We start from the raw sequence: 126,606 nt of genomic DNA on the forward strand, positions 1-126,606 counted from the left end.
CGCCATGGACATTATAGAATTTGTGAGATACAATAGTCCTCGAACGCTAATTTTTACCCTTTGTTGTTTTCAAATGGATTCTCTAACTCAGAGCGGTGGCCTACTATTTTTTATTGTTACTTTGATAACTGAAGATGGATACTATTTATGATTAATGTAGAACAATTCTCCTTAGCAAATGGTATATGACTGGCATTAGACATTGCGGAATGGCAACAAGTGTGTAGCCTTCCATAATTCATGGAAATATTAGAGAAAATTGAAGGTATGCATGCTTCAATGTAGGCACTCCTTGTTTCATGGGCAGAGATGCATTTTGAAACTTTTGTGTTACAAATTTGGGAGTGTTTTGGCAAACTAGAAGCAAGAGAAAAGGCTTTGCTCATTGGGATTTGAATATTTGAGTTGACCTCTAACATAGATTCTTAAAGTACATGGCATTTATTATGTGTTGAATTAGATGCTAGAAAAACAAGCATACACATAATTACTTGTAGATGTGTTGCTCTTAGAGGAAACCAATTTGGAATAGGTATTATTCCATGGTACATTTTATTGTTGATATTCTATTCCAAGAAATGGTTGAAACTTATGAAATAGTGAGGGATGAATTGTAATGAAGGAGATTTTGCGAGGATTGAAAGCCTTTATTGGAATGCACTAGTTTGAGAACCTCTAGCCTAATATTGTTGGCAACCTAACATATCTTAAATATACTAGTACCCTTGTGCTTCAATTGAAAATGCTCTTCGTGAAGATTGGCACCTTTTCTCTAATCTTGACAAAAAATATTTACAATGATTTCTAAGGTGATCCCTAGGATGAGTGAGATATGAGATAAATGTTGTGTGAAACATGAAAAAACGTTTTGTGAAGTTTAAAATAAGAAAAACATCATTGTCATTGAAGGAGTAAGTATTCCTTTGGACATGCTTTCTTGGTGTTTAAATTAAACTTGCCACTAATATGCGACATGGACTTATTAAATCAATCGATATTTCATCTTAGATGCTATGAGCTTGTCCATAAATAATTGCGTAAATACAACAGTTCACTCAATACGTCTTATTGTGATCTTCCATCCAGTTTGGAAGTTTTCAATCATTAATTCTGCTCCATACCTTCTAGCCCTGCCATCATCAAACATTTATTTGCATGGGCAACAAACAAAGGATTCCAAAAACAACTAAAAAATCACGATACTTCATTGCACAAACATCCATATAGTGTTTACTAAACACTGCTTCATCAAACTTTCGAAATAGTTGCATTGTGAACATGAAGGACATATCCACATGTTCCATCTTATTGTTAAACATAACCATGCACATTCATGTGTTCCCATATCGTTATTTAACACAGGCATGCATGAGACTCGAGCCCTTAGTTCAATGTGGTGTAACCAAAGACTGCTTGGGCACAAATACCCAGGTCCCACATCATCCATGAACTATTAAAGGGATAATACTAAAAAACCCATGGTTCATAGCATAATAAAAATTTATTTGGAAAAACTCTTTATAAGAAAATTTTATTTATTGCTAGAGCAATATGGAAAAGAATGTTGAGAATTTTGTATCCTCTTTATACTACACCAATCCATTGTTTGGAAGAGGACAAGGTTTGGTCTACGATATCTTCTTTAGTAGTTTGGGTATTATAGAAGGCAAGATTTAAGTGTGTATTTCAAAAAGTCAAACAGAATGTAGTTGAGTTAGTCAAGGAGATATGGTTGATGCTCTTGCATACTCTAAGAGGTCAATATGAGGCAATACTTGGTGAGCTTGGTGTTGTGTTTCGTAAGCAACAACATTTTCGAGAAATTTGGAAAAAGGCAGAGGTCTTCACCTTTTTGGGGAGAGAATAAAGTGGAGATAGTCTCATTGCATATGCACATGCACACTTAGCCATAGCCAATGCATACTCGCCTAGGTAGGTTAGGTCTAACAAACTATCCAATATGAACTCGAGCTAAGCTAGATTTGGGCTCATGAGACAATGCACAATTCATAGTTGTTTCAATTGTGCTCTAACATATTTTGTTAATCAATTATCACAATCTGTTATATGATGTAATCGTGCACTTTGCATCATCATGTCACATTCTAGACTCGAACCTCTGACTTTTAAACACATAGTACATTGTGTTGTGTTAACCATATGGAAACTCTTGTAATCTGTCCACAATCGATTGTGAACTTGTATATATTGTAGAGTCTAGTGTATAGTACATTCGAGAATATTCTAGTCGTTAGTATATTCTAGAATTATTCTGTGGTATATTCTAAATAGGTATATTCTCGAAATATTTCTCGAGTATATTCTAGAGATATTCAATCGCGGAAACTATATAAATACTTGTAACATCCTTGGTCCCTTGTGTTGTTGTTCATGTTCCAGTTCCCGGTGAGGACCACACATGGTCGTTCACGTCCGTTGGTGGTTGTGTTCCAACTCTCGGCGAGGACCGACATGGTCTCTCATGCCCGTTGGTGTTCGTGTTCCCCGTGAGGACCACACATGGTATTCGTGTTCCAGTTCTCGACGAGGACCGCACATGGTCGCTCATGCCCATTGGTGTTCGTGCTCCCCGTGAGGACCACACATTGTCGCTCACGCCCGTTGGTATTCATGTTCCAGTCCTGGGCAAGGACCGCACATGGTCGCTCATGCCCGTTGGTGTTCAATACCTCGTCTTCCAGAAGGGTTACTTCGTGTCTAGGATTTACAAAATACTTTGGAGGTGGTCTAAGATTTTCATCGCACATGGTCACTCATGCCCGTTGGTGTTCAATACCTCGTCTTCTAGAAGGGTTACTTCGTGTCTAGGATTTACAAAATACTTTGGAGATGGTCTAAGATTTTCATCAACATTACCCCCTTAAGCCAAGGACCAATTTGGGAAGGTGGCGTAAGAGGGGGGATAATGTCACATTCTAGACTCGAACCTCTGACTTTTAAACACACAATACATTGTGTTGTGTTAACCATATCGAAACTCTTGTGATCTGTCCACATTTAATTGTGAACTTGTATATATTGTAGAGTCTAGTGTATAGTACATTCGAGAATATTCTAGTCGTTAGTATATTCTAGAATTATTCTGTGGTATATTCTAAATAGGTATATTCTCGAAATATTTCTCAAGTATATTCTAGATATATTCAATCTCGGAAATTGTATAAATACTTGTAACATCCTTGGTCCCTTTCAAGCGAGTCAACACCAGTCATTGACACATCAATCTAGTATTCTCGTTTCGCCTCATCTTTGTCTCCTTGATCTTTATTTCTGTCTTCATGTCCTCATCTCGCTCACAACATCTAGAGTTCCTAGCCTCGTCACATCGAGCTCCAAGTTCATCCGCCGCTGGTAGACCCATCATCTGTGCTCCGTCCTAGTTCGCGCTTGGTGTGTCTGTGACACATCACATATTGCAGTCCCATAGATGTTAAATTACTAAATACAAGCAAACATTCCAACATCATCAAAATCATTGTCGTATAGTCCAACTTTTGATAGCATCATAGTGTATCATAATCACTATCACACACATAGATTTCTAGCATACATGGATTAAAACATTGTTATGTTTTTGTAGGGTGAGTATCATAATATGTTTTAGATCCATGAACATGAGTGAACCATTACTTTGTGTTGGCACGATGATCTTGCCAACTCTAGCACAAACTTCAAACAATGGCCATTGTCATGGTCTCCTTTTGGGTAAATGGTTTTTTCATTGCGATCAAAGGATCTCAATTTGATATCTAGCTTGGCTACATGCCCAATTCCATCCAATTACATATTAACTCATTCACTTTAATTACAATATTGCTTTAACATGAGCAACATATATAAAGGATAATCTCAAATTTGTTGTATTATTCGTGTTCCAATATCCTGCCTCTATAAGACAAATGACATACTAAGACTTTAGAATCTTAAAATAAGTTTTATGTTCGTGATCAATAGGTTCACAAATCCTTGGCGTTATTGTATGTTTAAACCATTCCACCTACATACTTGTGAGCCGTTGTTGAACCCATGATGGTTTTTCGATAGGTTTCACGAATCTTTATTGATGTCCTAGCTTACTGCACTACGACATGGAAGCATCTCATGGATGATCAGTTTTTGTACAAGTTATTATACCTAATGCCCTTTGAGGAGTTTTTTTTTTTTAAGTCAAGATTCACCATGGTATTAATGAAACGATGCACAAAGGCTACAAAGAATCCATACAATAAAATATAACCCTTCTACCCACTTCAATCAACATATCTAGTAGCAGACGCCCTCATCTAGTATCCTTCCACGACAGGGGGGTGGAAAAAGCTTACTTGGTGGAGTAGTGGGTGAGTGTGCATACATGTGCACATGCAAGGCTAGATTTTGACTCATAAGAGCCTCCTAGAAACTCTTTGTGCATTAATAATAGTTTGTGCACTTTGACTTGAGTTTCTAAATGTGCACATGCAAGGCTAGATTCACACTAGCCACCTAGGAGCTTTTGGGTTTGCCATGATTTGGTTGGTCAAATAGTTCTCAGCTAAGTGTAGTTGTATAATACTAGCCACCTAATAACTTTAGATTACGCGAGCCTCAAATTCGTATAATCTTGGCAATGGGAAATCTATAAATGTGAGTCTAGGCTAAGATCGTAGGATAATTTTGGGCTTCACATCAATTAGGGTTGTCGTCCTATTCAGAATACATCATTAGCATCACTAGCTTAGTAACATTATGGTGACCTTACCCACCCACCATGTATTGAGCCTATAACATACCTCAATTGTGTACCATGTATTGAGCCTATTGTCACATAAACAACACTTTATGCTCTTGGACATATCCCTCCCTTTCTTGACTTGTTTTCACTAAATTTCCAAACACCAATTATGTACAAATCTCTACACATCTTTTTAGCCTCTCTATTATATGGCACTCAGTACTATTATTACTAGCTTAGTGAAACAATATATCTCTGTTTTACAAATATTTTTTAGTAGCTCATAACCATGTCTCGTAGCTTCAACACCTACTATAGCAATTTCCTTACAATTCAGTGTGTTGCATGTTTTTTTTTAAACTATACGACCAATGATTGTTCGCTAGTAGGCATGGGACATCAAAGTAAGGAATTAAATATTATCAAACAAATTCCTAATTAGTTGAATGAATGTGAACGTAAAATACATGGCTCATATTTTTCGTAAAGTGCACAAGAAATATTGTCAACACATGCTTTTATTTTTACAAGCTAAGTGTTCATGTAGATAGCAAATAAACTTTTGTTGGAAGACAACATGCTGAAAGTTGGATATATGTAGGTGCTTAAAACCTAAGTGAGAAGGAGAATCATAGAACGAGATATACGGATCAAATGAATTGAATGATTTTTTAACTTTTGCCTCTGTAATGACCTCTCCACTTTGTCATCATAATGTTCAATTTCATGTGTTGTACCCGAGAAAAGTGATATGTTGCACAAATTTGACACTCAACCAAATCGAGGTGATTATCTCTTAATTCTCTTGTAATGTTCATCCAATTGGTATGGGCTTGTTCATGAATGCATGTTTATTAAGTTATCATGTCATGTACCAATTGATTAAGCTTGTAACATTTCTCATAAAATTACCATGCATTTATGATATGTTCAGTATATTTTTCTAATCATATATTTAGTGTGAACGAACGAACAATCTCACATGTGGCCATTACATAATGAATTCATCAAATAAAATGTTTGCCACATGCAACTTCAGTCAATAATGTTTTTTGTCAATCTCTCTGTTTTTAGTTACTTTATATAAAAATCTGTTTCTCTCTCTTCCTTTACATAAACATTTGGTAGATATAAGCGTGCACATCTTTTTTCCACTTCATAGCATGCAAGCACAATTCAATACCCAAATTCTACGATCTTATCAACAATTAGTCCGTCATCTCCAATATGAAGTTGTGTACATTCATTATCCTACTCATTTACTTCATTTTTCTTTTCTTAGCCAAATGATGCTATGTATGAGAAACAAGTTCATTCATTAATAACCGTTTTCAATCTACCTTAGCAAGATGCAATTACTAAGGCGTATAATTTATATTGCATGAATTCATTCTTGCACATGAATTTTCTTTGGTGAGCAATTCATTGGCGAACTTTTAATCCTAGAGATGAGTTTTTGCGACAATGACAATTTTTTGACTGAGCATTCAAAAGTGTGAATTGTCAACTTGTTCCATCCAAAACATCAACTTGTTTTTCCAAAAAAAACTTCTTCCATTAGCTAAATTTTTTTATAGATGAGAGTGTTACATACAAATCCCTTGCGATAGTTCCATCTTATGTGGGTGCCCACTGACTCAAGAAAGGGAGAGGACGACCATTGCTGGAGAAGGCTAATCGTTGTCTTTCAATTCCATCTTTCAAAACATCAACTTCAATCTGTATATTGTATAACTCATAAAAATTTCATTGGAACTTGATATTTTAAACATAGAATCAAAAAACAATCTAAAGTAACTTTCTTAGATTTAAGCTTGGCTAGGATAAGTATTTGTCTAACAATATATTCAAGTCTATAGATCCTCAATTGGCAAATTGATTAACCATTGAACATGTTTTTGAATGTTTTTTTTTTTCAAGAACATGTATTTGAATGTTTATTTAAATTATGTTTGTTTGGGTGACTAAGCAATCAATCATCTCAAACTAAAACATACCATTTAACATCCTTAACTCTAAGTTCATTACACTAAATTGCATTTTATTATATGTACAATCACCTCACGAGATTTTACAGTTGTACAAGTTATGTAGTCATGACTCATGACAACTACGAGCATTACATGGACACAATTCAAGAATTGATATTATACACATTGATTTGAGGAATGGGTATTTATTGTAAATTAATCACGAAAGAAAGGTTGATCGTGTACCATGGTATTAATGCATGCATGTGCAATACGCGAACTATAGCTCCTTCATGGTATTGTGACAACTAAGGTCCATGCTGATACAACAAGATATTTAAGAACTTTGATAAAACGTTAAAATAGTTTTGGAGTTAATTGACACAAATATATATGTGATATGTTTTTGCTCTTCCGCTAAGTAACAAGAAGCTAGTCCCAACGATTCAATAGTCAAGTTGATAAAATACTCACAACCAAAGCCAAAGGGGAAGTCTCTAGTAAGAAACACCATACCCAATATAGATTGAAAGAGGATATTCTAGAGAAGTGTGGGTTTTGCGGGTGGGTTTTGCATAGTAATATCGTTGGAGAGACAAACAAAGCATTAGTGGCAAAGAAACACTATGAGGCATTTGTCTCTTGTTTGCAAATGTCATGATATGATTAACCTTTACAACATTTGACATGTATGTTCTTTTTACTATGTACTACTTTTAGACAACACAATTTGAACTCCACTATGTACGAGATGTTCAATCTTCATCAATACAACTTTTGGTGGAACAAACTCTTATAGGGACAATCCTTGTAATTGTTGGATGAAGCAAATAGTGCACCTTCTAAGATGAAATAGAAGTATTTGATGTATATAGATGATTATCTCAAGTATGTTGTCCAAATGGAAGATAGGCGGATCAATATTAGTCAAGAAACTTTCTCATCTTTTGAGATTGGGAATTGAGTTACGCATTATTAAATCTGGCCTCTTGTGTTAGGGAATTGGTTTGACAGTTATGGTTGGCTTATCAGAGATAAAATTGTTTCTAATTGTTTGAGCTAAGTGCATTATTTAATATTAACCATCCTTTTGATGTTTTTTTGCTACCCTATGGGGAAAATGATATATGTATGTATGTATGTATGTATGTATGTATGTATGTATCATGTGTGTATGTATGTATATATGGAATCCTAATATCTTGAGAGGCAATGTCCTTTGGGGAATTGAGTGAATCAATGTATTTACTCCTAACAATTAAAGTTCCCTTTCCTATTTTTATGGCCATGGATTAAGTGTTCAAATACGTAATCATAACAATGATTGTGAACAACTCAAGCTTCCATGGGTTCCTATTTGAATACAATGATACCATTTCTCACAAGAAGATTTGACGAACAAGAAGATGTTAACTACACCATGTTCACATTGCGTCGTCATGTGATTGAGATGTGAGATGCTACATAGGATATTTACATAGCTAAAAACTTTAGTATTGAATTCTAATGTAGTGTGTGACACATCTATGAACTTCTCTTACATACATGGGGAACTTGCAAATGGATGCATGCATTAAGTTGGAAGTGCATGTTCACTAGTTATTATCACTTCAATAATTAGTTCTTGCTACAATCAATATATCATGTATTAAACATCTAAAATTTTTACGTTTTTGTCGTATATGAGGTGAAAATAATACAAATGAAGCAAGCATTAAAGCATTTCAATTTGTGTGAGTGTGATGCATGTGTTTCTATTTTTAACAGGGATTAAAGCGTGTAACTTTTGTGTGAGTATTATGCATCCATCTCAAGTTTATGGAGATCTTGCCATCACCGTCAAGCCAAATGTTTAAGAACCTCAATGAATATTTGTGTGGACTCTTGACATGGAAAAGGACATACTTTACAAGAGTGAATCATGAATTTAGACAAGATATATTAACCTTTGTTGTATGCGCGTTTGTTTGTAGGCATGCTATATAAAAAAATGCTAACTTTCTACGTTTACTTTACATGCATATTTTTATAAAGAAGACGTGCGCCAATCTTCAAGTAACCCTTGGGCATCGAGTACATCTTTTTACAAGTCTCAGGAAAGTTTTCATGTTTGAGTCATTTACAAGGCACTACATATCTTTTCACATTTTAACTCTCCAATTTAGTGGCATCCATTATGTCTATCATAACCCAAAGCTTCAAGTCCCACTTCCCACTAAGTGGACTCCCACCGTAACCATTCACAAAATACACTTGTTTTGATTCCAATGAGTTGTTGTAGTCATAATCGTTGAGTTGTAAAACTTGTTACCGTGTTTTGATAATATTATCTTAATTCGACAAACAAAACAATCCTAACTAGACTAGGAATATAAGGACGCATGTGAGAGCAGTTCTACCTAATAAAAATTATTGTATACTTTTCCATTGTGATTGATGATTTTTTGCTATAAACAAGCATGTAAGCCAGATTAATTTTGGACGCACATTGGACATCAATGCACATCGAAGTGGTTTGCGATGTCCACGTGGCACATTCTTTCAATCTGTGTGTCATTCTTACACAATCTTAGTAGGGAAATTACTCAAATATGTTTATATGTTCAGTATATTAATAAAATATCCTTGTAAATTAAAATATAGTTTAGTCACCATGGTTCCTAATAAATTTTTTGACAAACTAAAGACCAATCATCTCCCCTTTCCATTTGTTTCGATAGATTCGGTGATAATGAATTTGACACTTGGGATTGAATAGATTAATAGTAGTGTATGAGACAACTTCATTAACGAAGTCCACATACGGATGTGTTTGTGATTGACCAACAAACTTGTCTTGTGTAAATGCAAAAAACAAAGAGCAAACTTATAGACTCAAATTATTGCCCATTATTAAACTTGTCAATCTCTCTAGTAACATGAATTGATCTCGATTATAATGTACTGGTAGAAACTACTCTCACAAATTTATCTAATTTGATCAAAGGGTGACCTAGTGATAGGTAAGAGAATGCGTAACAATGTGAGTTGGTTTAAGCTTTATTTGTTGAGTGTCAGAAGGCTATGGGCATTGATCAACAATCACCTTTGACAAAGATATGTTCATGTCATTTCCTTCCAAGGCTTGTTTTCCCATACTTTACTAATCACAACATGTGCCTTAACTCTTAAGAGAAGTGATACGTGTTCAAAAATCGGTTTCATTGACAGACATTTTGAGTTGGTTTCAAAGAAAATAAGAAAGAACCACCTTTGACCAAGATATGTTCATGCCATTTCCTTCCAAGGCTTGTTTTCCCATACTTTACTAATCACAACATGTGCCTTAACTCTTAAGAGAAATGATAACGTGTTCAAAAATCGGTTTCATTGACAAACATTTTGAGTTGGTTTCAAAGAAAATAAGAAAGAATCCCAATAAGAGAAGAAATACGTGATTTGTAAATGTCGGAACACCATCTCAAAGAAAAAGAAGGTTGAAAGAATGTTGGACCATATGTTACGTGTTTGTGAATTTGCATCATGGGGTCACATGATCAAAGTTTAGGCGACCTAAAACAACGTTTGGGTGATGCATGTTAGAATGGAGATGTGTATGGTCGGTCTAGTGCATCAGGCTTTGCTCATGATTTCTCTTAGCCAAAGTTCTATCTCCAAATTGAGATTGTAATGTTGGACCAAATCGTTGTTTTAGAGGAACCAAAACTCCAAACCAACTTCTCTGATACTAGCCTAGCCTACACCATAGGATTTGGTCATGAGTGCACAAATCCAAAACGTGTGATGCGCTTCCGTGAGTCGGGTCGCGTGTTCATATTGGTAACTATTAATACGTGAGACAAACTAGTGTATTTGTATCGAGTTTGCATGTCTTTTGTGGATGCTAGCCACAAGTAGAAATTATGATGTGTGTATATGACTAGGGGGTAGTAATGGCTACTTCCAACACACTTCAAGGCCCAAAGAAAGGTGGGTGATGCTTTTTTGTTTGAGAGATCCAGACAAACTTGGGTGAATCTACATTAACCTACATTGAGAAACTCTATGATGAGTAGAAATCCTTATTGGAGTGTTTGTGAACAAAGCTCATTGATATGAGCGGAAATCCTTGGATTAAAGAGAAGACATGAGAATCGATGAGTGGCAAGAGTCTCGACTCTCTCCACTGAACACGTCATTGCAAGAGGACTCGAGCTTGGAGACCAGATGGAAGAAAGGTGAACCCTAAGGAGTTATGAATCGGAGGCATGTTGGAATAGGCATCATGACCTTTGGGTTAGCCTTTGTGATACTAACTCTTGAGGGAGAAGGTAGTAGAGAACACATTGTAAAGCAACTCATCACATACGAGAGAGAGAGAGAGAGAGGGCCATAACTGGCATAGATAAGGCAGTCAGTTATCGGACTGCAAGTGTCTCCAGAGTTCCAGCAAGGTTTCGAGACCCAAGCACATATGTTCCTTATGGATCGTGTGACACAATGTTGAGACCTGGAACAAGTTTTTGCAGCTCGAAGTAGGATGGAAGTTTGTCACCCCATGTTGGAACACACACACACACAAGTATCCTATCTATCTCTAGTCCATACAAAACATAGTCCATAGAGGAGGACTTCTACACACTCAAAGAGAGAGAGAGAGAGAGAGAGAGAGAAGGGGTCACACGTGCTGAGAGAAGACTTGATTCTGTCTGCTCGTGTGGGTTTTTTGTATTTATAAATCATACCCTCCTCCTTCTTTTTCTTCCTCTCTCTCTCTCTCTCTCTCTCTCTCTGTCTCTCTCTCTCTCTCCAGTAAGTCAAGTGTAACGCAGCTCTCTCCTCTCTCCTCTCCCTCTCACTCTTTAATCTCTCATTTAAGCTCTTTCTAGCTTTTGGGCGATGGCGATTTAGCTTGTCCTTTACAAAAGGAGAACTGGGTCGTCGTCCATTCTCTGTATAATTCAGTTTTCCATTTTCTCTGATAGGCAGATAGCCTCCACAATCTCTCTCTCTCTCTCTCTCTCTCTCTAATCTCTCATGAACTTCTCTCTGGGTTTTGGGCAATGGAGATTTAGCTTCTTCTTCGCACCGCAAGAAATAGTCTGTGGTGTATTGTGTTCTAATTAAGCTTCCATTACCTCTGATAATCACAAAAAAATCAAAAAAATCTGCTTAATCCCTCTATACTCCCACTTCTATTTCTATTCTCTGCTTCTTGTTGGCTATAATGGGCAATTTAGCTTCTTCTTTGCAAAACAAAGAAATGAGTTGTGGGTGCATTCTGTGTTGATTAGCCCTCGTTTTTCTCTTGAATGCAGTTTTCTTCCTCTTCTTCTCATAAATCTGAAACCCTAACATTCTGATTTCTGAGAGGTTGTGCGTTCGAATTCACACAACTCCTATACATATACATATACATATTTCAATATATCAATTCATATTCAATACATATTTCCATACTTCTTCAAATGGGAAGGCAACCATGTTGTGAGAAGGTGGGTCTGAAGAGAGGACCTTGGTCTGCAGAAGAGGACATGAAACTTGTGACCTTCATCACTCGCCATGGCCATGAATGCTGGAGACAAGTCCCCAAGCTTTCTGGTATATCGAAAAAACAAAACCTTAAAAAGAAACCCCTTAAAACTCTAAAACTTCCTATCCCTATTTTGGTCCCTACATGATGCATTTACTTACACTTACCATTTATTTCTGCCTATAAACAAAACCCTAATTTCATCGCTATATGTAAACTAACGCTAACTTTGATCATTGCATATGTTTATGATGATTTTTGGCGTATAAAGAAAATCCTAAATCCTAATTTGCATTTATATTTATATTTGTTGACATAAAAGCCCTAACCTAATAATAATATATTTTTAAGCATAATGTTGGTATATGGATCAAACTGTGAATCCCATACTTTGAACATTATATGTATTATGTATATATATGTATTTAAGCTTTCTGCTATATATCAACTAAATCCTAACACTAATACCGTGATCATTAAATGTTTAAGCTTTGGTGGTATTTAGACATCATCATAATTTCAATCCTAAACCTAATCTGAATTCTATATGTTTTCTTAACATAATGTTGGTATTGAAACAAACCCTAATTTGATCATCATGTGTGCTCAATCAAGGGATCAAGTTCTAACCCCAATGTTGGTACTTTAAAAACAACCAACTAACCCTAAATTGACCATTGTAAGTTTAAGCAGGAACCTTAATTTTAATCCTTAATCAAAGCCCAATCTAATCATTATATGTTTAAATTTGCTGATATCTAAACAAAGCTCAAAACCACTCTAACCCTAACCTTACCACTAATAGCTTCTCCGTATATAAACAAACCCCCTAACATGAATATCTCATTATATCTATTGTCAAGCTTTTATTACGAGTCTTTGAAGTTTTGGTTCTGTTTCTCTTTTATTTGTTTTCAATGGAAACCATAATTAATTAGGGTTTGTTTGTTATATCTTAGGTCTTTTGAGGTGTGGAAAGAGTTGTCGCCTACGATGGACAAACTATCTCCGACCCGGTGTGAAACGGGGCCACCTCTCCGAAGCCGAAGAGAAGCTCATTATCGATCTCCATGCTGCCATCGGTAATCGGTAATTCCTCTCGCGCTTAATCCATCTATATTAATCTAGGATTAACTCATGTATTAATCTCATAATAAAGGTTCTCTTAATCAGATACTTTATCATGTTTCTTCTTGATTGAGCGCATTAGGTTAAGCATCATTGCCCAATCTAGGTAGCATTATTAGCATATAGGAGAGTTTAATGGACAATTATGGATGTAGGTGGTCAAGAATTGCGGCTCAACTGCCCGGAAGGACCGACAATGAGATCAAGAACTATTGGAATACTCGAATAAAGAAGAAGTTGAAGCAAATGGGGATCGACCCCACAACACACAAGCCTTTAACCGAGGTCGAAAATGACAAGGGGCAAACCAACAACTCGACAAGTAGCTCTATCGACATCTATAGCTCCTCCAATTGTAGCTCGAATAGCATGGGCGGGGGTGAGTTGGGCGAAGTGTCTAAGAAGGAGAGGATGGAGAGAGAGAGTAGAGAAGCTCACATGAAGATTGAGAAGATGAGAGTTGCCCTTCAAGCATTCAACTCTAGGTCACCATCAAGTGTCCTTAGTTCTCCTTCTACCCATGTCAATAACATATACAATGTCAAACCTGTCAATACTCTTGTTAACCATACCCATGTCAATAAGCTCGAACCAATGGAAGAAACATCGGAAAATTCTTTAACTGTCCCATGCATATCCTCTAACCCGACTCACTACATCCCTAGAATCCAACCCCTCCCAATCTCCCACTTCAATGATCACCCCGCATCGTTTGAAAAGTCTCGAGTGACCAACAACTCTATAGAGTGTAGCTATGACATTGACATCAAGCCTATATCGCACATTTCTAGATGCAACCCACCTTGCATAGATATGCTTTTGCAAGCAACTTCTTGTGTGGGAGGGGTTGATGAGACCCCACAACAGTTCAAATCATTTCGGCAACATGAGCTATCACAATGTGTTGTTCCATCGCAACATTGCCAAGTTCTTGCAACATCGTATTGTCAAAACCCGACTCCACTCTATTATGATAGTTTCCAAACTCATGAGCTTGAATGCAGGAGTTATGAGAGTATTGGAATGCAACCTCAAGCATCGCTAGGAGGTACCATGTCATGTGCACCTTTCTGGGATGTACCATGGACCCCAATGATGCAACAAATGTTGAGTGAATGTCCCATGGTTCCAAAGGCAAACACGCCGACTACTGAGGAATACTCACCGAAATCGTGTTTGTCTGGTATGGTACCACCATCTTCGGACACACAGTTACACAACCTAGCATATAGTTTCGAAGGTGTTTAGTTCCTAATTATTATCCATGACAGTGATATTTTCTTTTTCCTATCTTTTTTTCTTTTTGGGGTGTCGTTAGAGTCTAGCATGGATCGGACCTCTCACTCCTCACAATCTTTCATTATTGTAATCATAACTTTTTTGGAGTATCGGCTTTTGTTTTCTTGTTCCATCTTCTTCTAGGCCCATACTAATTCAATTATTCTAATATAAAACAAAATTTATGTAAATGTGCTTCTTTAAGAAGTGTAGAGGAAATGTGTGATACATTAATTTAAAACTAGCTAAAAAAATGTGAGTGCAACGGTTGTCATCACCTCAAGCTAACCTAAAGTGGATGTTTTGTATGGAAGTCTATGTTCTCATGAAGCCCACTATGAATGATTGCCTATGATTTCTTAGCTTATAGTCTAAGTGTGGATGGCCTACTTGCAATCCAAAGCCCATGAATAAAGGCTCATGATTGTTTAAGGAATAAGGTTGTGCGGATATATAAAGCAACTTTTATGTCTAATCAAGGATTGTTAAGTCCACATAAAAGGGAATTTCCTCTAGTTTCCAAGGAAATACATGTACTTCCAAACAAGAAGCCTCATGTGTGGCTTGTCTTTGAGACCATCCCAAAATAAGCCTTAAAAAGTGGAATTTACTTTATGTTGTGTTGAGAAGCAATCAAGGACATCGACTCATAAACATGCATTACCTCTTCACAATTAGTAGGTGTGGCTTAACCATTACAAAAATAAATCTTTAGAGTAAGTTATTGTCACCACCATGACATGACCAAGAAAGAAGTTGAGTAATAGTACCCTATACAACTTCCTTTCGTGGTAAATAAATCGAAGCAATCGAATATTTGGCTTGGGTTGTAGGAGACTACATGAGCAGAAGCCGTCTTTTTCTCATGTTGTAAGTAAGTGGGAACGATAAGTACCATCTATGGTATGTTCATCACACATCAAGATCCTACTCAAGGAAGTATATGGGCTCCCTCCTTTGGCCATGTAAATATGTGGTACTTTCACTAAACACTAGTAGAAAAAAGGCTTGAAATTTGAATCTATGCTTGAAAAATGCTTGCAATGATCATCTTTGTGACATATATTTAAATGCACACAATCAATGTAATGGCCATTTTTAACCTTGGGCAATTTTAAAAAATTATGATGTTCGTGATTATGAATTTGTGCAACAAGAGTAAGAAATCTTTGTGACCTTTTCTATTATATTGGTGAATGGTAGCTTGTGAACATCACACATCGCACATGTAATTTTTGCCCTCAAGAATGTCAATTTATCATATCAACATTATTGTACTATATGCCCATATTTGTGGAACTACGTTTATACATGCCTTTAGACTCTCTAAATTGCTTCAAGTGAACCACGATAAGGATCGGAGAGCCATGACACCTACTTGCAATGTTCAAATTGAAATAAGTTCGATAGTTTTGGTGACAAAAAACATCTGACATTGTCGCTAGTTGATTGTTCAAACATATGGCAAATCTTCATGCATGTACTATGCTAGCAACCATGGTTACTACAGACAATTATTTATTTATTTTTATTTATACAAGTCGAGACGACTCGACACAACCATTTATACTTTTGTGAATTAAAAGGTCCTTTTGCGCCACCCTCAAAACATTTTAGGTACATATTCAAAGTCTCAAGATACGAAAAGATATGTGTCTAGTGTCATAGAATGTTTGTTTACTAGTTTATCATATTGAGGAAAGAGGTGCCCCTTTTTTTGTCAATGGATTTCAAGGATTCCCCTGTGACAAAACAACTAGTTTATTATGGACAGTTCCATCTTTTCCCATGTGCATAGGTAATAATTAAACATTGTTTGTCTCCCTACATAACTATTAGTGTTGTCGATCACTATTATACGCATCTACACACACTTGACACATCCTCGCTCCGTCTTGTTACGTGCATACACATTGACGGCCGTCAAAACTATGAAAGAACATTTCGCCACATTTTCATTACTTCAAAATTTTAAAATCTATAATACATAACTCTTACCTACTGTCTCTCTCTCCCTCCCTTACAAATAAAACACTAATGTCGATCAGGAACAATCGCAATCATGGTAAAAAATATGTGAGCGGAGGAGCCACCTCTATTTGAATACACAATGAAACCTAAAACTTAAGCTCTATACATGTTGTAGACACAATGCATGATAATAGTACCAATTTCTTATGCTCGACCATATCGACAACAAATAGAATAATCTTCTGTATGGGTAGCTACAAGTGCTCCACAATTGAACACTTGCAACTAAACTAAGAATATTGTATGTGAACAAATGGCCAACACATTCATGATTCCAGCGATACATGGAAGAGAGGCTCATTGCAAATAACATGCATCTTTGTGGGTATCCATTCTTTGTGAATTTCATCTCACGGTATCGTTACCCATATATAATACAATGCATTGTAAAAAATAAGGTAGCTTCGTGAGTGTGTGTGTGTGTGTGTGTGTGTGTGTGTGTGTGTGTGTGTGTGTGCGTGCATGCAATTAGTTGATTTTCCTCATACAGTGTAGTAATTGTGTCCTTCCATGTTCTTGACCTAGGCCAAATCATTTGATCCAACAAACCTGAATTAAACATTTGTCTATTTTGCATTCTATAGGATACAAAAGTGTCGTTCTTGTAATTATATGAAGTTTAAGTGAACATTTATTTAGAAGTAAGAGAGGTGAAGTATTAGGGGTATGTTTTGAATGTGGTAAATTATGACATTTTATAACTTCTTACCTTAGCCATCATGTGAACAAATCTACTTGACCACTTAAATTCAATAAATCGTACCATTTTTAAAGATAAACCTAAGTAGACATTCTCTCTAATCATATAAGTTCCATTTCAAGATGATTAGCCAAAACGGTCAAGGAAAGACTTTGATTAGCAACAACCAAAGTAGACTATTAAGGTCACCAAACAAAATTTAACCTAGTAATCCCCATATCCTTTTCTTGTCAAAGTTAAAAAGAAAAGAGATGGCTATGAATACATTGTTCAACCATGCACAAGATTGGTTAGAGACCTTACACACAAATCTATTGTTGCTAATGTTGTCATCTAGTAAGACTTACAAAGGAACATAGATTGGCTAACTTAAAAGAGACATTATCTTATCTTTCCATTAGTTCAATCAAATCTATTACACACCATGTGCATTGTTACGAGTTTAACCACATGGTATAATTAACCGTAGTTCTCTAAACTTAAGGTTAGTATGTGTGGGGTAGTTCATAAGGAGTGAAATGGCATGATTGAGTTTGGGAGATAACTTTTGAATATTTCATCACTTGACCATTTCTAATGACGTAACCAAGTGTGAACACACAAATGCCAAGGGTGTGAGCCTATAGAAGAAGATTAGCTACCTTTATGAAGGGGACAAGAGTTACTATATGGAGATTAGGTCAATGTGGCAAAGGTCTCATTGCATACTTGTGTTTCTCCTTCAAACCCAAGGTATGATCCATGTCCATGCTTGGTGGTCTGGGACATCAACAGGGACTCATAACCGTCTCTCACCTTTGCTAGTGGGTATTCGAGTGGTTTGGCACCCTTTCTTCCTTATTTTTCTCCATAGTATATTTGCTTAATGTTAATTGAGATTTGCTAAGGTCATCCAACATGGTGACCCATCTAGCATACAACAAGGTTATTTTTGAGATTGTGACTATCAAAACTCTTGACATTTAGTCCTCCATGAAATTTAATCACATTCCATTGCCATTTGTGTTGATCTTTGACTTCTTCAACCATGGCCTTCCAAGCATACCTCACCCTCACATTCCAAACAATTTGTTCCCACTTGAATTGATACCACCCTTATGTTGCCCTGGTTGGTTCTAGGTTAGTTAGGCAACATAGCCAAAATAACATGAGGTAAGTCTAAAACTTGCCCAAATTCTGAAGGTTTTGCAAATTGTTTGTTAGAGCCATCAACTACACTCAACAGATAATTGACTCTTGAGAGAAAGACAAACAGCTCTTCTTCAAAGGATTTAGAAAATGTTTCCTAAGTATTCCAATTTTACGCACAACATACACCAGGAGTGAGCTCCAATATTACGAGAAGTTCGCATATCAGCCCAAATTCTCTACACTTTAACCAATCATCAATATCCTCAAGAAATTGCTTGTATGAAAATAGATCAATGACAAGCAAAATTCAATCAACTCCCTGTAGGATGCAATGTAACTAAGATGGTTATAAATACTCATCTTGTTTTATTTTTTTTCGAACACTAATGAGAATTCTCACAATCTCAAAAATAGAAAAATGAGAATTCCTTTGATATGTATATATATACTTCACTTCACATGTGAATGCCTGAAAAGTGAGTAGACACAAGAGAATGGCAAACATTTTTTGATAGCCAAACTCTCCTTAAACGTCCAACTTCCAACCAAAACAACACTATATTATGTGTTCTAAGGGGTGGCAGGACTTGGGTTCTTCCCTACCCACGCGATGTATATATATATGTCGTCCCATTGGTTGTCCTTTGTTGTATTATATCAGCTCCTTTGAATGCAATCCTTCAAGGATCATACTGATTCAATTCAAAGATGCTTCAGATCTCTTACATTTAAGGTCGAGTTCCTTTTGCTTGAGTTGAAGAGACATCCGTTCATTCTCAAGCTTCACCTTCTGATTATCAAGTCTTTGCCGCTCCAATTCCCTGTATCTCTTGCTATTTATCCTCTCCCATTTGAATCTCTGCTTTTGAAGCTCTAGTGCTTGGGCTAATAGGCGGATTTTTTGCTCTTCTAGCTGTATTGCTGTAAAAGAGAAAGATGATGAGCACTGTTGTTGATCATCAAACATATTTGTTCCCATTTGAATATCCAACATTTGATCCATATTTGAAGGCTCTGCCGCTAACACTTGTGTGTAGGTCAATAAGGAGCAGGTATTTCCATCAAGGTTTTTCATGGATTTTTTATGCCTCTCGAAGGGTGAGGTAAGTCCCCATGTTGTGGCTTCTATATTAGACCCCCTTCCATTTGTAACGTCATGATCCTCATAGCCTTCTTCTTCATCATTGTTTGCATCATCTATATCCTCATTTACATCATCTTCTTCATCATCATGATCATCATTGTGCTCAGTATCATTCTGATGCCTTGTTACATCAATATAATCTTTGTTTTGAGATGCATTCCCACCAGTGTGGACTGAAGGTTGAAACCCTAATTCAGCAGCTGGCATCAAGGAAGCACACCCACTGTGATATGCACATATCTCTCTGTAGAAGAGCTGTTTCGAGCTCAGTATCTTCCGGACGTCATCTTTTGCCTTAGCAGAAAGATTGTTCATTGTAGCTAACAGGCTTGGATCTTCAACTACACAACATGCTATCCCTCTTCCAAGGATATCATTTAATCTCTTGTATCGTTTATTCAAGTCATTGAATTTGTCTTCACATTGTTGCGGTGATACATAGCATCCTCTTTCATTCATCACACGAGAGACTGATTTCCATTTCCCTTTCTTTTGTAGAATGCCTGATTTCTTCTTATTGCTATCAGTGACATTAGCATCATTTGATCCATCTTCACCGCCAATAAGCACGACTACATGGATCAATAGTTTAACCATTGCATCAGTCCATTTCACACGTTGCCATGGAGAGCTAACCTTGCCTTTTCCACCAAAAGAGCAATCTCCTTCTTCAGTAAAGCTTCTCTCATCTTCATCACTTGTGCCACTAGATTTTCCTTTGTTACACAACAAAGTGGCCTTTGGGATGCATTTTGAATCGAAGCCTAATTCCGGTACAGTTTCTTGATTTATACTCAGATGCTGCGTTGTTGATAATGGAGCCAATCCATGCAAATGGTGAGACATAGATTGCAAAGTTGCAGCGTGATGGAGAGAGGGATCTAGATCTAGATCTTGTGATGATAGAATAGATCCACCCATTATACTTCCTTCCATTTTTATCTTTAATATGATCTCTTCTAGTGTCACACATCTGCACATAATAAGAAAAAGAAAAAGAAATGCAATGAAGAGTTGGACATGGGACCAAAATCTTGAGATCTAACTGATTTCAAGAACCCTAATGGAATCTAAAATTCTGATAAGAATGAGTTGGAAATAGTGGCAAAATCTTGATCCTTAATGGTTCCAATTTGATGCTTTGTCTCCATCATATTACGATAAACTCAGATGACAATCACTTAAAGCTTCTCCACGAATTGGTACTTTGGTGTAAACTTTCTACACAAAAAATGTTCTGATTTGTGGCCTCTAAAGGTCATTACACAAGAGCAGACCCAACTATTCTAAATTTGAGAGGCCTCAAGCTCACTAAGAATTTTAAAGCTCTGTTTCCATCAGATAACAATTTACATGATTTTGAGTTTCTGCTCATATTGGTGACTTGCTGAATTTTCCACACAATGTAGCAGAATTTCTAGATTGGAGCGGTTTCAAGACCCTGTCAAATAATCGAATCCTACATTAATATCACACTTTGACAAGATCAGGACAAAATTGCCGAAACATTCTGCACATATTTGAGGTCTGCTGAAGGACTCTCGAAATGTTTCAACCTAGACATACCAGATTTGAGGGTTTCTAACCTCTGCAATCCATTTTATGTAACCTAAACCTATGCTATCATCACATCATGACAAATTCTACACAATTTGGTTATTTTCTTCCTTCCTTCTCTTCCCCTCCATTTATTTCATTCTTTCCATTCATATGCATCCTTTCATTTCATTCCTTCATTCCTTCCTCTCAGGTATCCATTCTTCCCTCCATGTTTTTAGCTTGTTTAATTTTTTCCTTCTTTTCAATTCATCTGAAGTTTCATCTCTTCTTTGAGTACATGAATTGGAGAAATATAGAAGGTTTTTGATTTTGTTTACCTGATGATAATGATGATGACGTTCAAAAACTTGCAGAAGAAGAGGAGGAAAGAGCCATTCTTCTCAAGATCTCTGTTGTAGAGCGCGGGAGAGAGCATAAAAGAAAAATTAAAAAGAAAAAGAATAACACAAAGAAAATCGAACGGGAAGAAAAAAAAAACACAGTTTCCCTTCTTTTCCGTTCTTCCTCTTCCAAAAATGTGTGATACTCTTGAAGAGGAAGTCCCTAATTCCTTCTCAGGAGAGAGACAGCCCAAATTCCGTCAGAAGAAACATCAAAATGTAGATCCTTCTCGGAAAATCAGAAACGCCGGATTGTTTCAGAGGCGGCAGGAAGCCCCGATTCTATCTGAGGAAGCAGGATGAAGAGAAGAGAAAAGCGGAAAGAGACAGAGAGACAGAGAGACAGGGACAGAGATCCAAATTCTTTCTGAAACAGGCAGGCAATTGCAGTTGCTACCATGAGAGAACTGCAGAGCATGTATGCAGCAGATTCAGTCATTCATATACATTACATTACATACATACGTATACGTATACGTATATATCGTGTTATACTCCTACGTATACTCCTACGTATACTCCTACGTATACCTATAATACATAGTACATACATAGAGCTTGCTTGGGTTTAGGGAAATTGCGATTCGTACCCCTGTAGAGAAGTTTCCGGAAATCGTGTGGGAAAGTACCCCCCCCCCCCCTCTCTCAGAGGAGCCAACTTTGGTCGGCTCTTCCTACCACTGCCCACCTCGGTCGGTTTCACACACATGCTAAAAACAAAAAGCAAGGGGGGGGTTTTCCGACCATAGGGATTGTTTCGTGCCCCGTAGCACCACCATATTCTTGTAAGTTTCCCCTTTGGTCTGTTTCATTTTGCAATAGTTTAGATAGATACACGTGTTTTTATGTCTCCGAGCATGCCCAAGACTCGGGTCACTCTATTGGCGAGCTTTGCAATTTGCACCTTAGGGATTTGAAGATGATTGACTCCGTCTTTTTACACATGGCAACCAACCAACTCACTCATTGAATGTAAGCATGCTTTTTCATTGCACATGCACAAATTTTCAATTTGGCACATCCATGGCAAAAAGATTTCGTCCATTCCTTTAGAACTTCCAAGTGTCATGTCTTGATACATTGAGGGGGCATTAAACAACACGTCATAAAGAAAAACCCATCCAAGTACCAACTTTATGTATTGTGTCCCATTAAGTTGAATTGGGTCGCATTAGGTTCATCAAAATTGATGAACTTTTGCTTTCCATGGTGAGGGAATATTGCTAATGAAGAAGATATTTGCAAGCCCTCTTCGACCTAATCTTGTTACATGATGATTGCTTCACGTCATCCATCCACACTCCTCCTGTGATCTCTTCATATTTGGTTATATAAGATGTTTCTCGCATAAAGCAAGAGATGTTAATCATTCAACCAACCTAACTATGCAATGGTTTTCTAGCTATCATTGATTAATTCGTGACAATTTATGGGTTGACTTATCATATTATATTGTTTCAAAGAAAATAAATTCATAACCCTCACCTAATGCATGCATATGATAAATTGGGAGCAACATACAGGACAATTCACTTGTCGTGTTTGATATTCCTATTAGTTAATAATGTGGTGGCCTTGGGCCCTTGCATTACAATGAAGGGTATTGTTTTGGTGCGAACCATTAGCTCCTCCATCGCATCATGGTGCAACCGGTTGAAGATAGTTTCATGTTTATGGTCTTACATCATCAATTTGAGGAATCATCATAAAAAGAGAAAGTGAAGAGACAATCGTCAATCCTATGTAAAAACCGATTTAAATTTGATCCAACAATATAAAGTAAAAGTGTTATTTATTTGCAAATGGATCATCAATGTTGGAGGATAGATAGATTGTCTAAGTTAAAGTTGGCATTGACATTCGTCTCTTTATTTGTAAGCCCTCTTGTATATTATGAAATGTGACCCCTTTATTAGCGTAAATTTGTCAACTACAAATAATATTACTCTAGTGGGCACATGACAATGTCCTCTATGACCGGTTGTAATTTATCAATGTGCATTATTCTACATCATGTGGTATCAAATTCTAGTATGTCGTTATTGCACATCATAAAACTTGTCGAGCAACTACACCTTTGGAATTAGCCAATGCTTGCTAGCTTGTGTACCTTAGTGAGTTTCAATTGAAAAACCTCTTGTTTTCCATGTTTGTTTTCAAAAGTTCATGTCAACAACAAATAGGCTTTGATATATATCATAATTTGATCCCTTCTCTTCGTGTGACATTGTAATATTCAAGTCACTAGGGTCAAACATGGTTGAGATTCCACTTAATCTTATTCCTCTTTATAAATTACGCTACTCGTTGGGTTTATGGTAGTAAACCCTTATTGGAGTCCAAGAGAATGGTGGTGGAGGGATGCTAATGGTAAGATGGTTTCTTTCTTTGACTACTCTATAAAATTAGGTAGGGAACCCCAATGAAGGAGGAATCCAGTTATGCCGGTTGCAACTAAGGTATGGTTAAGTAATAGTATTCCTACGCATTCAATATTGGCAGTTTGGAAATGGTTGTGGGCTCTACAAATTCCTCGCAAAATCATTACATTTAGATGGTTATGTGTCCATTATGCATTTCTAGTCTTGGAATGGATGCATAGGGAAGAACGAATCAAAACTTGCTCTTTTTGTGGGTTTCATTTGGAATCAATGCAACATGCCTTATGTAACTGTATGGCTGCATGTTCTGTTCTGAAACGTATGTTGCGCGTCATTGATGTTGAGTATGAACCTAATTTGATTACATGGGGAAATGTCTTTTGGATGGATGTAAATGTGGATAAGCATAATTATGAAAAGGAAAATATATTATTTACCCTTCAAACTAGGGGAACACAAGTTAAGGACGTACCATATACAGGCTCAAATCGTTTGAATGTGGATGCCACAGTATGGGCTATGATATCATGGGTGGTTTTGTGGAATATTTGGATAGATCAATGCAAAAATGTGTTTCAACAAATAAAGCAGAATCATGTTCATTGTGTGAAGGAAAGTTGGTTAATGCTTATTTCAATTTTAAAAGGTCAATATGACTCCTTCACTGGTAATGAAGATACAATCTTTCTGAGACAACAATCCTTTAAAGGCAAGCGGAAGGATTTGTTCATCTTTGTGGAGAGAAATGACAAAATGGTTTGGCAATATGTACCCCCTCGATGGTTGTTTCCTCCATGGCGAGAGTTTGGTTTTCACTTATGACATAGTGGGGGATATACCTTTTCTTTGCTATCTTACCCTCCACTAGATTGTATCATTATATGCTTTGTATATGCTTATTGGATTGGTAACGGAAACTATGGTGTAGTTTTGTTTTAAAAAATAAAATGAAGGCATTGTTTTAAAATTTATCCTACTCTTCTTTTCTCAATCTCATCGTTATGTTAATGTATGCAACTAACAACCCCCATGATCCCTGTGTGTGTGTGTGTGTGTGTGTGTGTATACCTATTAACAATGCATTCATCTCAACTTAGTGGTTTTGGTCCAAGGGCAATGGTGCTTGTGTATGTGAAGTTAGTGGCATGTAATTCTCATCTTTTACGGTATTAAATAATAGAATGGTATTACATATAGTCAATCCGACTCAATTGTACTCGAAGCATAAACAATGTAAGTTTGTTTAAAATAACAACCCAAAATTGGGGGGATTATACATCATGAATTAATTTCCTTACAAAGAAGAAACATTGTCTAAAGTGCTTACAAAGAGGTCAATTGACCGCAAATTTTTATATAGAAGTATACAATTTCTCTTATGGTAACTTAAGGTTTTTAGTCTTTATTGGATTTGATTATTAAAGATAAATTAAGTTAAGATTACACTATGAAGAGCACTTTGTATGTCCTTTAGACTCTTACTAATGCCATCATTTACCTGCAACATAATTCCTCATTAATGAACTTGAGATTTAGAGGTTCTTAGTTGCATGCTTCTCTATTGATATACCTAAAGGCAAACTGATTAATTGTATGCAAAAATATACTCTCATTAACAAGTATTAATGTTAATAATAATCCATTTCCTAAAACTTTATGGTCTTTAGATAGTAACCTGAATCGTGATGAATTGCACTACTTTCCCTCCACACGTTGTGACATTTGATTGTAGAATGTCAACCTTGCATTCATCGAGAGTTGCCAAGGTTTTCAAAACTAATCCATGGCTTCTGGTAGACAACACTTTGACCACTGCTTGGTTCCCTAAGTTCTCAACTTCCACATGCAAATGTTGTCCACAAATATTAATGTCCTATCACCCTAATATCCCATTAGTAAAAGTATTTGGTGACCATGGAACCACAATTATCACACATGACAAATTTTGAAAGATTTCATGCCCAAGAAAGAACCATGTAAACATATTAGTTATAAGATACCTTTACATCTGCCTTCACATGATGTGATGTGTTGAGAACGGATTGATCGTATGTTCTCATATTCGTCGCAATTTCATTGGAACAGTTGCTGGTTGGTACGAGAATTTGATGAAACTTCTCTTGATTCATTTGAGCTATCATAGGTTTCTCATGTGATGGTAGTTTTTTATCAAGTGATAAACCACCATTAGAATGGATTGAATTCTCCTTGCATCGTTGTACTCCTATGGTTTTATCAAAACAATGATGAGGTCCATCATCCTCGTATTTCCTTCGTTTAATCTTTTGTAATTCTTTCACTTTATTCTCCAACTCTAGTATGTACTCAATTGTCTCTCCCACAATAGAGGCTTTGTCTTTCTGTATCACATCGAATGGTATGCATATCAAACTCAACAACAAAAACCATTCGTGCCCAATTTCATAATCACACTCGATGATAAAGCATCAAATGTTTCTAAAACTTTTGCTACAAATAAATATAGCATAGACATCAAAATTATTATATATGTACATGCACACATTACTACAATTGTCCACCTCTGTCGAGGCCTATACTCATACATTGTGTTCATCTCCACCATTATGTAATCAACTTGTGAAGGATCTCGTGTAACTCGAAGATGCCTTGGTGAAAGTAGATTACCAACTGATGTGAGTCGTGACTACTTGTTAATATTTCACAAAAATAGCTCCAATCATTAAAATTTCTAAAGTCTATAGATGTGTGATATGTATATATATTTATATGAATCGGACCTTGGTATGCGAGGATCCTTAAATCACATACAGATCATAGTCGGCATTGTCGTTGGCACCAACGTGAAACATCTTTGAGACCAGAGAAACACTTGGTCTTAATGCGAGTATTAAATTATAGCTTCATTGTCTATTGAATCCCTTCCCTTGGTTGGATTCTTCATTTCATTGGTCCAAGTTAAAAGAAAGATCTCTTCTTTATGCTTATATATCTATGATTACAATGCCTTTGAGAAGGAGCAATGATTCATCATATCAGCTCAATTGATTATTCAAGCCTTCATTGTGTAGGCATTGTAATTTCCAAACTGATTAAACATGATTAGTGATATTGTAATCCAAATTGATTTACATGATTAGTGACCGTGTAATCCAAATTGATTGCATGATTACTGATAGTGTGACTTGATCATTAGGAGTTTTAATTAGGACTCGATTAGTGCCATATCATATACCACGGAACTCGCAAAGTATGAGTACGTTGTCGACCGACATAATTAAGAGGCTAGCTAACTAATGCGGATTCAAGTGCATTGCAAATGCACTAGTTCCAGTTGGGTGATTAGTGAACTCTAATCATGTGATTAAAATTAATGCGGATGTAATCAATAGCATTATGAGTTTTGATCGTGTGATTAGTGCTCTCTAATCATGTGATTAAGATTGATGTGGATGTAATCAATGGCATTACGAGTTCCAAATTGAATGATTAGTGCTCTCTAATCATGTAATTAAGATTAGTGCGGATGCAATGATTGGCATTACGAGTTCCAAACTGAATGAATTAGTGCTCTCTAATCATGTGATTAAGATTAGTGCGGATGTAATCAATGGCATTACGAGTTTCAATCGTGTGATTAGTGCTCTCTAATCATGTGATTAATATTATTTGATTAGTGCTCTCTAATCGTGTGATCAATCGCATTATGAGTTTCAATTGCATGATTAATGCTCTCTAATCATGTGATTCAGATTGATCTGGACATAATATCTATTTCATTTCGAAAAGCATTCGAAGCTCAGATTCAATTACCTTGCTGGATTTGCGGATTATGGATCTCAGGATGCAGAATTTGTCGTTCATCTCTTCTCGCCGTTGCCGCTCCGCTAGGATATGATTCTCCCTCTGCATTTTGCTTCTATGTCCACAGTTAATCCTCATCATTCCATCCTCACTGCAATGGGGAATCGTCAAGAACTTAATTACCACGACTACCCATCTGATTTTATCTACCTAATTAGCAGATTCAAGTGCTCGATAAGTAGAAACAACGCCTTAATTAGTATAATTGATATCTCAATTGACTCAGAGGCGCCTTAATTACTGCTATTAGCGCATTAATTAACACTAATTCTCGCACCTTGATTTGCGCCATTTTGGCAGAATTAATATCGTGGCCAGCACCTAAGGCGATGGATTAATTCGTACCATTGAAGTCCTAATGAACACAATTAATGGCGCCTTAACAAATACATTTAGTAGTGTTTGGAACCTTACTTGCCACAATTAACGCCTTAATCAACAGAGTTTTAATGCCTTAATTATCACAAGTAGCTCCTAAGTTAGCAATTAAATTAGTGCCTTAATGTTATGGCTGAAGTATCACAATTAGTGCCATATTCAGCGCAATTTGCACCTTAATCAACGAAATAGTAAGCGCCTTCAAAAACAGAATTTGCATGCCTTAATCAACACAATTAGTACCGTAACCCACAAAACTATGGTTTTGATAAACAGAAACTTGGCCAAATTCAAGGCTAACTAGAGATTGTTTTTGGCTTAACCAGCAAAATTAATGCCGCTGTGAACACGATTAACTGAATAGTTCATGCGCGGGATTTGACATAATTATTGTAGTCATCTAATCAAATTTATTTCTTTGTTGCGCCAATTATCTAAGTATGTATGAATTAGGTCCAAATATTTCATCGCTAATTACCAACGATTGGAGGATTATAATGCAAAAACTTTCAGCAGTCTAACCAGTGCTTAGAAATTCAGGTACTAATTAACATTCCACTGAAAATTTAAACTGTAAATTAAACCAGTCGTTAATTATCAGCTACCAAGTAATCCATGAAAAAAGTTTAGATTAGTGACTTAAAACCCATATAAAGAAGGTTCGATACAAAATGGAAGAATTTATAAGCCGAAAATGATTGAATAGCAATTTAGCTGTAGGTAATGAATGAATTTGATCTTCAGACCAATTTGGATTTAACAAATGAATGAAATTATGGGGGCGACCAATTTTCTCAGAGTAATTTTAGTTGTATAAAGAATGGACGAATTCATAAAGAATTTTGAAAAGAATCAGTTAATATGATGAAGCCATCACCTATGATCTTTCTGCAGCAATGGGCCATTGATAAGAAGACCAGTTGGGAGCTGAGGATTAGGAGGCCTTGATTCATCATTAGAAGCCCGTACAGTACTATTATTATTATTATGATTATGATTATTATGAAGTGATAATCCTGCACATTCATACAAATATTGATGCCCCCCACACGCAGATAAATCTAATGTATTGCTATATTCAGCATTAACATCAGATGTCTTTGTTGATTGAACATAGTTTAAATTACTACAGTTACTATAATTAGCTGGAGCACTTGAGGCAGCAGCAGCAGCAGCAGTATAATTGATCATGTTATAAGAATGTGATGGATTAGATTATACATATAATAGTAATGAAGAAGATTTAGGCATTAATCTGGGGGTGCAAGCAGGTGCAGTTCTTCATTATTTTCACAGGAATTGAAATTGAAGGGTGAAAGATTTGGTTTGGTAATTTGGATGAATGAAGGGTTGAGATGAATCCGAGATGATGAAGGATCCAAGCGGTCCCCAATTCTAGTCATGGAAGTAGGCCTACCTATATATGTATCTCATTAAAGGGCTTTCAGTGACACCACTATTTGCCTACCTAATTTGGCTTCATATTTGGGGGGGGCTTATGTCTCTCTCCATCCTCTGTGTGTGTGTGTGTGTGTGTGTGTTTTGTGAGAGAGAGAGAGAGGTGTGTGTGTGTGTGTGTGTGTGTGTGTGTGTTTTGTGAGAGAGAGAGGTGTGTGTATGTGTGTTTTGTGAGAGAGAGAGAGAGAGGGGTGTGTGTGTGTGTGTATTTAGAGAGAGAGAGATTTAGAAACATACATGAAAGTATGATGAAACACTAGGAGTCTCTCTTTGTTCTCAAGTGATCTCTTTTGCCTCCTAGGCTCGTTCCCGTGGATGATCACGCACCTCCCATTACTCTACTCGGGACTTCTAGGGGGGGGGGGGGGGGGTTCCAGTTTACCTAGCCCAGAGACTTTGAGCATGGACATGATATAAGCTAGTTACGCCTCCATGATAGATAGTTTACCCCTACTCAGGACTTCTCCAAGGGGGGATGTAGTTCCAGTCTACTAGCCTTCGAAGCTACTAGATATGTGTCCATGTGCGTATGTATGTATCTCTTTTTATACAATTTGTCTTAGAAATTAGAATGTATATTTTCACTCGGTTCAACAATCAACTGCTACTACTTAGGCGAGGTTATCATTGAACTTTGTGAGGTTTTTTGGAACCGGTAGTTAGTTCCGACATGTTAGGTGGAAAACCTTTCTCACACTAGAGTTGAGTCAAATGGTTGAGTTGATCTTGCATAATGACGGGTACATGCACACTTTGATCCTCCTTGACCGTCATCTTGTTTAAAGTAAGGTTGCAATCTAGCTTCATTGTTGATGCGTTATATATAATCTGTTTGGCATAGTCTCCATCAATTAGCAGACATTAAACTCAGAACCGAGCTATCGTATGTAGATATGGAGATATCGTAACGTCTCCAAATGTGTTGGCTTGACATTTGAAGCCAACACCTTCAAGACTATGAAACTTCACTTTCCAATTTCAAGTGACAATATCCTAATTTAGATGAGACTTATAACATCTAACCACTGTGCTCATATGCCCACTAGAAACCTCAATGTTCAAGTAGTTCAAGTATCAATAGTTTTTGAGATGGAGGGGGGGCTTCGTGGTTCCATCTTTTACATTTGGAAGAGTTATTATAAATACTTTCAAGAAATATGCTCCAAATCGACCCATTATGAGTATATAGAAAATGAGAGATGGAGGTTAAAACAAAGATAATATATATTTTTTATCTTTGGACAATACCATATGCTCGAGTAATATTGTCCCCGATATAATGCTAGCATTAAATTGTGCAACTTGCAGGATGAAGACACCAATGCCAACCTTTAAGTAGGCGAAACGTTACCACCTAAAGCTCCTTTCGGAGACAAGTTTCTTATATCTACATAATTCTACAAATCTAGATGAGTTCGGGCATATGCTAGCACATCTACCATTTCAAGTCCATCATAATCCTTTACATAAGACTAATTTGTGAGATTATGGTGGGCGATTGCTCGCCTAAGAATTTGAAATGGTAGAACTGCTCTAAGACCCATGATCTTTACAAGTTTAGCATCCAAAGAAACAAGGAGGGCTTGGTTAGGTTTCTAGGTCAAGCATTAAACAAATCATGGTATCATTTGGAAAAATAAAATGTGTAAGCATCTAGTTTTTGGTACAAACCAAGAAAGATATTTGTTGGAAACTATACCTTTGTCTAACCTCATCAATGATAATCAATGTTAAAGTGAAACAATTGTGCATGGTACTGCCTCTATTGCTAGGCAATGAGGAGTTTGCCCATGAACTCTTCCATATTAAATGTTTAGTAAATTTCTATATTCTTACATCAACTACATTAACATTCTTGACTTCTCCCATCTAATCTCTTGAATCAAAGACAGGCGAATATGTAATAGTGTGGCAATGTACAACATTCGGCTAGCCCCAAATTGACCTTCGACTTTTCAATTGGAGGGGAAGTACACATTTTGCTAATCGACCCGACCATCAAGCTTTCATTGTACATTTTGCAATCAATCCTAATTTTAGAACTTCCAAACCAAACCACATGCATTATGATCTTGTGTACGTACCTTCTCTTTTTATAATAGGTATATTTTTTTGTGTCTAACTTCCCAATGCTTTACCTTTGAATAGGCTCCCATCATGCAAGTGCATCATGCCCAGAGTAGAGCCAGGTCTCGCTCGTATAGGTGTTTTTTAAGCTTTCGACTCAAGCAAAATTCTCATATAAGAAAAATACAATATATGTGACAAGATTTATATCAAGATTGTGTATGTTTTATCCAAGTAAATTAAGAGAGACATCATTGACTTGAACATTTCAATTTCACCTAGGATTTTGAGTGACCCTTGCAAGTGATACATACCATAAGAAAGTCAAACAAAGTGGTGTTCAAGTAACAAATATATGGAAACATTGAACAAGGTTGTTCAAAAAACATTATGATGTCCAAAAAAATCTCTGAGACTACGTGCAATTTCTTTTGGAATTGCTTGCAATGTATCATTATTCATACATGTAAAACATTCCTCATCCAAACAATGATTTAGTGCACAATCTTACAAAAAATTAGTGGCAATGATAATTGCTTGGGAAGAGAGTTACTAATGACTTCGGAAATGAGTTCCCTTCCAAGGTTAGTTCATGCCTTGAGGTCACCATGTTCAAACAATTGTATCCAATGGATTTAGTTTGAAGGTTGTATATGCTTAGCTAATCTTGCATCGACAATCTTTTGTATGTGATTCTTACTAGAAGTTGTATATTGCTAGGAAGAAATGTAGGTACATAATAAAGCCTAACCAAGATTTCGTTTGATTTACTACATTCACTAACATTGATACTTATACCACGCCTTCACCATAAAAGTTTGTACAATTAATATACGTAAATATTTTTTGAAGATATTCACATTCCGAAGATATCATCAATAAGACTTCATTTAAGTCAAACTTATATGATGAACGTTATAGTGGCTTGTATTAAGTACTGATAATAAAGGCACTTATTAATAGCACTTAACGTATTCCATAGCGAAAAAAATCTCATGGCATGGTTTTTGGATGTGGAAAGACTTTGTAACTCATCACAAAGCTGAACTTCCATAGCACCCACGTAACAATTTGATATAAAAGGGCACTTGTGGAAACTATAAAATATGCTCATAAAGTTAGTTGACTCTATCATCGATAACTTACTATCGATCAAATAAATCATACTATAAATACGCGATATGCCATTAGTTACATGAATTCCACACATATGCAAGCATATAGCTGAGGTCATGCTTATTAAAACTTGGTCATCATATATTGAAGGAACATCCATAATATGTAAGTCTAGCAAGGGCTTGGGCATTGCACGTGTGATAAACGTCAAGAGTAGCCTTGCTATATTAGTACATGACCCACCGTCACCACTAACCTAGATAGTTCATTACAGGCACACTAAAACACTAACACACTCATGGCACAACACACAACAACTAGCCAAGAATGTAGATTAATTTATTTGTAAAGTGAAAAGCAATCTTGAGAGAAGAAGATCGACTCTAGCCGATGCCCCACGGTACAATCCTAGATTAGGCTACATTGCATTTTAAAGTAGTGACATGTAGAATCCAGATGCCGAATGATCCTTTACAAGGAAGGCTTTGATGGCATTGTTTCAAACTTACAAGGTTTCATAGCATTCCTGAGGCTCAAACTGAAGCACACGAAACATCTGAGATATCCTCTTTATATAATAAAGCAATACATTTGGGGTACTTTTTGTTGGAGGAGGAGAACCTTCTTTACAAACACAACACACACAGACACACGTGTTTACACACAACTACTACAAAAATTCTTACACGTGTGAATGTACCCTTACACCAAATCCTTTCTTTTTGTCCACTAGTACTTCTTTTTCCTCTGATTGTTTTGTTTTGTTTTTTTTTTATTTAACTTGGATTGCGTAGGTCAAAAGTGGATAAATAAACAATAAATATTCAATAACAACAATAAATCATAAATAATAAATAAGTGTATACATTAACTAAAGCATGTTGAATAGTTGTGCATTTGTGTGTGTGTGTGTGTGTGTGTGTGTGTGTGTGTGTGTGTGTAGTTGTGATTGTGATTGTGATTGTGCCCATATAACTAAATCCATGGGCTTTGGAAATTCTACAACCACAACCACACGACTTTGTAAAGCCACTCTTTCTCTGTATAGTTGTGCACAACAAAGTTGACCGACAAGAGAAGACGATGCCTGAACGCCATGCTCCAAAGAGTAAAACGAAGTTAAAATTATGGAATCACGTGGAAACTCTCAAGAATTTGTAAGGAATGAATGGTCACAAGTGGTTATAGACCATCACGGTTTCTAGTATAAGCTCAAGTACGAAGCTGCAAAATAATGATTTATAGATTTCAAGTAAATCAATACCGGAAACAAGAATCTAAAATGCCCACAAAGTGTTCTGAAATGAGGGATAACAAGTCCTTGTGTTTGGCACTATCTCTCCAATGGAGGGTTGTCTATTGTTCTAAGAAACAAGTTTTGAATTTATTGTAAAGCATTGGTTTCATTATTAAAACAAATGAGCTTAGGACAGTTGGTTCATTGTTATAACTTGTTCCATCTTTATAAATTATTGCTAAATGCATTATCTTCGTGTTATGGGTTTCAAATGTTAATGTGAGCCACATAGCGCATTACAATATGCTTCAAACATAATACCTTGCTATTTTAATGTTAGATGTCCTTATGTAGGCTATGTATAGGATTAAATATATCATGTCCATTTATGATTTATTTCACTTCACCTAAGCTAACCATATATGTTAACAATGCTATTGTTTCCTCTCCTTGTGTTGGTAAACCTACTTTCTAGCAACAAATTATTAGTGTGAATTGAGTTCAAACTAAAAGAACACGTTTCATGTTAACACATTATGTGAAAGCATTGCCTTTATTGTTGCAAACATGTTTAGCCTAACAAATTTACCAAACTTATTAAAATTATTTATCCTCTCGAATGCCCAACTTGTCAATCGGTCACGTCTGAAGGAAATATAGGTTCTATTAGAACAATTACAAGGCTGATTAATCCATTTTCTTTTTTTATCAAACATTGATGAATTTGCCCATCCTCTTCTCTTTTGGGGTTAGCAAAGGGCATATCGGGAAACAAAGAAAAACTCATAAGGTATTTTAAAGCTATTCCCAAGCATCCACAAACAATTTGAAACTTTATTCTCTGACTCACTATTGTTGACATTGTATATCTATGTATATCCCTCTATCAATCACTCTCATTTGCTAACATTCAATCCGTCATTCCTTAGAATATGCACACTTGTGTAGTACTGAATTTGGCATTCATGACTTTGGTTTTGATTTCTCTTGACATTATGCATAGTTTGAGGTTGAAATATGAAGCATTAGACCACTACATTTATTGAACTTCCCGATTGTGTCATAATGCTCAATATTTTATTATTCCTTTATGTCGTTGTGTTGCTAAACATGTGTATTAAATAAGCATCTCTAATCAAAATGATGGCACACATGATTGAACACAACATCAATTTCCATGTAACAATGAAACCCTTTAAAATAGCACAACTAAAGCAAAGCTTAATTCTCATTTCCTGATTTGTTTGATTTACAAAATCCATGTTGGATAGTTAGTTCTTGATCTCCTTAAAAACACACACTAAGTTCAAAATGCAAACCAAGTTCCTTATATACATAGTTCAGATGTAATAATATATCAAAAGAAATTTTAAAAATAATATCATAATAGACGAATTCAATGCTAATCTGAAATTGTACTCCAAAAGAATTGGCAACAAAGAATAGAGAATTAGAAATAAAAACCAATACAGAAAATGCTCCAAACATTATTGTTACACTTACTCTTAGGGACATTAGATGACCCCATATAGATTTCTTCAATTTCTCATTCTAGAGATTACCTCACTAATTTCTATTATGTGAATATGAGAACTCAACCCTTTCTTTGCAGCGTTATGGTCTCAAGCATAGAAAATTGGGTTTGATGTTGCATTCACTATAAGAAAATAGTTCTAGTTTAATATTGCTTGCTAGCAGATTTCTTCTTGCAAAATAGCTTTAAACCATCAACATTGCCTATTATTCCTTTGATGTATGATAACATTTCCTTTTAAGAGTCAATGCTAATCAAGAGTAGCAATTCATGCCAAGTTGTTATAACCAAGAGTAGAAATGCATGCCAATTTGATTTTGAAAATTCAAAATTATGTCATTTACAGTTGTTAGAAGTTCTTTTAGGTATATGAATTTCAACCCGATTCCCAATCCTAAATAGTTGTCTTTCTCACGTTCAACATTGTATTTGCCTTCCAATTTTAAAGCTCTGTTACATCCACTGACATTAATAACACCCTCTCAAGATATGAGAAGCTTCTTTATAAGGCAATCCCGACTATTTCCTTAACATAGGCTAAAGTACATCACCACAAACTCAAAATCTCATTTGGCACAGCCCAACAATGAGATGTATAATGCACAATATATATATATATATGAAACAATGAGATTTCCAATCAAATGATCAGCTGAATATTACAAAATGTGACACCTACATCTAGGAATCAAAACTATTTCCTTAACATAGGCTAAAGGACATCACCACAAACTCAAAATCTCATTTGACACAGCCCAACAATGAGATGTATAATGCACAATATATATATATATATAAGCAACAATGAGATTTCCAATCAAATGATCAGCTGAATATTAGAAAATGTGACACAGACCTACATCTAGGAATCAAAACGTACCATCTTCAATCATAATCAGCCGATATGTTTTTCCCTTCCCTTATTATTACTTTTATTTGCTTTTTCCAGCAAAAATGTGTCGTAAAAAATGAGTCTCATACAATTTAAGACTATCCAATAGTTCAAACAAGAATCAGAATGAGGGTCCTTGGCATTCCCATGGGTGTGCATAAACACCACTGTATTAAGTGGCCTCAATGGACACATATATAGACGATCGGAGTATACAAACTTCTATAAAGAAGTCAAAGTGGCATATGAGGTAGAGTGGATATTTCTATTAAGACAAAAGTGGATATTTCTATAAAAACCCTGTCAAGAGAGCATGCAAGCCAACAACAGCATTGATATTTATGCTTTGAGGGTTTTAACTTTCAATACTTTTGGATTTATGACCTTAGCAGTATAGGGTTTACGGTGTAATCCTAACATAAATCACAACATTTTAGAGTAACCTGGAGCAACCGGATTTTCATGTTCTCCCATGGCCACATGCATCCATGAGGGTGAGAGAGCGACCACATGGCCGATAAAGATGAGGGTGGGCGACACAAGTTCAGCCTCGTTAACCTTATCTGGAAGATGTCGCAATTCCGCAAATACCTGCATCAATGATAAGATGTTTAAAAAGGAAGACAAATAGATTGCAGGAATGTCACAGACTTGCGAATGTCTTCTTTTCTCTCTTGATTTTGTTGTTGGAGAAGGAGAATTTTAACCTTGAAAATGGGATTTGAAATACCCACCTATGGCTTTACGGTTGCCATATATAAATAGGATTCCCAACTAGAAGGGGGGAGAAATTGAAACAAAAGAAACTTATAAAGTGTATTGAGCCAAATATTACCGTCCGTTGATATACAGTGGTTCCCCTTTCTATTGCTGCAGCCGGCGTGTCAGCAGGAAGACCATTGCTTATGAGTTTGGCAGCTAGGCTTGGAAGAGTGGATAAGCCCATGTATACAACAAGGGTCGAGTCTGGATCAACTGCTTGCTCCGCAATGAAAAGTGGGTCCACGCTGCCTTTCCTCGAATGCCCCGTAAGAAACTGGACACTGCAAATAGAAAACTATTATTTAGTATGATTTTACTTGTTTATTTACATTTACATAAGTAAAAGGTCACATTGGATTCCAATAAGTTTCTTTCCTTTATATATACGTGTATATAAACACATGTATATGTATATGGATTCCAATAAGTTTCCTTCCTTTATATATATGTATATATATACATACATATACATGTTGTATACAGATAGATGTATGTATATGGTATGTGTATTGTTTGTTTCAAATTGATGTAAGATGGGAGTATTGATTATGGGTTTGGTCCTTGTAAGTTCCAACCTATTGGCGATGCCTCTGTGTGTTAATGGAATTCCGAGCTCCGCAGCAATACCGGAAGCAGCAGTTATTCCTAGTCCAAAATATATATAAAGACAATATATAAAAACATGAAAGTTAATATAAAGATCCAAAAAATAATTCTTAACAAATGCCCACAAAAAATGAAGCTGAAAACAAACTATGGACAAAAATAAAGTCGAAATCAAAATACTGAATAAAATATGTCAGAAAACAATATATCCACAAAAATAACACCCTTGGGAAAAAGAGCCTAAAAACAAATACTCAACAAAAAAATCAAAAAGAAATTTGAGAAGTGTAAAATAAATAGAGGAAGAGGATGAAGATGAAGAATACCCGGTACAACTCTCACTTGAATGCCTTTCTGTTGCAAGAAATCCATTTCCTCTCCACCTCGTCCAAACACCTGAACAGAGTAGAATGGCAAAAGATCATGAATATCATTTCCTCTTCCATATGAAGAACATGCCCTTCAATCATGCAAAACTAATTAAACTAATTTTTTATTAATGACCACTCAAAAAGAAATTGATTGACTATAGGATTATTATTTACCACCAATTAAGATTATATGAGTAATCTTAACTCTCAGCCCTTGGTCCCGTATCGAGATAACAGCCATCCATATTGAGGATGGAACAAATCCATCCACATGCAAACTAGCATATCTCTCAAGCCTTGTAGCCGATTCCTAAATAAGGTTATGAAGTACAATTCAAAATGGAAAAGGAAACCCTACCCGCAGTTGCAAGCATTGTTACACTGCTACAATGGTAGCAATGTAACATGAGTTTGCACATATCTCAGATTTCATTCAAAAAAAGAAAAATCCTAATGGTATCTCAGAATATTAATTTGGCTCCATATGTGGTGGTACTGCATCCTGAAAGGCTGAGCTAAGTTGATCTGGACAGGAGACAACCGCAAGCCTAGTATTTGAAGTATTAAAAGCAGGAAAGTAGGATTGCTTCCTGCGTTCACAATATGGGACAGTTTGAGGAATGGCGAATCTGGACTATGTATGGGCAAAGCCATTCACATTTTAATAATCCTCTCTCTAGCCTTACCAATAAGCCTTCTTAATTAGAATTCCTACGTTTGAACATAACATTGCTCATTCTATACCCTATCCTTAAAAGATAGATAGAGCAGCTTATGATGTCGCACAGTATAAGGAGTGTTCATGAGTCCAACATGAAGTTTAAATTTAAGTCATTTAAATAGTGACCCTGGTTCATAGCTATAGCTCTCATATGCAAAAAGAGATACTAAGAGATAATCCTTTTAAGGAGCATACCAACGGATCTCCACCTTTCAGCCGAAGAACAATGGCCCCTGCTTCAGCAAAGCTCAGCAGCAGTTGATGGATTTCGTCCTGAAGACCAATTAGCTATTCATCATTGAGTGTATATTGCAGAATTCTTTTTAATAACCAAATTGAAAAATGACAACAAAACATGGCAGTAAAAGAAAATTCAAATTATAACAAAGCACGGTGCTAAAGAAAATTTCCATTAAGAATCTAGTACTACTATCAAGAGAAACATTGATATAGATACTATGCCATAGTCAATATTAGGCAGGATAGAAACTTGACAATTTTCATCCTGAAGATTAACAAACTCTCATCATAGAGAATCTATGGCTGAATTTCTTGGTACAAAAATAGAAATAGATAATTACACAAAGCATGATAGAATCAACAAAGTTTCAAGTAGATTCGTCAGTAAGAAGCTATCGCTCAATTTCTTTTTGAGTGCTGCGATTTAAGAAAAAAAACATAGTAGAGACTAGACATAAAAGGACTATTATTATGAGCATGATCAACAGCTAGCTACCTGAGTGCGGCTGTGATAGCCAGCCGTTTTACCCACATAAAGAAGGCGGGCCCCAGAGTGAACAAGGTCCAAAATCTCTGTGGAAACAAGACGATCATACAAGACCAAATCCGCTGTTTGCATAAGCTTTAATGCTTTCACAGTAAGAAGGTCAGGATCCCCTGGTCCCGTTCCAACCAAAAATACATTTCCAAGGCCACGACTATTGACCTCCGCATCATGGTGTCTTCGTACTTTAGAGAGGAGGCCAAGAAGTTCCTGAAGCTCAGGTAGACGACTAGCTATATCATGTTCTTTCTCGTTGAGATGAGGGTCAGTATCTTTAGGATTGTTCACGTGAATTTGGTCTGTTTCCATCAGAAATACATCGAAAATGAGAAATCTCAATTATGGGTAGAAACAAGAAAAACAAGCATCTGATTTCTCTAAGGATCAGAGAAAAATAGATAGATCAACTGATTTAATTTACTGGTGAAAGGCAAGAAAGACAAAACTGCATATTTTTTCACAGATTCTTCATGCATTTCATCCACTTTGCAAACACTCTATATGATGGGTTCACTTGTTCTCTATATGATCTATTCAGCTTTGTGGGCTCTCTAGGGTCAAAATGAGCACCTAAGCCGACAAAGCATTAGCATGTTCAACGTTCGGCTTCTACATTGACTCTATACATGGCTCTACCTCTATATTTCTGCCATTTTTTTCCAACAGATACTATGATAATGTAGCTCTTCTTCGGGATTTCATCCTTAAACCATCTATGCAAGTTATATCCTAAATGATGCTTTGTCTCTAGCTCTGCATTTATTTCCTTTAAAATTTCATCCAAAAATGATCATCAAACAAATAAAGTGACAACTCGAGAGCCCCATCGATCTGTATTTGACATATACCATACAAAAAACACGCCAAAACAGAGGGAAACACTTAAAGCCATAAACTGAAGCGCTGTATGAAATCCTAAAACCTAATAAACACCAAAATAAGCAATGGAGATCATTCAAGCTAACTTCAAAGAAAAGGAAATGGCTTACCTCTCTCACAAGACGAAGGAGGAGGAGGAGGAGGAGGAGAATAGATTAGACCAGGAAGGGAATGTTGAAGCTTTCCACGGCCACAGAGAGGTTTATCAGAGTGACGCTCGGTGAAAGGAGAAGCAAACCCTCCTTTGGATACCGATAAAGAAGAAGAAGAAGAAGAAGTCGATGACGATGAAGAGGCGAAGAAGAGCTGATGAGGAGGAGGAAGAAGGCCTGGCAATGAAGCAGCGATCGCCATAGCTGAATGAATTAGAGGGATGATGGGCAATCATGAAGGCACAGGTTTCTTGTACTCTAAATCAATGGGTCAACATGCGCGACCTTTCGATCTCTGGAGAGCTCCAAAACTCCATCGTCACATCACACCCAAAAAGAGTAAGAATCAGAGACCACACACACACACACACACTCTCTCTCTCTCTCTCTCTCTCTCTAATTGGGCTCTGTTCTCTCTCTCTCTCTCTACTTCGGATCTGTTCTCTTTCTCTCTCTCTAGTTGGGCTCTGTTCTCTTTCTCTCTCTCTAGTTGGGCTCTGTTCTCTCTCTCTCTCTAATTCGGCTCTGTTCTCTCTCTCTCTCTCTCTCTCTCTCTGTCTCTCTCTCTCTCACACACACACACACACATTGGGCACTATGTATTTGTGAGGGGGGATCCTAGAAACCCTAGAAACCAAGGATATACACATTTTTCTCTTCTTTCGTGATCTCGTCGAATCCGCCACATTTCTATACGATGTTTGTGACCTTGGGGTTTCGGCAAATCCTTTGAAACCCTAGAGGTGTTCGGGAGAAAAACAATGATATCGATCCATTGCATTGCCATTATGTACATATTTAGATGTGTGTGTGTGTGTGTCGGATTTGAGGAGACATGAGGCGCACACGTGGGTGTCGGTTCCTTGGGTCAAGAGTTGCAATGTGATTGGCTTAGAAGGTCGGGCATCTCCCTCGTGGCATGTGTGTGTCGGATTTGAGGAGACATGAGGCGCACATGTGGGTGTCGGTTCCTTGGGTCAAGAGTTGCAATGTGATTGGCTTAGAAGGCCGGGCATCTCCCTCGTGGCATGTGTGTGTCGGATTTGAGGAGACATGAGGCCCACATGTGGGTGTTGGTTCCTTGGGTCAAGAGTTGCAATGTGATTGGCTTGGAAGGTCGGGCATCTCCCTCGTGGCCACCAGACCGGTACACTACACATGAGTGGCCGGTTCCCTTGGTGTATTGATTACTACTTATTGTTATGTTAAGTTGTTTCCAATATATACCATTGTTGGTAGACAGGTCCCTCCGGATGGGAAGGGAGAATAACAGTGCCGACGAACAAACTTGGCCGAGGCCGATAGGCCGAGGCCGAAACGGTATGAACCGGATGGGGAGAACCCGACTTCGGAGAGTCGGATGGTGTAGGCCCGATATGAACCGGATGAGGAGTACCCGACTGCGGAGAGTCGGATGGTGTAGGCCCGGTATGAACCGGATGAGGAGTACCCGACTTCGGAGAGTCGGATGGTGTAGGCCCGGTATGAACCGGATGAGGAGTACCCGACTGCGGAGAGCCGGATGGAGCCCATCGAGGCTACATTTGTAAATAGCCGAAAAGTCATATTAGTATAAATATGACTTAGGGCAAACTTTTAGAGTTTTTTTTGTGTGTAGTTGTTGTTTTTTGTTGTGATTCTTTGTTGTTGGTGCAAGAAGAAATCAGAGCACGTAACTGTACAAAGAGAGAGAGAGAGACGAGGTCGTTGCCTCTGTTGTAACCGCCGCCTGTGGCGAAGATCCGAGAGCACGAGGTCGTTGCCTCAGTGATCTCACTGTTGTATATTTCTACATAGTGACAGTTTGCAGCTTGTGGGCTGCCGTGGTTTTTTCCCCTATTTTGGGGTTTTCCACGTATACCTCCTGTGTACCATTTCTCCTCTTTTGTGTCGCGTTTCATTACCTGTTTTTCTGTGTATGTAAAGAATCTCGGTTGTGGCCGAGCGTTGGACATAAGGAACGTCAAGTTCTCAACAACCATTATGCTCGTTTCTGGGTCAAGTTGCAATGTGATTGACTTGGAATGTCGGGCACCTCCTTCATGGCTACCGGACTGACACACTAGGCGTGAGCGGTCGGTTCCTTTGTTGTATTACTACTTATTGTTATGTTAAGTGGTTTCCTACCATGCTCATTTCTAGGCTAGATCCCATCACATCTCTCATTCATTGCATAGTTGGTCACCTATGTCGACTTTTAAAAGATATTTGTCTTGTTGTGTATCATCTATCTAGGAACATGGACTCCACAAAGTGCTCACCCTAAAAAGATTATCCATATCACACTGAGTGGGAAGAGTTGGCATTACCCTCCATATATGGGATAGTTTCCCAACAATAAACCTTTTGCTCGCTTATGTACATCTTTAAGATGGACACATAATTATACGAGAATGATGAAGATGAATTAAAACATCGAGATTATATTCTTATGAACACTCATCGTGTATAGTCCAACCACACAATCACTTAATGTGGCTATGTTATGGATCAATATTTGCACCACTTCATTGACTTACCACAACCATCCAAATAAGAAAACTCGGTCACAATGTTGTGTCAAGGGCGGAAAGCATGCTTCGTATACGGAGAGGGCATTTTCATTACTTTCAATGCTTCATTAAGGCCGACATGCATTATTCATGTATGGAGGGGACTTGCGAATTGCTATATTTTCATGAGTATACAAGTATAGAGGCATGCATATACCATCACAACTTACAAGTATGTATTGGCGTAATTACATATCACTCCCTTTTATGGGAATGATATTGAGGAAGGACATTTCATCTCTAGTTTGTATCGTATAGTTTGTTTTAAACATGAATTACCAATAACAATGGACTTATTATATTACCACGTATAAATATTCAAATATCATTAAGCATGTGATCATATAACAATTGCTTGTAACATATATTTTAAAATATAGTCATTAACGACCTATATTTTTTAAGCCATTTATCTATGTTACTTCTCATTTTCTATTGTATAATAAGTATCTGTTAACATATATGTTATGGAGTGGTCTCCTTAGTTTTCAGATAATTAGCTTTGGTCTGGAGTGACATTGTCGACAGTGGGGGTTATGCTAGTCTTGGATTTTGTATTACAAGGGTCTTGTTTGATCTCCAAAAAGTGACTCATAGCTAGGGCCAATCCTCCCAATCCATCACTCTTTCGCCCATTACTTCGTTGCGTTCGTCTCTTCTACACATAAGAAATTAGCCACCGGTTCATTAAAAAACATAAATGTTAAGATCTTGTTTTATAGACATTTGATTACATTGTTAACAATGCATTGTGTGAGACACCAAAATGTGAAAATGTTTGCTTCTCACATATAATGTAAGGCACTTCAAGAAAGCCCATGAGAAGTGGGCCTAGTATTAGAACTTTTATCTTTGAGACACAAACTTGGTTTTACAAATCCTTTCTACAAAACAAGGCTAGAAAATGGCACGCCATGTTAATAATAAGTCATTCTTCTTACTAAAATAAAAGGGAACAATTTGCAAGCCTCAAAGTTGAGACTAGTTAATGTTGAGTTTGTGGAAGATGAGGGACAAATAATTAAACAAATAACTAGAGCAAGCAATGCACTAATTGAGGAAAGAAGCCAAACGAGAGGGAATAGGGAGGGACATAAAACACAATTTTGGAAGACCAGGTGTTATTTGTCGGCCTCAACCCTCGAGCAATAGGATGCCAAATTTTGATATCCTAGAGAGAGAGAGAGAGAGAGAGAGAAAGTGTCAACTACATCTAGAGAGAGGATACATATTGTTAACGAAGAATCTATACCAGTTTTTCAATATCATATGTGCAACAACGAGATGCATTAATGGTGAAAAAAACATTGTAAATATGTGCAAGGAGATTTTATTTCCTTTTTTGTAACAAGATCCATCTTATCAAGATAATGCCATATGTTTTGGGAAACTAGCTTTGTTTCATTAAAAAATCATGACTTAGTTGTAGTATAGGATTTCCAAAATGTTGACACGACAATATCATACAAGAAAAAATCAAGAGAACATGGTAAATATCTGTAATCTTAAAAAGTAGATAAACTTAAAAAGAGGAGGGTGAACAAGTTTGTGATTGATTGAGATTGTTCCATGAGATATTCAAACCAGGAGAATAAGGAGATAGAAACTTGATTTTTTCATTAGAAATACTTACTAGCAATGTCCTTTGTCATATGCCCAAAAACGGAAAAGTTGGTGGGAGACACTGAAGGTGAAGGATTTCAATAAAATATTATGCAGGACAAACATATTTCTTTTCAACCCACTTACAAGAAACATCCAAAATTCTTGATAAAAACTAGAGTATCAAGAACTAGCTAAATATGCTAGTATTATTTGGGCATTCATTGTATAAGCGTTGACTTTATATGTTACTTTAGGCATGCCACTATTTTAGATATGAACAATTTTAGTGCTTATAGATTTGTCATTCTAGATGAGTTGCCTCGTCAAAAAGAAAGCTTCATGTAACACTAAAACATGACAATATATATAGTGATAGAGCTCTAAGTTTGCAACATTACCCACAATGGCTTTAACTTTAAAATTTCATCATACAAATAGTTTGAGATATAATGTGCATAGTATTTTCTTTCTTAAAACATGGCTTTACAAGTCGTTGTCTATTGTCTTATGACAATGCTAAAATGTTGACACCCCATTGTAATTTTAAATTAGTCTCGAATTACATTGTACATAATTGATAATATATTGTAATGAACTTAACTTAACAGTGAAAGTTAGCTTACCTTTGTGTCAGTTGATTGTTTAATATGTTTGATCGTTGTTATAGGAGGAGCTTGCTTTCTTTCAGACATGAATCTTTCCATTAGTTGGTTGTCCTACAATTGGAAATCAAACAATGAATATTCACAAATATGAATAAAGAAAGGACTCGATTAATCAGATGTTGTATTTATTAATTTGGAAGAATGAGGACTTGTTGTTTTGCAAGCTCTAAGTTTTGCTCCATTTGGAATTGCACAAGGTCATCCCTCTCGTCCACATCCATCATCGATTGTAATTGTCTATATATTAGCATTAGTATTATTTGTGATGCAAAGGCCGAGTAATTGAATGGCTCGATAACATAAATTGGTTGATAAATTGAATCGAGCAATTATGCCTAGGCTTTTTCATATGTTATTATTATTATTATGCTTTCTTTTGTATTTTCTCTCTTTATGTTTCTTGCTTTATTATTTGGATTATAGTTTCTTGTACAATGCTATGGCATATACATGCATAATATGTTATTTCAAGACAATATATTACAAGAAGTTGAGAACCCATGAAGAACGGATACAAGTAGTTGAGAAACCCTGAAGACCCTCACATATACCCATGCAATACGCATACGCATTTTCTTTTGGAGCCCTCAACATGACAAAAAACCTTTCTTCTGTAGAATTTTGTGAAGTTGTCAGCACAAAACATCAAACAACACTATTCACGTATAGAATTTCATTATTGAACAAGCAAGTTACAAGCTTTTGAAGTTGGATATATTGCACATCTATGATTATTGAGTACAACACTACGATGAAATAAACATTAATGTCATACTAAGAATGGTTAGTGCAAGAGGGGAGCAAGTGAGAATATAAGCTCAAGATAGATGTAATAATATTATCATTAGGTTTGCAAATTAGATTGCCTTATATAGGCTCACATACAAGAGGTAAGGCCTCATTTAATGAGGTCACATGAGCATTGAATGTTATAATGGGGCCATGCGTTTTAATGGAGTAGCATCTAGTGCTCCACTTGCCTTTTCTGTGGGATTCTCTCGTAACTCCTTTTGACCATATTTAAGATTGAGTTCTTAGGGGTTTAGAAGAGAAATAGATGTTAGTGGGTATTGTCAGAAGAAGCCAATGCAAAAGTTTCATGAGTGTGACATGTGTGAAATCACAAAATACTCTTATGGGATCAATGCAAGACCACCCGCAAAGTAGATAAAATTCATCTCACAACCATGTATTGTAGAATGTTGTGCTCTCACATAGCCTACTTAAATCCAATGTTGAACAAGCTATCCGAGTTGGCTACCGTAAAAGTATAGGTGTTAACTTCCTTGGTTGGTGAAATAGACCAAGAGTCTATGAAAAATCATCGCCCTCTAATGTTTGAATCTTCATTAGCGACCCTCCTTTACTATAGATTTAACGTGACATAGTAAATTGTAACAATCCAGCTCTAGCTACAGAATCTCAAACATACACTCTTCACAACTATACGTAAACACAAGCTTGATAGTCTATAATAATACATCAATCGTGGCTCTCCATGAGCAACCCTTCTGGAATATAGTGTAAGTTGTGATGGATAATGCTAGAGTGTGAGTAGGCTACTACCACATACGAGTTAACACTTAGGCATGTATTGGATGCTAAGGTTGGCACACCCCCCAGATTGCCTTGCCTTTCGAGTAGGGACAACATCAAAATGGCGAGAGCTTGACTTGGGAGTGTTAGAGGGCCTTGTAAATACGATAGAGATAGGCTTGTAGGAAAGTAGAGAGACATGAATGAGATGAAGTATTATTATCTCTGGTGGGGGCAGACGATTTCAGACTGAGCTATAGTATAGGGTTGCAACTAACGTGTTCAAAGCGGAGTGGGTGGGTGCTGTGAAGAGAAGGAATGTGGCTAGGACACGCTTAGGACAAGCCGTGGCTAGGAATATCAATGTTATTTTCTTCTTCGGATGCCTCTCGCAATGGTGCGTGGATCAACAAGTCTTCACCTGAACCTAGAACCCGAACCCGGACATGGGCATGTGAGCGCACACCTGCGCATGCACATTATGTTTTTTTTTTTTGTGTGTGTGTGTGTGCAAATTATTTTGCTTTTTCTAAGAAAGAAAGAAAGAAAGAAAGAGATTTAGCTAATGTGAAGCATAATAATATGTATGTTGTGGCAAACTGTAAACAAACAGGTGGCATATCTGCATGTCCATGGAAGCAAATTGAATACATGATTAACCAAAATGATTCTTCTTCTTCTTCTTCTTCTTCTATATAAAGAAACAGAAAGCTTCTCTCCCTTTGCTCTGTCTTAATCCCTTGCATTGCTTTTTCTGGATTGTTTTGTTATCTCTATTTCTAGTGTTTTTTCTGATTTATTTTCTTCCCAAGATCCTTCCTTTTGTGTGATCATTATCTGCTCAACAGAAGAAGAAGATAGAAGAAGAAGAAGGCGGTAAATGGCGTCAGAATCTGCTTCCCAGAAAGCTCATGAGACCAAAGAGTCTGCTTCCCAGAAAGCTCATGAGACCACGGAGAGTGCTAAGGTATCTTTTTCTTCGTTTTCTTAATGGTAAATTTCAATCCTAGCTAATTTTCATGGAAACCAGCTTGCTCCCCCTTCCCTTTTGGATTTGACATGTCAAATCCATTTTTCCTGGGATAATGATAATATGTTGGGAGGATGGAAGGTTTAATCTACATATATAGATCAATGAATTGAGTCGATCATAGGGCACAGATCTCATGGGGGATTTTTACTGCATGTGTTATGATGAAGGGTGTGTCTGCCTGTCTGTTATGTGTGCTGTAGAAAAATCTCTTTTTTCCCACAGATGTATGTAGAAAGAGCTCTCTTTTTTCCAATAGATGTATGTATATGTGTTATATAGAAAGCTCTCTTTCTCTTTTTATGTCCAATGGTTCATATGTATGTGATTGTGGTTGTTTTTGTAGGAGAAGGCTTCTGATGCTTCAAAGATGACCCAAGAGAAGGCCACGGAAGCGAAAGAGGGAAGCAAGGGCATGGTCCAATCAGCTCAAGAGAAGGCATCAGAGACGGCACAAGCTGCGCAGGCCAAAGCATCGGAGACGGCACAGGCGGCTCAGGAGAAGGCCGAGCAAGCCAAAGAACAAACTGGAAGTGTGTTGCAACAGGTTCGAATGTTAAATCCCCTTAAACATACATACAAAGAATTAGTATGTTTAAATCCGGATTAAATTGCAAAGAATCTTGTTACAAGAATTAATCAGAATTAAGCTGCAAAGAATTTATCAGATTTTTTTGTTTAAATCCGGATTTCACTGCAAATAATCTTTTTGTTTGAAGAATTAATCAGAATTATTTTGAAGAATTAATCAGAATTATTTGAAGAATTAATCGGAATTTAAGCTGCAAAGAATTTATCGCATTTTTTACTGATTAAATTGCAAAAGAATCTGGGTTCAAAGTATTAATCAGAATTAAATGGGAAACAATCAATCCGGATTAATCTTTTTTTAGTACAAAGAACTAGCAATGTTGCCTAATTTGGGTTTGAAGAATTAATCCGAATTAAATTATTGCAAGTCTTGGGACTTAAATCATCCAAATCCCAAAACCCTAAACCTAAATCCCATTATATGTCTTTTTGAATATAAGGAACACATTAATCTTTTTTTTGAGAGAACAATGAATTAGTATGCTACATGTTGTGAATGTATAATATAATAAAATGGGTTTGAAGAATTAATCCGAATTAAATTATTGCAAGTTTTGGGACTTAAATCATCCAAATCCCATTATATATAAGGTATCTTTTTTTTGAGATAACAAAGAATTAGTATGCTACATGTTGTGAAATGTATAATGTAATAAAAACCTGCCTGATTCTGGCATGATAGGCAAGCGATAAGGCACGAGAAGCCGTGGAAGCCGTGAAGAGCTCTGTTGGAATGGGTGGAAACAACCCTTAAAAAAAGAAGAGAAGAAAGTGTGTCCGGCACCAGAGAAGGGTACTTTTTGAAAATAAAGGCTCCATGAATCAAAAAAACATTGAAACAGATTTTTATGTGAGATTTTCTTGGGAGCTATTGAAAATATATACATATTATCACTTGGATTATAGTATTTTGTTTTACTTTTCAGTTTGGAGTTTAAATAAATAATGGCATGTAAATTTGGGAGTAAATCATGATATTGTGAATGAAGCATAATAGTTGGAATGGAATTTGTGATATTTTTTTCTATTGTTACCATACATATCGTGGCACGTATCCTAAACCTTAATCTCTACTTTAAGTAGAAGTGATTGTGGAATGAACCCTAAACCTTTAATCTAGAGAAGTGATTGTGGCATGAATCGTAACCTTCGTGACCGTAACCTTCGTGACCTAAACTTGGAAACTCTAAACCTTGAATGAAGTGGAAATGATTTGTGGCACAAACTCTATTGTGATTGCTCACTTTCACAGCAGTCAAATAAGTTCATTTTTACACTTGAAGCGCTAAAACCTTTAAAAGATGTGACGAGGCTTTGTTGCTTCATTTATAAATGATGTTTTCTTGTAGCCATTGCAAAGTGGCTTGTAACATATGAGTTGTATATTATTCTATGTACTTTTTCTTAACTAATGGAAGTAGAATTTTTTTGGAAAAAGAAGTGCTCAATCACTTCTATGTGGCGAAAATGTGGCACGCACCCTAAACCCTAAACCTTGAAAGGATGTGGGTAAATTGCAAATTATTTGTCGAGAGAAATGTGTGGGTGCTTGTCAATAAAGTTTGCTTGTAGAAATTGAATATCGTATTGTTAATTTATTGTTTACTTGTTTTCCCTTTTGAAGAAATGTCAAAAGACTTCATTTGAGGTCAGCAACGTGGACTCTCTACCTCAAGTAGGGTTTTACTTGCATTTTCTCTTATTTGTGGTGAAGTTTTGGTATCTATGTTTAAATTCAATTCACTTGTCCACTCGGATTAATTTCACTTTGAGGGACTTTGTATACGTTCCTCGAGAGCTTTGTTAATTTCCAAGAGCTTGTAATTAGACTTCCATTGAAAGCAAATCATTAGCATGAAGAGGCAATTGTAGTGTTGATGAGCGAATCAACTATGTAAATGTTGAAGAACCAAATTGTTTGCCATCTCTTTATTCTCGTAGCTATGCTTGTTGCTTTTTTATTCTAAACTATGCGTGGATGTTGATGTACAAATCGGGAAAAACTGGTTTCCTAAATCTCGAAGGGTGACTTTTTAAAACAATTGTTACACACCAATGACCAACTCCTCACACCAATAGTATCCAAAATTTTGTATGGTGATTCAATAGGCTATAAATTGTGGGATGGGTTAACAAGTTGCGATCCTCCGTTGAGGCTTGATCATTATGATGTAACATTCAATTGTTACATTGGATGCTCAAGACCAAAAGAGGCAACGATTTTGAAACATGGGGTAGTTACAAGATATTCCCCTAAGTGTTATTGGAGCTTTCATTTGATTGTGTATAACATTCTGTAAGAGGATACAATCTAGGAGTGAATATGACATATGTTTTGTCGATGACTTTTGTGCATGCATATGCAAACAATACCATGTGTTTGATTGTCCATGGTTTGGAATTTGACATCCAAAAAGTGTGACAATTATTTGGGGTGTATTTATTGATTGAAAAATGTAAAGAGCCGAGTATTCATACTCTTTGCTTGTCTAATAAATTATTTTAGCACGCTATTGTGACAATTGGTTATGGCCTACAACAATTAAAATACAAAATGCCCTAGTAACATTGGAAACATCAAAGTTACCCTCATGGAGAAAAGGTAAAACAATTAATGTTTCTCAGTGACAATCCATTGTAATTAATCGAATTCTCTCAGCTTTAACGTCAACTCTCACGTGTTTTACAAGTCTCACATTCACTATGTCTTTTCATTTCTTTTTCTTTGTAATACTTGGACATATACTAAAACAACACGACAAATTACAATACAAAAAAAATAACTCTTGGTATCCTTACTCCAAAGGATATTGAGGATATTCTGGGAAGGTGTTTAAACAATGTAAGGTTATGTACAACTAGCTTGACATCTTTGTAACTTTCTCTTTCAAATCATAACTCACATGCTTGATTTGAAAGAGAGAGGGAGAGAGAGAGAGAGAGCTATGAAGCATGTAAGTTCAAATGTGAAAGGGAGTGGAGTGTAGTGTCATGATAATCTATCATGAAACTACAGTACCCTTACGTTTACCATTTTTCCTAGCATTAGTAACGTTAATCTTTTTTATAATGCCATTGTTCCCGTGAATAAGCAACATACTTTCTATTTCCGTTTGATTATTTTGCATATGAGTGAGTTTGTTGTGCTAATTGCTTATCATTTTAAGGGGAAAACCATTTAGAGTGTAACGTAGATTTCGTCTTTGGCATGCTTGAGTCTATGAGTGGTTTGACCCATAGTTTGTTTAGAAATTTTTCGTAATTAGGGTACAATTTCAGGCGGTTTTTACCTCACTAAATAGAAACATTAAATTACCCATTCATCACTAAATATGCATCTCATGTTGAAATGTGCTCAATTACATAAACCTGAAGACCATGAAGCATTGAAGCATTTAAGTTAATTGTTTGTGGTTGTCATATGTTTGGTAGATGTTTCCAAAGAGCATGTGTGCATTTAACCAGTGTTGGGTAACGTGTTTTTAAAAATCAAATATTTGTGGGCCATTTGAAAGCAATATTTGTTTCCCAACAATTGCCAAGGCAAAACAATGTTTACCTGTATTGGTTGTTCCACTAGAGGACACTTTTTATTCAATTGTTTTCCATTGATTTGGTTGATTATATTTATTTATATTGAATCTTGAACTTTGGCCATAACAAAAGAATGATTGTACTCATATCCAAAAGGATAACATGTTTAGCTCGGTGAGGCAAAGATAATGTATATTACATTCATGTGGCATGGTGATTGACATAGTCACCAACCAACATTATCTTATTAACCTAATGCAGCAAACCAAACTAATGAGGATGATAAATTTTATGCACAACTCACAAGATTGGTGTGGGTAATACAAGAAGCCTAAATTATCTTGGCAACAATTATCATCCTCATATGTTGTAAGGCCAAGGTATTGAGTTGTAATGGAAGTTAGTGGGGAGGAATAAAAAAGAGCTTTAGAATCACTCAGCTTTGATCCTTGCAAATGGATACAAAGGCCAATGAAACCATGTTACCATGTTTAGGATGGACTTCTCTTGGAACTTATAACATTTAGTTCTCTATGTCTATGTGTTAACTATACTTTGGAAGTGCTAACTTTAACAATGTGATGCATTGTAAGGCATGATCCCAAGGATCCTTTGTTTCATAAACACCTCACAAGAGAGGGAATTGTGTCTCGCATAATAGCTAAAGAGCTGATGTTCCATCAAGCTAATCATCAAGTGCTCAATTTTTATAGCTTTCAGTAACATATCCATGCATATGTCAAATAAAAAGGCAGAGTGAAATAAACAATCCAGAGGCTCTCCGTCCCTGAACCAGCATACAATATTGACACATTTATCACAAAATTAAGTTTACCAACAATGAGTAAAAGTCTAAATAACTAAACTTACCATCTACCTAACTTTATTTCTAGATTTGTAACGTTTATTTGTTCCAACCACCCATTAAGATTGAATCACACCATAGTAAAGTTTCTTGCAACAATCCTTCACTACATTTTAACTATAAATAAGCTTTCTAGATAATGTAGCTGAAAGCCAACAACCATTATCCACCATACATGTAATGCATATATACTATCAACAGAAAATCAAAACTGAAAACAACATGAAGAGCATTGGATGATTGGTCTAAAACAACATCCCCATGTATAGTGTAGAAATAGACACGTTGACTTAACTGATATATACCAGAAAACAGAAACAGGTATCTAAATCAAAACTCCATATAGAAAATGACGAAACAAAGGGCATTCATTACAGATGAGTTGGCCATTTTTTCAACTTCTTTAATATGATAAGTTTGTTTGTAGAGGGGGAAACCAAGAAGATGGTCTATATATATATATGGTTTCTTGAAAGCCTATAATAAATGAGGGTGGAAAAAAAAACAACAAAATAAAAAAGGCAGAGCATTTCTGGATTGCAGACGATAAAGAGACCATCAAAAAGACAAACGAAATAATAATGAATGAATGAGTGGGAGAAAAAAGAAAAGGCAACAAAGTTGTGTATGAACTGGTCATGAGTCTTTATCATTAGGCCTATACATATGGTTTGGTGTATAACAGCTAACATCCAGCCCAACAATCACAGAAAGAATCAAATCACAGTAAGAAAAAACTAAGCATCCAAATCTATATATGATTAATTAATTATATTGCCCTTATTTTTAATCCAATTCAATCATTAACATTCTCCTGTTATTATTATTATTATTATTATTATTATTATTATTATTATTATTATTATTACTATAGCGGATATACTCTTTAAAAAAACAAAATCACATATATAGATGTCTTCCATCATAATAATACATAGAATTCTCTATCAAATTCCTCAATAGAGATTATAGCTTCAATTCCAATCATACTTACTAGTAATAAGAACAATCATATAACCAATTCCTTGAGCTCATCCATCCCATACAGAGAAAAAGGAAAGAGGAAGAGAGAAAATGGTTGTTGCTCTTTAGCTAGAAAGTAAAAATACAAAATAATATTTAATCAAATGTATACCAATCCCCATTTTACTGATGATCAGTCAAATGATCTTTTTTGTCCTTTGAAAAGTTTTCTTCATGATAGAAACAAATTTCTTCGAGAAATTGATCGAGTGTTTCAAATTGCAATAAGAATATTACTTGAAGCTACCTGCAAAACAACAATAATAACAATGCCATGAGAGAATGAATTCCGTCAGACCAGAATTGATTTGAACAAGAGCAATTGGGAAGAAAAAACCCCAAATACCCCTGGATGAATCAGGTATGTACTTGAGGGAATCAGAAAACTTGAGTGTTGAGCGTCAAAGCTCTCATTAGCTTCTTCTTAAGCCCAATATTGGGTTGCATTCAAGATTATATATTATAAAACCTTCTGTTCTAAGCATCAACAAAACAAGAAAGAGTTCCCGTCCTGTGCTTGATGGTAGCCCAATATTGGTTTGTATACACACACACACACACATATATATATATCTTAAAACCTTCTGTTCTATGTTTCGACAAAATAAGAAAGATATTGCCCTTCCTGGGCTTGTATGTTATCGGAGTGTAAGGATTTTCAGAACAAAATGCTTTCAAAACTTTCCAGCTATGAAAAACTAGAAAGTACACACCTGAAGTTCAATTCTTGTTCTAAGCCATTAATAAAAAAGGAGGATCGAAAATTTTAAACATACACAACATGGAGGGTTTTCTAATGTAAGTATCAGGCTAATTTTTTACATTGTTCAAACTTTCTCAAATTGAGAAACTCAAAGTTCGAGCAGCATGGGCTCAATTTCATCTCATATATATCAAATTCGATTTCCCATTATCAATCAATTTCTCTCTCCCTCCCTCTCTCAAACACCATATATTTGCAAGAAATCAATGATCAAGAAGTAACTACAACAACACAATTTTCAAGAGAAGAGACAGTAGAACAAAGGAAGGTGTACAGATTCTTGCACTCTATGAATTCTCCATACTACTATACATATTTTCAAGAAAATGATGTTTGTAGGAATACAAGAAACTGTTTGAGAACTCTGGATGGATTTAAATACATTTTCTGACTCTCATGAGATCTGACAATTAAAAAAACAATTATATAAGAGATTGTAATGATGCAGAAATCATTATATCCCATGAACTGAAGATCAAGAAATTTGATTCATCATGTTTAAGCAACCAAACTCTTTACATGTTCTCCGTGCAGATTCACACAATTTCAACATACAATGTTATGCACCTAATAAATATACAGAATCTAAATAGCGTTCTCTTTTATTCTGTCTAACACTACGTCATGGGTTCAGATCCATAGTTACAGACATCTTCCTTAAAACATATATCATTTCCCCTAAAATATATGCCAAACAGTTGACACAACCATAATCTCAGCCGTCTCTGCTAGGTTCCAGGATTGTTAGATATGCAATAACTATACAGAATCACATTGTACTCTCAGATCATGACAAAGAAGAAGGGATTCGAAAATTAAATACCAGTGTAGGCTACACAGAAACTACACCTAGAATAAGAGTTCAGAAGTTAAATACATGCGAGAATTATATAGAATCTACACTGTACACTCAGGCATTATCAATTGAAGATAGGAAAGACAGATTTGGATATGCAGGGAAACAAAAAAGAGGGATTTTCAAGAAAATGAAGAACACGAAGAGAAATTTAACAAGACAAGGAAAACAATCTCAAGGAATCGAATGATCAAAAGAACATAGATATTTGAATACTATGGAAGAGTGGGAACAATGAAGGATTAAGCAAAGACCTTCTAACAACGAAAGATTAAGCACAGACCTTAGTGTTTAACTGGTGTCCCTGGCACACCCGGTAATTTTTGTGCATCCACGCGTGTAGGGATTGGCTGTTCCAGACCCACGGCAGTTGTAGTAGGAGCGTCCTGCTGAAGAACAAGGCACCCGATTTGCAGAGAGCGCCCCATAGCTTATATAGCTCGATGTTCCTGGCCAAAACGAAATAAAAAACCAATAACCAATATAAGGGAATCAAGACAAAAAAACAAGCAGAAATTTATATTTGAGTCAGATTTTGCTTCTGACTATGGGAACCAATAAACCAGAGAGCACCAAGGAAGAGAAAAGGAAAATATATATAAAAAAACAGATTTGAATCAGCATTTCCCTCCAAAAACCACAATGCCAGAAAGAAAGAAAAAAAAAAAAAAAAAAAATTGAACCAGACTTTACCTCAGAAGAACAAAATATAGGAGAGAAAAATGAAAAAGAAAACAATATATCTTCATATACATTAGCCAGAATTTGCCTCAGAAGAACTAAATGCCAGAAAGAAAGAAAAATATATTTGAAAAGGAGTTTGCCCCAGAAAATCAAACAGAAATAATGAAAAAAAGAGACAAGTTCAACGAGAGTCTATCTCAGATGAACAGAATGCGAAAAATAAGCACTCCGAGTTTGATTCAGAAGAAGAATGAGAATACAAGAAGGAAAGAAGGAAAGAAAACAGTACCGCTTTAGGCAGAGTTTGCTTAAGAAGAACACGATGCTATAAGGAAATAGAAAATTTTGAACCAGAATCTGCCTTAGTAGAACAGACAGCAAGGAGAGGTGAAGTTATCGAAGGAAACACCTCAGAAAAACAATATAGAAGTAGAATAATGAAAATGCAGCATCTGTAAAGAAAACGTCGGAAAACTATACAAAACCGAAATTTCGTTTTTCAGAGAGAATAACAAAATTAATAACAAAGGAAAGATTTAATTTTAAGACTATGTAAGATACACCTCGGAAAGAAAACGAACTAGAAAACCACACATCTCAGAAACAAAATGATAATGGAGAGAGAATCTCATCTTAGAAAAACCAAAATCCGATACTGCCTCAGAAAAATTATATGTAGAATGAAAGCTCCGCTTCCAAAGGAAAACGGATCTGATATTGATGAAGAAAAAGAAGGTCTGAGCTCAAGCGGAAATGTCAGGAAAATGACAAAGGAAAAAGAAGAACAGCAAAGATGGATCGTGGAGGAATCATCGAACTCGAAGAAGACGAACAGCAGAGATAGATCATCGAGAGTCCATCGAAGAAGAAGAAGAAAGAAGGATAATGAAAAGCTCCTTCTGAAAATGGTGACGAACAAGAAGAAGAAGAAATATAGTAAAGAGTAAATGAGTGGATAAGAGAGGAAGAAAAAGAACAGTTAACCTTGATAATGGAAGCTTCAGGGTTCCCAGAGAAGCATGTTACGTAGTGATAATGATGAGGCTGAAGCAGAAACAGAAATAATGAAGACTAGTAATAAAGATGGACGGTTTTTAGGTTACAAAAACTCTTTGGAAAAGAATAATCACAAAGTGATGAAGAAGATAACTAAGGAAAATAAACAGCATTGGCAGTAGTAGTCGTATTAGTGGTAGACGAGAAAGAAGACAAACTGTAAAGCAGAAGCATAGATCGATAATGGAAGTTTGACAGTTCCTTCCAAAGAAACAATGTTCACACAATGAGGAAGCTGATGAAGACATCAGTAATAACGATTGATAATGGAAACTCCGTCAGTAAAAGTAAAAATGTTTTGGGAAGAAGAAATCGAAACTGAGAATGACAAAAGATGAAATATGCTATAATTCTGAGATCTAGTACCTGCAAGAATGCGACGATTTACTTCAGAATCCACCAGAAACTCAGATCCGAAGTCACAATGTCCTCCCAGAGAAGAATCGCAAGATAAAGAGGAAGAGGAAGAGGAAGAGGAATGGTAATGGAAGCTTGGATCCAGGGTGAGGGAGAGTGACTGAGAAGAAGAGGAAGCAAAAACGACAAGAACCACGAGAAGAGAGAACAGAGGGAAGGAGAAGCGATCCATCTCGTTCAAAAAGTCTGTGTTCTCCTTCTATCGTTAGAGGAAGACAATGCTCTCAGAGAGAGAGAGAGAGAGAGAGGAAGAAAAGAGGAAGAAGAAGAAGAAGGTCTGGCTATGGCGTTCAACTCTGTGTCTGTCTGTCTGTGTCTCTGTGTGTGTATGTGTACGTAGGTGTGTGTGTGTGTGTGTGTGTTTTCCTTTTCTTTTTTCTTTTTCTTTTGCCTTTTTCTTTCTTCTTTCTTCTTTCTTCTTTCTTCTTTCTTTTTAATGTATATGTATATGTATATGTATATCATGTATATGTATGTGTGTGTGTGTGTGTGTATGTATAACAGTATATGTATATGTATGTGTGTATGTGTGTGTGTGTGTGTATATGTATATGTATATGTATATGTATATGTATATGTAATATGTATATGTGTAATGGTGTATGTATTATGTATATATGTATTTATGAGAAATGCCCGTAGTAGTAGTACGGTGTACCCTCGCTCGCCCATGCTAGGTTGACCCGAACTAAGGTTTGGGATCGAGCATGGCCAAATATAACAAGACCCTACCCATGGAGGTGATCAGGGTAGAAACCCACCAGTTAGATGTTGCGCTCACGGATTTGCAAACCAAGTATCATACACGCTTCAGGAAAGGAATCAAGAAGGGTATGTGTGTGACTAGGTATAGTTGTCATCGTGTTGGGACATCTCGACTTGCGTCTAATTCCACCCGACGACGTAGGTGCACACCCCGATGTGGGTGTACATTCCATGTGGACGTTAGAATGAATGATGGGGTTGACAATGAGACACTGACCATTTCAATATATGGACCTCATAGTGGTCATGTACCATGCAGTAGGTCGCATTAGAAACTTGCTTGAGAGTTATATTCGCAAGGATGCTCACAGTGAGGCCAAATGCGATAATGATTGATAAATGTTGGAAATCATATAATGCCATAACTAATGTGGTTACAACAGACCATGAATATTGGATTGTTGTAAATGGGCAACGGTCGCAAACACATTGTAGACTTTGTTGTCTCTGTTTCACGCCAAAAAATCATGAGTGGACAACTTGTTGCCAAAAGTAAGTACAACTACGAGAACCCATCTTTTATCAACGAATGTGCCAACTGATGCAATGCATTACTGAATCCACATTCAATGCGATGTGTGAGGAGTTAAAAGCAGAATATGGAGACACGCCAGGTGTTTGGCAATATATAATAGGAGGGTGGCGTGGTTTGACATATGTGTGGAGGAAACTTTGGCCCAAGTTTGGTAGAATGTTCAACTACGGACATGTTGGCACTACCAATATTGTGGAAAGACATTGGCAGTTTATCAAATATACATCCTTGAGAGGAAGAATAAACCGACCAATTACTGACCTTGTGCATGTCTTAATCGGGGACAATGAAACTGGCACTTGTATCAGAGGAATAGTCATAGAGTGGTGCAAACAACGACAAGAAATATGTGAGAATGGTCGATTTTGGGCACTCTAGACCATTTGGACAGCCCACGATAATAAGGTATTTGATGGAAACCAACTGAATGAAGTTAGCTTCTTTAAGCAATCTCTATTTGATTGTTTGCAACTTAGAGACATCACACTACAAATTTACAATCTTTACTTTGAGTGCTTTTAAGCTCTTAAGTGTCTAATCGACACTTGTATATTTTTCTTTATTCTTCGTGGGTTTTCACCTCACTTTGAGGTTTCCCACTAGTAATAAAAGTGTTACTAAAAAAAGAAGAAGAGAGTGGTCGATTTGCACCTTGTGCAATTTGTAGGGATCAAAGGTTCTAACTTAAAGACGTCGAGAGAATATTGGAAAGGTATCTCAATGATACTTCCACAATGCATATTGTGGACTAAATCTGATATTGGTTTAGAATATTGAGCATGATAATTCCCATTCTATGGTATAATGTCTCACTCTAATGCTCATATTGTGATTGCCAAGACCTTGCGAGTAAATGTAAGCATTTACTCGGTATTCGAATGATTATTGAGAGGCATATGCCACATTTATGTGGCTCATCGCCTTTTATAGATCATGCAACGCAAATGTGAATGGACCATAATACAGAAATAGAAGTGGAGACAGAGGTAGAATGAGTCGGGGAGACAAACCCCACAAAATTAGAGATTGAATCATTGAAGTCCAAAATACAAACGACCGAGGAAGCACTTCAATGTCTCAAGCAAGGGTTAGGAACCTTTGATCGTGCAACTATTTTGGAATGTATACAAACATTGGAAGATATGATTGAGAAGGTGTATCGTGTTGGTGCACCAAGATCAACCAATGAAGAAGATGGTTGATCAATAAATCGTAACCAACAAATCAGTGCCAAAAGAAGCGCAACAATAGGCATCTCACAATAATAGGCATCTCGCAATAACTTATTGCCAGCTCCCCAAACACTTCCAAATCCCACATCGGAAAACTGCAAAGAGGTGCAAGTCGGGCTAGGAGGCGATTGCCAATATGTGACCATGAGATGGTTCAGTGTTTGCGTTGCGATGGCTTGACCTTGACTTCAAGAGACTCGATTGTTACATGTTGTAAATTTTGTGGTTGCATTTTGCCATCATCCGGACATGAGCCATAATTGTTAAATGTAATGTGTGTATTCATATTTCATTTTAGGCTTCCAAGGCTTGGATTATTCCCATTATCAATATTTGACGTTCTAATATTTTATTCAAGACTTTTTATTTGAATGATTACGTTGATTTGTTATTTGAAGCTTGGAGATATAAGTTTGTGTGATTTTTTTGTTTTAAATTTTAGGTTTTGAGAGCAATTGGAAGTTTAGGTTTTTTTGAGTAATTTTATGTATCATTGCCGTGGCAAATATTTGTTGTACACTTACAATTTTTTGGACTTTTTGATGTTTGTTTCTAAACCAAGCTCTTGCCTTGAGTCGGTCAGGCTCTTGGTGACAGAGGTTGGCAGACAACGGGGCTCCTTTTGACAGAGTCGGGCTCCTAATGATAGAGGTTGTCAGGCAACAGGGCTCCTTTTGAAAGAGTCGGGCTCCGAGGGACAGAGGTTGTCAGGCAACAGGGCTCCTTGTGACAGAGTTGGGTTCCTCGTGACAGAGGTTGTTAGAGAGCGGGGCTCCTTGTGATAGAGTCGGGCTCTTGGTGACAGAGGTTGTCAGACAGCAGGGTTCCTTGTGATAGAGTCGGGCTCCCAGTGACAAAGGTTGTTAGAGTTTCGGGCTTCTTGTGACAGAGTCAGGCTTCTGGTGACAGACGTTGGCAGCTTTTTATTCACATTGGACCGTGGAGATCAAATGCGCCATCAACGTTGCGACATGTTGCACCCGCGATTCCCTCAGTCACCCTCTTAAATTTTTAGTAGTAGTTAGTCACGAGCATGTATATGTATGTATATGTGTGTATATATATGTGTATGTGTGTATGTATATGTATATGTATGTGTATGTGTGTATGTACATGTGTAATGGTGTATGTATTATGTATATATGTATTTATGAGAAATGGTCGTAGTAGTAGTACAGTGTACCCTCGCTCGCCCTACAAGGATTTTCCAAATTTATGGAAATACCCCTCAAGGGGCCTAATGCTTCGAAAGGGGATTTCAAAGCTTCCCCAAGGCCCACCTCTTATCGTGTTTAGGAGGGAGGAAAAATGCAAAGGCGGACACTCGTGAGAGTTAAGATATGCCCTTAAATGATATCGCAACCAAGATTAAGCACCCAAAAAAAGGACACTTTGGACCCTAAAATTAATTAATATACTTAAAAAGAGTTGTATGGTTTTTGAAAATTAGGAGTATGTCCCATGGTTCTCAATATGGCACAATGTAATTGAGATTAAGCTCATATTTAAGTATAACAATAAACAACATGCCTAAGTTGTGTGTAAGCACTTGTCTTAGCTAGAGGCCATTTAATCACTTTGTATTTGAGAATCAAGATCATGCGACATAAAATGTCAATACATAAGCGTAAATTTAGGGGCCCTAAGACATATTGTATGTTCCATTAGGCTACATTATTTAGACAAATCATAAGATGTCGTAGACGCATTTTGAATACATTGTTAATGAACCTCATCATCATAACAAAATTGCAATGTATTTGCCTTAATCTAATCAATTTGTGGGTTATCGGGAAATGGAGGCAATGCGTAAGTGTCAAATTTGTAAAACTCGCAAAGTAAGCCTTTGATGCTCTTTCAATAAGACACTAGTTGCCTTGTTACTCATTTAGAATCATTAATTATCGAATTGTGTTTGTTAACTTTTTCATGACTTGTCATGACATTGTTGTATTAAAGGAGAGGAACCAATGACGAATTCTTGCAATTGGCTCAAACCATGAGAAGGGGGGAGGGGGGGGGGGGCTATGCTCCATCTATGTGGGTATTAGCATTTGTTGGACCCCAAATCAAAAGAGCATTGAAGGAAATTGGCCTAAACGTAACAATGGCATGGCTAATATATCAACCTTCCACAATAAAATGTGTTTGAATCAACAATTATTTGGATAGCTAGTACAATTTTTATAAAGTGATTAACACTATAAAAACGGTAGAATACTTGGCTAACTAATTAACGAGATTTAGAGGACAAGAAAAAAGCAACAAAAGTTCATGTTCATCTTAGCCCCTTGCACGCACCCTTTAAGCGTAGGTGTCATGCCGTAAAGGGTATTTTGTGTATTCCATTAATTTCACAAATTTACCAAGGTCGGCGTGTCTAGCTGAAAAGTAGACATTGCTTTTACTTTTAAAAAGCAACAATGTAGAAACCATGCACCACATTTATTGTGTCATATTTAATGGCCTTTTTAATCTTGATACATATATATATCATGAAATAGTAAAACTGGCTCATTTATGATACTAGACACATCCACATCGCCAATAATGCTAGTTCGTCAACCTTGTGATGAACTATATTTCCAACAACAATTTTAAGGCTAAAATGTTTCTAACGAGATATATAGGAGGTTCAATATGTTTCTAGACAAACAAATGTTGGAGGTTTGCAACGAGTGGGTGCGAGCTCGTGCCCAACCAACCACATGTAAAGAAATGATCTTGTTACCCACTTAACCATATATAGCATATGTGGATCGTTTTCCTACGACTTTTTGGTAGAGAGCATGTCAATCGTAAGGATAAGAATCCTACGACTTTTTGTGTCGATGATGAAGCCATGTTTTATGTAGTTTTCGACACCGCGTAAGGAATGTGTGGCACGGCCTCTTATTGCCTGTAAGCCTTTTGCTGGATCGTGGAAAATGAGTTCATAAAGCCACAATTTAAGGAAATGCCATTCATCCATAATTGGACCCCGTTTTTACATTCTATCTTTCGGTCACATCCAACTAGTTATTATCACAGTCAATTGGAGGGAAACATTATAGCTTCTAGCTTTCAGCTTGTGAAATTCTAAACTCGTATTAAAAGGAGAGATTGTGTGCATCCTCTATCAATGTTAAGTTGTCGGTCGTGAATAGTGAAATTGTCATAAAAGGTGAGATTCCAAATGCCTTAGAAACTAGGCCCCCCTTGATAAATGGATAAGATAAAACTGTGGATGTAAACATGTGGAATATATTGCAGACAATGATGTAGACCACTTAATATAAGGCCCATTATTGGAAATTTTATAAAATGATATCATTGTTGGTAAGAAGTGCAATAGTGCATATACTCACATTGCACATGTGTGTGTGTGCAAGTGAGTGTGTTAGAGTGTAATTCGTTATCTCTTAACGAGTGTTTATTTCTCTAGGGATATCTACTTGGGACCTTGCATGTTTTGCATTTGTTACGATCAAATCAAATTTGCTTTTGCACCTCATACGAGGCAAAACCAAATTTTTTGTCTACACTGCACTTCTCCCCCCACACAACATTTTTTCACAACTTATCCCTTCCCTATAGTACAAATGTTTCCTCATCGATTCCAAATTTGTTTTTGGCTCTTTTTGGTTTTTAACAACAATACCTTGAACCTTTACATTATTGTTTATACGTATGGCTAATGTTGGACTCTATGCTACAACATTGTTATTCTTGGTTGTAGTGATGGTGGTGTTATGAAAACATATAAGCCCCGATGATTTCTTCTAATAGAGGGTATTGAGTGTTGAGCTCATTAACAAGGTCTCGATGGAACAATTCATGAATGTAACGAAACATTTAGCAATGGCATTACTAAAATTGAACTCCATGGATTGCTCCGCAATTGGAAGAGTTTTCATAACTACAAGATGAAGCATCTCATGGTCCATGAAATGTGTCAAATGACCATAAAATACATAACTTCTTCTTAATGTCATATAACTTGACACAATAAAAGATTTCCATTGTAGCTTGCACTTGAGCCCAATATTGTTATTGTACAAACAAGATTTTGAAATGATGAGGTACAATTATTCAAGATGTTGATTAATTTGAGTGTATGGTTACGAGAATCCAAAACATGCCCACTGGAACTAAAAATATGTCAAATGAACCAAGGGGAAGTCATGATGTGGGTTGGGCATCTATTGTGGAAATCTCATTGAGCGAAGTATGTTGTACCATTGCAAATGTGTGAACCCATTGTAATTGTCTGCCATATGTGCGTCTCTTGTTGTTCTTGAGGATTTTGAGAGCATATTATACATAGGAGATGTTTCAAACCACGTGTGTATATGAAGCCCAAGCTCACCAAATAATTTATATCCTGATCAATGGAGTTGCCTAAAGAAACCAAATCTTTATCTCCTTGACACGGGCCCATATTATAGATTTTCAAGAGAGCAAGTTTGTCAAAAACATGTATACACATCTTCGTCTTGACCAACTACAATGCATGTTGTTTAAGTAAGACCCATATTCTTTGAGTGCTTTGAAGCATAACAATGTGCATTACTATTTATTTGAGAGTTCTCACCTCACTAGGGAGTTGTAATATAAAGTGTTATTATTAAATAAATAAACAAACTATATGTATATGATGCATGTTTTTGTGCGTCTTGATGAAATAAATGTATTCTCAATAATTCTCTACGCGTTTAGGTATGATATATTGTCAAAAAACATGTCATAAATCACACCAACCAACTATGGAAAATTGTTATGACTTTGAGCAATGGTTAACAACATTAGTTTGTGTGAGCGATCCTCTCACTTATTCTATCTATGTTTTTTTTATGCACACGACATTTGTGCTCTCACCAATGGGATACTACGTTGCAACATATTATTGCACCACGATTCATTGATGTGCAATAACACATCTTGTGTTTTTTGTTAGCAATGCACGTAGGCATTTAGATAATCAAAATCCTTTAATTTGTGCTTTAAACTACAAAAAGGTTGCTCTTGTGACGTGTGTGGCAACACTCGATAGGTTGACAATGTTAGCAATACAACCACAAATGTGCATGCAACAAGTTAATTGTTTGACCTAACATTTTATATGGATTTCAAATTGTAATTTGTAAGACTAGAATGGTAACGTGGGTGACTAATATTGATGATCGAATAACTTTGACAAAAACCAAGATTTGGGCACTTTATTGATGTCCCATGTATAATATTGATGGAGTTGTTATTAGTGTCAAGTGAGCTTATCATATATGTGTAAATAATTGCATGAATTCTAACGTGCATGCTTCATGAAAGCGCAATGAAAGGGCCCAAAAATCACAACCATGTTTAGGAAAAGTTAAAACAAAACATTTAATTAGAATGATCACGTTGTTAATATGTCATTTTGAATGCACCCCTAGTTTTGGTACACTTGATATATAAGTTCACATGCTATCATAGACAAGTATGGACTTTCATGCCCCCAACCTAATGTCATTTTCAAGCTTCCATATTTATACATATTTTTGTGTCTTTCTCCATTTGCCATGATTTATCAGAATGTTAATAGTCAAGATCATAGTATGAACCATACGTGCATTCGCATTCGCGAATATTTTGAGAATGGTAAACACCCTTTTGAAGTATGGTAAATACCATACTTTTGTATTCATTATTTATTATATGGTAAATTTTATTTTAAGGTAAGAAAGTAACGTAAAAACTGTGAAAAAAAAACATAAGCATGTTTTGATAATATACACATTCGTTTCATTCGTATGAAAAAAGAATGAATGCCAATGCATTCGAGTATATTACGTACTATGGTCAAGATTGTTAAAATAGAAAAGGGATGAAACTTGAATCCCAGTGTCTTAGTGTTTGAAGGAGCACACCGATCAATGCCCACTAGAGCAATCACATTCTAGGTTCATAAAATACACACCCAAAAGCATAAAAAAATCTTCCCATCTATCATTCATGCCCGCCAACAAATGAAGGATTTATAGAAGAAAAAGAACCCATTACGAAGGCACTCTAAGAGATCAAGACTTTACAAAGATTCTTTGTGGCCCTTGTCTTCAAAATGTCTAGCATTTAGGTTGTGTGTGTCACGTTGTCCCATAATCTCCTTTGTATTCTAGTCATATCATCAAACAAAGGTATTGTTTTGGGCATTAGGGAGCTTATATGTTACATCTCCCTCTTCGTCTTCCATCCACAAACCACACAATGTATATATTAAGGAAAATGGAATCAAGTCCTCCTATCTAAGAGACATAAATTTCACATTCACATACCATATATAATTATTGGGTAAAACACAATATATATGTTAAGGTTATATTAATAGAGTTAGCCCCCCTAAAAAGAGTGCTTATTATTTGAATGCCGCGTATGTATCGATATAAAGTAAACTATATTATATGCGCTACAAATTATTTTTGTTGGCTCTTTCCATTGAGCATTTGCATGACATACTCCCTCGTGCCCCACAAAAAGAGTTCGTTGACACGTGGATGCTAGTTATCCACCATTACTAAAAAACAAATTCATTTCGTCAACAAATGATCATCCCCAAATTTTGGAGGGATATGATTCATATTTTTATAGGTTAATAAAACTCCTATCAGCTGAATAAACAAATTGATGAAGTATGGATTTCAATTTACCAATAGATCAAATTTGGGCCATTTTTTAAATTCACGGTAGAGTTTGATGACACAACGAAGATTCGTTGTAATCTCTTTCTTGAGATTTGTGCAGGGGATGTAAACCTCCCATTTTAATTTGTCACTAATCATCGAATGTGATCACATTTGTGTTGGGAGTTGGTCACGACTCACGACTCACAACAATGCACTGGTTATCTCACGAGTCGCTAGTTTGCATAGAAAAGGTAATATTAATCAAGTCACCATCTAAAGACTTTTGTGGTGGTGTTGACATGGTATCTATATATCAATGTATCACATAATATATATAAGGCAACATTAGTAAAGGAGTCCCCTCTAATGGCTTTTATTAAAATTGTTGACCTTGAATCTACATACCTAGGATGCAATCTCTCTCCCCTTTCTCTTTATCTATCTATCTATCTATCTATATATATATAAGGTATTCATGTTGCCACCATCCACCTCTCCATACTATATCCACCTCAAACTCTTGTATCTAAATGTGTGGGTAGTGGAAACTAGGATTTAAAATTTAAGCAAGTTCTCAATTCTAAACCCATTCACACGTGCCACATGCACTATGAAACTTCACAAGAAGCAAAGCTCCATTGGATCGATGGTGTCGAACATTTATTATCGAATGTATTTATTAAGTATTTATGTCATTATTAAATATGTTTTAATTACTAGCTAATGATTGGGTGCCTTTACTTGAGGGAACTTACCTCAAAAACTCACATGAGCGGTAATCTCCGCATGCATCGATAGTTTATAGCTGATTATATCAACTATAAATAGCTTATTGATTTGTAGATGCATAAATAGTTAATTAGTTGTGGATCATATTTTGTTGATTCCAACTATTTAAACCAAAATTGCCTATTACCTTCTATTGTATCGATACAAATTAATTGTTGAAATGCTAAATTTTCTTATCTTAATGAGGGGCATGATTGCTATTTTATGGCATCCATAAGTGGGGATGGAGCTACATCAAGAATTAAGTTGTATAAATTTCATCACTTGTCTCTCTAAAGGACCGCGAAAGGAAGCCAAGGCTTCTCTTGTGCTCGACAAGGTAAGGAGGCCAACACCATCATCCCTCTATATTTCAACATGTAATGCATAAGCAAAAAAATGAGTCTAAAAACATCATAACCCTATTAAATAAAGGTAGTGGAACTTAGCAGCAAGGGCTTTTATTGAGAAGGCAAATATGACATAATTTATATAGATAGGGAGCTTGTCATTCCAGGATCTTTGCCATTATCTAAAGTAGAGAAAATGTGTTCCTTGAAATAGAGCTAGATATTTGGGAAAGTTATGTGCATAAAAAGACTAGGCCCATATTAAATACATAGCACAATCAACAAATCCATGGCTAAGAAAAACCACATCACGTGCAAAAGCAAAATACGAGGCAAAGCATCTCGTATTTGCGAATGTCGAGATAAACATGTATTTCATTCGAGACCAATTAGAGAAAGATGAAATCTAGCGGGGAAACATAACTAAAACAAACCCATGTAAAATAGAAAGGCAAAACACCCGTAATTTTTTTGGATATTTACTAGAATAGCCCTCACTTCTTAAAAAGATAACTAGAAGAATACCCCTTCAAGAATGGTTGAAGATCGGGAGCATTATGGTAAAATTTTGGAGACATCAATGATATCATGATAAATGTCCAAAGAGTTAATGAAGGTTTAACTGGATACAACCAACTAGAGTACATATAGCTACGAGGGAAAACTCCGAAAGAGCCCTTGAGTATTTCTTTATTTCCTCAAATGGTGACCTCGGTCAAGTGCCAAATGAGGTAACAATGAATGTTTTATGTGATATCCCATAGATGGATCCAACCCACCTATGACCTTCTCTCGGCATGGTCGATACAATTCGTGTCTCCCTTGTATTCAAATGATTTTAAGTGATCTCTGGAGGTGAATCCACATCCCATGCATTCTTCAGATGGTCGATTCAGTTCATCTTTTACTAAATTCAAATGATTTCTGACTTTCTCCGAGTGGTCGATCCAATTCATGTTTCTCTTGTATTCGGATGTTTTTATGTTCTCTTTGGAGGCGAATCCGCTCCCCCCTAACTTTGTCCGGACTATCGATTCAATTCATGTTTCCCTTGTATAGCGGCCAAGACATCCTCCTTTCTTTGGAGGTGGGTCAATGTTAGAGGCCATTTTGGGAGATAAAACAAACTGCAAGGGTATATATATATATATACACATATGTGACTATGTCTAGTTTGTGATTCTTTATTAAGAGAGTTTTGTGTGTTATATTTTACATTGTCTGTGTGCTTCTTTGTTTGGTTCTTTTGTTCAAAGAAATTTCTTATTCAAATTTCCGATTTACAAAATGGAGTCTCGCATCGATCCCGATTCCGTGCTGTCTCACAGCTTACCTGAGGTTTGGTTCCTCTCCTTATTTTGATGTTTATCTCTGTTGTTCTTTTAATCCTGAATAGTCTGTCGATTTTTTTGGCTCTGTTTTCAATTGTTTCACATGGGGGTTTCAGTTTTTTTTCTGTCTTAGTAATTACAAATTTATTCATTTTTAACTCTTTACTATTATTCTCTCAATATATATATATAATAATTACAAGTTTATTCTTTTTTAACTCTTCTTATTATTCTCTCAATATATATATATATATATATATATATCGTGCTCAATAATGGGAATTATGAATTGTATTTAGCCATAAAGTTGGTTTTTTGATCGCTTATTCATGCTACTACCTTATAGGTGGTTTCTAGGTATCATTAAGGTGAAATAGGGCACAAATCCAGATAAGAATTTTGAGTAATATCGTTGTCCATATATCTGATATTCAAATAGTAATATGATTTGAAGTTACCATGAAAGCTGCAAATCTAGATCATCTGTGTCATGCTAATATTATGATTATGGTAAATACCACTTTAATAATGATAAGTAAAAGTGTAGTTGTGATATGTGCCACTTTACCAGTGATAAGTCCAATTGTAAGAGTGGTAAGTACCGGTTTAATAGTGTAAGTACCACATTAGTCGTGGAAAGGACCGCTTTTGCACTGCACCACATTAATCGATTGAAAAGTTGGTGCTTGTGATTGCTGATTATGCTACTCCATATAAATAAGAGTTATTTTTATATGCTTATCCATTAAATTTTCAAACATTGTTGACTTATGGTTTTCCATTAGACGTTTGAATGTTTTTATAGTTGTTTAGTGATTATTTGCATTGCTTTCTCAAGATATTTCTCACTTCATACATATTCTTGTCTATATTGATGCAGGGAAAGTACAGCTATACCGAAAGGTCAGTAGCTTTTCTATTCAACTAGTTATTAGAACGAGTTTCTCTATTCTGCAAGTTTACTGGTATATACTCTATAGAACTGGCTCTATCAACTTAGTTTTATTACTGATATCAGTGCAAAACTCCTTGGTACTCCTGGTTTTTTCTTTATTTCCCCAAACGTCCCTGAGCTTTTGTTATTTCGTCAAACTTCTGTAATCAACCCTTGAAAGAGAAAGAAAGAAAGATATATAATGTCTATTAAGAGGTCAAAATGGCCTATAAGACCAAGCAAGAGATTACATCTTAAAATGTTGTCTCATCTTTGAGAACAACAAACCAAAAGAATTGTAACTAAGTAAAAAAATAAATAGAAATAGAATTAAGACTTGACAAAAGAATCTCGTAATCCATACAAGTAAGATTCTCAAGTCAGAATATTGTACTTTTTGTCTTTGAAAGATCTCTAGCATAGGTCAATCCAGAATGGAGAGGTCTCTGAAGCAAGGGAAGCACGTGCGATGGTGGGATACGATGGCCTTTATCTATCAATGACAAGGGTTGTGAGATTGTGGTCCACGAGGTCGGGGCCGATGTGCATGACACTTTGTTATTGTCCGAATTATTGTAACCTGTTTGCAATGTGCTGGTTGGAAGCCCATTTGTATGGTCCTTGATTGACTCGTAGCATGAGTAGGAGTGATGAGGCTAAATAAAGCGGTGATTGTTCTTTGTTGATAAGCTTGTGTGGCTATGGTGCTGTTCTTCAACAACTTCTTTCAGTTTCTCTTGAGTTCTAGAAAGAAAATCTCCCTCTTATTTGTTAAAGAACAGTACAACAACAAACAATGTTCTTCATATTCCACTCCTTGATGACACAGTTGGAAAATTCTTTCTTTTAGAGGTATTTGTGCATATCTGTCTACCGCAATCTCTAACTGATATGCAGAAGTTCCCACCCATTTTGGAATCAATTTTTTTTTCTGTATATTTGAATTCTTATACTCGCTTCCCATGCGATCCTAGGAACTTGTTTGCATTTTTTGGAACCTTTCCATGGCCATGATCTCAATGGAAAGTGATATTGTGTCAAGAAGTATGAGCATTTATGGTGTTTGTAACTTGACTAAACGAAACTCTCTATGAAAGCGCTTTTTTGCTTATGAGATAAAAATCATGATTACAAATATTGATGATTCACGTTAATCCGTACTGAAACAAAAATAGAAGCTCTAGGTTTCCTTAATCTCTGTGATCATGTTCTTAGTGCATGTGGTGAAATGATTTTGGGTATAGTTTATGACTGAAGTGCATAACTAATATGTGTGGGTTGGGTGATGGTGATTGGACATCGTATCCAAGGTTGGTTGGTGCGGGAAATAAGATCATGATGAAACTCAACAAGTGCGTCTAGGTGTTGTGTGGATTATAACTGGCAAGCAATGATCTCCATGATTTGGCAATGGTATGACCTATATGCCCATTGATTGGGTAATGGCACAGTTCATGTTCTTCACTGCCTCCATGAGTGTTGTGGTTTGCCCCCGCATCACTGTACAGTCCATATAGGCTAGGGGAGAGACGTCCTTGCCTCGCATTAATGGTGCTTGTGATTACCTCCATAGTTCTAGCTGTACTTCCCATTCGTGCCATACTCATACATGAATATTCGTATCATACTCATACGTGAAATGGCTCCAAGTATGATTGAAATCCATTCATACAAAAAGACTCTCTAGTATCTAGGGAAACAAAGCCAATGTAATCATGAAGAAAATGTATATAGTCCATATTGCACGCATATGCCATTATCAAAGTTTTTTCTCTACATTACAAAAAGAAAACCAAATGCTTATAAAGTCGCAACTGGCAAGCACCCATTAGAGTTCATTATTAGGAAAAAGCAATATATATATATTTATATATATTTGTGTGTATGTTATATAAATCATCACTCTGCTTTTACTATTTGTATTTAAACTCTTCTTCTTTCCATGGTTATTCTATGCACAGAGTGTAGCTCAAATTCCTATGCATTTTACTAGCCAATTAAAATGCTTAACACCTGCACAATCTCCTGGTTACCTCATTAATTCTCCTGATTATCTCATTGATCTCATCATTTACCCTTTAATTACAGGTCTCTCTTTGATCCTAAGCTTTCAGCCCATTAAAAGGCACTTCTTCATTACCAGAAACCACATCTGATTACAGTTCTGTTTTTGATTTCTTGCATTGATCCTGAGCTTAATTAAAAGCACTTAATTATCGGAACCCACATCTCAATCGCCCGCTGATCCTAGCCACAATTATTATTTTCTCCAAACGCAGCAAGAGGAGCCTAAATGGTTCGTTCGGCCTCCTTCTCAGTAAAGAAAAATAAAATGGAAAAGGAATATCACATATTATATGCGAACGTATACAAACGTTCGTATATGTCTACCAGATTGGACGTATGCAAATATTAGGAACTATGATTACCTCTGATATCACCCCTGGACTACAAGTTGAACACCTCCTCTATGCAAAAAGCACAAGTTTCCGTATCGGTCTAAACATATGCAAAGGCCTTCTGGAAATCTGCAAAGTACAGTTCCCTTGGTATAGTATCAAAGGCTGTGTAGAAATCTACAAAGAATCCATACGATCACTTCTTTTGTGCCTTTGCTTGATCTACCAAGAGATGTAATACAAGGTTGTAGTTGGTAATAGGGAATGGTCTCCTATATCCTGTTTGACCTAGGGGTCTCATCTCTTTGTCCTTGGCATTAGTGTTGAGCATCTCCATTAAGTTTGGTAAATGTATGTCCGGTCATAATAGTCTATTAGGTTTCTGATTGGAGGGGGTTCCGTGACTTATGGATAGGCATGATCATGTACATGGTCCATAAGTTAGGAATATGAGAAAAGCTGTTAATAGCAGCAGCGGAACAGTTGTTAGAACAAAATAGACACAGCCAAGCTGTGATAAGGCTGTTAGACAGCAGTAGAAAAATGGTTGCAAAGAGTAGAGACACAGCCAAAGAGTAGAGCTTGTTTGTGAGTAGCAACAAAAGTAAAAGTCTTTACAAAAGAGGCCGGTATAGCCTATTTATACAAAATTGGGGAAAGTGGGTGAAACGGTTGTTTGGTAGTTAAGTGACTCTTGTACTACCAAACAGGTACAATAAACTAGGAATAACACGGAGTATCTTGGAAAAAGTGGAAGAGAGAAAAGGCATTTAAAGCGTTGTAGATTCTAGAGAGAGAAGAATCTGGGAAGAGAGAGAATGTAGAACAGAGATAATAAAGATGAAAGAGAGTGTAGGTCTGGAGCTGACACCCTCCAACAAAGAAGGCCCAATAACAAGGCCTTATTGAACATGTATGGAGGATAGGAGCAATTGTGCTTACTACATAGATGAGGTCTTCAACTTGCAATCTGGTGTGGTCAATGTTTAAGGCACATGGCCTTCTCAACCTTGTATGATGTGAAGATGATGGAGGTTGTAGGGCGAGACTCTGGTGGTTGTTTTAAGGGGGTTTGGTAGGGAACGTGATAACAGATTTCTTTATAGCAATGTGATAGTTTTGGACCCTTGATTGGGATTGAGGTTGGAGTTGGGTGTTTTCTGATGCATCATTAGGAAGTCACCGAGTCTTTGCTCATGAAGAGGTGGTACAAAATCGCATTATTGTGCATCCTGATGAGTGTGCTTTGTTTGGTGGTTCACATTTGCTTGTGAGCTATTTGCAATGTGATCTCTGCAAAGCTTGCCTTTGTATGAAGTTGCTCTCTCGTGTATCTGGAGCTCAAGTGGAGTTGCATGTATCTAGCTCGTGCATCCCATTCTATTCTATTTATGCCTGGAAGTAAGGCTCGTTATAACAGAGGTGTGATTTTGCATGAGACTTGTGATTTTCTTTTTCAAGTGTTTTGCCTAGATGTTGACTCCCCTCGAAAGTCCTCCATTCGAGGTAAGACATTTCTTTGGGCTGTGGTGCATCTCTGTAGTGAGGAGCAGCCTCCTGTAGGGATAACCAACTCCTGTGTGAAGAACCATGGTGTTGAAATAACCATATTTTGGTATGGGGCTCTTGGAAATGTGCCTGGTAGCATTGTTCTAGCATGGGTAGAGCTTCATATTCTCAAGTGAGTTTTTCCTTGGTGGCTTGGGTCACAGAGAAGTGCCTACTTGTGCTCGTTAATGTGGCTCCTAGATATACAATGGATTCCACCATTTCAACTTGCACTGATGATAGGGTGAAGACATTTTATAGGCCAGTTGGGTGCTCGTGTATGGAGGATCACAGCCTTAGTTTTTCGTTGATCTACTGTGAACCCATTTTCGTAGAAAAAATTATGAAGGGCATTGAGATGATGTTGTAGGGCATTGAGATGATGTTGTAGGGCATTGAGAAAAAATTATGAAGGGCATGAGATTCAGAAACCAAGATTATATAATTAACATAAAGAAGAATGTGAATGGGTGTACTTAATGTGAGGCCAAAATGGCCTATGAGACCAGACGAGATTGCATCTGAACTTGTTGTCTCATACGACAAACCAGAATAAATATAACTAAATATTGTAGCTAAGCACTTAAAACTTTGAACTTAAATTCAAACTTATGCCTTTGAAAGATTTCTGAAATCGGCGGATCCAATATGTCGAAATCTGCAATATAAGGGAAGCACCTTCGATGCTTGGGGAAAATGGACTTAATCTACTGATAACAAGGGTGATGGGCCATGGCCTATATCCACAAGATATTTCTACTGCCCAGTCTATTGTAACCCCTTTCAACTATTCTGATTGAGATCCCACTTGTGTAGCGCTTGACTGACTTGTAGCCTGAGAAGGAGTGGAGGTAAAAGAAAGTCATGGTGGTTCTTTGTTGATATGCTGCTGTATTGTATTATTTGTCAACTGCTTCTCTTTATGTCTCTTGAATTCTAGAGAGAGAGAGAGAGTGAGTGATTTCAGGGATGTGACACTTTATGCATTGGGGGTTGGTGCTTGTGGGAAAGATCCCTGTGATCCATTAGAGCTTTCATATGTATATAGTCAAGAATGTCCAGAGGCAATAAAGGTAAAGCACTTACTAATACTTAGAAAAATGAATCAAACATACTGAGGAATTTTCTGGAGGCTAATCTATTCTTTGCACTGTTACAGGTATTACCAACATTTGCAATTTTATTTCCATCCCAGATTGTAGACAGTGTTCTTGATATTCCTGGGCTAAGGTATGAAAATTTGTCTTCCTTTCCCCTGATTTTTCTTTCTATTTATAAGCATATGTTTTTTAATGGAAATCTGGTTTTTATATTTTAAATGGGGATAAACTCCCCCTTTCTTGTCTTTCCATATGTGAATATGTTTTTTTACCAGAAATCAGATTTTCTTTTGGATATATATGCAGAAATTCCCCTGGTTTTGTGCTTCCCTCTATATGCATATTTTTTGGTCATTTGTTATTTTATATGTGGAAAATTCCCCACGTTTTGTTTTAGTTTTCAACCAAGCAAGTTGTTGCATGGGGAGCAATATTTGGAGATTTACAAGACTCTTCCTACAAGTGCAGAAGTAAGGCATTCCAAACATCAACATCATTTTGTAATATTTCTTTCATAATGTTCTTTTCTCATGGAATGGAACAAATTTTTTCTTGTTTTCTATCTCATATTTGATGTCTTTTAATGTTGGTACATGGTCATCAAAGTACTCACCTCCCAATTCTGTTAATAGTAATATTTGGATTAACATGACAACCTATTCTCTATATAATGTATATCTGTTTCAACATCTGTCATAGCTTACCTGCAACCCAGAATTTCGCGATCTTTAATTATTCAATACACTAATTCTTATAAAGAATTGACCAATCTTGGGAAACTGCTGATTTTTCAGGTGTCTTGTTATCCTCGAGTGTCGCAACTTCATGACAAAGGTGTTATTATTATTTATTTTTCTTTTGAGCTCAAAATATAGCATATAATATTATCTTTTTGGCATCGAAAACATCTGAGGTCATTTCTCTTTCAGGAAAAGCAGCTGTGTTGGAGCTGGAGTATATTTGTAAGGATGCTGGAACTGGTGAAGCTCTTTGTTTGAGCAGGTATATTTCATGTCCCAATGATCTTTAATAATAAAGTGATTCTAAATCTCTTTTCCTTTTCCTACGTTCTTCTATTTAAAGGTTTCTTTTGATCCTGATGAAAATTCTGAGCCTGTTGCAATGTAGCTAAAAATCAAAATGTTTAATGATTCAAAGGTTTTATCTGGTTAATGATTTAACTTAAACTATCTTTAATGAACAAGAAAGCATTACCAAGTTTTTATCTAAAATATTACAACTCTGGCAATGGGTAATGGTCATTGAAGAAAAATCTCAATGCTACTAACAAAAGCGATACAATTGCAAAAAGATTTATTGTAGTAGACCAGTTGTCAAATTTGCTTGTTTCTTGAGACCAATGTATCAAGTAAACCAATCTTGTCTATCCACAAGAGATATATATGCATATAAATACTATTCTTTGTATGAGTTTAATAATATTTGTGAAAGCTTTTCTTCAATTGCATTGACTCAATGAAAACAATGTATATAGATATACATTATTTCTACGAGGAGCAGGAGGATTTTCTAAACCAGGTTCCAAATTGTATTCTTATGAAAACCGTTCTCCTTCAGTCACAAAAATAATAAAGCTACCTGTTCTATATTCGGATTCTACAAACATTATATTACACGAAGATCACATTCATGAAAATCAGGTTTAGAGAGTTTATTCTGGGTCATTTTATAGCATATGATAGGTAACATCGGTTTTGGATTTAGTGTTTTAGTAACTAATTTTTTTGCAGGCGTTGCTTTATCGATTATCTGGAGACTACAATCCAATCCATTCTGATCCAGAAGTTGCAAAAGTTACCGGGTTTTTATTCTTCCCCTCCCCCCTCCCCCCTCTCCTCTCCCCCCATTTATTAATATTCTTGACCATTGAGACTCACTTGCCAAACTCAACATACTATACATGAAAAAATCTTCCACATTGGTCATATTTAACCTCCCCGAATGATAATAAAATCCTTTTCTCCTCCCCCGTATATTGGTAGAAAATCTAAAGTTGACATCAGGAAACTGTATAAATTTTTTAATCATTTGCATTTTTTGTTGACTTTAGTTTCTCTGCTTCACCAAAGGATCCTAGAATGCAATGGTTTATGAGCTTTAAAATGAAACTTAGCTATATATCTGTAGGAAGACTTGGTTATGCCATGTTCCATAGCAGCATTTCTGACTACCAATGTAGTATCAACATCTTGGAGTGTGTATATAATGATGATGATATACTTCTTGGCATACTCAGATAGGCATGGTGGAAGGATGGAAAGAACAGAAATATGGTGAATCGTGATGTATTACATGTGTTTATTTTAGGGCCAACATGAAAAATCTCATATTGAATGCTTTTCCTTCTTTGCACGATCATTAGGTTATTAAGTACTATATTGATAGTAGATATTACCACAAACGCCCATTACCTTGTCCCTAGGATTCAAGCAAGAAAATTCCATATACCCAATGTGTATGCAGTTAATTTTCTGAATGCTGGGAAATATTCCTTTTCTGTAAATACATGGATATGTGCCAATCATGAAATTGGTGCTATATTCTTTTCTACATATACATACCAATGTTTATGCCAAATTATTGTTTTTGAATGATGGTATATCTTTCTTTCCCAGATACCCGAGGCCCATATTACATGGTTTATGCACACTGGGATTCGCCGTACGAGCAATAGTTACACATTTTTGCCAAGGGGAGCCATCGTTGGTTCAAAGTGTTCAAGGACGCTTCATGCTCCATGTGTTCCCTGGCGAAACTCTAATCACGAAGATGTGGAGAGAAGATAACACCAAAAGGTTTGGTCTTTTGTATATTCCTTCCTCCCCCCCCCCCGGTCTCTCTCTCTCAATTGGGTATTACATTCATTTCTGACAACTGGGTGATGGGGCTTGACCTAAGTTTAAGGCCTGGTTCCATAAGTAGCTTTGCGAAAGAAAAAACTATTCAATGCTATCAAAGTTTTTGGGGTGTATAGGCTGTCTTTTGGGAAAAGATGGGAAAAGAAAATGAAAAGGATTTAATGTCGTTAACCTACTAGTTTTACATACCATATGGTAAGGATATATACAAAAGAAAAAATTGGTTTAAATATAGAGCTCCATTTTTCATTACCTGGTACGTTTTTTGTGAATGTCAGAGTTTCCAGCAATTGAATAAGCTTTTAGATGCATATCCAAGTTTCTAGAGTTTTTATCAACATGATAAACTAATTTGAAGATGGAAACATGTCCCTTAGTCCAAATGAAACATTAAACTGAGAATTGGGGGTAATAATTCTTTATGACAATGCCTAAGCTAGTCTCACCTAGTCTTTATTACTGTATGTTATATATTTGTAGTGCCTGTGGGGGTACACAAGTACTTTCGAGACACTAAGCTGAAGCCTTTTCTTGCTGCTCAGGATCTTGTTCTTATGTAGCGTGAAAGAAAGATCACGCCCTGTGCTTTCTGGGGTGGTTTCTTTGCACCCGTCTGCAACTTTGTAGTTGGAGATCAGTGGAGTCTGAACTAAAACAATGTCAGTGTTGGCTGATCTGTAAAAATAACTGAAAAAAGAAAGAATGATGCTTCATTAAGGAGAATTTGTCCCAGAAAGTTACAAATGGCACTAATTTTTAATAATTGTCTGAAATGCAAGATATATATTATTTGAAAAAAGTGCAAAGATATCTTGTGTTATTTAGGCGCAGAATTTATCTTGTGAACGATACCCAATCCCACTCCTTCACTTACATAACGAGTTGGTTGGTATTTTCCAATATTTTACTGTAAATTTAATCATTTGGTTGATATCATGACTCAATCTTTCTGGTGTCAAATGTTCGTGATCACAGTTGGAGTGTGAATGTCTAGTATACTTTTTAATATACCCCAATGACTCTTGATTGGTCTAATTTTATTATGTCTAATTTGTGTTTGTTGGCAAATATAAGGTACTATTGAAGAGCTCTAGTGTAACTCGACTACAAATTTTTAACTAGAGGATTCTGAGATCAGATCTGAATTCAAGGCAACACATTCACTAATAGCATGTATAGATATTTTGTGGTAGGTAGAATTCAGTATGAGCCAAATGATAAAATGCATATATTACATTAATGTCAGTTCCTATGTATCTATGAGTAGCATTTATTTGGGCACACGAAACAGCATTTTGCAAAAGATTCCCTGCTATAGGGATCAATATATAAGCGTCAATGTGAAATGTAGTTTAATAAGGACTAAACATAAGTGACTGCTAATTCCATTGATCAAAGAACAATGTCAATAATAGTCTGTACAGATGTCCTAACTTTAAAGGCTGTATCCAGCTTAAAGATCATAAATTGTTGATGACATTCCGTTTAATTGACAGTTTTGATATCTTTAAGATTCAAAACTTGAATGCATAACAGGCAATGATTGCATTCAAAACTACGCCAACAAATGAACTGATTCATATATATATACACATTGATCTGTAATTGTAATTTCAAGAAATTTCAGAAAAGCTCACTAAACTTGTATAGTCAAACGAAATGATATATATATATATATACAAGAAAGTTGAGAAAAGCTCACTAAACTTGTCTATCTCCACAAAATACCAATGTCGCACTATATTAATATCAATCTGAAATTAACTAATATGTTATTAAACTATATTAATGCACATTTTAAGTCGAACTGGTTAACTATTCAACTCTTTAACATGCCAATAGTTAACTAGTCCCTTTACAATATACCAACATTACAATCATAAAGTCATTTTACGCATATGAAACTAAACTATTAAAAAATGCTAATGCAAATGATGAGATTTTATGCATCTGATGCAAAACAGTCTTCAATTACCTTTCGTTGACAATTGTAGCATTACTATATACATATCAACTGCCAAATTTAGGGAGCACAAACAAAACTTTGGTTGACAATTGTAGCACGATTATTTATATCTGCAAGCACCAAATTTAGAGAACAAGAACAAGAGAGCAATAACATAACACTTAATGCTGGCAGAAATATATTATTAATTCAACAAAAATATACTTCACTCTCGGGGCTTTGAACTTTCATAATTACTTTGAAAGAAAAGGTTTACTTTGAACACTTCATGCCATTTTTACAAGAATGTTTCAGCAAAATAAAAAAAACATAGAATCACAACATTTTGATGGCTATATTACATTATAAAGGAAAATACTCGCGGTAAGTCAACTATCAACTCTAGATAATCTACATCAGAGCTTACACACTAAAAATAAATATTATTAGGCCTCATTAGTCCTTGCTCTTCACTATATATACAGCATATGATTCGTCAATAGCATTTTGTTAGTATATATGTTACCAAAAAATACAATTTAAAAATCATGAAAAACAAACACTTTTATACAAATATATGAAAAAGACATGAGAAGTGCTTTGTACAAAAAAATTGAAAAAGATACAATACCAGTTTAAGAATTACAACTCGGAAAAAAATATGGTGGATCATCACCAGAGTCAAAAAAATAAAGATGCCGTTATTATTCTTGCTAATACAAAACTTTCAAGGAGGGTTATGATAGGATAAAAGAGAAGCGAAAGCTTTTGGTAAAATGAGGCTCGGGACAAAGAAAATAAGACATTTCATTGAATTAATGAATGCCAAATATAAAGAATGCTCACCTTTGAGAGAGAAAAAACAAAAGAACCCATTTTTTTACAGATCGAGATTACTAATGTGGTGTGGTACCTTTCTCGGAGAGCTCTTTCTCAAGAGTTTTTCTCCTCTCTTCTGCATGCTGTGAGAGTCCATGTGCCATAGCTTGATGCTGAAAATCTAAAGAATGTGTCAAGGCTTGGAATCTTGCAGGATCAGCTGCCGATATACCTACATTCCAAGTTAACAAAAACAAAACTTCATTATTGAGGTCAGTAATTAATTAATTGCCTATTGATTGTTACACGTGACGACTAAGTATTACTATTAACTGAGGTCACTTATAACACCCATCCTTTGGAAAAAGACAATTCGGTACTTGAGTTCAATGATGAATCAGTCATCTCATGATTATTATGAAGGCAGGCTTAGTATATTAACAGAGCAGCCATCTATCCACATGTCATAATTTACCATAATTTACCTTTCATAATATCAGTAAACAGAATGAAAGGGTCCACGCTGTCGATGGGTGCATGAAACTCTTCATCGTCTGTAAAATCATCGTCACTGTCGTCATCGTCTTCCCTATGGAATGCACTGGCCTAATGTTTCAGTGTTAAAAGTTCAATCAATCAGAATGTATATTATTCAAATAATTCTTTGAAATGTATGGAGAAAATATCGCGCTAAGGCATGTGTGTGATACCTGTGCAGCCAACTTCCGAAGCTTTTGAGAATCTATTTCATTACCATCCTCATCCTCATCTCCTATTTCTTTGTCCCAGTTATCATCGTCATCAGAGGCTAATCCTTCAAGGTCCGCATCATCCTCTACCTCATCACTCTTCTTCGCCGACTCTAGAAGAGCAAATTAGTATCTTCAGACACAACAAAGATACCTTCCAATCAAGTGTTTAAATGCATCACAAAGACCGGACATTATATACCTTCCAATTGCTCTTTATAGGCAGCAAGCATTTTTAGCAAAGCTTTGAGGACCTGGTCAAGGCCAGATTGCAGTTCCTGTGGGAGAAGCTCAAATGGCAATGCTAGCAAAGATACGAGGCCCAAAATGCATACCTTTTTGTCATGTTCTCTACATTCAAATTCAAAATTATGGCCATCAATATAATAGAAATATTGTAACACAAATCAATGTAAAAGAGGAACAAAGATAGATAAACCTTCGAAAGTGAACAGGCTGACCACTTTTCTTTGTTTCATACAGAAGGTTAAACCATGCCTGAAAAATCTCTGATGTGACTCCCATTTTCTGAAGGATGTTTAATGCCAGTCCTGTATTGTAATAGAGTGCATTTGCAACCTACAAACAATTTTAGTCAGACAAGTGAACAAAAGAGGAGCAGAGCATACCACAATCATGTGAGTGAAAGAACAAGGGCTCCACTGCCGAAAAACTAAATAAAGGTTGATTCTTTTCGTCCAGCTATGGAAGTACAAGCAACTATTAAAGAAACTAAAGATAGAAGAATTTACAAAGAAATGCATTTCTGTAGAGGTCATGCCTATGTGATTACATGTCATAATGATGTAGGTAATTGGATACATAGCAATAAACAGTAATGCTACACAGGCAGACTAATACTCAAATACTGAAGAAAATAATGGATTACTGCTTATAACGAGTGCATTACATTCAAAATGGGCTTAAGAAATATACCACTTCAATCAACAAATCTTTTAAGTAATTTTTCTCTGTCCTCCGCAGTCTATCGATGGCAATTCTCAGGTAAGGCTCAACCCATTCATCCACCCTACCCTTGCAATTCTGAAGAACGGCCTCAATAAGTTTTGGTGCAGGTTCTATATCACCATCTTCAAAATTAGGGTCCGCAAAGACCTTTTTGTAAATAAAAAAGGTGAAAATTTTAGGCAAATGATAAACTATATAAGTAACAATAGTATATTTCCTTAAATTGAAATAATTACCCGGGATATCATTTTAAACAAGCTCTGCTGATAGTCCGGGTCTTTGCATGAAAGAAAATGTTCAGTGCTTCTGGATATGTAGTTGTCTAGAGGCACAAGAATATCTGGAGGATAAACCGGTTCTTTAGTCAAGTACACTTTAGGTAGAAAAATGCTAGTATGGTGTTTTTCAACATGAAACCACCCGCATACAATTTCAAAAACTAAAGTCTTATTAACTGTAAAATCATTACGAAAAGCTGATATAGAGCTTAGAAAGGGTCTCAAATACATAGAATATAGAAATTTGCCTTCGCAAGGTGTAAAGAAAATGAGCATAGTTGTTCAACAAGAAACCACAAAAACACGATGCAGAAACTCAAGTCTATTTTAACTAACCCCAATTTAGAAGATACTACATAAAAAGGTGATGCATAACACAATTTTTAATGAAAAAATTAGAAGATTAAAGTTAAATAGATGCCCATGCAGTACGATATTAACAAGGCCTACTTGTATCATTTCTCAATTATAAAGTTTGCATATTAATTCAACCCCTAGAGATAATGACAACTACAATTCTTGACTAAATTAGTAGCATAATTTATTTACAATTACTATGTCATCCACTCAATATGTTTAGAAATAGAAATGTGAGTTTATTTCCATTGTGAGGGCCACTTTAACATTCCATTCATGACATGTTTAGTAGAGTGAATGGTCCTGGGTGTAATGACTTACTTTCAAAAAAATCAATGGCCCAATCATCCAAAGCTGAAACCATAAGTGGCCACAGGCTCCACATGTTGACCGATATAGTTGGAGAGAAGTAAGTTAAGTATGAAACTATCTCCAAAAGTTCCTCAAAAATATCTGACATATTAACGAGCCCACATAATTAACGAAACTTCTTAGGAGTGTTAAAAGGACACAAAGATAGACCTACCTTGCCCTTCTGTTGTTAACATGTGCTGCAAGATGGGAAGAAGAATGGGTTCCACTTGAGGAAAGAGTTCTGGAAGCCGGCTGACTGATTCTAAAATGGTGCTAATTGCTCTTAAGCAACCAACAGCTGCAAGGGCACCAGAGTCATCCTCTTCCTCCTCTCCCTCAGAAGAGCGGATACATCTCCAAAAGGCCGCAGCCTATATGTCAGATCATATACATGAGATTAATCTCTAAGGTGGAATATTTTAAATTCAACCCAATGAGACAAAATAGCCAAATCCTTATCCATACTTTTTGTTCAGAATATCTGATCTTACACAACACTCGATTATTCAGAGTTCAATCATACGAATGCAACAAATAATGTCAAATTTCTAAGATTTAGAGAACCCTGAAATGAGTATTATACATTACAAGAGATCATGTTAGTGAAAGATATGCGGTAGCTGAATACGATACAGTTCACAAGACCTTTTGGAAATAGGAACATACCAAGCCAGCCTTACATAAAGCTGATGGACAAGACGTCTTTTAAGTTCCAGATAAATTAGACAATAAGCTTCCACAATTTATGGTTCCAGATAAATTACTCTGAATATGGACTTTTTGATAGAATAAAACTCAAATGAAGAAATTGGATTTGCTTTCCTTCGATCATCAGTTTACTATTAGGTAGACATCTCGTTGCAGAAATCCAACAATTGCTTAAACTTTAAGATGGGTATCTAGAAAACAAAGACATACCAAATTTTGGCAAAGTCCAAGGGCATAAGGTGCCATCTCTTCCCCAAATTTATCGACAATTGTCTCCAATGTAAAAACCAAGTCTTCATTTTCAACCTCATTCATGAGTTTAAAGAACTCTGTATTTCCAGAAACTCATTAGACATAATTAATTTATGCATAGACTGCAAAACTAGATTAAGATTAGGACAACAATACCATCAAGTAGCTGTGGTAAGATTGGGCGAAGTTCATTCAAATCTGCTTGAAAACCATGTAGATGCAATTAATCAAATGCAAATCTATTGTGCATAAATCAAACAGACTCATCCTTACAATCAGATTAGTAGTGGTTTTCATAGTGTCTACAGAGATAAGTACCTTTACAGGCTTCTATAAAGGACCTGAGTGCCACAACAGAATCAACTCTAACCGGCAGTTCTGGATCTCTTAATGCTGCCACAATACTATGCATGGCAGCACTGAAATTCCGTTGGTCTGAAAAGTTAATAGTTGCATACTGGCCAGAAACCCATGCTGCCTGAATTTGGCAATCAGCAAAACAAGAGTTAAAATAAATTACCTCAAGAATCATCAATCACCAAATAAAACAAATACAGATAGTTTATTCAGTTCAGGTTTAAAAAAACTCCATACAATCCGGAGTTTTTCGTTATTTCTGCAAATGCCTGAATATCTGTTATCTTACCAAACACCCTTGATCAAGCCCTGGAAGAGAAGAAAGGGGAATGAATTGACCAAAGGCATTTGAGGAAATAAAGAAAAACACAGGGGTATTGTAGACTCTTTCCCTTCAATTTTATGATATGTCATAGTTGTAAAAGCTAAGGTATGCACTTTTGCTCTAAGATGGCCAACAGGACTCTTGAACTCTGGGTAGACATGCTGAACAAGCATTTGTTCTAATTGTAGCTTGTATGGCTCTGTTTGCTTTAGCTTATCACATAGTGCACCAACTGCAAGCAATGCACCATCCTTCTGCCTATATGGCTTCTGACCAATTGGAGCTTCATCATACCTGTAATATTGAGCAATTAAACATAAATTTCAATTAGAGTCGCAATATGCAACAATAGAGGTCATCCTTCAGTATTTAGAAACCAAATAGCATAGCAAAGGATTTAGATTGTATTTACCTCCTGAATACATCAACAATGAAGGCTAAAAACTTCTGGAGATTCTCCTTTCCTCTTTTCCTGAAGAGCTCACTTATAAAGTTTATTGCTGCTGTTCGTGGACTGTACATGTCCTCTATGATGTCTGGTATAAACCAGTAGAATATTGATCACACTGTCTAGGGATTCCATGGGATAATATAAAGGATAGTAATCCAACAAATAACAGATTGCTCACCATATCCTTTCCTGACATATTCATACGGATCTTCATGCCACAGTTTATCATCCATGTCATTGAAACACATAAGAGGAAAGATAATCTCGAACAGAATGGCATCAAGACGAGGCTTTAAAAGCTGATAAGTTCCTGACTTTGAAATACTGAAATAAACAAAAAATAATAATCCTAAGTGTGGCCAAATGACCTACCAACATGCTAGGTCAAAGAATGCCAATATATTCATGTTCAAAATTAAAGTGATTAAAGGAAAACACACCTTGTGCTGACATATTGCAACACAAGATTTGTAACCCGATCTGGCAAATATCCACCATGTTGTATGACACTCAATAATGTCAAATGACACTCTAAAAACTTGGCAGCAAATTGTGTCTGGAACATTTGAGCAAAAGCTTTATTTTCTGGCTTTGACATCTTTGGATCTCCAAACCTGTTGAGTATTATCAAAATGATCGTGATTACCAGAGTAACTCAAAGTTAAGAAATGAGAAACCAGGTTAACAGAGTAACTTGATGGTTATGTTAAGGCCACTGACCTGTTGTATAATCTATTCATAATATGTATACTCCACTTCTTAACCTTCCACCAGCCCCATCCTTTTCGCTGTTCTGGATCTGTAGGCTGACCTTCCATTGGTACTGGTCTCTCTAGTATATTGTGAAAGCAAGCCATCCAAGAACCAAATACATTTGGATCATGTAACTGCTTGGGAATTTCCAGCTGATTACAAAGCATCAGAGGGCACGCTTAAGTTTCTTCTAGTAGTTTCATGCATCACATGAGCTACTTTAAACCCTCAAACAGGAAACCTTACATATATTGATGACCAAAAAATTTTGCATGAAAGCTTGATCAAATCAGCAACTTCGATTGGTGGGTTTGGCATTGATAATAGATACTTCAAAATCTCAAGCAAGGTTGAGAATGTAGAGTTGATTATCTGATAAACTGGAGTCCTTTCATCCTCATCTTTGAACCTACAGAAGAAGATATAGGTCATAATTCTTCACGCACATCCCAGAGTAACACAAACAGACATTCCATTAGCAGATATAGGTCATTATAAGGGTAGGATTACGTGATCAGAGTAACTTGTTGGTTCTACATGTTGACAAATTTATTATATTAAAAGAAGCCTTATAAAGATGGGTATAATATAATTCGTAGTCGACCTGGTGACATGCTTTGGGAATAGTTTGCGCATTTATTAAATGAAAAGCAGACAATACCATAAGGATGGATATTTGCCGCAGTAGCTGGATATTATTCATAGTTGACATGGTGAGATGCTTCTGGAATAGTTCGTGCATTTATTAAATGAAAAGCAGCCAATACCATTATAACGATGGATATTTGCATCAGTAAACTGAATATAATATAATTCATAGTCAACATGGTGACAGCCCTGTAACAGTCAAATCAGAAAGAGAAACCATCTAGAATTTACTATGAGCAGTGCTACTACAGCCAAGTATAATGTCATTTGGCAGAAGCCATGATTTAAAACCACTTCTTCCAGTTTAGGAAGAGAACTTGGAAGACCCAGTACACCAACTATGTTTTCTTTCAACAAGGATGTCATAATCAACAGAGCATGTAAAAATACAAAACCCTTGTTAGGCAATCTTGTTCAAAATTCACCCCAAATTCCAATTACTCAACTTTCTTTCAAAGAGAACATTGTAACCAAGATAGGACAATGGCAACAGGATTAATATAATACAGAACTTACAGTTTTGTTCAGCTAGCTTGATCCAGTCCAATCATTCAAATTGATAAACTTACAACAAAGACATGGTGGCCCAAAAGAGGGGAAGGATTCAAGAATATTTCAATAGAAATTAATCTTACTCGTATTTCCTTGTAAGGATTCTTAGCGTATACAAAGCTCCATAAATCCGTTGCTGATCTTGTGACTTGAGATTTGCATCTACATTGGGAAGCAAAGATGGCCATTTTTCTGGATAATCATGATTTACAATTGTCTTTAAGCCGTCACCAAGCTGAACCCTACAAGTTCATTATAATGAATATTACTTCTCATGATTCACAATAGCTATATCTTACAGTTTAGACCAATAATTCTTAATGTAAATCACACAAATAACATCATTTCCCACATGTTACAGCACAAAGAAGACATTACCTACCTGATTATAGGTGGGGCATGCACAAGGGCCTCAAGAAGATGTTCACGGACTGCATTCCTATCACTTTGTGAAATTTGCACAACTGTAAGCAATGACAGAACAAGAAATATTAGAATCAACTTTAAAATGGTTACTCAAATATGGAAAAATAGGTGAAAATCGTAACGAGTATCATTCGACCAATGCTTGCCGACAACGTTCTTAAATTGTATACTAGCAACTTGACGAATTGATATATCTATGCTTGTGGTGACAACAATTTGAAGTAGACCCACTAGATGACCAGGTGCATGCTGACACTGAAACACATCAATGAATGGAGGTTTTTAGTACGCTGGAAAAATTAGCAAAGGGAAATAAATGATGTTGATGCAACCTAAATAATGTATAAGAACATCACAACATTTGAACTTCTCTTAAGTGCCAGATTCAATCATGATTTAATTACTAACTGTTTAAATTCTAATACATACACTCTCAAACATCATATTCAGCTTTGTGGAAATAAACCTACTACATTTATTAAATTATGAACCAAAAATGAGACCACAATTACAAAGGTTTTGAAATTTTAGAAGGAAATTATTGAAATATACTGTAACTTGCCAAAAAGTCCTCCAACTTAAACCATTAAAATGTTAAGTTAAAATTTCCTCTACGCAGAAAAATGCACATCAGAATGTTCATTCCTAGAGAGTGTTCAGGAGATTATTTTTTATTAATGGACCACCTTTTCATGCATGAAATAATAGGAAGTTAAAATTTTATAAGAGTTTAGTAGAAAATACATATACATATAAACAATATATGTGAGAACACAATAACCTTGTCGGACTATAGTACAATATATTTGAGGACACAATCACCTTGTAGGACTATAGTACAATACATGTACGTGAAAATGATATAGCAAACAATTCTTTAGCTAGATTATAAAGCCTTATGGGGGTGGGGGATAGTGTTACAATTAAGAAAGATATGAACAAGACTTCAGTTTTAAAGGGGGCTATATTTTGCTGAGTGGTTATCTTTCAAGAACTTTCAAGCATTTTCATGATGACTTCTTCAAAAACAATTGCTAAGAGTATGATAAAATAAAGAATTAGAATTAAATTCATGCACAAAAGGTAAATATTTCAGAATTTGGAGTGATTAGTTCAGTTTCTATACTTCCTAGATGTTTTATAACCAAGTCTTTAAAAAGATAATCCAATTTTATTAAGAAAAATGAAGTTCAAGAACTTATAAATTTATCCCAGCCATTTAAATTTAGCAAATCTTTGAAGTTTCTTATTTTATATCCTGGGGATATACAAATTATAGAAGAAAAAAATAAGCCAAACACTGGATTAGCCCACTTTCTGGGTTCACAGCATATAAAAGTCATCCAACAATTTACATTCTAGTAAGTCCACTAGGTTGGGGGAGTAAAAGAGAAGTAGAAGGGGTGGTAACGATTTCATGAGGAGCCAATTAGGATGAGACCTTTCTCTGACCCTATTCACCAAAAGAAGCACTTACTCGTTGCTCAGAAGAATTGCAAGTAATATTTGCAAAAAAGAAGACAAACACTAGATTACCTCTATTTCCTATGCTTTTTAGAGTTTCATTAGGACTTGTACATTTTTACACAAACCATAACCTAAACTTCACCCAGCCAGTTATATTATGTTAGCCCACGAGGTTCTTTTACCCAGAGGAATTGCAAGTAATATATTTTTCAGAAATATAGGCGTTAAATTTGTTTAGGTTCAACTTACAGCGCTTCTTTACTGGGGTTTATAAAATCACCCCAGCCATTTATATTCAAAATGCTTCGGTGAATTCTAAACTCACTGCAATCATTTCCAGTGAATCCATAAGGTTCTTCATTGGTTCCTTACACATATAAGAACAAATTACGAAGATAAATAAGGATTAACATGATAAAAATAGAGAAAAACCGAATTCAGTAGAAAAGACATGAATAGAAATTAGGGAAAATTAATCATTTAGAAGAAAAAGCATAGAAAAGAAATGTATCGGAAAAGGAAAGAAATGTATAGAAAACAAAATAAAAAAAGGAAAGAAATGGTTAGAAAAACAGTCAAAACGACAATAAACTTTTATTAGAGTTAAAGAAGAATACGAAAGGAGTACCTGAATAAGTCTAGTTTCCCCGAGCTTTCTGTCTTCTGGATTAGGGCTCAGGGCGAGCTGCAGCACAGAAGCAAGAGTTGGAAGATCCATATCTTTCTCTCTCCTTTTTTCCTCCTTCCTTCCTTTTTTCCTCAGAAATTGAGCTCACGACTCTTTCTTCCTTCTTTTCTTTCTTTCTCAGAAATAGAGCTCCCGGTTCTTTCTTTCAACACAAAAAGTGAGCCTACGATTTATAGAGATAATAGAGGAAGGAAGGATCGGGGAAGAGAAATACTGTCGAAGAAGAACTGGAGACGGAAACTTCAGGCTATGGCGACCTCAGAGAACATACAGGAAGAGTGTGCGTGTGTGTCTGTGTGTGTGTGTGTGTGTGTGTGTGAGAGAGAGAGAGAGAGAGAGAGAGAGACTGGAACTAAAGGAAATGAAATGAAGAAGACACACTTAACCTAACCATGGTTAATTAACCTTTTAATTGTTTCATTAAAATTCTAATGGTTTTAGTTAGATTTATTTTTATTATTTTTATTTATTAGTTTCCTTTTTCTTTTTAATTTTTATTCATGCTTTTTGCTTTTTGTTTGTTTTTTTGCTTTTTGCTTGTTTTTTTGTTTTTTGCTTTTTGTAACAAGACATGAATGCAAAACTCTTGAACTTGGAATATTTATTGGGCTACAAAAAACATGTTGTAATACTAAACACTTACCCGTGTGCCAAATGCACCTCATACAATATTAGCTCCTAACTTCTAAGCTCAAGAATTAGCTTACATCAGCTCTATGGCAAGAGTTAATACACTAGTGTCAAGGGCAAGATGGTACAACATTGCTTCCCAAGCTCAACATTAAGCATATATTGGTTGTATTGCGTATGATGTCCACACTAATCTAACGGTCCATCGATGCCAATTTGTCTTGTGACATGTCAATGAAGATGATGTCTTTGTTCACGAGGAGTGCATAAGATCTATATGGCAAAGTATGGACCAAGAGTATGTGAAGAAGATGTTAAGATAACATATGCGACTAAAAGGGCCATGGTGAGTGTTCCCAAGGGGTGAATGGTAATTTGCCAGAACTAGGCTTTTCTAAGTGAGGATATCTACACATATGCTTAATGTATTAGAAAAAGCAGTGATTGATAGAACCAAACCCTTAGGAAATTTGTGAATGTGTGGCTCACATGCATTACTTTGTTGCATCACACTAGAGAGAGAATTAACATTTACTAGAAACCTCAACTACCCTATGAAAAAAATGTGTTACAAAAGCAAAATCTAATTATATGTGTGTCTTTAATATCCATAAAGATGATCTTAACAGATAATGTTTAAAAATGATTCCAATGATGATCTTACAAGCATGAAGTGCACGACAATTATATATGGTTTGAGTTGTTTCAAGGGACATGATATGTAATGTTGGTGATTGTTATATGTATGTCCTTTAACGCATTGAAATTACTAGTGATAATGCCCATGATCATGTCATTGTATGCCCATATTTGGTGCCTATAGACCAACAATCCATATCATCAAAATCCTATGGTCTCTCAATGGTGACTCTTTACATTGTTGATGGAGGTGCAAACCTATTGAAGAAGTCTATGAGGGGTGTGTGTGTGTGTGTGCAAGAGAGAGAGAGAGAGAGAGAGAGAGAGAGAGAGAGAGAGAGAGAGAGAGAGAGAGAGAGAGAGAGATAATGTTATTTTAATTTCACACCTATGGAAAATACAATCTTATTTTAACATGCAATCCTCTAATCCTAGTTAGTAACTCATAAACCTAGATTAACATACACTCTACAAGATTAATGCCATTATCAACAAAAGGAGGAAATGGTTAAAGCATCAATTAATGAGAAAAGTTGGAGAGGTTACCAACACTACCATGACTATCCTCATGAATATTTTCCCTTTAGAACACTAAATGTTGAGGAATGCCGAGATTGGAACATCTTACATCAGTAAACTACATAGTAAATGAGGTGAGTATGTAGTGCCGGAGAAATATAGATCAACCCATACGTCAGAATGAATCACTCCAGAATATACCAATCTATGATAAAATTAAATTATACAGGAACAGCGTGTGAAAATTAGACAGACGTATGTACTCCAAAATAAGAATATTTATTGCGCGAATTGTACCACTACACCATACAAAAAACAAAACAAACCCCTCCTCGAAACACACACATGCAGGAGATATTCACTCAAGGATGCTTAATTGGGGAATAAATAGGATATCCATTCTGTCCAAGTGTATAAGGAAGACAATCAGGAATCAAAAGGTGAGTTTGAATTGGATATCCGATTAACATATTCATATCATTCCGAAATCGATTCGATAAGTCTACTTGAGAGCTTTGCCAATGGTATTCAGGTATGGATTCTATGACTCCACAAGGAGAGCTAATTGAATGATGTAAAGGAGAGTGTGAATATGAGTGATGTAGGTGCATATGATCTCCATCTAAAGCATTAGAGAACTGAGGAAATGTGGTGCAACCATCAAGATGTGGCCCTCTATTATCACCTCTCTCAGCTTGATGCACATTCATACCCATTCCGAGATTATGTGTATAAATTCTACCACGATGTAACTCATATGAAGGAAGAATAGGGGAGTAAACGTTTGCATCATGTCGAAGAAATTTGTCCTCATCTAGAAGCTCATTGATGATATCGAGATGTGGGAATTCCTCTGACATGGTTGCACCCGAAACTGATGCTTCCTCACTTCCAACATGTCGAGCCATATGATGCTGAGATGAGCTCCCCTGGTGTTGATTTGAACAGGAACTGGTAATATATTGAGATGGGTCACTCTGGTGTTCATCCAACAAGGAACTAGTAATATGATGAGATAAGTGTGGATTGGAAGATGAATATGAAATATGTTGAGATAAGTTCCTCTGGTGTTCCGTTGAAGAAAGACTAGTAATATGCTGAGATTCACTCCTCCGCTGTTCATTCAGAAGGGAACTGGTAATATACTGAGATAGGTTACTCTGGTGTTTATTTGAAGGAGAATCAGTCATACGTTGAGATAAGTTCCTCTGGTGTTCATTTGAAGAGGGACTAGTAATATTTTGAGGTAAGCTTCTCTGATGTTCATTTGAAGAGGAATTGAAAATCTGCTGACATAAGTTTTTCTGATGTTCATACAAAGAGGAACTGGTGAAATGCTGAGAAAAACTACTCTGTCGTTGTTCACTTGAAGGAGAACTAGCAATATAATGAGATAATATCCTCTGGTGTTCCACCAAAGGTGGACTAGTGATATGCAGAGATAATATCCTCTCGCATTCATCTGGGGTTAAACTTGTATTGTGTTCATTTGAAGGAGAATCAGTATTATGATCATCTAGTAGCAAATTTCCTCTTGTTTCCTGCGATGGAAACTGGGATTCTGAACGGCCATCATCAGCATGGTGATTAACCTGATTCTCTTGTTGCTGGTCTGAATGTAGCAACTCAGGGATGACTGTACCAAAAGTTGTTTCCTTCGATGGAAACTGGGATTCTGAACGACAGCCATCATCAGCATGGTGATTAACTTGATTCTCTTGTTGCTGGTCTGAATGTAGCAACTCAGGGGTGACTGTACCAAAAGTGAACTCAATGCTGCTTTCTTGATGTTCAGGTTGCCCACCTTTACACACGATTTGTTCAGATCCTGATTCACCTTTTGCGCTCTCCGCCAGCAATTGGTTTGCAGGAAAATCAATTTGTTCAACACTAGAAGATGTTCTTGAGATTGCTTCACCTCCACATCCATGAAGAGTAATATTCAAATATAGCAGATCATTAGTTCTAAAGGCTGATTCAGCCTGAGAAATAGGTGTGTTCGAAGTAGCAAGCAGGCTGTTGTTTCCTATAATATCCAAGGGATCATTGCTATAAGAAATGACTGCTGAGCCTTGATGCATAGAAGATGACGAAGTGAAATCTGTGGCTGTGACTCCTAAACTGTCCAGTGCACCCACACATCTTGCCGACTGTGATGGTAATGGTGACTGTCGGTTCACAACAGTGGCTGTTCTTGAAGTTGTCGGTAGATCTGGTGCATTTGATGGTCGAGATGATTGGGTATCCACAGAATTTGTACTTGATGCTGAAGGAAAATCTGCATTACTAACAGATTCTATAGTTTCCATAGCGTTCTTAGAAGAACAATCTATCAGCCAGCCTTTGGACTTGACGATGTCATTACTGGTATTGATACCATCTCCAGATGTAAATTCAATAATAGCATTTGGTATCCTTTTCTCGACATCATTTCCCAAAGTACTCGGTGTGCTGTCTCTAAGTTTACCAACGTTTTTCAAAAGAACCTTAGTTTTCTCCCTGATAGGAACATCAGAATCAGCCTTGTTCCAGATATCATCACCCTCTTGTCCATCCTCATTAGTACCAACTTGACGTCGTCGACAATAACTAAGCTGTTTCTGCGAAGTATCAACCAGTTCCTGCTGTCATTGTGAAGAAAATAGACAAACACGAACAAATTCTTACTCCTAGAGTCAAAAGTATAACACCAATTTCCTACACTTGTTGATAAACTGGCCAATACCTTCTCAGAGAGACTATGCTGAAGTGACTGAGCATGCTTTTTTAATGATGCAAATGCTGCCTCTGTTTCTGGATCATAATTGCAGTTATAACTGTTATGTGTATGCTCCAAAATGCCCAACTGGCCCCTTGAAACTCCAGTTTCACCTTGTCTTGATTTCTTATCACTCATAACCCTTCCACGTGATCTGCTACAAATAGAATAAAAGCTTAATAACTAACTATTCTCCTAAAAAAACAAATCATCAAGAGAAACAAGTATAGCACCTGCTAGCATGATCTGCGACAACAATCAGAAAGTAAGGCAGTAACTACCACATTTTCCCAAACAAGAAAAAGTGTCTTTTAAAACAACAAATCATAAAGACCAACAAGTATGCACCTGCTAGCCGATGTTTGACTTAAATCACCCAAGCTTGTACTTGACCTCTTCCAACCAGGCCCATTTGAAGCATCACAGAGAGAGAGAATAGAATCTGAGGAACATGTAGATGAGCTATCATCTAGAAAGCCTTCATGCTTCCGATTTGTTTTGTCATTCGAAACAAAGTCTAAGCATGAAGCTCCACTGAAAGTTGCTTCCATTTCTGAGGCTTCCCTTTCCCATATTAGTTGATCTACTTCACCATCTTCTGTAGCAGGCCTCAGCATACTCACTACACCACCAACATCAACCAGGATAGTTGAATCATCATCCTCGTTGTCCCCCATAATAGAGGTTCCTTTTGATAAGGAACTTACAGTAGCTCTCCTGCTTGTTGAGCCATCCCGTTGCATCGGCTCTTGTACTCCTACGTGCTTCACTTCCAAAATCTTATCTTTTTCTTTGCGATCATTCCGCCTTTGCTTTGCCTAAATAGTTCAACAAAATAATCTTAGCAATTTCCATTGCTCCATTATGAAAGCAAAAATACATAATTTGTGTTAGTTATGTGAAAACTATGATCATGAAATCTGAAGATGTTCCATGTTTCAGCTACATATGTATGGAATTCAATCTATAAATACACAGAGAGACCTCCAATGGAATATACTAGAGCTAAGACCTGGGACAGCACCTAAGGTTCATGTATTTTTGTCACTTCAATGTAACCCCCCTGAAACGCAGCCTCAGAATATAGAACTTTCATAGTAAAAAGATTTTTTGTTGAATCTAATTAATAACTTCAGAAAACCAAACAAAAACTATATTTGGATTTGCTTACATGAGAATATTTTGTATCAAGAGGGGTGGAGTGCAAAAGAGAATAAGATGCAAATAATAATAATTAGAAGCAGATGTTAAAAATAGCACCGATAGAGAATGTATTGAATTCACAATTCATGCAACATTTTAAAGAGAACTCTTTGCAAAAAAATACATAAGAGAAGAAACTTGATTAAGAAACCGAAGATTCCCTTTAACACCATTACTTCCCAGGTGATAAACTGAACTTAGTAGCTCTACCACAATATGTGATATTGACTATCAACCAGGAGTAGTTAATTTTGTTCTTCACATAACTTTAAACAAAATCTAATATCCACTGTTATTCACTTCTATAAAATTATCACAGAACTTTCTTTCTTTTTCTGCAGAATGCTGAATGTCATCTGTGATGATCAGTAATGAGTGTCCTGCAGGCTCCACCGTTCGTTTTCAACCATGGAGATTGTCCTAAACTATGGTTTTGCAGTTGGCTGTATTCTTAATTTTTGAGCTCTACCTTCAATATAGCAATGGGCCCCGTTCGGTTTCGGTTCGGTTTCTTGGCCTTGAAACCAAACCAAACGGGTTTATCATAAATCAAAACCAAACCAAATCATTTTTTTGAGATATTGATTATCGTACATATTATGAATCTATGTGAGAAAATCATCATAAATTTGGTCATCATACTTATCATAAATTTAGTTATCACACTTATTAAAAATTTGGTCATCATACCTGTCATAAATTTAGTCATCATACATATTATAATTTTGGTCATCATACTTACAATAAATTTGATAATCATACATCAAAAGGACACTCTACTTATAATGTATATAAAATTAAATAAGTTAGAGCCTAGAGGTTTAAAATTGAAAGTTGAAAGTTAGCCTAGAGGTGAAAATTTAGGAATATTTTTTAACCTATAAACCTTTAAACCTTTAAACCAAACTACATAAACTGAAACCGCTAAACCATGAAATTCAAAACCAAAACCAAACCAAACGGTTTATTTATTTTTGAACCAATAAACCATTAAGCCATGGTTTAACGGTTCGGTTCGGTTTGAGCCGAAACCGGGCCCATTGCTACTTCAATATGTATCGATTTCCATATTAATTCTTTTATGAGATATACTAAATACAACAATTCATGAACAAAGAAAGCCAAAATGTAGAACATTTATTAGCAAATCATATTACCTTCGGAAATACGTAAAGATGCATTATTCTTTAGCATCATAGTCAGAATGTTGGAAAAATACGTGAATATTATCTTCCCAGAATATAGCCTAAGTTTCTTAACCAAACGATGATATTGGAAAAATACTCAAATATCAACCCCAAGAACATGATCTGCATTCTTATCATCTAGGAAAGAAAGGTGGATAATATGAGGATTACAATGAATCTTTTGTTTGCATTTTCGATAATATAGCTGAGTAGTTGAACTTTCTTTTTCTTTTTCTTTTTACATATTTGAAAGTTATTGTGGATGAAAGCTCAAACTTTAGACTAAGTACAAAGCTGCAAATAAAATTGGCATCATGAAGGCAGAAACGACAAAGTTATGAACTGAAATTAAATCATTATTCTTGGTCCTCTGGGCTTGAAGATTGCATCTCTCATCAAGTGACAGTGGCAAAAACACTGAAATGAGAAATAGAATGGAAGTGACCAAGTATGAACAAGTTGTAGGGCATCTCCACCATTTATACATGTTATTATAGTGTTATATTAAATATTAAGACCATTTTACATATTTCTACTTTTGTTGGTATTGATTAAGTTCAAGTAGAGCAGCTTCTGACTTATATTGAGATACAGTAGCGGACCAAGATCAGGAATGAAATTTTTTAATTGAGAGGTATTGACCTGTTTTTTCTTGTTGCGTTTCTCCTTTTCAGCAACTTCCCGCCTTGCTTTCAGTTCAATTTCTGCTTGTTCCGCAGCCTCCTCTTCACGTATCAGTTCTTCCTGGCGTTTTAAAGAAATTGCCTCAAGATATGCCACTTCAATGCGGTTGCTGCAACATTAAAAAAAGGTTTCATTACACATCAACCCTAAACCCTAAACAGTAACGAGAACTAAGATTACAAACATCTATCCGTTCCGTGCTCTGCTGTGAGACTAGATAACAATTTGGAAGGTTGATTATCATGCAGGGAGAATGGATTCAACACCTAAACCCAACCCTAAACCCTAAACAGTAAAGAGAACTACGATTACAAACATCGTGGAGAATATGACGCAATGAACCTGAATAAATGGCCTAACACAAACATTTCTACAGTACGTCTCCCAAGCTCTGTAAGTCTTCTTTCATCTTGCTCAAGGTTATCTTTTCCAGAACCATCTCCCGAGCATCCATTCTGTAGCAAGCACATCTTCAAATGAATGACTTGGGCATGGACAAATTATCTACACATTCAAACTGAAATAGCATATACCTTTGTTCTATTTTGTGGACCCTTTTCATCTTTATAGAATGGCATTGATTCATTTAATGCACGTTCCAAGAGAAGAAGCACATCATCAGCAAGAACAAAGAAGTCTTTGTCAACCCAAACAATAGGCTTTTGAGCTTGCTCCATTTCCACTGCACTTACCTTTCCTTTCCTATTTTTACTTTGGTAATCCAATGCCCTATAACCGCTATAAAGAGCATCAATAACCAAGGGTGAAGTGACCTCTTTTTGATTGAAAAAGCATTTTACAATCGATTTCAAAATTATGTCCACCCTCTCACGGGACAGGCGCCGCCGCATGCTCCCCTCTACTGCTGACCAAAAAGCTTGGAAGCTGCACAATGGACCATAAGAAATTTAGTTTAAATCTTTACACTGGTCCAAAAAAAACTTCAAAAACTAATATGCTCAATAAGTGCTTTGCAAAAAACTTGTATCAACAAATTCAAAGGGGGATGATATAATTACTCAAGACAACAGTGACAAAGATGTATCACTCAAAAAGTAACACTTCATAATTTCTTGGTACATAAGGAGATGAGTACTGCTACACGTAAGGCAACCAAATGATAGTATACCTGGACCATCCCACAGAATCTTCAATCAGTTTTCCAATCTTCTCCCGCTTTTCCTCCACAAAGCGACGGCAAATGGCTTCAACATTGGTCAAATATACACGAACTAGCTCCCTCCTGTACTGATAGTCTAAGCACCTGAATGGACGATGAGGATCCTCTCTGCAGCACAACAACAAAATCTTCGATTTTCTTTCCTAATAACATTACCTTCTCTGCTAGTTACCATTTATAAAGATTATATAACCTATTCATTTGCATCCGTATTAGAAAATTGCTGCTTGCACATGTTCATGAATAGTGGAAAACCATACAATAAATTTTGGTGGATGGAGTTTGTAATTGATTCTCCATATGTCAATTCACACAGAATATTAAAAGTTAACAGAGAATGGTCTACACTTGATAGAAACTATCACAACAATACAAAATAAATGCATGTCAAAATATATTCACAGGTGTTCTACTCATTAATGCAAAGTAAAGCATAAAAAGAAATAATCAATGGCATGTCAAAAAGAAACCGGTAGAGCTGACGGAAAATCTAAGGAAATCACAGTAACCTGCAAGTTGAAATTTGCTACAAGCCACAGGATAAACATGGAAATTAAGTAGCCAATGGCAGCAGCCTGGGATATTGGTCAGGATTAAAGAACATTCAAAACCAAATTCTGGAAAGGTAATGTTAGGAACATAGTGTTGAAACTCTTGATAGTCTAATAATAGACGACTCATTCTAAAAAAGAGTATTTCACACTATAGCAAACATCGAGGATGGGAACATTAGTCTGTTTGGGGTGACATAAAAGAACCAGGTTCAAAGAAAACTTGGGGGCGACATAAAAAAACAGATTCATGAAACCATGTTTCCATTTTTTGGGATAATATATTATAGAGATTAAGAAATGATATACTCAAGAGAGCTACCATCAACAAGCATAAATTTAGATTCTCGAGAAAGAAAGAAAGAACTATATATTAACGCCTTTTAATAGGTGAAAACAGCCTACAAAACAGTACGAGAGATTACATGTGAAGGACTAAAGTTGAAATGCACCTGATATCGGTGATCTTAATTAAGCTGCAACTACTCTAGTTTTTACATCTACACTGAACTATCCACTACCCACATTCTAATAAAAAAAGACAGAACTTGATACAGAAATAAAGATTTGGAAAAAACACTAGGAGATCTAAGGTCTAGTTCAAAAGCCCCTCACAGTGGTCCAAACGCCACTACTACCCAGGGTAAATGACCTACAAATAGACTAAACAAAAATTATGGAGGGCTATAATGCCCATAAGGTATGGGAGCAATATTAATGAAACAATAGTCCATAAACTTATGAGTGGAAGGCTTTATGCAAGTAAAAATACAACTATTGAAATCACTTTCATTCCCACTTAAACTTGATGTGGCCTTTACGTCCTTCAAAACTATCACCATCTGTTTTTGTTTTTAATCCAAATGGCATAGCTACAGCAAAAGTAGCGTATTCATGAAACAATCACTAATTTAAAACTATGTTTCTTTGGGAGAAAACTGCCCACACCTATCCCTCAAAACTCGATCATTCTTCAATGATTTGGTTCCTCGCAAATATGTCAAACAATACAAAACACCAGAAAATGCAGTTGTTACAGGTAACATCCAGATTTGGAACCCATACATCATTGCACAATCAAGGTCCCAAATGAGTTCTACCCAGGGAAACATAGTATTGACAGACGCATGAGAAAAAACCTTTGCTAGTGAGAATTCACCTAATTACTTGCACTTGAGCTTTAATAACAAGTGTTTCTGCTACAGTGAATCCATCTAACACTTTTGAAAGTTCCATAAATTTCTTCCATCCCCAGTCATGTTCCTTTTTGCAAAAACGATGCAGGGTATCTGGAAATGCATATCAGATCATAAGCAAGAGACAATCATGGTTAAGCATAATCCATACTGCAAACGTTTTGATGTTCCAACCCTTGTGTCTTAATAAGCTCACATATATTTGCCAGTGGCAGGCATGGAAACAATAATTTTTAAGGAAGTAGAAAATACACTAACTCGCAGCATATATGAATGGTGTGACTCTTTTAAAACTTGCCTGAGTACTTGGACTTTTTCGGGTTTTTATTCACCACAGCAATTGTGAATTGTGCGAAATGACTCCAACCTGGAGCAGCATTACAAAAATATTAGTAGTCTGACAAATCTCTGAACCTTCAAGAAAACAAAATACTTATAATTTCGGCTCTATCCAATCATACCAGGTAGCAACTTGTCATAATCAGCAACACACAGAAAGAGGGACAAATGATTACAAACATCACAACCTTGGGGATATACAAGAATATACCTGCATGAAGAAGATAAATTGGTAAAACAATTAGCAAGACAGAATCTTGTATCGAGAACTGCAAGTAATTGACTTTCACCTTCTTCCATTATAAGCTGATTACTTTTATACGACAATTTCAGGTGTACAGACATTTACTCTTTGCACAGAAAGGCAGAGACACATAAGATTATGAATCAAAGTCAGAGCTCAAGAGATCATACAACAGAAGGCAATGCTTCATTTGCTTTATAGAGCTACCAAACCAAAGGGATCTATTTTGTTTAACATGGATTGATCATCTTTCGTATCAAGTGCTATTTCACTACAAATAATTACATATTATGAGACATGCTGTTTTTCCTTGGTTACTATTCTATATGATGTCATAGAAATATGAAATAATTAAGCTACATTCCAGGGGTCTAAGAACTTTATGATTAACATACTATTACAAGAAATTCCTCATCATAATGGAAACATCACATGACTGACTTCAGAATCTTAAAGTTATGGACTAAGGAGTATATTGTGCATAGTTCAAACATAACTTTCTCAAGTTTGAACCTAATATCTAAGCATCAACATTGTCAAATCCTTTATACATGTATGCATGTGTACAATTTAATCGCTTACCATTTGCAGCCACCAACTTCAAATAAGTTACTACGAAGTTCCCTTTTGCTTATTTGTGAAAAATTCTCAATCTTCCAAGTAAACTTTCCATATAAATCTGATGGCTTCATTCCTATTACATAATGTAACACAAGAACAATTTTATCAAAAATTTACCATAGAGTCACATTTGAAACAAGACAAGAATTGAAAGGAATGTGCCATAATAGATGTTGACGCAGTTTTTCTGTTGCATATTTTATATGTGCAATTCAACTGCGATATTGTAAAGCTTCTTTTCATACCTAGCAATTTTGATGGAAAAATGACAGACATTTACTGTAGAGTCACATTCGAAACAATGACAAAAATTGAATGAAATGTGCCTTAATAGATGTTGACACAGTTTTCGTGTTGCACATATTTTATGTGCATTCTCACTGCGATATTGAAAAGCTTATTTTCATATCTAGCAATCATGATAGAAAATTACAGACATTTACAATAGAGTCGCATTCAAAAGAATGCATGAATTGAAAGGAATGTGCCTTAATAGTTGTTGACATAGTTTTTGTTTTGCATATTTGATATGTGTTTTCACTGAGATATTCAAAAGCCTCTTTTCATATATAGTAATCTTGCTGGAAAATTACAGACATTTATCATAGAGTCACATTTGAAACAAGATAAGAATTGAACGGAATGTGCCTTAATAGATGTTGACAGAGCTTTTGTGTTGCATATTTTATATGTACATTCTCACTGCGACATTGACAAACCTTGTTTCATACCTAGCAATCTTGATAGGAAATTAGTCTACATCCAAAACCGGATCAGGGAAAAGGTGTCGGCACCAGAGCTGTATTTCGAACGAAAGCCGAACTTAAGACACCTCAACCATATGAGTTGTATTTCGAACGGAAAATTACAAACATTTGTCGTAGAGTCACATTTGAAACAAGATAAGAATTGAACGGAATGTGCCTTAATAGATGTTGACAGAGCTTTTGTGTTGCATATTTTATATGTGCATTCTCACTGCGACATTGACAAGCCTCGTTTCATACCTAGCAATCTTGATGGGAAATTAGTCTACATCCAAAACCGGATCGGGGAAAAGGTGTCGGCACATGAGCCGTATTTCGAACGGAAGCCGAACTTAAGACACCTCAACCATATGCCAATCTTAGAAGTTGTGCTTACTTTACTTTACCATCAAAATATTTCTAAAAATGAGCCAGTCAGTTCCATCCATAACAAAACTTTCCTCAAGTTGGAAGAAAGAAATGAATGATTTTGTTCATTTCCTAACTACAGCTTGAATACAAGTCTATCTATCTAATTTAAAAAAGATAAGCGTCACTTTATGCATTTATTAAAAAATCTTACATTTCCATTTGATCCCAATTGAGTTGGCAAACTAGTATCTGTTTACCTCCTTGCAAGGTTCGAGTTTCAACCTATTTATCACGTTTTTCAGTATATATCCCAAACTTTCACCTTTCCAGGACCCAAGATACACACAGTAGAAGAATATTCACGACAATGTTAAAAAACTAGATAAATGCAAAGGTTTTCCCATTTACAAATGCTTTCAGCTTTACAAATCTCCACGGTACACAGTAGAAAAATATTTTTACATCATTACATGGATAAGCAGAACAATATGTTTCACCAAGAAAAAATAGCTATACATCAAAGTGGCACTGCCCTTTCAGTAAGACCAAAAAGAAGACAAGTTTATTTTTCGGGAGTTTTGATGGGACAAAAGGATTCCATAAAGAGGTCAATACTTATAGTTAACCATTCCAATATGTGAAGGAAGCCAAGTTTTTGCCCCTAAAAGGTTCTTGAGAACAATACACATTGGGTTGGGTTACCTAAACCCCCTTTAACTATTGCTTCACCAATTGCAGAGGCCAACATGATACATGCATTGTCAGGAAACCACTTGCTTAGTGCTTTTTTAGGTTTCTGGCAGTCAGCAATTTGTATGCATATATTTGAATTTAAAACACATTTGAACTCAACAAGGTCTATCAAAGAGTGAAGGGGTTATTTTCTGGTTTTATGAGGGAACAGCACATATTTCTAATCCTCAGATCAGCATGAATGTTGTAAAAAGTATTTTTCCAGGGGAAGGAGCTGGAGGACACTAACAGTTGAAGTGGATTCTTCTCCCTGATATGGTTATTTCTACCTAAGATCAAGTTCTTCTCAGTGACATATATGGGTGTTAATATTCCAAAGTTTGATGTTTCTGAAGCTAATATAACCCTTCAATGGCAGAAGCCCATCAGATATTGAAGTCAATGGCTTTCTAATTTTTTTGGGTTTTCTCATTTTATACTCTTCAATACCAGGATGCAAAATAGACAATATGATACCTATGACTTGGAAGACCCAAAGATGATGCATCCGATATCTTTGGAGAACTTGGGAACACACATGACCTCAGCCGACTCAGGAGAGACAATATGGGATATGGCCAGCATCTTGACACCACCTAGTTATCTAAAAAAGAATGAAACTAGTGCTCAGATTCTAGCGGCCTTACATGTTTCCCACTAGGAGGCATTGGCAGCATAATTGATCATATCTTTGAGACAAGGAAAGCCATCAAAATATTCACCATCCCACCCTGCCCAATTGGCACCCATCACACTTATTTTTCCAAAACCCGTGTGTCCAATGTAACATCATAACTACCTTCTCCCTCATAATCAACCTTGCCTCTACACACAATCGTCCACTTTACCCATGAACTGGCAGAAACTTGTTATCAACATGCCCAACAAGTGTTACCATCTGGATCCAACTATACCCATTGACACCCTCACCTCCCAACTCTCTACCATAGTGCATATCTCTGCCATCTACAGTTTTTCTTCCCACACACTGCCTAGACACCACATGCTTGGAAATATGCCCTGAAATTGTTGGTACAACCAGGATTGTAAAGAGATGTATCAATAACTTGGTAGAAATGTAAGATTTGGAAAGATCACAAAAAATAGCTTGCAAAAAAATGCAAAACCCTACAAGCCAAAACAGGTCCCACTGTGACGCAGAACAATGTTGGGATTTATCTCAAAATACTCAGAACCTACCTGGCAACGTACAAAAGAACACCAGAACCTGGCTCCAATCAAGGATCCACAACTATGGCATTCTTATGCAGAAGGCTTGTATCGTGTCCCTCACGGACCCCCTTTACCACATCCATCAAAGACTCGCCCAATTTCCTCCGTCTTCTTCACCTCATACAAGGATGAGAAGGCCATCCAGTGCCTTCAACATGGACAATCATCTGACCACACAGGACTACAAGGTGAACACCTCATATATGTGCTAAGCAAAATTGCCCCTATCCTTGCACACAGGTACATGGAAGACAAAAGAACATGGATCACTATAAGACACTTTTTACACACATCCAATGGATTCATCATCAGGCCCTCTGATATGGATATACATCTATCCTATATGTTGCACAATGTGATAGGGCAGCTATGAACTTCTTACTTCTTCACATCAGTTAGAGATTGAGGTATGCAAATATGCATGAATACCTCTCAACGAAAGAATTTGCAAAATCTAAAGAAAGCTATGTTTGTCATTGTCTGTTTTTCATAAAATAAGAGGGAGATACCGTGCCTCTCTAAGCAAGGCTTGGCCCACTATGCAAGGTAATGGAATATGAGGACCGACAGTGCTTTGGGCTTTTCTTGCTAGAACTCAATATGTTGAGGGAAAACAACACAACCACACAAGTTCATCAACAAAGGAAAATCACAGCTTTCCTTAGCCCCATCACTCCTACTCATGCTTTAAGTCAATCAAAGGCTACACAAATGGGCTCCCAACCAGGACATTGCAAACGGGTTACAATAGATCGTGCAATAGAAATTTGCTGTCCACATAGGCTCTGGCCTCGTGGACCACACTTCTCATCGATAGATGAAGGCCTCTCAAGCACTTCCCTTGCTTCGGAGACCTCAATTCTGGATCATCCTGTGCAAGAGATCTTTTAAAGACAAAAAGTACAATATATTTGACTTTAGCATCTTACATGTATAGATGACAAGATTCTTTAGCCATGTCTTAATTCTATTTCTGTTTGTTCTTTACTGAGTTACGTTTATTTTTGTTTGCTGTTGTTGAGCATGAGACAACATTTTAAGACATAATTCTTGTTTGGCCTTATAGGCCATTTTGGCCTCTTAAAATAAGTTAATATATCTTTTTTTCCTTTGGTTATGGCTGTCCACTGTGTGAAAAGTACAGGTTCAAATCTTAGTGGGTGAAAAAATAAAGGGAATATCGTTTTTTCCAATCATGCTATTAGACATGTACTCAGCCATAGAGGTACTAGCTATGCAAAGAGTGCAAGTATATCACAACAGTCAAGAATATGCCTGATCCTAGACTGCCAAAACAAACTTGGATAATAGGATGCAAATTACAAAAAACTAATAAGAGCGAAATTCTCTTATCTGCCTGGGTGCTTGACATTATGAAATGGATTTAAGATATGGAGCATAAAAGATCTATTGCAGCTCTCAGAAGAATCTATGAAGTATGTAATCATTGAAGATAGATTATTAGAGGCACTAAGGATGAAGCAGCAAGATCCTAATATGTCAAAATTGGGATATTACATTGCAAATTTTAACCTCCAATCTTGACCACAATGCAAGGTAAAAATGCCAAGATATATCCAATTGCATCTCACTACCCCCGTGAGCCTTGCCTCTCCTGCAGCCATAACACTTCTTTGAACTCGTTCACAGAAGTTAGGCGTTGAGGTCGCATCATGGCATCATCAGCCAAATATGAAGATATCAAAGGTATGCTATGAAAACCTAGTGGAGGATAAATATTATGTACTTATCACATGTTCAGCGTATAAGGTAACCACCCTTCTTAGGAAAGAGTCACAAAGATGATATGTTGATTTGGTTCCATAGGTCAAATTTGCCCTCATCATTGACAATAAAACATCTACTCTTTTATATTCTTTCTTTCTCTTCCATGTAATGACTTCAGTCCTCTCTCTTCTAATGCTTCATGACATAAGCATTAATTTATTGTGAATCCCTCCTCACAGGAACAATAAGTGTTGCTAATCCTTGATCACTAATGAACCTAATGGATGAGCCCTGCAATTATATTCCTTCTTTCCATTTTCTCTGGCCTATGATAGCATGGAAATGTATGATGCCCTCTCATCATGAACATGATGTAATATATTTGGAAGTTTTTAAATTTGACCATAAACATGTTTGTATTTACCAAAGAAAAACCAAATTCAACTCTTTTTGGGCTGTCTATGAAACAGCAAAAATGATCATCTGCAAGGGGAGATAAACAATAAAGGAACTTCTTTCAACCCCAATAGGAATTTCTGAAGAAGAACTTCTGCTCCAATTTTAGAATTGCTTTTTTTCTTAAGTGCTTGTATTTAAGAATTGCTTATCCTGTATCCTCTTTTATTCTTTCACTCTTTCAATGTCATGGCAATGCAATTGTTTGCGCAACATCTAGGTTTGATGAAATAAATTGCCATGATATATATGACGTAGAAAATGCCAATTTAGCTCTTTGATCAGTCTATCAAAGTATGGCGCCCGCCCATTATTGAGAGGATGCACAAGGCAACTTCAAAACTTTTGAAATGTAGGGATAAATGCTGATACAGATATGTATAAATATCATACAGAAGAACCGAAAATCGATATTTAGTGGCTTCCAGCTCTCTTCACTGCTAATAAGGTTGTAGTACTTGATCTAATGAGCTATCTATAGCACACTGATCAAAAGATCAAACACAATCGCTTCACTGTGTTTTGAGTCATGCAGCCTACGATGTGCGACAAAACAAAAAATATAGAAAGACATGGACTTCCTGTTGATCTATGATTATTGACGTCCTCTAGCAATCGATGGAATCAAATAGATGTGCAATATTAAAATATAGCAATATAAATGCCCACATAATAAAGATATATATAAATATATACAACACATCGAAAAGCCCTATTCATTGACAAAAATCCTCTGTTACTTGAGTCCACTGCCTGATAAAATAACCTACACTCTTCAGATGGAATTTTCCATGATTAGAATCAAAACCTATGTACATATGTATTTATGTATGCATAACGCTGTTAAGTACAAGAAACCAAAAAATCAATATAACACTTAACTCAGCATCTACAACTACTAAAAAATCTCTCTCTATCTCTCTCTCTCTCTCTCTATATATATATATAAACCCTAAAAGATCAAAATATATATGCCACCCAAAAATCAACATATATAAACCTAAAAATATCAAAGTTTATATAAAAAAAATCAATATTTTAACTATTATATTGTAGAAAAATATGCATTATAAATATACCTAGGGTCTGCTAGAAACCCCGAAAAAACAGAAACATACCTGGGGCACCAGAGGATTCTTCTTCCGTAAAATTCCATGGAGAGGATGATGAGGCAATGTTATCCATAGAATGGCAGTGTCTGATTAGGGTTTCTGCAGGGCCTTCTTCTTCTTCCGGTTCTTCTTCTGTTTCTTCTTCTTCCTCCCTGTCTTCTTCGTCTCTGAAAGCAAAGGCCATGTAGGGTTTTGTGGGGATGGGGGGTTAGGGCTAGGGTTTTTCCTCTGCCTGTGTTTTAAGGATCGCGACAAATCAGAAGGATTTGGCGATGGCGAGAGAAGAGAAAGGAAGAAGAAGGGGGGGGAGGAGAGACTAGAAAACGAACACACTCACTGAAATAAAGCTTATTTTCCCTTCGCTTCCTTTTTTTTTTGTTAATGTTGTTGGTGTCCCAGAGCCTTCAGTTTTTGTTTTTGTTCTTCTTGTTAATGTTTTTGTTTAGCTTTCATCGAAGCCATGCCATTGCCATGCCTCCTGTTTCACTCCAATCCAATCTCAATCTCTTGGTGGTGCTACCACACTCCTCCTGCTCTCGATCATCCCAATGATCCCGCTCAATCACTCCTCAAATCATCCATCTTTACTTGAGCAATCCTCTTAACCCGATCGCCTCATCATCCCCACCTCACCCATGCGCCATCATCTCCATCTGAATGCATCATCATCTGCATTATCATCTTCCTCCCGTTTCTGTAGTGTAAAACTTCAATCATCTTCAATCTCCTAGTGGTGGTACCCGAATTCTCTTACTTGATCGTCCCAATGATCCGGCTCGATCACTCCTCAAATCATCCATCTTTACTTGAGCAATCCCCGTTTACCCGATCGCCTCGTCATCCCCACTTGACCCATGCGCCATCATCTCAATCTAAATGCGTCGTCATCTCTCTTCCCATTTCTGTAGTGTAAAAATTTGATCATTTTGTGACCCTACCGCAAAAACTAGTACAAAGTGAAGTGTCTAAATCAGAGCACGATGAGTGAAATGAACATAAGTTACTCCCTGTCAAGTAAATGTTGTGGAATAATAAGTTACAAATGTATGACAAAACATTTCATGTTTATTTGTTTAGCTTTAAGGGATATTTGAAAGTACACAATAAATTAATAATCATATTGGATAACATATTAAAAAATCGAACAAATAGGTTAAATTTTGACGTGGGGGTAGTTAGAAATACAAATTAAATGATTAGTCAATAATATGTGTTGCAAAGGTTTTAAAAAATGGCATTAGAGGGATGAAAAGTCATTTAGAGCAAGAAAAAGTGTTAAAATTTTGAACGTGTTTTGCATCGTTCACGTATCATGGTTGGACACTTGCAATGGTTACTCAATGATCATCCTATATACAATATGGCAAAGGTAATCATGAAGATGTTGATTCCCAATGTTAATTTTTCCGATCATACAATATTGCTAGCAAGAACTTCAAAGAAATGTTATGGCCACATTTAAAGAATAATTTTTTGCAACCCATATTCTAAATTGAGAAAATCATGAGCAATGAAGTACGCACCAACCACGATCTAATGTTGAAGTACACTTACTCCACACAAGTTTTTATATCTCTTTTCATTGGATGCAATCCATAAACCTTTGTATTACTAGGTACATCGTTAAAACATGCATAAGGCTTCATGCAATTTATATGGAAGGAATTGATACCAAATCAATGATGCAATTAGGTGGTGTCATGAGAACTTTTGCAATCGTGATGTTTAACCCATAGATTTATGGCTTCTTTGGTTAACATTGGTTGGGCATTGGAATAAATAATGTTTATACACACACAAAGCCCATTGGGTCCTTATAAATTGTACATGAGCCCTATGTCATGGGTTCTAACATTAGGGTCAATATAATACAAACTCAAAAAATGCATTTGTCTATACGGGCATGTGTAAAGGACAGAGAGAATTTACTATTGCCTATAGAGGTTAATGATTGGTATTATAAAAATAAGATATTATTATATGATAATAAACTATAAATCATTTATATAAGTAAGTATAAATCTACCTTGGTGATATAGTGAGTAAGATAAATGAAGCATCCACTCCATTCGATGGAATGCATCTCTTGTTCGTTTATTACAAGACTGAAGTGGACTTTGGTGCACACATCATTGAGGGCGTGTGGTGAGTAGTTGAGCTTTATATCTCAATAGTATGCACTAGTTGAGAGGTTTAACTGATTTTGTCACATGATTAGGTATACATGTATATCCCTTGAAAAGCAACATATTGTATTGTTATTTTAAATGATTACACATTGTCTCCTATGAGTGCTTGTATTCAATAGTTTACTTTATTCTACTTATATATTTTGTGTGTTATGAACTTGTGGACATTTCAACACATGTGTTTATTGATGCTAATATTTCAACACAAATTTGCAATTCAATAAATTGTTAATAATATTTGGACGTCATTTTTAGTAATTGAATGACATATTGCAATTGATAATTGGCAATAGTATACAGTGAAGGCTTGAATATGACTTATTTGATAGTATACTTCTCATGGTCGCTTCATAACTCCTTGAAGCCCATTATTGAATTATCATCTTAAGTTCATTCAAATTTCAAACTAGCACTTTTTTATTATTGTTTTCAATATTGATTTAAGTGTGCATGGTGCAAAAAAAATCTTCATAGTTCTTCGTGATTGTTCATAGAACTTGTGGCCATGCCACAACAATTCAATGTTTTATGGATTGATTGCACAACAAACGTTCGATGTCAATAATTATGGATAATTACTTATTTGGATGCATCAATTTCATGATTCGATAGGTGATATGAAGACCAAGCTTATGCTTTAGTATCAATGGAAGTACAAAAAGAGATTATAACAAGTTTCAACACCCATAATATAAGTCAATAAATGATTAATTCGTCACTGTCACAATATAGTAGGTATACCATACTTAAATCACAAATCATTGATAATGTGGAGAGAAAATGGTATCGTAGATACGATGGTCCAATCTACCCATCAACAATTCTACATGGTGGCATACAACAATCCAAATAAATCCATGTCCCAAATACATTGATTGGTTTTTATACTAATAGCTTGAAATTATACATTCATTAGGGGACAATGTTGGTGCATATTTTGGCCAACTTCTTGAAATCTTGATAAAATATCCCACAATAAATTCATTATAACAATTTGTATGGAAGTGTCATTCCACACATCATTTGCATGATATAAGCAAGGACTTGACCTTGAGAAGATGTGGTCGTATATCCATATATGAGTGTAGTGCATATTTGCATGATGTAAGCGAGTGACTATATAATGTGAAGTGAGTGTAAATATGTAAATGTTTTTATTGTTACTCGTACACGTGTGCAACTGTATATAGGTTGGTGTAAAAGTGTATGTTAAGTGCATGAATGTGTGAATAAGTATTTATATTAGAAACGCAGGAGTTTGTGATCTCGTATGAGTTATCTTTGGTGTATGTATATTTTTATGTGTATAGGATTGAGTGCACATTTGTATAATGTGTATTTGTGCTAGTGCATGCATGGGGGGGGGGGGGGGGGTGTAAAGAGGGTACTTTGGAAATGTAAATTACCCCCCCCCTTTAGTTCCATTGCATAGGCTCAAGAACGGGGAAATGAACTTTAGTGTGAAGGAGGGGGGGGGGGGGGGGTAGTGAGAAACCTAGGCTTGGGGTTGAGCCAATGATTGCCCTCTTCTTCTTTGGCACATGTTACTCATCAATGAGCAACATGTATTGTCTTACCCCCACCCCACCGTCTTCTATTCTTCATCATGCCACATGGTTTCGGCCTTAGCTAGTGCCAAATGTGAACATGAATGAAATGACTAGGCTGTTGAAAGGGCCCTTGGACAATGGAGTGTCCTTAGTTCGAAATAGAGGCCTAAGGATTATTTGAATTCTCTTGGACTAGGGAAAATTGAGGTCCCTAGGAACGAACAAAGGGCCCAAGATTATTTCTTATTTGGTACAACTTTCCATTTTTGGGATTTTTTATTTATTTATACAAACGTTGCCCAACAAAATGGCATTAGATTACATAATCGTTGAATTCTGGTTGTTACTTGTTCATACATTACATGGTCAATATGAAATATTCACAGGCAATGTTGATGTCATTTATAGGAAGCAAATGCATTTTAAAAGGATATTGACCTCTATGCTCATTTTTAGGGAAGATGGAGATCACATAAATTGGATGTATACTGTTCCCGTGATATTGGGAAACAATGTCTACTAACTTTGTTTATGGACATTCAGTTGTTACAGATTTTGGGTGTTATATGCTCAATTGCAGTTTGGGAGGAGTAGACGATAAAAATATTGGAGATATGGTGTACAAATATGTGTTGTTCTTGCATATACACATGAAATTGACTACGAGGAATGGCGTTGGAAAGTTGTTGCTACTACTGACTATGCTCAACAAATCGGCTATGATGATAGTACAAGGGAATCAGTCAAAAACTTAAAACAGGGGAAATCTAAGAGAAAAGAAGAGAATGTCAAAAGAACATTTCAATGTTGTGTCACTTCTCAAAGCTTGTGCTTGGTGGAAGGATCTTTGTGAGGGTTCTAGAATACATGCATATATTGTGAGAAAAAGGGTTGCTGGAAAAAGCTCATATGTAGCAACTATTTTGATCAGCATGTATGTTAAATGTGGTGCTCCTTTGAAAGCACAAAAACTACTTGGAAAGTTGTCAAGCTGAAATGTTATATTGTGGAATGGAATGATAACTACAGGTGTACAACGATTCCGATGTCCAAAGTATTATTTCAGCCATCTCTCATCGGCATGGAGGCTGCAAATATCCATGAATCGAAAAATGTTTTTAGGTCCCTTTCTCCTCATGAATGGATGGATGAATTTATGGTTAGCATTACTTTGTTTTGGTGGGGTTCTTCGAAACAACCATCAACTTTTGTATTGCTTATGATTTTATAATACCAGGGTGTATCTTTTGTTATAAAAAAAAAATGGCATTAGATTTTTCCAAAACTGGAGGTGTGGGTTTGAATCCTACCAGTCATCAATTTTTGTTAGTACCATAAATTTCATTTTGATGCACATTTATGAGTAGGAAATTTGATCACAAATCTTACCTCCCAAAAAATTAACACAATAGTATGTGTAGTTTTGCCTTGAACTTTGATTTTGTGTCGAATATTTTGTAGCAATCCTTGATCAATCTCAAATTCATAAAGGATACGGTTATAACCCTTTCATCAAAGAGTACGCATTTTCTAGTAGATGTACGTGAATATAAAGTTTAGATACAAATCTTACCTCCCAAAAAATTAACACAATAGTATGTGTAAATCACTCTAAAGTTTAGATACAAATCTTACCTCCCAAAAAATTAACACAATAGTATGTGTAAATCACTCTAAAGTTTAGATACAAATCTTACCTCCCAAAAAATTAACACAATAGTATGTGTAGTTTTGCCTTGAACTTTGATTTTGTGTCGAATATTTTGTAGCAATCCTTGATCAATCTCAAATTCATAAAGGATACGGTTATAACCCTTTCATCAAAGAGTACGCATTTTCTAGTAGATGTACGTGAATATAAAGTTTAGATACAAATCTTACCTCCCAAAAAATTAACACAATAGTATGTGTAAATCACTCTAAAGTTTAGATACAAATCTTACCTCCCAAAAAATTAACACAATAGTATGTGTAAATCACTCTAAAGTTTAGATACAAATCTTACCTCCCAAAAAATTAACACAATAGTATGTGTAGTTTTGCCTTGAACTTTGATTTTGTGTCGAATATTTTGTAGCAATCCTTGATCAATCTCAAATTCATAAAGGATACGGTTATAACCCTTTCATCAAAGAGTACGCATTTTCTAGTAGATGTACGTGAATATATTATCCATGGCTTAGAATAAATCTCAAAAGAGACCGAAATCAATATACAAACAAGGGTTTTCACAGTGATCAACCCTATTACATAGGGTGCGAGAGACTAACATGTGTAGTTTTTCGCCTTGAACTCTAATATTCGTGCCGAAATTTGCGTAGCGACCTCCATCAATCTCGAATCATAAAGGATACCATTATAAACCTTTAATAAAAAATTACATAAATTCTAATAGATGTAGGTGAATATATTTTCCATGACTCGGAATAAACCTCAAAAGAGACCACAATGAATATATAAACAAGGGTGTTTACAATGATCAACCTATTACATAGGGTGCGAGAGACCAATCCTTTAGTTAGAATAACAATCCTTGACCAATGATATATCACTTTAATTGTTGTAATCCTCTTATGCATTTCCTTAATGGTTTATTTCAACAAAGCATGGGCACTTGAATCCAAAAAATAATTATTCCTCATATTGTGAAATGCTCTCAAGAATAGCCCCCTTTTCATTATGTCTCAAGTTACATTTTATAGACTCTCTCTTAGCGTGGAGGGTGTTCTCCCGCTCCAATTAGCTCTACTAATTATGGGGCTTGGTGGGGGCCTAGTTTGGGTGTGGTGCATGAGGCTTGGTAGGGGCCTAATTTGGGTGTGGTCTATGTGTGGTGCATGGGGCTTGGTAGGGGCCTAATCTAGGTGAGGTCCATGTGACCACCACAATTCCCCCTTGTAAAAAAAAAAAAGAAGTTACTGTGCAGTCGAAGCGCGACGAGGCGTGGACGACGGTTCCAGACGGGGGGATGACACGGGCGTGGGCGTAGGCATGAGTGTGGGCGGGGGCGGTGGTAGTTGATGGAAGGGCTTTATGCGAGACTGGTGAGCAAAGGTAGAGCGGTTGTTGGAGGCGCGGCGGAGCAGGTATGTAGTATCGCGTATCTGCTTTTGAACTTCGAAGGGACCAATCCATCGGTGCATGAGCGATTCGCTGAGACCTCGACGACGGATGGGGAAGTAGACGAGGACTTTGTCACCGATGTGGTATTGATGGTCGACACGGCCTATATCGTGTTGTCGTTTTTGGCGTAGTTGTGCTTGGTGCAGGTTGCTCGTGATGGCTTTGCGGAGGAGGGGCTGGAGTTGTTGTAGGTGGGACCACCAAGACACTGCGTCAGCGTGGAGTTGTGTGGTTGGTTGCGGGACTGCCACTTCTGGGGGTAAGCGCGGGTCCCTTCCGTAAAGGGCCCGAAATGGGCTAATGCGGGTAGAGGCTTGCACAGTTGTGTTGTAGGCATGCGTAACGAAGGGCAAGATTCGGTCCCAGGTTGAGTGCAGCGGATTGATGTAGGCTGAGATTTATTGTTTTAAGGTTCGATTGAGGCGCTCCGTCAACCCATTCGTTTGCGGATGGTAGGGTGACGTGAATAACTGTTGGATTCCTAGTTGTGTTGAAACGAGGCGTAGGAGCTCACCGTTGAACTGGGGTCCTCGATCGGACAAGATTTGGAGTGGGCAACCGTGGGGGAAGATGATTTTCTCCAATAGTTTGGAGGCGATGGTCATAGCCTTTGCATCTGGGATAGCGGTTGTCTCAGCCCAACGCGTCAAGTACTCGGTGATGACGAGGATGAATTTGTTCCCTCCTTGTGACTCGGGAAAGGGGCCCATAATGTCCCATCCGACGATTTCAAATGGAGCTTGAACTTGTATCGGATGTAATAGGCCTTGAGCCACTTGAGGTGATTTGATGGCCTGACATAAGTTGCATGCTTTGATGTAGGAGGCGACCTCGTGGCGTAGCCCAAGCCAATAGAATTTGCGACGAATTTTGTCGAGCACCTTATGAAAACCCAAGTGGCCGGACAACGGGTGATCGTGGAAGAAACGAAGGTAAGACTGGCGTAGTTGCTCAGGCACGTAGACTCGGGGTTCTTTGCCTACTTGACAAAAAATAGGACATTATCCTGGATCATGAATTGCTTGGTGAGGGATGATGTCGGTTCAGCTCGTAGGCGGTGGCAGATATCTTGGATTTGTTTTTCGTGTTGTTGCATGTTGGCCATTTGGGACGAGGATATGGGGAAATCGATTGTGTTGGAGGTGATCTGGTTCGCCTGAAAGGATATGCGGGATAATCCATCGGCGACGATGTTTTGTGGACCATGGCGATAGCGCAGAGTGAATGTGTAATCCTGTAGCGCCAAAACCCAACGAAGTAAGCGGCCGGGTGGATGAGCCTTCTTTATGAGAGAGAGCAATGGCTGATGGTCTGTTTCGACTGATGTATTTGATCCGTGAAGGTATGGGTGGAAACGATGGAATGCCCAGACGATGGCGAGGAACTCTTTTTCAGTTGTCGAGTAATTTTGTTCGGCTTTGGTAAGTGACCGACTGATGTAGGCAATCGGGCGGAGTTGGTCGTTGTCGTCGGATTGGAGCAGGACTGCACCAAGGCCGACATTGGAGGCATCCATCTGCAGATGGAAAGGCTTCGTGAAATCAGGGTGGGCCAGGAGGTCAGAGGCTTGGAGTGTTCTCTTGAGCTGCAGGAAGTTGGATTCGCAGGCTTCGGTCCACAGGAAGGGTGCGTCTTTTTGTAGGAGCGCGCGTAGTGGGGCTGACAGGTCGGCTAGCTGTGGGATGAAATGAAGAGAGAACGTGAGGAGGCCGAGGAAGCGTTGAAGCTGCTTGACTGTGGTGGGGCGTGGGAATTTTTGGACTGCTTCTGTCTTCTGCGGGTCCATTTGTATTCCGTCGGAGGAGATGACGTACCCAAGGAAGCGGAGGCACGTACTACCCCATCGACACTTCTTCCATTGCAGCTGCAATCGATAGCGTTGAACACAAGTTAGGACCTCCCGAAGGACTTGAAGGTGTTCTGCCCAAGTGCTTGTATGTACCAGAATATCGTCTAGATAGACGATGACGACACGGCGGGTGATGAGATCATCGAAGATGGCATTAGCCATTCGCTGGAATGTGCTCCCCGCATCAGATAGGCCAAAGGGCATCCGTGTGAACTGAAAAATGTCTTTCCTAGTGCGGAATGCAATTTTGTGGGCATCATGAGGATTCATCGGGATCTGCCAATATCCCGAGGCTAGATCGAGGGAGGTGAAGTACTTTGATTTGCCAAGCTGGTCGAGGAGGTCATCGATACGAGGGAGAGGGTATCGGTCATGGGTGGTGACATGGTTTAGTTGTCGGAAGTCGACACAAAAGCGGTAAGAACCATCCCCTTTCTTTACCATGTGTGGCTCCGAGATCCACTTGCTCTTGGAAGGTGTGATAATCCCTTGTTGGAGCATAGTTTTGACGGCGTTGTCAATGCGCTCGTGGTCGAGAGGCGAGCGACGTCGGGGAGCTGCGTTGATGGGGTGGGCATTGCCTGTAGGAATCGTGTGGTGAATCGGAAAACGGACCGAGGGAGGTTTTACAGGTGGTGTAGACAACGAGGGAAAGGTGGCGAGGAGCCGTCTGATGTCGTTGATGCGCTCCACCGGTGATATCAGGTACTGTGTGTTGCTGATGTGGGTGGTATCCCGCGGAGTAGTGAAGAGCGCGATCGGAATGTGATTCGGGAGGATGAGCTGTTGTGCGGAGAAATCGAGACAGGCTCGACTATGGAGGAACCAATCACATCCCAAGGTGATTGGGAACAACTGGCGCGGGAGGACGTAGAAACGATGGTGGATCTGGGCGGAACTAATGGTGAGCATGCACCTGACTTGCGTATGTGAGTGGTACACCCGTTGTTGGTCGCCGAAGAGGATTTTAATGGGCGGTGCGTGGCTCGTGGGAAGTTGTAATTGGGTGACTAAATCTGCGCTGATGGAAGAGATGTTGCTGTCGGAGTCGAGGAGAACTTCTTGGGTCCTGTGCTGGAGGCGGGCGATTGTGGTACAAACGGGCGAAGTTGATGAAGTGGAGGCGTGGACGTGCAGGGGCAGCTCGATCGTGGGAGAAACGGGAGAAGTTGAGGACGTGGAGACGTGGACGTGTGGGGGCGGCTCTCCCTGCGGCACCCCGCGCATTAGTTTTCCGGGAGCTCAGAGAGGGAGGCAACGTCAGCTAATTGGACGTTCTGCTTATGTTGGTGATTCTGCCACTTTCGGCAGTGACGCCGAATGTGGCCATAGTTGTTGCAGTAGAAACATTTGGGGCGTCCCTGGTTGTCTCGTTCGGGCAATGCACGCTTGGCACGTAATTGCGCGTTCTAGATGTCGATGTCCATGGGAGTGACGGCTGGTATAGTGTTTGTATGATCATGACTGAGATTACCTGGTGTGTGCATGTCGTGCGCGTCTGCAGCTTCGATGCGTTGGGCAGTGAGGATGGCTTCGTGTAGTGTCGTTGGGCCTTGATCGCGTACACGGCGGCGGAGGTCATGTCGTATACGCGGCCAGAAAAAAAACAACTTCATGTCCTCCGACATGTTGGCGTCAGCCCGGCGTAGGATCTGCACAAAACGAACCGCGAACTAGGTGATGGGTTCGCGTGGTTGTTGGGTAATTGACTCAAGTTGTTGTAGGGCCGTCTGGCGGGAGTCTTGATGAGCAAAATTCCGAATCATGGTTGCCCGTAACAGATCCCAGTCGTTGCGTGTCTCTTCGGGTTGTTGTACAAGCCATGTTGCCGCGATATTCTCGAGGAGTGTCTTCATCTCCATTGCCTTCCGAGGGTGTGGCCACTGGTGGTAACTGGCCACCATTTCGAAATGATCCAACCAAGAGAGGACGTCTTCCGATGGTAGGCCGGAGAACGATTTTGGGCGAACTCGAGAGTCCGGGAGATTTTGTTGTGGCTCGGATCGTGTTGAAAGAAAGTGTTAGGAATTGACACTTTCAAAACCTTCACCTCTCGACCACAACCGAGGAAACACGAATCAATGCAGCAGAAAAACGAAAACACAGAGAGAGACTCGAATGCACAGGGTTTAGCGTGGAAAACCCTAGACGGGAAAAAACCACGGGAGTGCAAGACTCCAACTATCACTATACGCAGAGAATGTACAATGGCGAGCTGCAAGGCGACGACCTTGAGCTCGCTGTCCTCGCCACAGGCGGCGGTATTACACAGAGGCGTCGACCTCTTCCTTTCTCTCTCTCTCACTCTCTCTCTCTCACTCTCTCTCTCTGCTGCTCTCACTTCACTCCCTCTAAGTGGAAAACAGAAAAAATGAGTAACAACTACAAAACTGTTTGCCTTAAGTCATATTTATACACATATGACTTTCGGGCTATTTACAAATATAGCCTCAAGGGCCCTTGGCAAACATATTCACAAATATGTCCCCGCATCCGGATCTCTCTCCGGGTACATTCGTCATCCGGCTCCGTAGTCGGGGTCTTCATCATCCGGATCTGGAACCGGGTCTTCATCATCCGGCTCCGATACCGGGTACTCCTCATTCGGGTCTTCATTCCCGATTCCCGGACATCCGACCATCCCATCCGGAGGGACCGTAATCCCAACAAACTCCCCCTTCACTTCGGCATGGGATGTCTTTCCAGTGATATCTTCGCTGGATGTGCTTCGTCCGGGAGTGATAGGCCGCGTTCTTCGCAAGGTGGATGGCACTCTGACTGTCGCAGTAGAGTCGGTACTCCTCCTGCCGGATACCGAGCTCTCTAATGAAGTCCTTCATCCATATTATTTCCTTGCCGGCTTCAACAACCGCCATGTACTCCGCCTCCGTGGTTGACAACGCAACCGTCTTCTGCAGCCTCGACTGCCACGAAACAGCTCCCCCTGCATACGTCATCACATACCCTGATGTGGACCGGCTGGTATCTGCATCAGCCGACATATCCGAATCGGTAAAGCCGTCGAGTTCGGGCTTACCGGAGCCGAATCGGAGGCACACGTTTGCCGTGCCCTTCAGGTATCGGAGTATCCACTTGGCCGCGTTCCAGTGCTCTTTGTCGGGATTGCTCATGTACCGGCTCACCACTCCGACTGCATATCCTATGTCCGGTCTTGTACACACCATTGCGTACATCAAGCTTCCGACGGCAGAGGCATATGGTACTTTCATCATGTCCTCCTTCTCAGCCTTTGTCTTGGGGCTTTGCTTGCTGGACAACTTGCAGTTTGCCGGGAGGGTTGACCCGACCGGTCTTGCTTCCGACATGTTGAACCGGTGAAGCACCTTTGTCACGTACTTCTCCTGTGACAGCCACAACTGCTTCTTCTTCCGGTCTCGGATGATGTGCATCCCTAGTATTTGCCTCGCCGGACCCAGGTCCTTCATTGAGAAGGTTCGGTGAAGCGCTTTCTTCAGCATCCGTATCTTGACCTGGTCCCGTCCGACGATCAACATGTCGTCCACGTACAGGAGGAGTATTAGAAAGTCTCCTCCTTCGAACTTCTTCACAAACACGCAGTGATCGGACTGCGTTTTGTGGTACCCTTCGTCGGTCATGAAAGAGTCGAACTTCCGGTACCATTGCCGGGGAGCCTGCTTCAGTCCGTAAAGGCTCTTCTTCAACCGGCATACCAGGTGCTCCTTCCCTTTCTTCTCGAATCCTTCCGGTTGCTGCATGTAGATCTCTTCTTCTAGGTCACCGTGAAGGAATGTCGTCTTCACGTCCATATGTTCTACCTCGAGGTCCATGCTTGCCGCTATGCTCAGCACCGTCCAGATGGAGGTCATCTTCACTACCAGGGCAAATATCTCGTCGAAGTCGACGCCCTTCTTCTGCTGAAACCCCTTCACCACGATCCTGGCTTTGTATCTCGGAGGGTTTCCGGCATCTCCCGATTTCAGCTTGAACACCCACTTGTTTCGAAGTGCCCGCTTTCCTTTCGACAACTCCACAAGTTCATATGTGTGGTTCTCATGCAGGGAATCCATCTCCTCCTGCATGGCACTTAACCACCTGCGGCTATGGGTGTCAAGCTTTGCTTCTTCAAAACTCTCCGGCTCCCCTTCGTCGGTTTGCAGCACGTGCTCTGGTTCCGGAAATCTCTGGGGGGCCCTTCTCTCTCTTAGAGGATATCTCCGTTCCGGAGCTTCGGTAACCGGCTCCTCCGTTTCCTCTTCATCCGAATCCATTTCGGGATCGGGGCCGGTTCCGGTATCAGTTTCATCTTCCTCGGCCGGTTCTGTTTCTTCACCGTCTTCGGCCGGATCCTCGAGTGCTAACCGGTCCCTTGCCGGTCGGGACTGCTCCTCGTAGAGTTGATCCTCACTGGTCGACTTAGAGCTCTTCATCTTCTTCTCCGACTCCCAGTCGGCGAGTGTCTTGTCCTCCATGAAGATGATATCACGACTCCGGAATATCTTTTTGTCGATCGAGTCCCATACACGGTAGCCGAACTCGTCATCGCCGTAACCGAGGAATATGCATGGCCGGGTCTTTGGATCTAGCTTTCCTCTCCGGTCCTTTGCCACATGCACATATGCGAGACACCCGAACACCTTCAGATGCCGGTAGGATACTTCCCTACCGGTCCACACTCTCTGCGGCGTGTCTCCGTCCAAAGGTACTGAGGGTGATCTGTTTATCACGTATGTCGCCGTCGACATTGCCTCAGCCCAAAGCCCCTTGGGTAATTTCGCATGCGCCAGCATACTCCGGACCCTCTCCATTATGGTCCGGTTCATCCTCTCGGCCAGCCCGTTCAGTTTCGGCGTCTTCGGCACAGTAAACTCGAGCCGGATTCCCTTCGAGCGACAATACTCCTCGAACTGCCCCCGGTATTCCCCTCCGTTATCCGCTCGTATTGCTTTCAGCTTCTTGCCGGATTCCCTTTCCACTCTCGCGTGGAGTTCTTTGAAGACGCACAACACTTGGTCCTTTGTCTTCAACGGTGCCGTCCACAGCTTCCGACTGTGGTCATCAATGAATGTCACGAAGTACTAGGCTCCGCCATGTGACTTCGTTTCTACTTGACACACGTCAGTGTGCACCAACTCCAATGGTGCGCTACGTCTCGTCGGTGGCCTTGAGTGGAAGGAGGTTCGGTTCTGCTTACCGGCCAGGCAATCGGTGCACTTCTCCAAGTGCACATGCTTCACTGGAATAAGGTTGTCTTCTGCAAGCCTCTTCATCCCCTTCTCACTCATGTGGCACAGTCTCTTGTGCCACAACTCACCGGCAGTGTCGGCTGCCACGTTCAACTCCTCCGGACACAACCAGGCATTCATAAGGTACAGTGTGTTGACTTTCCGGGCCCGAGCCACTATCAGGCTCCCCTTGCTGAACTTCATTACGCCGTTCCGGATGCTACCTGTGTAGCCTTCATCGTCTAGCCTCCCGGCCGAAATTAGGTTCAATCGAACCTCCGGAACGTGTTGGACATCCTTCAACAACATTTTGCATCCGGTCGAGGTTGTCAACCACACGTCTCCTATGCCGGCAATCCGGCACGTACCTTCATTTCCCATCCGAACACAGCCATGCTCACCGGCTGTGTAGGATGAGAAGTATCTTCTTTCCGGGGTCAGGTGGAACGACGCTCCGGAATCGACCACCCAGGTAGTCTCATCGCCGGCAATGTTTAGTTCACCTTCTTCGGTGATGAGCATGATCTCCTCTTCACTTGCCGCGAGTGCCGTCGTTCCTTTCCGGTCCTGCTCTCGCCGATCCGAACCATTCCGGTCCGTGGCTCCCCGGTAAGCACCGTTCCGTTCCGAAGACTTCTTCGAATCGGTGTCGTCGGCTCCGTTGTCTTTTCGGTAATGCCGACAATTCTTTCGGAAGTGCCCCAGCTTCCCACAGTGGAAGCATGTGGGCCTTCCTCTTGACTGCGACCGGGTCCCCGACTTCTCCCGTCTTTGCGGACTCCGGTTCCGTTGTCTTCCCCGATCCGATTCGGTAAGCAGCATCTTCGGATCGGAGGCCGGTTCTTTATCTCTCCGACGTGCTTCTTCGTTCAAAATGCTTGTCTTTACCGTTTGTAGGGACAAGTTATCTTCGGTGCAGGAGGTGCTGAGAGTCACCACCAAGTTCTCCCAGCTTGCCGGCAATGTACACATCAGGATGATGGCTTGCATTGCATCCTCCAACGGGAACTTGATCGCCGCAAGCTGGTTCACGAATCCCATGAACGTGCTTACATGTTCCACCATACTCTCGCCGTCCCGGTACTTGAGGGTCACTATCTTCCTCATCAGGGAGGTCCGGTTCAACGCATTCTTCCTCTCGTAGAGGCCCGACAGCTTCTGCCACATCTCATATGCGTTGGTGTCGTTCGCCACATGTTGTAGAACGCTCACGTCGACGTATTGCCGAATGGTTGCAACGGCTTTCCGGTTCAGAAGCCTCCATTCCGTCTCAAGTACCCCCTTGGGTATTTCCGACCTGTCGATCGGTTCATACAGGTCCCGAACAATGAGCAGATCCTCCATCTTTATCTTCCAGTCGGCGTAGTTCTGCGCATTCAGCACCATCATCCCCGGCTGCCCGCTGCTGCCGCCTTCCATTTTCTGCACTGCAGTCGCTCTGATACCAGATTGTTAGGAATTGACGCTTTCAAAACCTTCACCTCTCGACCACAACCGAGGAAACACGAATCAATGCAGCAGAAAAACGAAAACACAGAGAGAGACTCGAATGCACAGGGTTTAGCGTGGAAAACCCTAGACGGGAAAAAACCACGGGAGTGCAAGACTCCAACTATCACTATACGCAGAGAATGTACAATGGCGAGCTGCAAGGTGACGACCTTGAGCTCGCTGTCCTCGCCACAAGCGGCGGTATTACACAGAGGCGTCGACCTCTTCCTTTCTCTCTCTCTCACTCTCTCTCTCTGCTGCTCTCACTTCACTCCCTCTAAGTGGAAAACAGAAAAAATGAGTAACAACTACAAAACTGTTTGCCCTAAGTCATATTTATACACATGTGACTTTCGGGCTATTTACAAATATAGCCTCAAGGGCCCTTGGCAAACATATTCACAAATATGTCCCCGCATCCGGATCTCTCTCCGGGTACATTCGTCATCCGGCTCCGTAGCCGGGGTCTTCATCATCCGGATCCGGAACCGGGTCTTCATCATCCGGCTCCGATACCGGGTACTCCTCATTCGGGTCTTCATTCCCGATTCCCGGACATCCGACCATCCCATCCGGAGGGACCGTAATCCCAACAGAAAGGACAACATGGCTTGGTTAGTATGGTTAACTTGTAAAACGATGTTGGACAGAGCTTGAACCAGTTGGTCGATTGGCGATGTGGGCTGGTGTCCTTGATTGTGTTGTAGGAATTCCGGATTCATCGAGTTTGCGTTGTCGTCGTTGTTGTCGTGTTGCATCGTGGCGGGCGTTGTTGGGGTCGTGAGTTGGGGTGGCTTGGCCCGTCTTCTCTACCAAGATGTGAAATGCTCAAGATGTGAAATGCTCTCAAGAATAGCCCCCTTTTCATTATGTCTCAAGTTACATTTTATAGACTCTCTCTTGGCGTGGAGGGTGTTCTCCCGCTCCAATTAGCTCTACTAATTATGGGGCTTGGTGGGGGCCTAGTTTGGGTGTGGTGCATGAGGCTTGGTAGGGGCCTAATTTGGGTGTGGTCTATGTGTGGTGCATGGGGCTTGGTAGGGGCCTAATCTAGGTGTGGTCCATGTGACCACCACAATATTAACGAGCTTTATTCTTCTTTTTATGGCTTTTAATAGCTCTTTTGCCAAAAATAGATAGAAACTTCCTTTTGTCGCATGAGTCGTCACTTGTCACTTATTCTTTTGCAAATAATGTTTTGATTTACTACATGCGCTTTCTTTCTTTCTTTCTTTTCCTAAAAAGGAGCTACTTTCCCATTAGTTGGGAGAGATGTTTACAGAAAGGACATACAAAGGTGTCTTATAAAATATATCGGAGAATCACCACCTGGTTGAGTTCCAGAATATTAGAAAACAACTATGGTTATGTCCATATTTTCTTCTTAATGTAAGTAGGTACCTAGAGTTATAAACATATTTTCAATTCCATCATCTTTCTTATATTTGTGCACTGTAGTGCATTTTTCTACCTTTTGTTGTGCTAATGTTAAGTCCTTAGCATTTGAGGCATGTTTTGACATTTGTGTTGATTTATTCCCTAAATGTCTCACCATAACTTGATCAACCATCCGAATTTCATGTACAACTCATCGCCTCAATGTTTTTTCTCCATTTGCACCCGCTACACCACAACGATATCATTATGTCTACACACTCACTATGACTCTAGTCTTAATACTTAGTGGTTTCCCATTGAGAGAGTTTGTCCTCGCTTGATTTTTAATGAAGATAATTCAGTTAATGTTTCTGAATGTGCGGACGATGACATCTCACGTATCTTCAACCAATAATTCATTGAGTTGACAACATGGATTTCCATTTACTCATTGAGTTGGAACTTCATGTTCATATCTACCAATGATCCATCACAATGATAGTTGTGATTATTCTTCCTTGCATCAAAATGGATAAATGAGTTTAGGCACACATGATGAATCTCCACGTGGAATCAAACCTAACCCTAACCCTAAATATTAACTACTCACTCACTAATAATCAATAGATTTAATGCCACATGAGTACAAATGTGTATACACACACAAATGCAACCCAATCACATTATGTAACTAGTTCTCGAGAAGAAAGTTCTCATGATGGCAATGTAATGATTCTATACCATTTGATTTATTTTTTCTAATGTTGAATTTGAATGTAAAATTAGGATTAGAATATTCCCTGGAATGGGAGTCCCCAATCGATAATCCAATGATTTCATGCCACATCAACATGGATTTCCATCCATGCATTGTGGGTGACCCTGTATCTACTATTTGACTGCTTCTCAAAAATACAGTTGATGTATTGCTACTTAATTGCTCCATGCCAATCAACATAGACATCCACTTGGACACTTCGCAATGACCCAACTTAAGTATCATCAAATGATTCATAACAAAGAGAAGTAACTTATTCATAATCTAGCGAGTCAATGCCATATCAATGCAGGTTTTTGGATGGACAATGAGCTTATACCTAACCTTAACATGTACTATTTTTTCCCCCTAAGCAAGGGAAGTCACCGGTGGTTATCAAGGGGTAGAGCAAGATGGGAAATCGAGTGACGA

At 37.5% G+C, this 126,606-nt stretch overlaps 9 protein-coding genes across 13 annotated transcripts; 3 read left to right on the top strand and 6 right to left on the bottom strand.

Moving 5' to 3' along the window:
• Positions 1-11,988: 11,988 nt before the first annotated feature.
• LOC147866815 (uncharacterized) lies at positions 11,989-14,751 on the top strand. The gene is made up of 3 exons (XM_087317306.1): positions 11,989-12,282; positions 13,174-13,303; positions 13,498-14,751. Exons 1-3 carry the CDS (start codon positions 12,150-12,152, stop codon positions 14,588-14,590), a joined length of 1,356 nt encoding a protein of 451 aa, XP_087173432.1. The 5' UTR covers positions 11,989-12,149; the 3' UTR covers positions 14,591-14,751.
• A 3,912-nt stretch (positions 14,752-18,663) lies between these two features.
• LOC147866816 (uncharacterized) lies at positions 18,664-21,679 on the bottom strand. Its single transcript, XM_087317305.1, has 2 exons — positions 21,504-21,679; positions 18,664-20,599 (listed from the first exon to the last, which is right to left on the bottom strand). The coding sequence occupies exons 1-2, from the start codon at positions 21,599-21,601 to the stop codon at positions 19,180-19,182; spliced, it is 1,518 nt and encodes a 505-aa protein (XP_087173431.1). The 5' UTR covers positions 21,602-21,679; the 3' UTR covers positions 18,664-19,179.
• A 3,487-nt stretch (positions 21,680-25,166) lies between these two features.
• Positions 25,167-29,359, bottom strand: LOC147866817 (transcription factor FAMA-like). Its single transcript, XM_087316781.1, has 5 exons — positions 29,046-29,359; positions 27,740-27,881; positions 25,948-26,307; positions 25,623-25,820; positions 25,167-25,445 (listed from the first exon to the last, which is right to left on the bottom strand). Exons 1-5 carry the CDS (start codon positions 29,357-29,359, stop codon positions 25,377-25,379), a joined length of 1,083 nt encoding a protein of 360 aa, XP_087172907.1. The 3' UTR covers positions 25,167-25,376.
• A 7,116-nt stretch (positions 29,360-36,475) lies between these two features.
• Positions 36,476-40,964, bottom strand: UPM1 (urophorphyrin methylase 1). Its single transcript, XM_087317307.1, has 7 exons — positions 40,706-40,964; positions 39,669-40,015; positions 39,128-39,205; positions 38,167-38,236; positions 37,810-37,879; positions 37,308-37,515; positions 36,476-37,063 (listed from the first exon to the last, which is right to left on the bottom strand). The coding sequence occupies exons 1-7, from the start codon at positions 40,947-40,949 to the stop codon at positions 36,896-36,898; spliced, it is 1,185 nt and encodes a 394-aa protein (XP_087173433.1). The 5' UTR covers positions 40,950-40,964; the 3' UTR covers positions 36,476-36,895.
• Positions 40,965-47,950: 6,986 nt separating this feature from the next.
• LOC147866819 (uncharacterized) lies at positions 47,951-49,539 on the top strand. 2 transcript variants are annotated; one of them, XM_087317541.1, is made up of 4 exons: positions 47,970-47,997; positions 48,031-48,072; positions 48,482-48,682; positions 49,409-49,539. In XM_087317541.1, exons 1-4 carry the CDS (start codon positions 47,986-47,988, stop codon positions 49,478-49,480), a joined length of 327 nt encoding a protein of 108 aa, XP_087173667.1. In that variant the 5' UTR covers positions 47,970-47,985; the 3' UTR covers positions 49,481-49,539. The 2 variants fall into 2 exon arrangements, with proteins under 2 accessions (XP_087173665.1, XP_087173667.1); XM_087317539.1 differs by having other exon boundaries at positions 47,951-48,072.
• Positions 49,540-54,010: 4,471 nt separating this feature from the next.
• Positions 54,011-58,221, bottom strand: LOC147866820 (protein RALF-like 19). Of its 2 annotated transcripts, none has more exons than XM_087317309.1 (3): positions 57,874-58,221; positions 56,022-56,216; positions 54,011-54,395 (listed from the first exon to the last, which is right to left on the bottom strand). In XM_087317309.1, the coding sequence occupies exons 1-2, from the start codon at positions 58,094-58,096 to the stop codon at positions 56,059-56,061; spliced, it is 381 nt and encodes a 126-aa protein (XP_087173435.1). In that variant the 5' UTR covers positions 58,097-58,221; the 3' UTR covers positions 54,011-54,395; positions 56,022-56,058. The 2 variants fall into 2 exon arrangements, with proteins under 2 accessions (XP_087173435.1, XP_087173434.1); XM_087317308.1 differs by having other exon boundaries at positions 56,051-56,216; positions 57,874-58,218.
• Positions 58,222-69,405: 11,184 nt separating this feature from the next.
• On the top strand, positions 69,406-79,226 carry ECH2 (enoyl-CoA hydratase 2). The gene is made up of 11 exons (XM_087317311.1): positions 69,406-69,553; positions 70,427-70,449; positions 75,395-75,500; positions 75,587-75,657; positions 75,925-75,997; positions 76,322-76,361; positions 76,457-76,529; positions 77,023-77,188; positions 77,279-77,349; positions 78,164-78,343; positions 78,949-79,226. Exons 1-11 carry the CDS (start codon positions 69,503-69,505, stop codon positions 79,031-79,033), a joined length of 939 nt encoding a protein of 312 aa, XP_087173437.1. The 5' UTR covers positions 69,406-69,502; the 3' UTR covers positions 79,034-79,226.
• A 1,703-nt stretch (positions 79,227-80,929) lies between these two features.
• Positions 80,930-90,812, bottom strand: LOC147866822 (importin beta-like SAD2). The gene is made up of 22 exons (XM_087317312.1): positions 90,445-90,812; positions 88,472-88,604; positions 88,306-88,387; positions 88,007-88,165; positions 86,970-87,132; positions 86,691-86,875; positions 86,411-86,584; positions 86,149-86,294; positions 85,932-86,055; positions 85,633-85,813; positions 85,156-85,315; positions 84,994-85,035; positions 84,796-84,914; positions 84,050-84,248; positions 83,845-83,976; positions 83,125-83,228; positions 82,856-83,035; positions 82,359-82,498; positions 82,122-82,270; positions 81,881-82,032; positions 81,656-81,776; positions 80,930-81,402 (listed from the first exon to the last, which is right to left on the bottom strand). Exons 1-22 carry the CDS (start codon positions 90,532-90,534, stop codon positions 81,248-81,250), a joined length of 3,090 nt encoding a protein of 1,029 aa, XP_087173438.1. The 5' UTR covers positions 90,535-90,812; the 3' UTR covers positions 80,930-81,247.
• Positions 90,813-92,552: 1,740 nt separating this feature from the next.
• On the bottom strand, positions 92,553-108,944 carry LOC147866823 (uncharacterized). Of its 3 annotated transcripts, none has more exons than XM_087317315.1 (12): positions 108,641-108,944; positions 102,217-102,328; positions 101,513-101,601; positions 101,350-101,418; positions 101,015-101,144; positions 99,254-99,412; positions 98,658-99,009; positions 98,467-98,579; positions 98,083-98,233; positions 95,399-95,868; positions 95,028-95,204; positions 92,553-94,899 (listed from the first exon to the last, which is right to left on the bottom strand). In XM_087317315.1, the coding sequence occupies exons 1-12, from the start codon at positions 108,816-108,818 to the stop codon at positions 92,655-92,657; spliced, it is 4,245 nt and encodes a 1,414-aa protein (XP_087173441.1). In that variant the 5' UTR covers positions 108,819-108,944; the 3' UTR covers positions 92,553-92,654. The 3 variants fall into 3 exon arrangements, with proteins under 3 accessions (XP_087173441.1, XP_087173440.1, XP_087173439.1); XM_087317314.1 differs by having other exon boundaries at positions 92,553-94,892; positions 95,018-95,204; XM_087317313.1 differs by having other exon boundaries at positions 92,553-94,892; positions 94,994-95,204.
• Positions 108,945-126,606: the final 17,662 nt, after the last annotated feature.

Source organism: Azolla caroliniana, unplaced genomic scaffold, assembly GCF_043228905.1.
Source record: "Azolla caroliniana isolate FFs.n. ecotype wild unplaced genomic scaffold, voAzoCaro1.0.p SCAF_3, whole genome shotgun sequence".
Taxonomy (NCBI): Eukaryota; Viridiplantae; Streptophyta; class Polypodiopsida; order Salviniales; family Salviniaceae; genus Azolla; species Azolla caroliniana.

What these genes read in the sequence shown, in the direction of transcription:
- LOC147866815 (XM_087317306.1), top strand. Translation starts at nt 12,150, where the DNA reads ATGGGAAGGCAACCATGTTGTGAGAAGGTGGGTCTGAAGAGAGGACCT. An exon ending in ACAAGTCCCCAAGCTTTCTG is followed by an intron (nt 12,283 to 13,173) that starts GTATATCGAAAA and finishes GTTATATCTTAG; the next exon opens with GTCTTTTGAGGTGTGGAAAG. An exon ending in CATGCTGCCATCGGTAATCG is followed by an intron (nt 13,304 to 13,497) that starts GTAATTCCTCTC and finishes TTATGGATGTAG; the next exon opens with GTGGTCAAGAATTGCGGCTC.
- LOC147866816 (XM_087317305.1), bottom strand. Translation starts at nt 21,601, where the DNA reads ATGCTCTCTCCCGCGCTCTACAACAGAGATCTTGAGAAGAATGGCTCT. An exon ending in GTCATCATCATTATCATCAG is followed by an intron (nt 20,600 to 21,503) that starts GTAAACAAAATC and finishes TATTATGTGCAG; the next exon opens with ATGTGTGACACTAGAAGAGA.
- LOC147866817 (XM_087316781.1), bottom strand. Translation starts at nt 29,359, where the DNA reads ATGATCAATTATACTGCTGCTGCTGCTGCTGCCTCAAGTGCTCCAGCT. An exon ending in TTGCTGCAGAAAGATCATAG is followed by an intron (nt 27,882 to 29,045) that starts GTGATGGCTTCA and finishes TCCCCATTGCAG; the next exon opens with TGAGGATGGAATGATGAGGA. An exon ending in ATGTGAAGGCAGATGTAAAG is followed by an intron (nt 25,821 to 25,947) that starts GTATCTTATAAC and finishes TTAGGGTGATAG; the next exon opens with GACATTAATATTTGTGGACA.
- UPM1 (XM_087317307.1), bottom strand. Translation starts at nt 40,949, where the DNA reads ATGGCGATCGCTGCTTCATTGCCAGGCCTTCTTCCTCCTCCTCATCAG. An exon ending in TCCTTCGTCTTGTGAGAGAG is followed by an intron (nt 40,016 to 40,705) that starts GTAAGCCATTTC and finishes TGATGGAAACAG; the next exon opens with ACCAAATTCACGTGAACAAT. An exon ending in GCTATCACAGCCGCACTCAG is followed by an intron (nt 39,206 to 39,668) that starts GTAGCTAGCTGT and finishes ATTGGTCTTCAG; the next exon opens with GACGAAATCCATCAACTGCT.
- LOC147866819 (XM_087317539.1), top strand. Translation starts at nt 47,986, where the DNA reads ATGGCGTCAGAATCTGCTTCCCAGAAAGCTCATGAGACCAAAGAGTCT. An exon ending in AGACCACGGAGAGTGCTAAG is followed by an intron (nt 48,073 to 48,481) that starts GTATCTTTTTCT and finishes TTGTTTTTGTAG; the next exon opens with GAGAAGGCTTCTGATGCTTC. An exon ending in CTGGAAGTGTGTTGCAACAG is followed by an intron (nt 48,683 to 49,408) that starts GTTCGAATGTTA and finishes CTGGCATGATAG; the next exon opens with GCAAGCGATAAGGCACGAGA.
- LOC147866820 (XM_087317309.1), bottom strand. Translation starts at nt 58,096, where the DNA reads ATGGATCGCTTCTCCTTCCCTCTGTTCTCTCTTCTCGTGGTTCTTGTC. An exon ending in AAATCGTCGCATTCTTGCAG is followed by an intron (nt 56,217 to 57,873) that starts GTACTAGATCTC and finishes CGTTTTGGCCAG; the next exon opens with GAACATCGAGCTATATAAGC.
- ECH2 (XM_087317311.1), top strand. Translation starts at nt 69,503, where the DNA reads ATGGAGTCTCGCATCGATCCCGATTCCGTGCTGTCTCACAGCTTACCT. An exon ending in CTTGATATTCCTGGGCTAAG is followed by an intron (nt 75,658 to 75,924) that starts GTATGAAAATTT and finishes GTTTTGTTTTAG; the next exon opens with TTTTCAACCAAGCAAGTTGT. An exon ending in CTCTTCCTACAAGTGCAGAA is followed by an intron (nt 75,998 to 76,321) that starts GTAAGGCATTCC and finishes CTGATTTTTCAG; the next exon opens with GTGTCTTGTTATCCTCGAGT.
- LOC147866822 (XM_087317312.1), bottom strand. Translation starts at nt 90,534, where the DNA reads ATGGATCTTCCAACTCTTGCTTCTGTGCTGCAGCTCGCCCTGAGCCCT. An exon ending in GTTAACAACAGAAGGGCAAG is followed by an intron (nt 83,977 to 84,049) that starts GTAGGTCTATCT and finishes TTAATATGTCAG; the next exon opens with ATATTTTTGAGGAACTTTTG. An exon ending in GTTTACTGATATTATGAAAG is followed by an intron (nt 81,403 to 81,655) that starts GTAAATTATGGT and finishes CTTGGAATGTAG; the next exon opens with GTATATCGGCAGCTGATCCT.
- LOC147866823 (XM_087317313.1), bottom strand. Translation starts at nt 108,818, where the DNA reads ATGGCCTTTGCTTTCAGAGACGAAGAAGACAGGGAGGAAGAAGAAGAA. An exon ending in GCTCAAGTGCAAGTAATTAG is followed by an intron (nt 99,413 to 101,014) that starts GTGAATTCTCAC and finishes GTTGTGCTGCAG; the next exon opens with AGAGGATCCTCATCGTCCAT. An exon ending in GTGTTAGGCCATTTATTCAG is followed by an intron (nt 98,234 to 98,466) that starts GTTCATTGCGTC and finishes TTAATGTTGCAG; the next exon opens with CAACCGCATTGAAGTGGCAT.